The sequence below is a fragment of the Xenopus laevis genome, chromosome 6L (assembly GCF_017654675.1).
Source record: "Xenopus laevis strain J_2021 chromosome 6L, Xenopus_laevis_v10.1, whole genome shotgun sequence".
NCBI lineage: Eukaryota > Metazoa > Chordata > Amphibia > Anura > Pipidae > Xenopus > Xenopus laevis.
This window is the reverse complement of record NC_054381.1, coordinates 97,301,578-97,445,756: the sequence shown is the minus strand read 5'-3', so window position 1 is coordinate 97,445,756 and position 144,179 is coordinate 97,301,578. Positions and strand designations below refer to the sequence as shown.

Genomic DNA, 144,179 nt, shown 5'->3' with positions numbered 1-144,179 from the left:
AATAACAAACAAGGGAAAGTTGTGCTCACCACTAGTTTTTAAAACCATTAGGCGGGGGTGCAACGAGGCTGTGACCACAAAATACATATAGACAAATACAAGAGTCCTCTGCACTCAACCCGTTATCAATATATTTAAGACAGAGACATTTTGTGCATACTGCTACTAAAAAATGCCTGACAATATATATATATATATATATATATATATACACACACACACAAATTCACATAGTGGATATGGCTCAAGGAGAAGCACAATTTAACATATAATATTTCTGGTATGCAGAATGGAAATAGGATTTGACAGTCAGAAGAGATTAATCAACTGCTGTGGCAGCAGTTTTGGAGGGATTCTGACAGTTATATGGGTAACAAGGTCTGTCTGTCAGCTGTGAGGGGCTTTATGTCCTGTCAATTTGGTGACTGTCATGAGATTTCTCAGTAACACAGAGGCCAGACATATCCCAGGAACAGCCCATCAGCACAGATATTCCTTTTAAAATTTGATTAACCCAACAAATCATTATGATATGGATAGGTGTATTCTACTTGGCAAACCGAATAAAAAAAACCCATGTAATGGTTAAGTGCTAGATGTCAATATAACTGAAACAGATAACTGATTGGTTGCTATGAGTTGCTGCACTGGTGCAAATTTCCCCACTTTTAGTAAATATGCACCATGTGTGTATAATCATGTTGTTTGTAGCTTGTGATATTAATCAGGGATTTTTCATAGAAAGTGATGCAAATACAGGAATTCTCATGTATGTCAATCTCTATGACAATGTTACCCATGTGTGCCCTAAGAAGGAGACAGACATACTCCCTCCAGGTACAGAACTCTAAAATCTGCAGCAGCTCAGTTTATATAACCCTTCAACTATTTTTATTAAACAACACTAATTCCTTGCAGTTATTTTTACATTAACATTTTATATTACCTTACAGGAGAATGTAACTTTAACACTAAAATGATTTGCAATCACAAAAATTAAACTTTTTTTTTAATGAGTACAGATATCGCCAACCTGCATTTAAATCGCTCAGCAGTGATGCTCCTTACTACTTATCTTGGAATACCGATGTCACCTTTTATGGTAATGCAAGTGCCTTTTATTTAGAAAGGAGATAATCAGGGTCATGTAGTAGTCTGAGATTCCCAGCTGAAAGTAAAGAATGCCCCGCCATCTACACATACAGAGCTGTGTTTAACATAAGGCTTAATGATTAATACTCTGCATGAAATGTCTGGCATTACTTAATTTATAAGCCCTTTAGAAAAAGTTTTCTATTTGCATGGAGGTAACATATTTAAAAGGGAATTGCAATAAACCTATTTAAATCACAGTGCTTAATCATCATTACACATGCATTTTACAATTATTATCAAGTCATTTTATTTCAATAGAAACAGTACAAAAACCAGCAACAATATAAGGATAGCTGGGAAAGATAAAAAAAAAAAAACCACAGGAGGGAACACAGAGAGCAGCACTGAAAAGAGCAATATTGCCAGCAAATGTTTTAGAAGGTTATTTGCTAGAATCCAAATCTATCTCATTTTTTAAATAAAAAAACCACAACCAAAACCGATTATACCTTATTTTTGATTCAATCGGTTCATTTAAAAACTCAAAATTGATCGAAAACCTGAATCATATGATTTTTTTTTAGTCTTTCCCAAATTGCTCGATCTTTCGGGAAATAGAAACAATTTTTTTGTTTCTTTGCCCGAAAAGCCCAAAACGGTTGGATTTTTGGGCTGATTCCAGTGTAGACTACAGAAACTTCCAAATAAGATACTCTGCCATTGACTTATACACAACCTCGGCAGGTCTAAGATGGCAGATTTTCGGATTCTGGCTTTTTGCTGCATCGGGCTTTAATAAATGTCGAAAAATTTGAGTTTATAAAAAAAAACGACCGAAGTTTAATAAATAACCCCATTAATGTATATTTTGGTAATTGCCTCAAAGTGGCGTAACTATTGAGGAAGCAGACCATTTTTGCCCCACATGGGGTACACTTCAGGGATCTAGGACAGGTGAGCTGAGCAGCCTTGAGCTGTATTACACCATAGGGAATTGCACTGGACTGCTCAGACCAGAACATATTCTCCTAAAAGAATGTAGGTATCAGCTTCAATAAATGTGTCAATTTGTTAAAATTATCTTTACTGTCAGGAAAATGTTGCTGTCAGGAAAAGGTTTGCTATATTTTAAAATCAATTGAATTGCTGGGAATCCTTCTGGATTCCCAAGTTTGATCTATAATAAATCAGTCCCTATGTGATAAATTTAGAACATTTTTTTTACATTACACTTCACTATCAGTAATTAGTGTCCAACATCAGGGCAAGGAAAAGCTTGTGGAGGTGCAAACTGTGGTGCCACTATCCACTTATGTATAGATTATTATGTATTATTATTTATGAAACACCACTATATACTTTTGTCTGAGTGCACTGCATTTATAAAAGCACTTTTATAAAATAAACTGGCAACTTAGACCAATGTACTTTAGAGTCATGACTCAGGCCATTTTATTTTTAAGCCAGTTTATTTTTGAGACAGTCTATTTACTACAAAGTACTGGGCACAGAGGCATTTTGTAAAAATAAAAATCCTTCATGTAGTGATCTTATGAACGTGCTGGTACAGACTGGCAGTGAGTGGAAGGTAAACACTTTGCACTAACTGGTTCCAAAGAATATGCTCCCACTCTGCCACTTTGCCAGTTTTTATACATACAGCAGTGGGACTAAAAAAAATAGTCTGTGATGCAGGAATTAATATATCTTTTGATTTTGGTGGATATTAATTAAAAAAAAACAACTACACAAAAACACGTATTTCCTTTTTCAATAGTCAGTCTGTTTCATATGTACAGTACATGCCTTGGGGTTACTTATGCTGTTTCAGTGCCAGAAGAGGAAATTCTATTTGCTAACATTTTCATAAGTGCTACCTCACACTAATTCTACCCTACAGGACTTTCATTCCACATAATCATTTATATACTAAGAAAACATAATACTTAAAATGTAATCCCACAGTTTTTACTCTATACTCCACTCCATAATTACAGTTTTTGTTAAATATAAGAGCAAGAATTTAATGAATTAAATCTGAATGATTCACACACACACACACACACATATATATATATATATATATGTTATTTTCAGAATATTTATTCATTTAGTAATTAAGAGATGAAACAAAGATTAATATGCTTCACCAAAAAAACTCAAACTCAACTAATATAGGATAGTTCCATACATTTTCAAAACGTAACTGTTAATATTAACTGTTTGTGTAACGTTGTCACTTAGAAAGGTCAATATAAATACACCAGTAAACCAGATAAAGGTATTGTATTAAAAAAAATGATAAAATAATACAAATCATTTCCAATTTGTATATCTTCTCTGCTTTGGAAAGATTCATTATCTGAACCCTTGCTATCAGCATGCAATTTGCATTAGGTAGATCCAGATAGGTATAAGTGCACATCACTACTGCACCTGCTGAACTGCACTGAGCCCCAGACACCTATAGACAAATATGTCAGCTACTGTATTTAAAGGAGAAGGAAAGCTATGGAGGCATTTTATTGCCAATAGATTAGCTGCAATAGTGCAAGTTAGAATGCTATATTTATTCTGTAAAATGTTTTACCATACCTGAGTAAAAAGCTCTAGAAGCTCTCTGTTTGTTTAGGATAGCAGCTGTCATTTTAGCTTGGTGTGACATCACTTCCTGCCTAAGTCTCTCCCTGCTCACTCATAGCTCTGGGCTCAGATTACTGCAGGGAAGGGAAGGGGGGGGGGAAGAGGAGCAAACTGAGCATGCTAACGCCCGGGGCAAGGAGGACTCAGAGCAGCACCACTTTGATGGTTTACTGGTGTATTTATATGGACCTTTCTAATAAAGCTTATTTAATGTCAACTTTTCCTTCTCCTTTAAAACATTCCTGTGCTGCTGGCAATATTTCTGGATTCCCCAATTCAATCTACAATAAATCTTTCCCTAAATTTTGCTGTTTCAAAGAATGAATAATCTTATGGGTTTATGTCCAAGTATCTCTATACCAGAATTTATTTTTCACCGTTTGACTTGTAATTCTTTCAGAAGATATATTTTCAATACTGAAAAGTAAAAACTAATATTGTGCTGTCAGTTACTGGTCTCGGGTTTCCATTTTCTAAATCCCTAAATTGTTTCTGCCTTAAAAAGAAAGGGTTATGTTTTATTTCTCTGGTGCCAAAAACACATTTATCAAGAAAATGAGATATCCACAGTGGCCAAGAAACATTGATTTCCAGAGTTAAGTTTGCATTGGATCTTGGGACTGCCTCATTTCATTATTTGTAACATCCAAGTTTGGAAGCAGCAAGGGGGTATTACCGTACACGGACAAGGTGATGATAAATGTGGTTTGGCCGTTAGCATTTAAATGACTCACTTTAATCACAGATCTGTCTTCTGGATACTTCATTACTACATTGGAAGGAATATTTTGTGTCTGAAAATTTATATACCAAGTGAAAAATGTGGAGGTTTAAATCCTACGTTGAGAATTTGTTTTGAAATAACATAAATATTTCTACACAGACATTTTCTGCCACAATATTACCAAAACAGATAAAGTTAACAAGCATTTGTTAAAAGTACTTTTTTCCCTAGACAAAGGATTAATTCTAAGAAACAGAAAATGGGCTTGCACTGAATGGACTACATAGAAAATATTATGTTGTTACTGTTTTGGAAAAACATGTTTCTATGATTTTCTGAATAATTTACTTTTTGTGCTTCTATGGGGGGTGTAGTTACTGGTTTTCTGCTAAGTTATCGGTCTGTGGACAAATGCACAGAATCTGCCAGTACTCTCCTTAAAGCATATGGGCTGAGAATCTGATATGTGTGGTAGGAGCCTGTCTTAGACTAATGTGACTCACAGTGGTTTCTCTGCCAGCATTTTGCGGCTAAGCTCTTTACCCCTGGTCACTGTGAGCACAGGGCAGATTTTTAGCCTGAAAATGCACACCCAAAAGGGGTAATTTCGACTGCAAGTGCAGTTGCGCTTACACAAATGACCCCCCAGTTAGTTGCATGAAAAACCCTATTGAAGATACTGGTGTCAAAATACATTCCTTTCACTTCAATATAGTTGTGCTTGCAGCTGCCACCTGTTCTGAATTGAGTTCTGCTGCACCAATTGATGCAGGGGGACCCTGGAGCTACGACTAGGCTTACCACCCGGCCTGTATTTTACCGGCCTAGCCAGTAAAACACCTGCCAAGGCCAGGGCCAGTATTACAAATTTACCAGCAATGTAGCTGCCGGTAAATTTGTAATATCCCTAACTAAAGCCCTTGGCCTGCCCCAATCTGCTCAAAATTTACCTTTTCTTTACTGCCTGGCCAATCGCACGCCACAACTCCGCCCCCTTTGACATCAAGCCCCACCCCTTTGTCATCTCGTCCGTCCCTTTTTACCGCCCCCAGCACCGGCCAGTGCAAATTTTATTGAAAGGTGGCAACCCTAGCTACGACCAGTTCTAGACTAGACAGTAGCTTCAGGGTAGTGATGAGCAGGTTGATCAGAAACTTGCCATAACCCTTGCGTTGAACACTGGTTGAATGGGTTTGGGTTGAAATTTGGCCAACTGTTGTGAGTTAGGGTTGGGTGTGGATCAGACTGGGGAAGTACACTCCTCCACTTCTCCGGAACCAGAGGCGAACACAGAAGTAGTATAGAAAACAAGGTATTGGGTGCAGGTCCTACAATGGCACAATTTTGCGGGTTAGGGTGGGGTGCAGATAAAGGTTTGCAGGTTAGCGTTGGGTTGAGGTTGAGTTTTTCTTGACCCGTCATCACTACTCCAGCTCCCTGGAGGTAGGTGCAGCGCACTTACGTCTAAAGAATTAGGCATGCATGCCACTCTTACACATACTTAACTTTTAGCACAATTGTGTCTCATTTGTCAGTGCAACTGTGTACATTTTGATGCATCAGGCACAATTGCATCAGGTACAATTGCAGCAGGCAAAGCTTTCCCTGGCAAACACAACAATGCTGAAATTTGGTGGGCAAAAAAAAAACACTGCCTTATGGGAAAAAAACACAGTAATTGCATTCAAAATTGCAGTTTGCTCACAGCACTTGTGGGGCTTTGTCTGAATCTGAACAAATAAAACATTTAAAATACATAAATATTTGAATTCTGGACCTTTAATGTGACATAAAAGAGCATCAATTTTAAAAAATAGTGACAGTAATTATGCAAAAGTGAGTAACATAAATGACATCTGATCCAGAGAGCTATTTAGGGACATAGTTTGTTACTTTGATTACTGGATCTGGAGCATATGATTCATGTGATTTCATGTTACTTCCTGCCCCACCGTGGTCCATATTCAAATCAACAAGAAAACATTATTTTATGGTTTATCACATGAAAATTTAGAGATGAAGTATTAGTTCCAGTTTTCCCATAGACTTCAATAGAGTTTTCATGTGATACACAGTGACATAAGTTTTTCTTGAATTGCATCTGGTTCTACGGAACTGGATCTGGAATGCTAATTGAATCTGACCCAATGTCTGATAAAAAGATCACAGTACATGATCTCTTTCTGCTTTGGTAACTGATTTTGAACACAGGCAGATTTTGACGTGAAAATGCATGTTTTAAGACCAAATCCACATATTGCTGCTGGTGACAGATGATTAGCATTCAAGTTAATGGCACAGGTGGTGACTGGCTTTTTAGTTCAGCTAAAAAGAAAATGATGCATTAGCCATAAGCCTTAATGGCTGGAGAAATGTGTAAATACATCAGGCTTTTTTATGGTGACCAGAATTTAACATAAACATTTCTTGCATGCTGTACTTTGGGAACATCATATAAGTCAGCAGTAAAAAGAAACAGCCATAAAAAAAGATTGAGTCTGTGAGTGTGTATCCATGTTTGGCTAATGCTGTCTTGGTCCTTCAGACTTAACAAAGTCCTTACACAGCACATATCATACACAAAGTGGAATAGCGTCCCCATATTACATATATTTGAAAGTTAAACTTAAACCTCTTTTTCTTTTCTGGGGCTTTCTGGGAAGATATTTCATTTAACATGTAAGACACAGTCACATAACGTCTTCAGTGGAAGATGTTGGGATGGCAAACCGTACAGCACTCTGAAACAGTCTGGCGTATGGTAGTTACACCACTGTAAGATAATTAATAATCCAATAGTGCACTTCTGTGTGTGTGTGTATTAGAGGCTTCCTTCTATATTTGCTGTTTGTTGACATGTAGAAGCAATGCTTAGAACCCTGTATATTTTTAGTGCCATTCTTTTGGCAGCAGAGGTATACGGATGTCCCCTGACATAGATGTATTTGCATTATTGTATTAAAATTTATGATATAGGTTTCCACTCATTAGAATTCTTTTGTGTATATCTATATATATATATATATATATATCAAGAAACCTAAATTCATGCATGTCACTGATACCATATATGTCCATATATAGTATCAACAACATGCCTCTATTTATGGACATTCCTAGTTATACAATGATTGAAGCTCAAGGGAAAGTAGATTGAAACGAGTTTAATTAAAAGCTTCAGCATTTTCCATTTTTATTCATGTTACTTCCGTCACGCAGGCTGGTCCGGAACAGCAGATACCCTGAAGCTCTTGGCTTATGCAGAGCACATACTGGCAGCAGTCGCTTCACAAAAGCTGGAAATTCCTTTTCATTCTGTTGCATTTTGCATTTGCAGACTCAGCGAGGGGTCTCTGGCAAGCCATGAAATAAAGCTGCACGTGCACTGATCATTTCCAGAGTAAAGCCACTACTGAGGTTGTGTCCTTACTTTGTTGCTCTCCCTCTTCTCAGTTACCCAGTTCTTATTGTATCTGCCGACTAAAAGAGACAGTGAAGCATTTCAAGGTGCACTTTTATCAGCCACATTTAACAGACAAGTTTGCGCTAAAAAGCACCGAAGCAAGAAATGGGCTAAATATTACGTGGGAAAAAAGGGGGGAGAGCTACTCGCATCAGTGAGACCTGAAGCAGGTTTGACCAGCCAGTTCCCAGCTCTCTGGCTTATTAAAAGAAAACAAAAGTCCAGGTGTGAGGGGAAAGCTCCATTTATTTGCTTTCTACCCTCATTTTTCAACATCGGTTAAGTGGGATGTTGTGATTAATCTGTTTAGTTTGCAAACAGGCATTGCACAGTTTCAATTAATCGTGTAACATGACAACTGTCATGGAAGGCAAAGGACAGCATTCCCATGCTGGTGGGAGGCATATTAATTGGTGTTTGGCACAATCTTCTGTTGCTTCAAAATGAAATCAATTAACAAATAGATTCTTATCTATACAAACATGAGAACCAGAAAGATCTCTCTCCTGACTAATCTCTTTCACAGGCACAGTGACATCCCCATTTTCCTGCAGTAATGTCCATATTGCTGATAGCTAAAGGCGGGTATCACTGGGCCATGAGTTGGTGCTGACCCCTTGTTGCACCTCTGACTGCGTGAAAATGACATTATTAAAGATGATTTTTTTTCTGCAAAGGCTGTAATATTAATTAGAAATCAATTTGGGTTTGTAATATGTGGCTATGATGTATGTTCTGACTTAAAAGGAGTTAAAAAAAAAATCTTCACATTGAACAATTAATTATTCTTGCATTACATGTGTCTTCTTCTGCACTGATGATTCTCAGCGATGTACACACTGCCAAGTACCCAGTAGCTGACATTAATTGTTCATTATGAGATATGTTCATGTTGGTTGGTTCTTGAGGCACTGTAAGACCGGGTCATCGTGATGAGAAAAGGCAAGCTTCTCTTTTATGCCACTTTTAATTCACAATAGCAGAATACACTGAAAATCAACAATGGAATGCCCCAAAGGCCATTGTTTGAATAGAAAATTCCTAATTTTTGCCGGATCAACTACTGTAATCAAATAATTCCTTTCTAATAATTATATGCTATTATAAATGAGTCTGATGAATTTTTAATGTTAAGTATAAGGATCCCTTATCTATACAAAACCACATTAAGCATTCGTGATCACAGACATCATACCATGCTGAAACTGAAAGGGTAAAATAGTCTTCAGGAGTATTATATTGGATCTAGTGAAATTAGATGTACTCTTTCTACTCTGTACTTTATCACATATGATATTGATAATTTAAATTGCTTTGCACATGAGACTTTCTGAAACAGTGTGGTTTTATGTTTTTTATTGTTAAATACACTAGCCAGCAACTTTGTTCTTAAATATAGTGATATGATTACACTGCTTCTGCCTGTGCCCTAGCGAATCATTAATTAGGTTCTGAATGTCTCCTGTGCCAAAAGAATGAGAAATCATTGTTCAAACCAGATGTTGTAATAAAAGAGCTTTATATCAGCACCCTGGCAGTCACAGAAGGATAAAACTGTAGGGATATTTTAAAACAAGCAGTGGAAATGTGTGGCTGCTTTTCCTCATCAATACAGCTAGCTGTTTTAATTGGGGCTCATTTTCGAAAGCACAAAGTGATATTTTGAAAGCAATTGCTCACATTGATGATATACACTTAAAGGTACTTGTGCACATACAAACAAGTTGCAGCTACTTCCAGGAAATGCCTGATGAATAGCATGTAAGTAGATGCATGAATGGTAGGCAATAACCAACTACCTAAAGTGACGTGAAGTGAATTGGCCACTAACGCTGGTATTGGTGCTATCATTGAAAGTGATTTAATTCTGATACAGAAATGATGTAATATTGTTACAGGATTAATTATTTGCTACAGCATTGGACTGAGGATCCAGGGCCCTCCAGGGTTGCTGTGTCAGGGGCCCACACTCCAGTCACAACTCACCTCAAGTGCCCCCTGCCCCAGCAGCAACCTCCCTCTGCCTACGCTTCCCCCTGTGCACGCCTTTTTTCCTTGTTGACACAACGCCAGTAGGAGAGGTCAGGGAGCAGCACAGGGAGATTATCTGGGTCAGCGGGGCCCACAAGGGCCAGGGCCTGCCAGGTTTTTCCCGGTGTCGCGCCGGCCCAGTCTGACCAGTGTCGGACTGGGACACCAAGGGCCCACCAAAAAACCTTAGACAAGGGCCCACCAAAAAACTTTAGACCAGGGCATCATCCTCAGTACAATTTTCTTCCTCTCCTCACTCAACCTCTATTCTCCGAGTCTCTTTTCTTTATATACTATAATCTTTTATTGTATCTACTTAACCTCTTTGTTCTCATAGAAATAGGGAATGCCTATGAAATAGGCAAAGTATTTAGCAGCATGAGGGCCCATTGACACCTGGGCCCACCGGGACTTTTCCTGGGTCAGTCCGACACTGAGTCTGACCCTGATGTGCGCTGCACCTTTAGTTTAATCTTCCAACATTTTAGCCTACATAAATATATTGCAAGATATGAACAAATAATCCCTGTTTATAAGGCATTTTCTTAGTTGCATGTTCCACAAAATGTAGTACTGTCCTTTTATATATTGTTTTGGGTAAGTTCTAAGGATTTCTTTTTCTGCTCCAAGTAACCATCTGTCATTGGAGATGTATTTCCAATTCATATGAAATGGAGGTGACTGTCAGGAGGTGCAGGCAGTGTGAATGCGGTGGTTCATCCTGATTGGACAGAGGCAATATAATAAATACTATTTGACAGTAAGAATGTAGCACGTTTATCTGTAAATATTTTGACTTTGAATAGTATTGTGTGTACATTTTTAAAAAGGCATACAAGCCAGCTTGCTTAGAATGCCTCCTGCCTTTCAGCACAAAAAGTAATTTGCTGCACTGCCTATCACTTAACTTCTAGCTCTTGGACGGGTAGATCCTTTGCTTCAAGCTTATTTTTCTCCCTTTCAGGCCTGCAGAGTGCTTAAGGTCCCCAAAGTACAACCATCTCAGGTAATGCTTTGTTTCATCAAAGCTATCTTCTTCTAAAGAGAAGCAGCTTTCATACAATGACAGTGTCACAGAATTTCTCAACTATTGATTTAATTTTAAACCAACTAGCATCATTTTCACATTATAACAAGGTTGATGACATACAGTGTTTCAGTGTGCACGTATTGTAATTATTGGTGGCTTACCAATTTTATGATAATAACTTTGTAACTAAAAACCCCTGTTTTTTGTAAATACATGCACTTGCATAGATACTAGATTACTTATGAGACAGGGGACCAGGGAATTTATACTGATCAATCACCATCTTTTTTGTGTGCTTTTACTTAATTTGCCCAGATCAGTATCACTTCCATTGTATTTAAACATATTTTTACTTAGCCTTGGAGTGCTCCCCCACCCTTTTTTTGCATTCACGTATTGTAATTATCAGCTCTCTCACTGTGAGCTTCATCATGTTATCTTGTCTGACCTCCAACAGGATAATGTGTCCTCTTGTGGCATGCAACATTGCTTTTGACGATAGAAGAAACTAATTGATTAATGGTCATTGTGTTTGTTTGGAAAAATGACTCCACCTAAGAAAATGAGCACAGATCCTGATCTTTCATAGGAATTTATTGTAAAAAATGGCCACATGGACTTTACTGTAAATGTTTTGTTCAGCTTGGTGCTACATCTGACTTATGTTCATATCCCATCATTTCAGCCATCAGAAATGAGTAGGCCAATGTTATTTGGTGATTCATGGCCAATGTATCCTACCAACTTTCTATTATACTGTAATTTTTGGTGCCTTCCATAATTTGTTGTGTCTGTGTCATCCCTTCATTATTTGTATGCACACATGAGTGCACACCCTCAGACATTTTAGTTTCAGACTACCCACCCAACAAGTCAGATCAGCATTTGGAAGGACGCAAGAAAGGCACAGATAAATAAAACATGTGAGTTACTCTCAAACAGTTCCAGGGGTATTCAATATAGGAAATTAGCATTTACCCTCAAATGCCATCCTAATTTGTCTCCAATTTGGTGTCCCCTTCCACTGCTTTGGGCCCCATGGGGGCCATGCCCACAGTTTGTTAATCACTGCCATAGAAGGGATATTGTAACCATTGTGAGGTATGTGGGCTGTTTGGATAATGCTTTAATTGGTTCACCTATGGATTCTTTAACTAGTAGCTCCAAGTAAATTCTGATGAAAGAGACTGTAGCATTATAAGAATAATCCTTATTTCATAGATTGCAGTTAGATCAACTACAGTGTCAAGTGGATTAAACATTAGTATAAAATCACATGATTCACATCTACTGTCTTCTAAAAAAAGTCATACAATTGTTCTACGTCATCTAATTCTGATGAAAGACACTAGTATTATAAGAATAATCCTTATTTGCTAGATTGCGTTAGACTAGTCATACAATTGTTCTGCGTCATTCATCTAATTCAAGTTAGATTGCCAAATCAGAACAGCAGTCAATATACGCAAGATAACAAAATGACTCTTGCGCAAACTAGGCCTAAAACGATATAGGTTTAATCTTTAATTTCTTACAATTTAGGCAACTGTTTACAAGATGATGTTACATGAACGATTTTCGCCCAGTGCATTTCAATGAATAAACTCAGTTAAGTGAATTGTCAGCAATAGATGAATGTGTTCTACAAAATGACTTTTATATTAGCAGCATCCTGTACCATGCTGCTAAACTAATTAATCTTCATTATCCACTGTTTGGAGAATCCTGAAAAATCCTTAAGTGTCTAAGAGAAACACCTGCTGAAAGGGGCGGCAATGCAGAAAAGGCAGCAGAACCCTCCTGCAGGGCTCACTATTGTTCCACGCTCAAAGCTATGTGTAGTTACCATCTGTGCTAACATAAGGTTCCTCCAATACCTTTTCCACAATCACTTTCTTAGCCCTGCTGCTTTAAGGTGCAACTCTCATTCTTTGTGTATCAACATCTCGTAACAGATTTCAGTCCTCAGGACTTCAGCATAGAGTAGAGCCGGGAACAAGGCCATTTTCTCAAGTGCTTTTACATTTTCATTCTGTTCTGTCTCCTCTTTTTTAGCTAATTCTTCTGGGTTAAGCCACTGGTAAGACAGATGGCTGGAAAATGTATGTTTGAGCATTGTAGCCAAAATGAAAAGACAATTAATGAGTTGGGAGTTTTTATTTCCAGCAGAAAAGGAACGCATATGCCATGTCTGCAATGTTCTGTCATGTAAGTCAGGCTTTGGCCGCGTTATATTTCCGAGGTTTAATCATTTATATTTGGTTTGTGATGGCAGTGTCACTATGTTTTCATTTGCCAAGTTTCTTTAAGGACAAGGTCATTCTAGTGCTTTTATTGATGAATTTTTGATCAAAAGTGTAATCAGAGTAAACCCACAGTGCTTGTGCAGTGATTTGTAGCTGTGATTTTTTTTCCCAACCACTGCTCTGAGCAGTAAATTTTCCACAACAAACTGGTTGTCTTTTTTTCTGTCAGTAGCTGCACATATTTCAAAGCAGTTTTTTAAAAAAGGAATAGTTGTTAAAAAGCATTTTTTTTGCAGTAGCAACGATTCCAATTTTAAAAATTCACAGGGCAAATTGAGTTTATTAAGAGCAGGGCAGCCCAGTGTAATTATATTCACTTCATAGTCCTGCCTTTTTTGTTTTTCTAAGGTAGTGGCATCCAGTGCGTAACTTGTGTGGGTCAATGATGTCAAAGAGCTGTGCCAACCAAGTAATGTCAGTGTCATTGCAACTGAGCAGGGAGGCTGAGGACTGGTGGGGTCAATATACACATCACATCAACAGAGGAAGTGTGCCAAGCTCAAAAATTCATACTAGTCACTGATGTGTTAAGTAATTTTTTAGTCATCCTGTGAGTATACCTATTGTTCTTGATCCTGCTGTACAATATCTGCCCTGGTCATCTGCCTGTATCTGAACTGTTGACCCTAGGTCTACCTTGTCTTGAACTTTTACCTGTCATTTTTCTACATTCTGTCTTGTTAACTGTGGCTGGCCTTTAATAAAATTGTTACTGTTTGCCAAGCACCTGCTACAGCTCAGCATCTCCTTTGGTCCTGCCTAAAAGTCATTAGTGGTGTTTGACTACTACATATTCAATGACATATTTAAATAATCTGTGGTGATTTGAGGCAACTAGAGACATAGGGGTAGATTTACTAAAGGGCGAAGTGGCGACAATTTGCCAGAGTTATTGGCCGCAGGGACATCAGCAATTTACTAACGAGTGCAGGCGCCAATTAGCTAGCGAAAGAGACAGTCACTAGCTCTCATTTGCACTCTATTGCCAGGCGACAATTCGTTTTGGCAAATGGATATACTCCGCAAATTCACTAAAATGCGGATTTTCTAAACTTTACCTCTTTCGACAGACTTGCCTTCGCCAGCTCAGACCAGGCTAAATGCAATGGAGTACATAGATATCCCTCAATCTTCTGCCACTTATATCATATTCTGAGTGGAAAATGCATCAAAGTTCAAAATACGCTGGTGACTTTTCCTTTTTTCAGAGTGATAGGCTGCAAAAGAATTTTTTTTTAACCGTTTTTTTTCCATACATTTTCTAACATATGGAACATTAACTTTACAGTGGGCTCATGTGTAGGGCATTATAACAACTCTATTGTCTTTATTAAAGTTCCCTGGACATGTGTAATAAACAGTGTAAATGTAAAGTATTTGCTGCAACATATAACATAAAGAAGTCCATAAAACTTTAAATTTCCCTCCATATGCAAATTAACCTGAGCGCAAGATCTCTAGCAACTTTTCGCTAGGCAGAAATGAACGCTAGCTTATCTTCGCTTTGAAATGCTCGCATTGCCGAAGTGCCACTAGCGAAAAGTCACCAGCGTTCGACGCCCATGATGAAACTCCATGTTTTAGTGAATTAGCGTTGTCTGAGCAAATTTTCGCCTGGCCAAGTGTTGCGCTGGGTGTGAAGTGGACACTCGCAAATTTTCGCCGGTTAGTGAATCTATCCCCATGAGCTATCTTCTGCATGGTTAAAAATGACGATGTAAACTTTCTCATGTTGCTTCTTAATTTTTAATTTTTAACTGTTTCTAGTATACAGTAAAACCACAATTTTGCATAACCCAATTTTACATTTTTTTCATGGTCCCACAAAAATGGATTTCCATTTTCGTCCGGTGGAGAACGGTCGTTTGCTCGATCAGACAGATTAAAACATTTCTGTCGGCTGCGGGTAATATCTCTGCATGTATTGCCGATCGTACGATTTTCAGTGGGAGCCTGTCACTAGCTTTGGTCGGACATAACTTTCGTACGATTGCTGTCAGGGGCAGAACATTGGCTGATCTGTTCTTTTGTACTTTATTTGATCGGAATGGTTAGTGGCAGGTCGGGAGATGGGGAAGTCCAATTGTAGGTTGATTCGTACGATTGGATCTTTGCGTCTGTGGCCAGCTTAAGTCTGGAGGAACAGAGTTGGCAGTTTCTATCAGTCAGTGTATGAACATCTTTATGGTTCCTGACACTCCTGGTATTAGCAGTCTAAGATGGTCTACAACTGCTAATAACTGAGAAATTATTAAATAATTTTTCTAAAAAGTATGTAAATTGCAAATGTTTTGAGAGGACCATAGTTGTGGATTGCAACAATGAACATATGACACCACTATTTCTGCATACCACTAAACAGCAAAGTGACCGTGCACCACGTTGCACAGTGGTTTTCTAGGCATCCTCTAGTTTGCAATTAAAGGGGCCCATTTGCCCTCAATAGTATACCCCTTTCATTGCTATAGCTATGGGTCATGCCAGTGATCTGCACACACATGAATGCTTTACATGGCACATTACAGTACCATAGAGGCGAAGAATTGAGAACACAGGGAGGTTCATAGGGAAATTGGCAGACTATTATCTGATTGCATTTGGTTGTGTAGCATATACTTCTATACTTTAGCACTGTGCTTTATCATGTAGCATCGGTTATGTGTTCTGATTTCTTCATGTCACTTGAGAATGATTGGTGCTACATACTGAGGAAGGCCCGCAAACCATACTGGATTTTGACTTGCATTTTTCTTCAAAGGCAAATCCCACCAAACCAGCATGAGACCTCAAGAATTATTCTAAAGGAATGGAGCTCACTTGATTAATTTACAGTGCTTCCAGCATTCACTGACAGCATTAAGAAGGAAAGGGCCTGTAGCCAGCACTGCATATTTTAATTCCCTGCTTCATTATCTGACTTTCCTGTATAGCTGCCTTAATCATTTAATAACTCAGGCATCAGTCTTCTGTACCAGGAAAGGGAAATGCATTTGCAATATATTGTTGTCTCAAAGCTAACTCAGAAGGAGAATTTGCATCTGGCAATGAATCGATTAGCTACAAAAAAAGAGCTGGTTTGGTGGTGTTTGAGTTAGTCAGTACCATGATTTTGACAATATATATTTAAAGCCTAACGATACACTGGGCAGTTTCTATGCTACAGTATTACAGGGGGACAGACTGCTTCTGCCAATTCCTACCGATTGTAATGCAGGAACTGATCTGAATGATGTATAATCTCTGTAATGGAGAAAATAAATCTCTCATTAGCTGCTGTAGATTAAGGGACAGATTTATCAAGAGTAGAACAGTAAATTCGAATTCAAATCCCCCTATTTGAATGTAAATTCGAATGTGTGGTTTATCACACCTCAACCATGGAAAGTCCTAATTAAAATATTTACCACCTATATTTACCACCTAAAACCTGCCAAGTTCATGTACAAGACAATGGCAGAGGTCCGTTGAGCCATTTGGAGATGTTAATAGCCTTCCTGACATTCAAGTTTTTTTTTATGGAGAAAAACTTGATTCGTACGAATCAAATACGAAATGAAATTCAAATTTTCGGTTCGGAACCTCTTTGAGGCGCTAAGTGTGTATACTACTGCCAGATGCTGTAACTCAGGGTTCCCCAACCTTTTTTTTACCCGCGAGCCACATTCAAATGTAAAAAGAGTTGGGGAGCAACACAAGCATGAAAAAGTCCCTTGGGTGCCAAATAAGGACTGTGATTGGCTATTTGTTATCCCCTGTGTGGACTGGCAGCCTACAGGAGGCTCTACTTGGCACTATACTTAGTTTTTATGCAATTAAAACTCGCTTCCAAACCCGAAATTCAAAAATAATGGCCTACTTTGAGGCCACCGAGAGCAACATCCAAAGGGTTGGAGAGCAACATGTTGCTCACGAGCTACTGGTTGGGGATCACTGCTGTAACTCCTATGTTTATTGCCTGAAGAAGCGGGTTTGAGCCCGTGAAACGCGTTGTACTGATTGGAGTTCGTTAATAAATTTTGACTGCTTAATTACAGTCGTTTTGTGTCTGCTTGGAGGAGGTAAGTCCACTACTGCCTCCTCTGATTACCAAGTTTTTGTTTTTTAACTCGTTTATATCCTTTTATTCTTTTGGCGCCTCTGTTCTTTTTATACAATGCCCCTCAAATGGTTGGAAAAGAAATGTTAACACAAAAATCTTTAATAGGACTTTTGTGTTTAACAGTGTTTTTTTTACAACTTTTCTGACTTTCCAGCATACAGGATATGATGTGACCGACATAAGATTGAGGAGGATGTAGCTTCATCTTATCCGTTCACCAGGTCTAAGGCGGTGAAGGAAAATGCTTAATGTTTAGACCAGTCCTTTTTATGTGTTAATCTTTTCCAAGCAATATAATCTATTATTATAAACAAACCCTTATAATATAGTATACACATTTAATTACTAGAAATGATCAACCATTTTACAAAATGCATAGTATTTGATTCCTTAGGTGTTTAAAGTAAGAGAGAAAATAACTCTGGATTAAAAATCTGTATGGAAAACATTCCACATCCCCTCTGTTACTAATCTTATTTCATCTCGCTGCTCTAGATCTGTCCGGGATGCCTTTTAATTTGGAGAGGCTTTTCAACATTTCACTGTGGCAGCACTTAGTAAAGTGGCCAATGAATTGTTCTTGGCCAAAAGCCACTTCTCTTTGCATTTCCCCAGGATCTCTGTGCTGCTTTTGGCTCAAAGCACTATCCCCTTTGCCATCAAGCTATTGTTTCTTTTGGCCTGTATCATACTGCCCTCTCCTGGTGCTGTTCATTATTGCATTAGCAACTGCTTTTTTTCTGGGAGCCTATCATTTCTCCTTTTACGCAAAAATTGGTGTTTGCTCATTGCTTGTCTCTGACTTGTCTCATGAAAATCTCCAAACTTCTGGACATGTCATGTCTTCATTCAACATTTGCATGTGTGTTTTCTCTTCACCGTTGTTTTTCTTCCACAAAAGGAGCAGATCAGCAAAGTATGAGCTAATCCAGATGTTTACATATTGCTGTGGGCCTTCAGACTGGAATTTTCTAAAATTAGAGTTGTTCAATAAGGGTTGGACTGGGCCTGCAGGTCCCCTTAAAAAAACCCGGTTTATAAAAGGTGACTGGTACTTTACCCTTGGTGAAGTAATTCAAGTATCCTAGCACCTTGCTTCCATCCAAAGCCAATCAATACGTAATTCCAAAGTGTAGGTGTGGACACAAAATAGAGCAGAGGTTCTGCTGCAAAAGGTGCCTTTATTCACAAACATGACATGTTTCGAGCTTGCTTGCTCTTTATTAAGTGTATGTTAACCAAAACAGTTTATACAACATTTAAACATAATAAGACCCACCCACCACAAGTCCAATAGACCCCAGGTGATGACATCATAGTCCAACTCTTCATTCACTGTGAAGAACTGCTCCCTCTTCAGGGGAAAGGTGAAGTAGCCACAACACTAATAAAGTCTGTGTATTTTTTCTTTCTTTTTAGTGAGAGCTGTGAAAAGTCAATAAAATCAATAAAACCTATTTATATTTTCACCTCTGCACTGCCCCAATATAGGCCTGCTAGAGTCAACGTATAGATTTTTGAACTCGTGTCCCATTTTACTTCAACATAATTGCTATAATAGCGAACTTGCTGCCACAATTTAACTGTAACGAAAATATGTTACAAAATTGTCTTACCATACAGGAGAATCATTTCAAATTGAAAGGCAGCTCTATCTGTTAGGGGAATGAGAACAAGATTAGTATAAGTTACTACAGGAAGCCTTATTCCATTGGTCGTTGAAGCCTAATGGTTCTAGAGCACTATGTTTTTTGATCCATATGGCTTCCTTTTGAAGGAGTAGCTTCTTCTTATCACCTCCTCCAGTACCTGGTGGGCACTGTTGACCCAGACATGCTCAGCACCCAGGGATGGAGGGGCGTTGCAACTTTGGCAGGGGCCTTGGGAGGTGTGTGGGCCCCGGACCCCCAGTCCGACACTGGTTACAGTATGAGAAAACAACCTAGCCAAGGGCCCTAAAATCTAACATACAATGTGGCATATAATATTCCCTATATAAATGGTGCTTTTAGATATTAAACAAACATTACAAGCTATACTCAGTGACTGGGGGTTGCATGAGGCCTAGGGCTGCACCTTTATTAAATCCAGCCCTGGAAGCATCTTTAGTTTGTCTGGACTAACCTTATAACCAATTTGGCATATGCATGACCACGCCTTTACCTATTCAAATGAATTCGCCCATGGTAATATTGATGTCAGGTTCAGTGAAAGGTTCTCTACAGCCGATCTCTAAATCCAACAATTATTCTGTATTCCAAGGAGAGAAACATATACACTCTCCATCATAACTGAATTTATATAGTCAATAATTAATATTTTCATTAAATTATAAGGGCCTCAGAAACCCTCTAGCACAGGACCCCAGGGGGCCAAATGTGTTTCTGATGGCAGCCATAAGGAAATATGTCAAAAGTAAATGTGCTAAAATAAGCAGCACTGGGTTCATGTAAGGATATCCTGACACGCTGTACTGCTGGCTGTCTTTCAGAACTGACTACATTATTAATATTTTTTTCATCTGTCCCTAAAGTTCCATGCGCATTTACTTATGGTATGGTTGAGTTGAAAACCCAAGGTTTTTCGCACAGATACAAACTAACAGACATTATTAGGAATGGAAATAAACAAGTGTTTCATCTGCTTTAATGTGTTGCATAGTCTGATCCTAATCCAGAGAAAAGCAAACAGGAAAGAAATGTTTACGTGAAAGGAGATATATTGTGAAAAACAAGCACGTACCAGTACATTGAAAATATAGAAGGAATTTGCTCTAAAAAGTACTGTATTCGGCCAATTCATTTAAAATTTCTGCAAAAACACTATTAGCAGGGTTGGACTGGGCCTGCTCCCTGCTCTTGCTACTCCCGACCACCAGGCCCAGATTTGTGGCAAGGTAGTATGCTGCCCAGTCACCTAGTTATGGGCACTGGACATGTGTGGGAGATTTGCAAATGTCCGGCACACCAGCCTCCAGTACTGTGTCGGACGCGCAGGAAGGAGAGGGAGATGACGAAGGGGAGGAGATGGGAAGGGGAAGGATGCTTAAGGAAACAGGGGAAGGGGGCAGGGGACAAGCAGAGCCAGCCTAGGGGCACCCAGTATGTAAATCCAGACTTGCCGACCACCCTATGCGGCCTTAGTTGCGGCAAAAAAAGGTACGCACATGCACACCAGGGTTAAAAGGGGATTTTGTCTGTGGCAGGGTCCGGAGGGGGCTTTGCAGCAGGGGTGGAGGGCCCTGAGACAGCAGGCCAGTGGGCCCCAGGCCCCCTCAGTTCGACCCTGACTATTAGTCCTGCCCATCTGTTCTACTTCTACTGACTCCTTTTCCAAGCTGTGCACGGGTAGTGGCAGCATAGGAACCAATCAGAAACTAGGCTGACCTGATAGGGAACTGAAACCTGTTTTTGCTTTGGGATTGCAGGGTTTTCCCCTGTACTGTGTTTCTGGCAGGGGCTGTTAGAACATGCCCACCCCTCATTTGAAACACAGACATGGAACATAGCAGATCTATAGGGAGTTCCAATAAAGGGGGTCGGGGCAGTCCACGTCACTAGTGGAGAGAGCGCAATTGCCCACTCTGCACTAGAAGAGCCAAATTTCTGGGTTGAAAAATGGAGATTCGGCTCTTAGTTACCAAGAGCGGCATTTTTTCCGCCCCTGGCAACCAGGGGGGCGCTGGCGCCTGAGGCGAGTGTCTCAACTTGCCTCATTGGTGGAGTGCCCCTGAGTATTCCTCTGCATTTCTAGTTACTTTTAAAACATGTGCTGACTGGGTCTCCTAGTAACACAGAACTCAAGGTGTCGCAAATTTCGAGGTTGCAGCGGTTGCGACTACACATTTGCAATTTATAAAAGCATTGTACCTGTACTACCAATAATAAAAAGATTGTGCTAAAGAGGTACTGCCAGTAGACTTTTTTTCGCCTCGTTTCGTGCGTCAAAAAAAAAAAGACGCGCGTCACAAAATGTTATAGAACGCCCATAGACTTTAATGGGCGTCAGCGACATTTCGCCAGTGGCGAATTTTTGACGAAACGCAAACGGGTCAAATTCGCCCATCCCTAAAGTCTGCCACTAATGACAGCAGTGTGGAATAGAACACTACAGTGCAAAGATTTGTGGGATATGTACAGTAGTTTCTGTAAGCCCTGGGTGGAATTGTTACAGCTAGGACACTGTATGAAACTTCCCTGTGCTCCTGGAATTTGCTTAGAGTGTCTCCCTAAGCAGTCCAGACCACACTGAGCATGTGTCTTGCAAAGATGTTAAACAAAGTTACAAAATGGTGACCCCCTGAAGCCAATTTTGAAAGCATAAATTATTTGTTTGATTAGGCTTGTGGTGCAGTAAGTTCATGTTTATATTTAATATACAAAATACAGCATTTCTAGCCTTATTCTATTAGAGACTTTACATGCCTTTTAAGATCAAGTTGAAAAGATTTATTGTGTCCTCTGCCTTTCATGTTACAAACACTTAATCATAGGCTAATTATTTGCCTTCTGTTTCTGACCACAGCAACCAAAAAAATATTTTTCCGTGAGGCTACAATTTTACTGGTGGTGTTACTTTTAATTACCTATCATTCTATTTATGCCCTTCCATATTCATATTTCAGTTTCTCATTCAAATTACTGCCTGGTTGCTAGGTTAATTTGGGCCCTAGCAACCAGATACCTGCTGAAATGCTAAACTGGAGTGCAGCTGCTAATAATTTAAAAATCAAAAAAGTTTAACAAAAACACACACTTTGGAATGGAATTGCAGCATCACAAATGAAGCATGGCATAAGAGAGACTATGTGCCCAACTAGCATTTTATGACAGACACAGTAGTGGCCCCTCTGCTGTGAAAAGGTGAGTGAGCTGAAGTTACAGCCATGGGCTGACAATCACCTGGCAGCCTGGGAGGTAGATGTTGCCTACCAAATCTAAGTAGAGGGAAATGGCTGGCCTGAACACTTTTATTACACTGCACATTTTGCGCATGCGCACTGACTCGTTTTCTGGTGCTCAGAGTCCTCCTATTGAACATTTGTTTCACGCTCATGCAATTTACTTCACATATGCACGTAGCTCTCTGCTCGAAAATGTTCTAATTTTCTACACTAGTGAAAGATCTCAATAGCTTTAACCAGGCGGCCATTTTCTATCTGCTGCATCATCAGTGATATTAGCATATTCAGACACGCCTGCTGACTTTTCTTTGAATTTTTTTTATTAGTAAGTCTCATGATTGACATACGTTCACTAACATTGTAAACTGCATTGAATTTTTCGTAACCAAATTGTCAAATTTATAAATGGATTTCTCTTTTCTTATTATGCTATTTTTTTTCTACTGGTGTTAGTACCGTAACTGCTGCAGAAACATCACTCTTTCCAAATTGTTATGGCAATTCTCAGTTGTCACATATGTAACCAGTCACACAAATATAATCCCAGTCACACATACTGTATAATCCCAGTCATACATAAATATCAACCCAGTAACACACATATAATTCCAGTCATATACAGATAATTCCAGTCATACACACATAATCCCAATCACATCTAAACCCAGTAGAAAACACCCAGTCACACACTATCCCAGTCGCACATATAACATTCATACATTTAATCCCAGTAATATGTACACTCATTCATACATCTAATCCCAGTCACACAGTGTCGGACTGGCCCACCGGGATACCTGGAAAAGTCCCGGTGGGCCAAGGTATCAGGGGGCCCTCATGCTGCTAGACATTTGGCCTATTTCATGGCCATATTTCTATGAGAACAAAGTGGCTAAATAGGTGGAATATTAGATGATAGTATGTAAAGAAAAGAGACTAGGGGAATAGAGGTTGAGTGAGAAGAGGAATAATAATAGTATAAAGAGTGGGCCCCTGGTCTAAGATTAATTAGTGGGCCCCTAGTCAAAGGTTTTTCGGTGGGCCCCTGGTGTCCCAGTCCGACACTGCAGTCACACATATAATCCAGGTCATATGTACACCCAGTCAAATATAATCCCAGTCATATGTACACCGGACAAATATAGTCCCAGTCATATGTACATCCAGTCATACATATCAGTCATACACACATAATCCCAGTCATATGTACACCCAGTCAAATATAATCCCAGTCATATGTACACCCAGTCATACATATTATCGATCATGATATTGCCCTAACCATAGATACCATCTCACTGTACACTTACCTCACAAATGTATCTTTCTATAAATGTCTGACTCTTTATACCTACCCACTGTTTAATAAACTTCCCATGTCCAACCTCATATGTGCAAAAACACCTATGTTCATGTGTACTTACCCTCTACTTACTAAATTCCTCCATTATATCAATAAAACTTTCTGCCCAGTAAGTACCCAGCTTGCCCTATTCCCATGCTTACTTGTGTGATTCTACTTCCCCCTGCCCAGTACATGTGTGCCTAATTACTCCATGTGCTTACACAATAAACATCTACTGCACTTCTGTGTTCCAGCAGATGCCAAAACACAATCCACAAGGACATCCATTATTCCATATTTAACCCCAATTATTCCATGTGCCAACCTTGCCCTTCCTGTGCCATGCTAATTTCCTACTTTTCACATCCTATCTTTACAAACCACAACCCCCATGTACTATACCCACTTGTCCCTTACCACCACATTTATACTTATCTCCATCTAACTAACCCATGTGTATATGTTTAGCCATACCAACGGATTACCATATCCCTTGTGCAAATAAAGACAAACAGACCTATAGGTAACTTTTAATGTACATTCAAAAGTAGTTTTATAGTGTTAGTATCACTTTAAGGAACTGTCACCAATTATAGTGTTCCCTATCCTCTTGATGCTACTTAGTAAAATCAACAACAAGCAAGACTAAAGTTTTTTTTCAAAGTTTAGCGAATTACTTTATTGAAAAAAATAGCCTCTTCTCCCCCCTGTATCTTCAACCACGCAGTTTCCAATCCCAGACAGCCAAGATTGAAAACAGCAGAGTTAATGTTAATTCTATTTGTACAAATTTTGTGTAAATGTTGCTGAAACTAATTAACAAAAGTAGCATTCTTGTCACTGTGACAGAATGCTGCGTTATAAAGATAGCTAGAATCTGAGCTATAAAGTAGGGCAGGGATGTTGCTTACAATGGGTATCAGACAGGATCAGTGGCACTGTGACAAAGTGCTCTGTTATAAAGATAGTTACAATGTCTGCCATAAAGCAGGACAGGACTGCTGATTACACTGGGTATCAGATACGACCCGTGCCACTGTGACAGAATGCTCTATTATACAGAATCTTAGCCGACCCGTGCCACTGTGACAGAATGCTCTATTATACAGAATCTTAGCCATAAAACAGAGCAGGAATGTATTGTGATGGTCACAGAACCCTCAGTGACATTATCCCTATATATACATACATCCCAACTGTCCCTTTTGAGCAGTCCCGCATTTGACAGCTCAACCCACAGTCCCGCATTTGTACTGAAATTTCCCAATTTTGGTATATATTTATTTATGAGTGAAGTTAAAGGTAACCACAGTCTGCTAAAGTGAAATACCACCTCTTTTCATTCATTTCTATGGGATTTAAAGGTATATTTAGATAAATATGCCTTTAAAAAACCCATAGAAATGAATGGAGAGAGATGGTATTTCACTCTAGTGGACTGTGGTTATCTGTAACTTCACTCTTTGACAAATATACTCTTTTCTCTTTGATCTCCTGCACTGAACAGCCAAAAAAAGATACAACATTTCTAACTTAATTGGCTTTTTGGTAGTAAGCCCAGAATAGATACTTAGATACTTTTGTAACAGTTTTAGATAAGGAGGTCTCTTGGGAGAACTAAGATTCACAGCTCAAAGGGGAATTCACCTTCATTAGCAAAACTGTAATAACACATAAAAACCACAGAAATGTGTTCAAACTTTCATAACCTGGCACATTTTGTAAAAGGGACATGGTAATTAGGGGGTATGGGCACAAAAATGGGCAAGGTCAAAAAAATGCTCCGTGCGACATATCTTTTTGTCCCTCTTTCTGTTTCCAAAATGTTGGGAGGTATGTATATATATAAAATATGAGTGATACTCGGAGTTCCCATGCCTGCAGCCTGGTACCTTTATATGGTCACAGAACCCCCTTAGTGACTTCTAATATCTTTATCATTTACAGTAGGAGGTACATTACCCCTTATAATACATGAGTGATACTCAGAGTTCCCTGTATAACTCAGCCTGCAGTCTTGTGCCTTTATATGGTCATAGATAGAAAACTCCAGAGAACAGTGTTCAACCTCCCCCTCCCTCTCTCTGACAAGGAGCAGCACTGCTGAACATGCTGCCAGGCCCGGATTTGGGGAAAGGCACGAGCCTAGGGTGGCAGAATTTTAGGGGGGTGGCATGCAGCCCAACCATACCCACATTGGTTAGGAAGCACTGGAGTTTCGCAGGAGATACAATAGCTTTTAAAATTTCCTGTTCACCAATCCCCAGTACTCCAGAGCAGTTAGAAATGAGTGATGAGTACGTGTGTTTATAATACAAATCTGATGCTGTTGGCTATAGATTTTATTGTACAAATTAATTTTATATATCAATGAGAAAGATGGTATGGTTTATAGTTCATGACAGTTCTCCTTTAATGTGCAAGCACAACCACCTCACTCTCTTCTGCCACTTTAGCTCTCTATTTTGAGCAATGAAGTTTAAAGCAGTGTAAATAGATGCAGAGGGGAAACCTCAAATGCTCAGATAGACTGTGGTCACAGAGTCTTCTGCATGGTACTGATACCACAGAAGTAATAAAGGACCTATTGTAAAATATTAGGATAATAGAAGTCACTGAGGCTTTCCATGGCCATAGAAAGACACAAAGTAGAAGACCCCCATCATGTTGTAACTATAGAGAGAGCAGAACCATGCCGCCATGGAGAGGCCTGCAGAGAGAGAGGGGGCTGGGTAAGGACCCACTCCATTCCTGCACAGGTCCCACAATTTACATCTCCCACACAGACATTTACATATATACCTAGTGATAGGGGACTTTGGGCTGCAGTTGTGGGCAGTGGGGCTGCTTTGTGGGCAATGGCAGACTGAACAAATCTGGGCATTTTTCTCCCTGTGTTCTTTCCTTTGTAAAGTTGCCCTCCATTGGCCAAAAAACTGCAAATGTTTTCAGGAAAGAACTGAGTGACAAACACCTATACTGGCATTTCAAGTAGTTCTCATAGTGGGCTGTAATGGGCAGTATTAGGTGATGAATAAATCAAAAGTGTATGCAGTGAACCCTGATACTAGTGGCAACCTTGAGGTAGTCATTTCAATGTTTCCTAAGCATGTTGCTTCAGTGGCCCCTACTTGTTTGAAGCAAATTGGACACCCTTGCTGTTATACATGCCATGTGACAGTATTCTAAAATTAATCCAGAAACTGCACCCATCACAACTAGCGAGCAATGTGCCAGTTCCATAGGGGCATCCATATTGCTGCAACACAGTAAACACACGCAATTACTCTAGAATTCTCGGGAGGAGGGAAGATCTGGGTAAAAACACAATGATTTGCATCTGTAACTTGCACTTTGCACTGCATATTGTGTTTGTAACTGAGGCTTTGCATTTTTTTAAAGAAATAAAATACCCCAAATTATAAAACATACCCCAAATTGCTCCTTTCATTAAGGCTAGGAATCCCTAAGAAAAAGTAAAACAATTTCAGATGGTTATGAAGAACCATGAACTGTGCATAAGATTTGTGGCATAGGGCCTAGGTTATTAAAGGGGTTGTCAATCTAAAAAATACTGTTTAGTATGATGTAGAGATAGATATTGCAATTTACAATTTAGTTTGCAATTGGTCTTCACTTTTCATTTTCTGTCATTTTTAAAATATATTGCTTTTTGTTCAGCAGCTGTCCAGTTTGATATTTCAGCTGCTAGGGTCTAGGGTCCAAATTACACTAGCACCTGAATAGAAAAATAAGTAATAAAAAGTAGCAGTAACAATAAAATTGTAGCTTCACCAAGCAATAGTTTTTCAGTTTATGGGTCAGTTACCTCCAGTTGAAAGTTGGAAAGAATCACAAGGAGGCAAATAATTAAAAAAAACTATAGCAAATAGAAAATGAAAAAGAATTTAAAAAATGCTAAGAATTGGCCAATCTGTAACATATTAAAATGTAACATAAAGGTGAACTATCCCTTTAAGTCTAGTAACATCCCTGGTAAATCACATTTTCTCCTTGGTTGTATTTATGCCCGTAGAGAGAACAAGCCATAAGCTGCTATCCTTCGGGTATGTTCTCTGCTTACAATTTGTAGTCCATGTAGTAGGCTTCTTACAATACAGTGAAACATATTTTTAGCCTGTTCCAACTACTCAGCTGAAAGTCCATTTGTGGTGTTTATACATGGCCTGTAGATGTCACTGTGCTCAGACTTATACTGTGCATACTTCCTGGACAGCTTAAAAGTGAAAGTAAACTGAAAGTTACCGTTGTGTAATAGCTGCATGAGCCTGCTAATAAAGCACTGTTATACTCTACTCATCCTCGGCTGCCCAAAACATAACACCATTGTGTGTATTAGCCTAAGAAGGATACCCTGTTCTGGCCCTAAGTACTCTGTTTATGCCTCAAAGCTTCATCCAACCCTGTCTGACTCAATAGAACACTTTGTAAAGAAACCTACAATGGCAATGGACTGCAGGAGAATTATTGAACTTTTAGGGCAATTTTGTGGGGGGTTTTTTTTGGAGGTGTTGGCTGATATTTATGTTATTGATAACATTTAATTTTAAATTTGAATTAAAGATTTAAAACCTAATTAATAAAAAGAACAGTAGTTTCAACAGATAAGGCCTCATTAAGCACAAATGGCAATGTTTTTTTATCCACAATGCAGTGTTTTTCCTCCAAAATTCCAGCAGTAATTGCCATTGCAACTATTGCAAATGGTACAAGACACACCAGCATTTCTTTTGGCAAATTAAATCACATATGCATAATATTTCCTAAGCTCGTGTCGCCAACAGTGTGTGGCTTTAATAAAGGCATTAACATCCAATATTAACCAAAAAGGAAACATTGAATTACCTCCAGATCCAGGCTACCATTGACCCAGGTTTCCCTTTGATCAATGCTTGCACTTTCATGTAATTCATAAAGTCAATGCACACTCAGTTTTGCATCCAAACTATTTCCATTTACAAATGTCCCCTCTAAGATGCATGCTTATGCACATACACACACTAGAGATGACACTAGAACATTAGTGATGTGCAGGTTGACAAAAAGTTGACCCATGCCCAAAACTTGACCCTGCACCCGCCCAGCCACTTCTCTGCCATCATAAAGGGGTGAACCTAGGGTGCAACGATGGGCAGGTACCTTTTGAAGAGTTTTCCCCTAATCTGGGCTCTCTTGCTCCAGCTGCCCCCCTAATCTGGGCTCTCTTGCACCCGCTGCCTTCTGCCTACACAGCTTGGTCCACCTTTGGTCCACGCCTATAAATAGAGGCTGCTAGAAGCAAAAGCTGAACAGAGTAAAGTTGCAGTTAGGGAGGGAGGGCTCAGCATAAATCTCGGAAATCCTGACAATGTTGTCCGAAACTGCCTGCTGCGTGGGTCCCACAGGCATTGGATCAGCCTGCACATCACTATAGGACGTGTAACAAATGGTGGAATACACAGAAAATTTTCTGTGCATACAAATGATTCTGTATGTTGCCAGACTTGCACTGCGCACATATTGTACTCATAATTCTTCAAGAAAACTTGGATCTAGGCCCTGAAGATATTTAATTGCACAGTGTCCAATTATTAGAAAATTGTTTCTGCTGCCATTTAAAGGATTAAGATTGTGCCTAGCCGATACGAATGCCAATAGGGTAATGGGTTACACACACCGTATGAGCTGCAATAAAGTTAACATATGGAACAGGTTGTGCTTTTCATGCATCATCTTAAACTTAAGAAGTTGTACTCTGTGAGTTAATTTAAGAAGTAGACTACTATACTATAATAACATTTCTTTCTTTCCAGTACAGCTCCGGGGTTTAAAGGGCATTCCTTCATTTTATATTTATTTAATGGAGAGGCATTTGCTGTTAGGCAAACAGTCTGTATTGAAAGCAGAGTGCCTTTAAATCTGGTCTGAACTTCTGAACTTGATATGTGTTAACATAAATGCTACAAGACAAACACATGTTTTAATGTCCAGGAACCAAGACTAATTAGGCCAGTTTTTTTTTTTTTTTTTTTACATTTATTGCACTATAAAAGCACACTAACAGCACCATCTAGTTTAAAAAAAATACATGCGAAAAGAGAAGGTTTATGTACAAAGCTGGGATTTAAATGAATAGTGTAGTGAGGTCAGCATGAACGAAACAATAGACAGTAAACTGACGTGTCAATTTAAAAACACACACCTCATCAAAATGTTTGCATGTGAATTAAGCTATAAATATAGAGTTATTTTCTGAATTTGAAGGTAAACTGCCTGATAACCCTTTTTTCAATAAGGTAATTCTGAAATGTGGAGACATGACTAGAGCAGGGCTGTGGGTATTTTAAATAGTTGACCAGCCAATCACAGGTGGAGAAAAAATAATATTTTAAAAGAGACAGGCTTTTCATATATAAATATAAATTCTCCAGTGGAAAGCCGTTTATTGGTAGAACACTTTAATCTCTTCCCCTGCCTCAGTCGGAAAATAACCTTAAACAATTTAGAGTTTTTAACAAATGTTAGAATAAGGGAGAACTTTACCAAAGAGATCAAAATATAGTTTAAAAAACTTAACAAAAACCAATGAGTATAACTATGGACAAATACATTAGAATAATAGTCACACAGCATTCTGTTAAATAGCATTTCTTCCATAGATGACATAGTACTTCAATATGTGAGCAGGCTTGGCTTTCCTTAGGCTGACAAAAGACATTTGGGCTCATATTTGATAGCAGCCTCATATGTGGTCAAGCTTAAATGGATGCAATTGTTGTTTGTATTGATGCTATTTAATAAGGGCACATGCATCCAGATATAGTACTTGTACTTTAGTGAATTTGATGCTATTTAATAAGGGCACATGCATCCAGATATAGTACTTGTACTTTAGTGAATTTGCACTAAGTACCATTGCCCCCACCCAGTCTTTCTGATGAACCACATGTAAAGGAACCCTGGAGGTACCCATCACCCTGAACGTGGCAGTAATTCTAGGGTTCCCATGGCAGCCTGCATCAATAGGCAGTCAGACTTGCACCTAAAGAATTGTTAATTGATGATCACGCCAAGCACCTTATATTAGACAATCCTTACTATACAGACCAATTTGTGTCCAATTATTCAAACACATGTGCACAATTGCATGCATTTTAATGCATCTTAAGCAATTATAGTATGTGCAAATCTTTGAAGCCACGATTACTATGGAATTATGGGGATAACTCTACATTATAGGAGCATCTATGCCAGATGGCATTCACCATCACAACAAGTTCTTAGAAAGCTCTAAACTCTAATTTAGCCAGGCTATTTTCTAAGGTACAGGTAAAGTACCTGTTCTCCAGAATGCTCAGGATCTGGGATATTCTGGATAAGGAATATTTCTGTAATTTGTCTCGCTATACATTAAATTTACTGAAAAAATATTTCGATATTAAATAACCCCAATAGGATTATTATGCATCCAGTAAGCATCAATTGTATTTTAGTTGGGATCAAATACAAGGCACTGTTTTTTTATTACAGAAAAAAAGGAAATCATTTTTAAAACTTCGAGTTATTTGATTATAATGGAGTCTATGGGAGGTCGCTTTCCCATAATTCGGAGCTTTCTGATAATGGATTTCAGGATATGGATCCTATACCTGTACTCTATTAATTGCTATTATGCCAATAGACTGTAGGTGTGATTTCAGTGTTTAAGAGAGGCCTATGAAATATTTTTTGTGGTACACTTTTTTTTCAATAGTAGTCACTGTGGCGTTATGGGCTGTAGCTACACTGAAAACATTGGCTCTGAGTTTGTGGCTGACAGAAATTGGGAAGAAGCACAGATTTTATTCCATGACCTGTCTGAACACTTGTGGTTTGGGAATCCAAATCTAATTGAAAGAAAAAAAATGTCATTGGGGCAATTACCTGGACTATATAAATACTTGATGGACAAAGGTATAGCGAGCAGTCATGATCTGAGGAAACTACATAAATGCAAAAAGTAAATATTTAGTTATATTAAAAAGCTCCAAAAACAATTAGAAAAAAGGACAGTTGTATTCCATTGCCACTTTTAAGTGTCAATAAGGTTTATCTGAAACATTCACTGCAGCTTTGTGCACAGATTTCAGAGTTTGACTATGCAATGTTCCAAATATAATTAATATAATAATTCGTAGAATAGCATATTTCATCTATAAGTTTCGCTGTGAATTGCACGTTTCGCCGCCGGCGAATAAATTCGCGAATTCGGATCAAAAATTCGGAAAATTCAGTCAACTTTGATGCTGGCGCCCATTTTGACTCTGGCGTTTCAAATTTTTTCCGCCAGTTTCACGAATTTTGCGGGAGATTCGCGAAATTAGTGGCAAAGCGAAACCGGACAAATTTGCCCATCACTGTTTATAAGGATGCTTTGTTATTGTACTAAAACCTCCTGGAGCCAATTCAGAAACAAACATCTTCAAAGGGTACAATTGGAATAAACACACTTCATCTTAAGGCTATGGTTCGCAAAATGGGTTTCCCCTCTGGAAGACAGAAACAGAATCATGTGGTGGATTTGCCTGGAGCCCTTTTAGGGTGAGATTGGAGAGAATGTTTATGTGCTGTCCTACATACTACTGAAAGCCCCTAGTTTTTATGTAATTTAGAGTGAGATGCAGGGAAAACACAGCATTAAGGCCTAGATATTTGTGGAACCAGGAATGAATGTTACAGCAATGTTATCCTACATCTTTTTCCCTGTAACAGACTAGTAATGGTCTGAGTCAAATATTGGACTTCAAAGGGAGCGACTGGAAGGGCAAAATCTCAAAAGACAGGACCCTCTGGGTAGAGATTTTGACTGGGCAAAAGATTACAAAGAAAATTATCATTGGTGTATGCTATAAACCACCTTGTGACGAGTATGAAGCCCAGCTACTCTTACTCTTACTCTTAGCGGCTTCACAAATAGGTCAAGTTATTACTATGGATGACACTAACTGGGGTAATGGGGTTGCCAAGACAGATAAAGCTAGTAGGTTTGTAAATATGCTAAATTACACATTTTTATTCCAGCTCGTTCAAGAACCTACCAGGAATAACTCTCTTTTGAATCTTGTAATAACTCATAATACTGAACTAATCTCTAGCATTTGCATGGGTGAGCATTTAGGGAATAGTGAGATGGTCTCCTTTACAATTCTGTAGTATAAGGGCATCTCTGCAATATATTAATTAGAAAATTATTTTCACAGGGTTAAGCACGGAACAAAAATGGGAAGGCTTTAAAATGCTGCTTAATAAATAGAAATGTCAGTCTATTCCCCTTGTAAGTCACAAAATGTCGTTGCAAAGCAAAACCTTTTTGGTTCAATATAGTGGTTCAATAGTTGGTGTTGAGGTGGGTAAGAAAAGACGTGCTTTTAAGGCTTTGAGTGTGATTTACTTAGACTTTGCTAAAGCATTTGATACAGTGCCACACAGAAGGTTACTGGTTAAGTAATGTTTGCCTGGAACATAGTATGTGTACCTGGATAGAGAACTGGCTAAAAGATAGACTACAAAGAGTGGTGGTAAATGGAACATTTTCTAATTGGACCAGTGTTGTTAGTGGAGTACCACAGGGCTCTGTACTAGGTCCTTTGCTTTTCAACTTGTTTATTAATGACCTGGAGGTGGGCATTGAAAGTACTGTTTCTATTTTTGCAGATGATACTAAATTGTGCAGAACTATAAGTTCCATGCAGGATGCTGCCACTTTGCAGAGTGATTTGTCTAAACTGGAAAACTGGGCAGCAAACTGGAAAATGAGGTTCAATGTTGATAAATGCAAGGTTATGCACTTTGGAAAAAATAATATAATTGAAATTTATACACTATATGGCAGTGTGTTTGGAGTTTCCTTAACTGAGAAAGATCTAGGGTTTTTGTAGTTAACAAGTTCTGTCTTGCGTAAAAAAGGGCATACACTCAAAGGATGAAAACATAATTATGGCTCTTTATAGGTCCCTGGTAAGGCCACACCTGGAGTATGCAGTGCAGTTTTGGACTCCAGTCCTTAAGAGGGATATAAATGAGCTGGAGAGAGTGCAGAGACGTGTAACCAAACTGGTTAGAGGGATGAAAGACTTAGATTATGAGGGTAGACTGTCAAGGTTGGGTTGTTTTCTCTGGAAAAAGGGCGCTTGCGAGGGGACATGATTATACTTTACAAGTACATTAGAAGACGTTATAGACAAATAGCAGGGAACCTTTTTACCCATAAAGAGGATCACCACACCAGAGGCCACCCCTTCAGACTAGAGGAAAAAAACTTTAATTTAAAGCAACGTACTTAGTTCTTCAAAGTGAGGACAGTGATGTTGTGGAATGCACTGCTGGGTGATGTTGTGATGGCTGATTCTGTTAAAACTTTTGAGTGTGGCTTGGATGATTTCTTGGACAGACATAATATCAAAGGCTATTGTGATACTAAATCTATAGTTAGTATAGATATGGGTATATATAATTTATTTGAGGGTATGGAGGGGTGTGTGTATGGATTGCTGGGTTTTCATTTGGAGGGCTTGAACTTGATGGTCTTTTTTCATCCCGAATTTAACTATGTAACTATGTTTTCACAGTGAAAGAAGTATGTAGTACACTTACTAAATGGAATATAATGACACATACTCGACTTTGTTTAAAGAAAGGGTTAATTTGTACAAATCTGAACTCATCTGGCTCCTGGAACAGTAATAACAGATGAAGCGCAATACATTTTATTGTATTGTCAAAATATGTATCACACTTTTGAACTTCACTGGGTTCTTCTTCAAACATATGGTAATTGTCACTTTAATCTAGGCAAGTAACCTAATAAGTCTGAAAGTGCATCACATCTGAACAGTAATAATCATACTGCTACCTTCACATCTACAACTGTGACTATTTCACAAGACTGCATGTATATCATTTTAACAAATTTCAAGTTGACTCGTATTAATAACTATTTAAATGGGTTGATCGCGGCCAGGGGTGTCCAACCTACGGCCCAGGATGGATATGAATGCGGCCCAGCTTGAATTTCTGCCAATCCAGGAAACATCATGTTGCAATATCACGCACAGAGAGCGTATGTATGCAGTCGCTAATTGTGTGCATGTGTGGTTTAAATTTTACATGGGATGTGGGGTGTGTGGCTTCCTAGAGCAGGAAAAGCAGTTAAAAAGTGAGTGTTCGGTTACTTACAAAGGCAGGTAAGCATTCTTCAGCGGCATCACCCGCTATGCTAGGGATATATGCAGATCCTACATTTGTGAGCAACTTTTTCAAGAATGAACTAAGAGTAAAATTAGAACCAAATTATCTGATGAGCACCTTGAGAATTTACTGAGAATTGCAACTACTTTCATTCAACCAGATATTGATACATTAGTTTCTCAAACACAATGTCAAAAATCCCACTAGGTTTATGATACCCTCTTTTCTTTTACAATAAAATAAATCAGAAGTTAGCGTTAGTGTTTGTGTGTATTTCGCGTGTGGCCCCAGAACATTTTTCTTCTTCCAATGTGGCCCAGGGAAGCCAAAAGGTCGGACACCCCTGATCTAGGCAATACTGATATTGCTATTTGAGAGACTTGAAGGATTTGTCTCCCTTTAGATCAGCACAGGCAATAACTATCCTCAGCATATGCTGGAAATGTTATGTAATTGATATCAGAGATGAAACCAAACAATGCTCTGCAGGAGACATCTAAATTGTGCTCATTTTAGTAAAAGTATTCTGATGCAGTGACGCTGTTTAGAGCTTATGAGAAAGAACTCAGGCAGAAAATTGGTTTAGGGTTTAATGCTTGTGTTTGCACACAAATCTTTATGACCATATCATAGAAAAACTGAATTCCATTTTGGATCCAGTTTTATTAAATGCAGCTTCATATAATTACACATTTTCCATACAGATGCTCTATTGTATTATATTGTTTTTATATATTATGCTTACAGGGTACAATAATATTTAAATAGTTACATAGTAAATTCAAAATAATCCAACGTGTTACTTTTTAAAATAACAAAAGTTCAGGTCAAACAAAAATTTAATTCCCTGACATTGTCATGTAAGATATATGATTTTCATGTATAACTGGCTTGGCCTGCAAAACAAACTCCATAGTCCTCTCACAAACATATTTTGACATTATAATTTGCATTTCTCTTTACTTGCAAAATCTATACAAAAATACTCATAAGATATGTAACAGAAATGCACAGCAGATAAATCCTTCGTCACCAAATATACTACAGGAAAATAGCACATAGCACCAATAATAATAAATCAGCTTAAATGGTCGAGACTCGGGAAGCTAATGTTAGAAATATGCACTACAGCAAATCTGAAACTGTGTTACTGAATGAGGGTCATGGTTTCTATGTTGTCATTGCACTAGGGGTGTCAGACTCTACAGCAGCCGTGAATTAAAGGTCTCAGAGCCTCCATTAACTGAATACTAAATGGTAGAATAGTTGCCCCAAAACCACAATATTACTGCTTATCGCAGAATGAGGTTGCTGGGAGACATAGTGACACATTATGTGTGCACTTAAACTGAAACCTCAATCTATGTCCCATTAGGTTAATAAACTTACATCCGACATTCTGCAGACTCTTTTTTTATGCCTCTGGTTTGATTTAAAAAGTGATCTGTTGGATTTATTGCCTCCAATCCATCATTTCCAGTCATTGTAAGATGTTTATCTGCCATGTCTTTAGTCTCCTTGCTGGTTAAGTTTGGGGTAAATCTGGTTGTGACCAGAACATATCTAGTGTCGCCATTAAAATCCCAAATCTGAGAGAAGCAACCAAATCTGCAGCCTCCAGGCAAACTTCACCATCACCAGCCATCGCCAACAGGTTAAAAAACCTCTGTTCTTAAGAAACTGATGGATTTAAGAGCAGATATTTACTTCGTAAGGGATTGACAACAGAGGTAAAAATAAGAAACAATAATTGGGACTTGTAAGCAGCTCAGACGTCCTCGATTTTCTCTGGCTGGAGTTCTCTGCCATTCAGAAACAGATTCTTTATTAGACGGTGGCTGTGTGTTGGTGATTCATTCATGACTTCCCGTGAGCATAGCTGCAAAAAGAGAAATGCTGTTTATAGTAACCATATTTTGTCTTTTTATACCAGTCATTTATTTAATTAACTCTGTCATTTACATCATACTATATAATAGTGATGGTTTGGAGGCAGAACAATCATGCTTGGGTTGTGGGCTTGGTGCTTGGGTGGGAAATCTCCTTGGTAAAATTACAAATGATTAAACTATATATAGTGCTAGATTTACTCTGTTTACATCCAGGCTGCATCCTCCATTTTCAGTTAATCTACAACTCTGACATAGGCTGCTTCCTTCTGTGAAATATTTTTTTTAATAATTCATAAATTGTTCCCCTGTTCTGCCAACTACTGCAACTAATCACCCTGTAATTAGGGAACACATGTGCCTTATCCATGTACATTTAGAAGAGTTAGGTATTTTCGGTGAAAATTTCCCTTTTCATGAGAAATCTCATCTTCAAATAATAGTCCCAAAAAGAAGAACATGAAACTGGTATATTTGTAGGAAAGAAACTGTGATTCAACATGAAGTCATTTTATGGAAAGAACCCTTACTAAGTAAAAGGGTTTATTATACAAACATCAGATATTTTCCTTAATCGTTGGGGATTCCCACCCAGTAGCCCCTTTGCTTTTCAACCGAATCAACATTAAAGCAGAATCACTGCTAAAAACCAGTTTCTCTGAGTGGGTGAGCTGCATATCATTTATAATTATGTTCAGGTTGTTGTCTTTCCTGCATCTTTATTGGAAATACTGAAAGAAGTCATTAAAAATTCTCATTCTAACCAGTCTCTTCTCAACAGGCTTCTGCATTTCAAAGAATACACATTATTTTTACAGTGGCTTTCTATGTGATTTATTGTCCATTAACTAGACATTAAAGTAGGAAACCATTGCTCATTATATGGATGGTGAAAATTATATTCTATAAAAAAAGAATGACTTATATGTGAAACAATCTGCCATTGCCCACTTGTGTATTTCAATGTGATTTGTATTAATAGGTTGCTAAAATGGATATGTTGCTAGAAATGCTGTATTTTATGTATTGAACTTACTGCACTAGCCCAGAGGTTCATGCCAACCAAAGGGTTGTGGTGGCCTTAGGTGCATTAAAGTGTAACTTTTAGCTTTAAGGACCTCATGCACGGGCCAATAAAAGCAGCTGACAGACCGAGTCGGCAGCTTATCGGCCCTTGTGTAGGGCCCTCCGACTGGCTTTCCTGATCGATATCTGACAGAAAGTCGGCCAGATGTCTAATATGCAGGGTAAAAAATCCCATTGGATCATGGCCGCAACTGTTCATTGATGTGGTCCCGCGATCTGACTGCCCGTATAGCCTCCATTCTGATCCGATCGTTGGGCCCTAGGGCCCACGATCGGATCAGCCCCATATCACCCACCTCAATGTGGACATATCGGGGAGAGATCCCCTCGTTTGGCGACATCGCAAAACAAGCAGATCTCCCTGTGTATGGCCACCTTTAGTTTTACTTTAATATACCGGATGGATACATGATATACTGGGGGTCATTTATAAATGCATCGCAGTTTTTAAAGGTTCACAGTTCACAGTGTTAAACAGTTCACTTTGAAAATAAAAACTGTGCAGAATAAAAAATGTTTCTAATATAGTTAGTTAGGCAAAAATTTAATCTATAAAGGCTGGAGTGACTGGATATCTAACATAATAGCCAAAACACTTCTTCCTGCTTTTCAGCTCTATAACTCTGAGTTAGTCAGCAACTTGAAGGGGGGCCACATGGGACATATCTGTTCAGTGAGTTTGCAATTGACCCTCAGCATTCAGCTCAGATTCAAAAGCAACAGATATGACCCATGTGGCCCCCCCTCAAGTCTCTGATTGGTTACTGCCTGGTAACCAGTCAGTGAAAACCAAGAGAGCTGAAAAGCAGGAAGTAGTGTTCTGGCTATTATGTTACACATCAAATCACTCCAGCCTTTATACATTACATTTTTGGCTAACTAACTATATTAGAAACATTTTTTATTTTGCACAGCCTATCTATTTACCCAGTTTTTATTTTTACACTGAACAATTCCTTTAATTATTTGCACAGAGAACAAATCAGCTCTGTGCATGTTTATATTAAAAAGCTGGGCATGATTGTGTATTAAAGGGGTTATAATCACAAAAAAATAATACCCTCTTTTCTGGGTCTCCACCTAAAAAGATGCCTATATGCAATAGGCCTAAAAAGACCTATCTGCATTCCAAATGTAAGGGGAGAAAACTAAACAGTTTGAGCAAACTGCAAATTTAAATGCTATATTTGAGCACACACAGTGGCCAAGCCCATGCAAAAGACATTTAGGGGAAAACATGCACAAATAAATATATTTGCTGTGCTATATTTATGACCCCACTTTGGTGGGATATGTCTAATAATGACATTTCTTTATAATTTGTTATAATTTATAAGAAAAAACAACACCATAGAGTTATACTTACATAACTTAAATACATGATGAGCAATGAAAGAAATATAATAAAATAAAAGACTATGTCAGGTATATAACACATTCCCTTAGAGTTCTTCTTTTCCGCAGAACAATCTAGAAAAAAGGGGGGAAAAAAGAATTGTTCAATTGCATAAAACTTTTAAAGGGGTGGTTCACCTTTAAGTTAAATTTTAATATGTTATAGAATGGGCAAGTCTAAGCAATATTTCAATTGGTCTTCATTATTTATAGTTTTTGAATTATTTGCCTTCTTCTTGTGACTCTTTCCAGCTTTCAAAAGGGGGTCACTGACCCAGTCTAAAAACAAATGCTCTATAAGGCTACAAATGATTTGTTATTGCTACTTTTTATTACAGGCCTCTCCTATTCATATTCCAATCTCTTATTCATATCATTGCATGGTTGCTATGGTAATTTGGACCCCAGCAAACAGATTGCTGAAACTGCAAACTGCAAAGCTGCTGAATAAAAAGCTAAATAACTAAAAAAAAATAAACAAATAATAAAAATAATTGCAAAATGTCTCAAAATATCACTCTCTACATCATACTACCAGTTAACTCATAGGTGAACAACCCCTTTAAGCACTGGTGTAAGCCAGTTGTGAAAAGACCGTGGCAGGATAATATTTGCCCATCTTTTTGCACAGTGCTTCAAGAAGACACTACACTCCTAAAATCAAATACAGGTTATAGTAGGGATTCAGCAAATTCATTGCTTTGGGATTCTGCCAAATCCTGAATCTTTTATGAAAGACTCAGCGAAACCCCAAACCCTAACTTTTAAATTATGGCAAGGAGGGTGCTAAAAAGAAAAAAAATCCCAATTTGCTTAATCGTGTGACAAAAAGTCGTTTAATTTTAAGGATGTGAATTTGGTTCGCACTCAGGGTCGGACTGGGCCAGCGGGACACCGGGAAAAAACCCAGTGGACCCCGGCTCTTGTGAGCCCCACCAGCCCAGACTCGCTGCCTGCCCTCTCCTGTCACCGCTTCCCTGACCTCCCTCTCCTGCCCTGGTCACAGAAATTAAAACGGTACATGCAAGCACTGGTGTGCAAGTGGGAGGGGGGTGGGCTTGAGGCGGCTTTTGGCAGGAGTGGTGGGGGGGCTTTGTGACCCCCCCAGTCCGACCCTGTTCACACTGCAAAAACCTGATGAAAATCCTGGCCATATCCCAAACCAAATCCTGGATTTGGTCCATCCATCAAAAATAATAAAATATCACTTCCATTCGCACCTCCTGAACCCTGAACTGTCTGTACAAAAAGTTTTAGTCTCTTTTTTAAGTTCTACCACTTTTTATTATGAACTCCTCAGTCATTAAGAGGCGAGTGGATAGTACCCAGTCCTTCCTGCACAGACCGAGTACATTTAAAAACAAACCACTTTCTAAAAAAAAAAATAAAACATTATATAAGACTTGGGCTTTTGGAAATTTGAGCATTTTACTCATCAATACTTAATATACATTAATTAGAGGTGAAAAGGCAAATGGGAGTGATGACAGATGACTATATATAATATATTTATCCATATTTTCTATGACTGTTACTATGGGCAGTGAAATCGACAGCAGACAGTTATTTGGTGGTTTTGCTACCTCCTCTACTATCTACGCATTTTGAGTTATCACATGTTCACTGACATTTACTTCCCTCTTTGTGGTTTGCAGAAGATGTAACATGGGTGGGATGGCATTAAAAACAAAAAGGGTAAATGTGTGTGGGATGGAATATATATATATTTGTTACCCACAAAATGTCCAAAACACATGAGCAGAGCAGTTTAAAAGGTTGTATGCATTTTCATAATTATATAACAAATTTAATCGCAATTTAGCCAGTAGTATGAAGATATGTTGTGATTTACAATCTAATAATTTTCCTGTCAAAATTACAGGGAGGGCTAATAAATTCACTAGGAATATATTCTATCCCAGGCCAGTGCACTTGTCCTTTAAAAAATGCACATGAATAGGCTACTGTCCAACAGAGCATCCTGCAGCTCCCAGGTAATGCCCTGGGTAGGTACACAAACAGTCTTTACTTTTTACTAAAATCCACAAATACCCAGCAAGGAATACCTGGGAGCAGTGAAGAAGATGGCAACGCTCTGCTTAAAAATGTACCATTGGCAGATTCATTTTTTATAGAAGTGGCATGCTGACCTTAGGGGGTACCTAAAAAATTGTTGCCCCCAATGATTCTGATTTCTGCAACCTTAAGATCTGGTTCACCTTTAAGTTCACTTTTAGTATGTTACATAATGGCCATTTCTAAGCAACTTTTTAATTGGTCTTCATTAGTTATTTTTAATAGTTTTTTTAAAATTACTTGCCTTCTCTTTCTGGCTCTTTCCAGCTTTCAGATAGGGGTCACTGACCCCATCTAAAAAAACAAGTGCTCTGTATGGTTACAAATTTATTGTTGTTGCAACATTTTATTACTTGTCTTTCTATTCAGGCCCTCTGATTAAAACCAATGCATGGTTGCTCGGGTACTTTGGCCCTAGCAACCAGATTGTGGAAACTTCAAACTATAGAGCTGCTGAATATCAAAATAAATGATAAAAAATTAAAACCAGTTCATCTCAGAATATCCCTCTCTATATCATGCTAAAAGTTAACTCAACTTTTGCCCATTTAAGGCAATGGCACTTGGCACAGTGATGAATTTACAGGTCCTAAACTTTGCATTTGTTACTGCGTTCTCTTCATTGTACACTTGTGAGAAAGTCTTGCTTGTGTCCATTGTGTAGTTACAAGTGATGAATTTACATTTTCCTACCTGTAAGTGTTACACTGACATTGATGTTTCTGTGTTCCTCAGAAGCCTTCCCCAACAAGCACAAGTGCATTCCGCTGTCTGTGACTGTGCAGTTGTTGAACCAAATATCACACTGGACTTTCCTTACTGAATTGTCTTCTCTGTTTGTATTATTCTGAAAAGCAACATTGCAGCTTATGACATTATTTACACTTTGTACTCTGCAGTAGCATATAAAGAAAAAACCAATGCAGCCTGCTGTGGGATACCCTGAATGGTTAGAACTGTCCAGCCATAGTTCTAAGCAACTTTCTAGTTACATTTAAAGTGATTGGAAATGTCATTGCAACTGAAAGCAGTATATGTTTACTCCTTCACTCACTTCTGGTTCTGAGTTTTGAAAGAAATATAATACAAGTCAGCTTTCCTCCAGGTTTGTCAATCAGCTAGCTCCTGCTAGTTCATTTCTGGAGTCAGAACCAGAAGAGAATAAACATGAATTTGCTTTCAACAGAATTTACATTTACAAAATAACTATAAAACCATTTAGCATTTAATGACTGTATATTGAAAGTTGCTTAGAATTATGTTATTTTTAATGCAAAATAATGTTTTGGGGTGGAGGTCCCCTCTAACTATGAAAATATATACAGGTATGGGACCTGTTATCCAGAATGTTCAGGCCCTGGGGTTTTTCCTAATAACGGATCTGTAATTTCTGTTATTTGGATCTTCAAAACTTCTAAAAAGTCTACTAGAAAATCATGTAAACATTAAATAAACCCAATAGGCTGGTTTTGCTTCCAATAAGGATTAATTATATCTTAGTTTGGATCAAGTACACGGTTCCCTTTTATTATTGCAGATTAAATGGAAATCATTTTTAAAAATTTGGATTATTTGGATAAAATATGGGAGACGGGCATTCGGTAATTCTGAGCTTTCTGGATAACAGGTTTCCGGGCTAATGAATCCCATGCCTGTACTATGTTATTGGTCAAGATGATTGTAACCACTTCTGTGAAAACAGAAGTCTTGTTAGAAAACATATTTAGCTGGCCAAACAGCTGTTATAATGATATTAACAATCACCATAGTGCTGTAAACAAGTCATAGACACATCTGTTCACAATAATACGTATAGACCATTCTACAAAATACTTGGCAGAACCCTCTTCACTTCTTGTATCAGTTACTGGTTGTTTTTGTATGGTAAATCTCATGTTCATTGTATATGCCTATTTAATGTACAGTGCTGCAGAATATGTTGGTGCTTTATGAATAATGATAATAATGAAGCTATTGGTAGCTTTATTGCTGAACTGTACCCAAATAATATACCAGATGCAGAATATTGGTATTTCCAGTCACTGAACTAAAATTAAACAACGCATACACATAACAAGAACATATATTGTAATTTAATTTCCAACTAACTCTGGTCCCTCGGCCTACATATTTATTAACCGGATCAGTGTTTGTGAGCTTCATTCACTATGGTATGAACCAGTGATCCGTGCAAGTCGCTATGTGGGTGAATGCTATTTTTGGAAAGCCCTGTTTTTGCTCAGTTTACAAACCAATAATGCAAATAAGCAATGACACCTGTACTTACTTTCCTACTATACTAATGGCTGAGGTCATTTAACACTTTTTTTTTTAAATGTTTTCATTTTACTTTTGATATAAAAATAAGAATAGAGAAAACAATGAGGATTAATTCTTCCTTTAAATGGACAAATGAATGATGAATATCACAATGAAATAAGTGGTGGATCCTTAAATTACATGACCTATGTACTAGGCATACAATCACTGAGAAAATTGCTTTTAGCACTTTAAGTAAATCAGTATTATGGAATGTAAACACACAGGAAGCACAACCAGTGTTCGTAGATTGAATTACTTACATGTGGTCGGCTCAGGCTCAGGCACTGAGACATGTTTGTACACATAAATGTATGGTTGCCATGCAGGGCACATAGTAACTTGGCATCCTGATAGCACACCATGGTCATGTTTGGCTGAACTGTTTGAACCTCTCTGTTATCCACTAGGTACCACACTGTGAAGTCAAAGCAACACATGTAAGTGTATAAATCAACATTAAACAGCATATATATGAAGAAATACAAGAAATACACATTTAATATACTGTACTAGACAGGCATAATAATATATACTTACGGTTCCCAAGAATTAAATATTTTAGAGACCAGATGAAGTGCATTTCTGCTTGAGCTCCAGCGTGAATGGCATATCTTGCTGCCCTGCTGTCAACTCACAGCAGGGATTTCCTATGTCGTAATGAAACCTTAACCAAAGCTCAGCGTGTGGGAGGGGAATTCCCTTCATGAATCAGAAAGCAAAAGCTTTATAAAATTCCCCAACTCAATTCCTTCATCTGCCCTGAAGCGAAAAATAATCCATTTATGCCATTTAAATGTTGACATATACTGCCTAAGCAAAACATGAACACTCTCAGACCATTCTTTATTCAGCTCTAGTAGGGATCTGTAGCTACTACAACACTGTCAGACCCCAACAATCTGTGGTTCTAATTCCTTTCTAATGAGCAACTTTCTGCAATTAGCCTGCTTGCAGTATCACTAAGTAATCAGTATGACTGGCGAGCACTGTGTAATATATAGCATAATTCATTAGTACTGTACAACCTTTATATATATTCAATGACCAGTTGAATAAACCTCCCCACATTATCCAATTATTTTCTGGCTCAATTGTGAAGACTGAGATATGTTTTCTAATAAGCTGGATGCAATTAATGAGCAGTGATTAGAGATACAGGCAAAGAGATCAGTAGGTAGTAGATCTAGCATTAAAGATAAAACACATAAGAATATCTAATAAAAGTAGAAGACAAAGCAAAAGGGCCAAAAGAAATTCATGAGAAAAGTGAAAGAAAAATATGAAGATAGAAGAAATATGATAGGGAGAAAATAAAATGGTGGGATAACAGAAATGGGGGAGTTTAAGTTAAAAGCAGACAGGGAGTGAGTGAGGAGAGCATAATGAAGTTAGGAGGAAAAGGGAAGCAGGGGAAGCGAGGAAACAGCAACTAGTAAGTTGTGGATAGGGTAAGATTAACTATGAAATTTGAAAATGAGAAAAATGGCAAAACACAAAAATAAAGGAGAAAGAAAGGAACAGTTTAATAAAAATAATATAAGGGTAGACAGGGTCATACTGGGAATTCATACTGGGCTGCCAGCTCAGAGGCCTCCACACCCCCTCAGGGACCCCCAGGCAGTAACCAACACCACAATTCTTGCCCTATGTGTAACTTTAACTTCTGTTAGTAATACTACCAGGGAGGAGGAGGGGACAATTGTTCCTTGCCCAACAGAGGTCTATTTCTTGATATTGTCTGGCTTTGATTCAAGTCTGATTACTGTGTTTTTACCCCTGCCTGTCCCTACTACTGCTTTTTCGCTGCCTGTACCGACCTTGTTCCTTGCTTGTCCTGACCTTTCTCACTGAACCTGACTTTGTACTGTGTTACTGTTTGGTTTGTCCCCCGCCTGTGTCTTGACTATGCTCCTAGTTCCCGATTCTGTCTGATTGGTATCGACCTTGGCCTAAACTTCGACCACACTCCCTGTTCCCCGTTCTTCCTATGTACATAATGGTTCCCTTGTCTGCCCAGAACTCCCCCTTGGTCCACTCATTTTAAGACCAGGTGGCATCTGAGTAAAGCAGGGCTCCTCCTGAAGAGAAAGAGAGAGAGGCAGAAGTGTGAGCCAAGACCGGGACCTTGGGGTTTGTTCTGGGTTTTGGTTACTATACTTTACAATACCTTAGCAGCCACAATCTTATGTGGTCATGGGGAGCACGACAAGTGCATACAGTTTTCAGCAGGCTGCAGGTCTGAATTGGGCCAGGCCACCAGGTTTTTTTCCCGGTTTCCCACCTGCTCAGTCCGACTCTGAGCTTTGAATAGTATATGTGATACTATATGTGAGAGAATGGAGGAGTGAAATATAAAAGGAGTGGGGGTTCACAAAAAGACATACGTAAAACACAGCAGATGCTAGAATAAAGACAAAAAAACAGGATGAATTAACTTAAGGGGAGAAGCAAGCCAGTAACTGAAGCAAAATTGAAACCACGGATGTAAACGATAAAATTGTGAATTTGTCAGGATACCATAGAAAGTTCAAGTGCCACAAATTGTTGTGGGAAAGGGATAGATTGAATTAATGTTGAGCATCAAAGGGGGTTTGAGCTTGAAAACCTCTGCCCTAAGGGGTAGGCATTGATATTACATAAGCTATTCACAACCAAAAATCAATTTATTTTGTCAATACCTCAGTCAATAGAACACATGTACATCCATAAGTGCAGTGAGCAAAATTTCAGGTGCATATTTTTCCCCCAGAAAAAGGTGTGATTCACTTGGTGCAACTGAGCTGCACCTACAGTATTTGCAGCTGAATATATTCTAAGTATGCCTGACTTCATTTTCAGTGTGGCAATTGATGCAGGGCGTGTAAGGAACCCTGGAGCTACCGCTTGGACCGGAGGTGGACCGGAGGTGGTGGTAGCTCCAGGGTTATCCTGCCTCAATAGGTATCAGCATATAATTCAGAACAAACGGCATAAAGGACAGAGTGTCGCACATACATTTTCATGGTATTTACGCGAGAAACGTATTCTATGGTATGTATTTTTTCTCTGTAATAACAAACAGTACCTTGTACTTGTAGATAATTAACTTTCATGATTCAATAATCAATATCGTTGACAAAACAAACATATTGAGTTTCTGTATGTATCATCACATAGGAACAAGTAGGCTCGGTGGCACCCTGTGTGCTGGAAGTTATCAAGGGCACCTTAAGTTACCAGTGGGCCAAGGGCTAGGATATTATTGTTGGGCCCCAACTGCCCCCAACATTTCAGAACTCCCAGAGAGAGAGAGAGAAAGAGAAAGGATGTGTACCCATGTGTCTGTATGTGTGCATGAGGGTGTATGTGCCTGAAGCTGAAGAATCTAAAATTACCAGTAGATGGTAATTCCAGGAAGTCCACGGCAGCAAGCTGAGTCTGCAAGTGTATCTTTATTGGGGTAGTGAACAGCACACTACATGTTTCGGGCAAGGCCCTTTATCAAGTGTGACACTTGATAAAGGGCCTTGCCCGAAACATGTAGTGTGCTGTTCACTACCCCAATAAAGATACACTTGCAGACTCAGCTTGCTGCCGTGGACTTCCTGCAATTACCTCCTTTCTATCACATTGATCTATTAGGGTATCACCACAGGATACCCTGCAGGAGTACCACCAACACATCATACAACTTGCCAGAGTTCAGCCCTGCTACTTTTTAGATGGTAATTCCGAAATAGAGTAGTTGCAGAAATGTAAATAACTATGCCGAGTTCAGATATGCAATCGCAGGAGCACCAGTGTAGTAGTGTTTTGTTTGCAGCAGGAAAATAAGTTATTTGAGAAACTCACAAACAAATTCATAAATGAGAACAAAACCCTGAGAAGAATCCCAGCAGCTATAACTTTCTTGGGTAAAAAATGCTAAATACTGAACTAGGGATGGGCATCACCACCTTGAGCACCTTGAGCTGTTTCAGATCCTCTTCATTTCAATCTCGCCCAGGAGACTATGCAGCTGAAGAGTCGTTATTGTGCACTTTGGGTCCTTTTCACTGTGATCAATGACAAGGAGCATGCACATTTGAAGCAAGGTCCAAAACCTTACCCAAGATGGCACTCTCCAACTCTGCTGCACTTCTCTGCATTTTTCAGCCAGGATGATACAGGTATGGGACCTTTCTTTTCAGAATGCTCGGACCTGGGGTTCTCCGGATAACGGATCTTTCCGTAATTTGCATCTTCATACTTTAAGTCTATTAGAAAATCATCTAAATATTAAATAAACCCAATAGGCGGGTTTTGCTTCCAATAAGGATTAATTAATCAATTAATCCATTAATAATCTGAGTTTGGGATCAAGTACAAGGTACTGTTTTATTATTACAGAGAAAAAGGATTTGGATTATTTGATTATAATGGAATCTATGGTAGACAGCCTTTCCATAATTTCCGGATACCAAACCCAATACCTGAATATACCTGTAGCTGCTGTACGGTGAGCCCCAGTGGTGCGGCCTGAAAAGGGAGGAAAGAAAGACCTGAAGGATAGGTTAGTGTTCTCCTAAGGCTTTTTAATTTATAAATATGTAAAAATTTTATTTTGAAAATCGATTGAGAATGTTTGCATTATGGTTAAGTTTAAAAGGACACTGGAAAAATGGCATTTCTGAGTTGTAGGATCTTTCAAAGGGAAAAAAAGAGCACTAACACCCTAACTTGTGCATATGAGTGACATAAAAATTAGTAGAGCAGGAGGAGGGATACAGAATAGAGATTGTGCTCTAGTCATGGAGGGGGGGGGGGATGTAAGCCTCTGTGCCTATATGCAGAGACCTGTAAAAAAAAAAGTTAACTTTGCACCCTTCCCTGCATTTAATAAACTGCTAATTGCACTTTTACTATAGTTCCTGTATTAGTAATATTATCGTTGTATACAACTAATAAAAGGGAAAAGTGTAATTCTTTTATGTCTAATATATATTAGTGTGTTTAATAATATAATAGTATAGGTGATTGTTGTCCCGAATATGTATGTGCAGTATGCAAGCCGTGGTGCTATTGTATGTACATTAAATCAGAATAGGGAGTATGTCATGATTATTGGAAGGCTGCATTTATGTATTATACAATTATATGATTATGTATGCACAACCTAAATCTGTATAGGGAATGTGATATTATTATATAGTATGTATGAGTATCAATTGTGCTGGTAAAACTGTAGACATACCAGAGGATAAACGGTAAAGGAAAAAGAGACAGCTTCATGTAGAAGGGAGTATACTACTGTATCTGCTTTTCCAAACTACAGTATGCTGAAGAGTGTCACTATGCCGTATGACTGGAGCTGCACTAAGAGCTGAGATTGGGGCAGGAGCAGTAAAAGCACTAAAGGTGAACTGGAGCACATGAGCTGCGGCTCCTGCAGAATTATCGGTTGTGGCAGACTGGAATGAGCGGTGAGCTAAATGATTTCAAATGGGCTTAATTGGTTGTTAGAAAATCATAAATCTTGAAGCAAGGTGCCAGGGATTAAGCAACTAGCACCACAATGTGCTGACCCAATGTGCTATGGGAAAATGGTCATATTTTGGAACTGGGACATTAATTTAGGCAATTAGGAAGGTTTATAAAAACCTAGTTTAAGACTCGAGATTTCTCATTAAGTACTGTTATGTTCCATCCATTCCTTTAAAAATATTAATCTTTCATTTTAATATGCAATAGCAGTTTAGCACTGGGTGGAGTATTGAAAAGTTGTAGACAAAAGAAAGGGGAAGAGCAAAGTGTGTGAAGAGAACAGCCAGCCTGGCATCACTGTTTGGGTTCTTCTAGTTCTGCTACATCCTGCACTGGGTCAGCACAAGTAGTAACTAAAAAACTCAGAAGACAATTAGTCTTGGCAGGTAGCAAAAAGCAGTTACAATCAAATAAGGATGTAAAAACCATAGTTCATGTACGTTATGTACATCTGCAAGTTTAGTGAGCAATGTGCTATTTCAAGAACAATTAACCTTTTCCCCCTAAAATGTAGCACTTTTTCCCAAAATCCACAAGGATTGTTTTGTGTCTGTTACAAATGAGCTCCACTTAATCCGATTGCATACAAAATAAAAAAATGTTGGTGTTCAGCATGTGACTGCGCAACTATTCTTGAGGTAGGAAATAACCCTTCTTATGGAGTGCTGATCAGCTCAACAGCTAAGTTCTATTAAACCAGGGAGTGTGAATAAGATATGTTGGATCTTGCTGTGTAGAAATTGCCACTTTTTCTAATATTGTTTTTCACCTTGATCCTTCATCTTCATCGTTCTCTTTCTAATTATGATATTATGAGCAAATGAATGCAAGAGTGTAATCTCCCAGGGAAGCTCAAGATCAAATAGAGACTGTAACCAGAGAATATATGAAGATACAACACAGATCCCTGGCCAGAGGAATTTTAACCCCTGTAAAAAACTACCAATTTACCCCCAAGCTTTCAAATAAGGCAAATAGGCTAGGAGTCAATAAAAAAATAGCTCTGCTGCTGAACCTGGGTTAACCTAGGTTAAATTATCAGTAAATTTGAATTTTTTCTGTTCAAGGCATTATTATTTATAGGACATGTATACCCTCTCCACAACATTTTAACAGAAAGGTTGCAACATCCCCATAACCACTTAGAAATCCTTCTCCTCCTCTAATCCACTCTGCCTCCTCCCTCTGGAATTAATTTTGGCTGTTGGTTCATGAGCATGCTCAGTTTTTTTCAGCTCAGATTACTAAACACACCCTCCAGTCTAACAGCCAATGAAGAGATAGCATTGTTGGTTCTCATAGAAACTCTCTGAGCTGTCTGATCCTATTTTTTCTCCTAACCACCTCTCCTGAGCTCAGCTTAACCATTACAGTGCTCAACCCCAACATAACTTTTTATCAAAATATGTTGTGCCTGTGTAAACCTACATTCTGCATTGCATGAACTTTTACAGCATACATGTCCTGTTTGCACATGTCAATGTTACTGATAATGTGTCACTAACATTGTAACAGTAACATTGAGGTTTTGTTTATTTGTTTGAATAACATACTTGCCAATAGACACAATAAAACAATGTTTCTTTATACATGCATTTAAACCATATTTTATGTTTTTTCCTGGCAAGCCGGAATACATGAGTGGTCAAACCTTTTTTCTTTTAACTTGTAACAAACACACTACAAATAGGTGGGGGGGGATAAGGGGATTAGGCCATGAAAATTTACACAGTTTACGCAGACGTTCCTGCCCCTGGTGTAATTTTATCTGTTGTCCTGTGCTGTAGCCAAGTCTAGTGAGTCAGCCCACAGGCCCCAGGCTTTATCAAATTTATCTGGACAACCTCTGCTCATATAGGACAGTTTATAAAGTTGGAGAGCATCATTTATGAAAGGTTTCCATCTTTTCAAGGTGGGTGGGTGGGCAACTTCCACAACAAAATAATTGTTTTCCTAGCAAAAAAGTACAAAAGTCTCAGTAAGGAGCTCCTGTGCACTATATTTTCCACCAGTTCCAGGAGACATGCTTCTGGTGATCGCACCTTTGGCAAGTTCTATAAAGATTGCTACTTTTGCCCAAAATTTATCAATCAGCGGACAGGTCCAGAAAGTATGTATGAAATGTTCCCGAGCTGATTCCACATTTAAAACATAAGTTATCTGGCATAAGGCCCATGGAATGTAGCCTCACTGGCATGAGGTAAATTTTGTGTATTGTACAGTATTGTATCAGAGCGTCAATTACAGAGGGTAAATATAGGTGGGTATCATACTCCCAGTCTTCTAAGTCTAACCGCGGAATATCAGATGTCCATTTAGTATAGCTCTGTGCAAAGGGTTTACCCCTCTGCTTGTTGAGTATAGAATAGATTGGGGAGGTTATCTCTTTCCAGACGGTGCCTTGAGCACTCCCTCGAGAGTTGAGGGGGAGAACCTGGGTGGAGTAGGAAACTGGCTATTTGCTGCATGTCTAAGCTGGAGGAATCTGAACAACATGTTCCTAGGGAAGTTATATTCTGAAGTTTTGGTTTTCATATAATTGACCTAAATATTTGATTTTATAACTTGCCCACAGTGCTGGGACATAACATGGCTCAAATGAGGGTTACACCATATAGGTGTGAAAGGGGAAACAGTGTTTTGTACCTCTTTGTCATGCCTGTGGGCTTTTGCTCTAGTAGAGGGGGGGGCAGCCCATTTGAGTAGTTCCCCGTAAGGGAGTGTCAGCCAGTGATTTAATTAAACCAGCTGCTTCTGGTGATATGAGAAAGGCAGCATTGTTAGCTGCGAGGGAAAACCACCATGCTATATAAACTAGCTGTGCGGCTAGATAATAGAGGAAGACGTGTGGCATTGATAACCCCCATTACTTTTTGGGGCTGTTAAAGTTTTAAGGCTTATGTGTGGTTGTTTATAGGCTAAACATATTGGCAGGGAGGAGGGTTGGGGAATTATGGAATAGGTATAGTAATTTGGGGACTACCATTTTTTTAAGGCTCCATAATACTCCATAATACTGGTGTTTGAATTATGTGAGTAACTGCTTGAAAAAACTGCTTGTCACTCACATGTACTGAAAGTGTTAATATGATTTGTCCAGAGCTGTCAGGCCTCCCTGGATCACATGGGGGTGGCACTGAACTGTGGAAGTGATTGGGGGGGGGGGGGGTAATATGTGCAAGCCTAGTATGATCTGCTTTCAAATTAGCTAAGGAATCTTTATTAAGAGGTTTTGGACTATGGTATTTCTGCCATTGCCATCCCATGGCAAAAAGGCAAACACCTCTCCCTACTTCTCATTGCTCCTAATTCTGTTAAATGGATGGCACCCCATGGAGGTGTTTTTTAGTCACTTGTTGGCAGGATTTATAGTTATGCTTAATTCTGTAGGGCTGTATAAACAGGAATATTAATAATACTCCCACATGCTAGCATATCCACTTTCACTTTCATTGTTTCAGCATTCTGATAGTATTTAAAATTTATTTGTATGCACTGTATTTGTGTACACTGTATATGGTTTTGTCAATTTTTTGTAGACTCTAGTAGATCACTAGCTGAGTTATTGATATTGGTGAGTGCAGCACAGTTTGCCCACAGCACTGCGTATCTTGACAGCGCTATATAAATAAATGATGATGATATGCCATACAAAGAAATCTGTTGGTTGATCATATCCAGCAGATGGCAGCAGGGTATTTGTAAAACATTTTGTGAATATGCATTGATTATTATAGGCTGAAATGAAAAGAATTATGAGACACAAATTGTATAGCAAGTCAGCTTGTTAAACTGAGGAAATTGAACTGGCAGGTTTGATTGAGATTATTATATATATATATATATACAAGAATTGAAAATGAATAGAAAAATATCTTTGTAATTGAATGCTAACTAAATAAAAGCACATAGAGGGAAAGGCATCTTGCTGTCGAAGCATATAGCAATAATATGAAATGGAAAAGAAGTCCGCTGGGCCATTTATTTTCCATTTTTCCTTTTTGTCTGATAACTATATATATATATATATATATATATATATATATATATATATATATATATTTACTTACTCATGTTGCTCTTCCCTTTCTGTGATATAAACACATTGAATAAAATGTTTATTACTGCCTAATGTTCCTTATTAGTGATGCAATGTGAATCATCATCATTTATTTATATAGCGCCAGCAAATTATGAAGTGCTTTACAATAATTTATAATAAACAGGGGTCATACAAAAATGTAACAAACAAGGACAACAGACTAAAAATACGATCAGGGGGTCCTGCTCACAAGCACTGCATATCTTGACAGCGCTATATAAATAAATGATGATGATGATGATGAGCTTATAAAGATATACATACATAGAAATTGTCTTTGTCATACACCACTTACATTAAAGCTGAACTTAAAGCTAGGGCAAGATTTAGGAGCATGAATAATCTTATGAATAAGACAACTATTGTGTATGTTCCTTTTTAAAAAATAATAAATGGTTGGAGTGGTTCAGCTGATCCATTATTTATGTAGTGATCTGATTGACGACCACTAGAGGTAATGCTATTAAATTTGTGCTAATTTATTTAGAAACTGTTTACAGCAGAGCAGAAAAAATGGTACATGGTCAAAATAATAAATCATATAGGCAAATGTCCCTAACTGTTTTACTGCACAATATGGTAGAAATAAAGAAGACAGCTGATAGCAGAACAATATTTAAATGCCCCCTTGCAAGATTCTAGACCAGTGGTCCCCAACCAGTAGCTCGTGAGCAACATGTTGCTCACCAATCCCTTGGATGTTGCTCCCAGTGGCCTCAAAGCAGGTGCTTATTTTTGAATTCCTGGCTTGGAGGCAAGTTTTAGTTGCATAAAAACCAGATGTACTGCCAAACAGATACTCCTGTAGGCTACCAGTCCATATAGGGGCTACCAAATAGCCAATTACATCCCTTATTTGACATCCCCATGGACTTTTTCATGCTTGTGTTGCTCTCCAACTCTTTTTTACATTTAAATGTGGCTCACGAGTAAAAAAGGTTGGGGACCCCTGTTCTAGACCCTACAGCAGAATTTTTCAGGGCTCTTATAGGATTGCCACCTGGTTGGTACTGTATATACAGGACCAATAAAAAAAATACAGTCAATGTTATTGCCCATATATTTATTATTACTGTAATCCCAACCTTTATGTACGTATAACTGGAGCAGTCCTCGCATGATGTAGAGCAGTGCTGTCCAACTTCTGTGGTACTGAGGGCCGAAATTTTTCAGGCCTACATAGTGTAGGGCCGATAATGGAAGCTGTTTTTAAGCCACACCCACTTTAAACCACACCCACGTTACCACAAGATCATGTCCACATTTTTGTGGTAGCACACCAAAAAACCAAATGGTTGGTGATGGTTGGCGACATCGCCAAACGAGCGGATCTCTCCATGTATGGCCACCTTAATATGTACTACATACAGTGACACAGTGCTGGTGCCCCATTAGCAGTTTGTATAAAGTGTGAACAATGTGGGCAGTTTCAGTCTGGGTCTCAGGGGTAAACAGTACAGGGCTTTGGTGCGATCCGACGCACTGTGCAAAAATGCAGGCGTCAAGTTTGATGCGACGGAAAAAAGTCAAGAGATGGAAATATCAGATGGAGTCGCAGTACTCATCCGACACGACTGTCGGATGCAGCGTGCAGCGCCTGTATCCGACAGTCGCGTTGGACGTACACTGCGACACCATCCGACGTTCCTGCTGCTTATATTATTTCCATTGCATCCGACTTGACGCTAGCGTTTTTGCGCAGCACGCTGAATCATGCCGAAATCACCTGTGTAGTTCCTTTCTTAGGGTGTGAAAAATAGAGGTGTCACAAGTGTGAACAATGCAGAGGGATCACAGGTGTGAACAATACAGGGGATTAGTCAGAATATGAGGTTTAGACAATGCAGGGGCCAATTATTCTCTGTAGTGATACCATTTAAATTTTATACATGGTAAGTAAACACAGCAGGTAGGTGGGGGGCCAAACAAGGGGGGCTGCCAGTTGGACAGCCCTGATGTAGAGGTACAAAGTTTAATTAAGACTTTTAGAGTCTGGCCCTGGATACTTTATATGTACTGTACTTTACATGTACTGGCTATAGACAAAAAATCTATAACGACAGAAATCATTTCTGAGAGTTCTAAGGAATTGCCTTTGCTGGTAAGGACCTCAGTTGCAGCCCATTGACACATAATATTGAGGCTGCCTTGGCTTCACCTCCACGATCCAAACTTAGACTGATCTGTTGCCAAATTTTATCTTGGGTATCATACAGCATTGTCTGGCTGTATCTCTAACTTCTTAAGATGGCCATGATTGCAAAGATACCAGCGTACAAATTGAAGGTTTGTATGATTTTTGGACCATGTGTGGGTTGTCCTGACATTCTTCATGCTCAGTTGTTCAGACGATTGGACAGGTTAAAAGATTTATATCGGCTACCGATAACAATAAGATCTCTGCATGTATTGCCGATCTGATGATATCAATGGGACATTGTCACTACCATTTGTCAGACATAACTTTAGTCTGATTGCTGTCTGTCAATAAATGGCCAGAACATTGTCTGATTTGTTATTTTTAAGACCATTAATGGTTAATGGTAGATCATTAGACTGAAACAAACAAGTATTCGTCACACAAAGAATAAACTGTATGGCTAGCTTTAGCTGCTCCATGTTTTTCTGCCAGCATTATAGATTGTTCATTGAAGGACTACTCTAGTAAACAGGGGTGTAATTACAGAGGAGGCAGACCCCGTGCCCAATGGAAGCCCAATTCTGCTTCCACAGAAGCAGAATTTTGAAGGTGGGCCTGGGCCCCCAAAGTTACTCCACTATTAGTACCAACATATGATTAACAGATTGTTTAATTTCTGGTTCTGCAGTCTGTTCCAGTACTAGCTCCTCAACCTATAAGGATGTAAAGCTGTACCATCCACAGCACAACTGGTATGGGTGCTGATGTCTCTGGATTACTTGCTTGGTGCCCTTGACCCTAGCCTAGGGTGAACCTAATTTTACTGGCCCAGTGCCAGAAACTGAAAATGAATGTGGACACATGAATCAGGAATCCTGCACTGTGTGCGTATGTCTACTATTCCATAGAGGCAGTGTGGACTGAGTGCATGCTTCCTTGATGAGTTGCCCTTCTGGACAAAATAAGGTAGTGGAAAGTGGGGGCCCCAAAGCAGTATTATGCTTACTGCTTAGGCCGCATTTAATCTTAATGGTTTGGAGCAATGGTATGGGAGCATTGGAGTTTATATCCTTTTCCATGTTTGGTGAGCATTGTTGTGTGGCCTCATTAAGGCCAATGCGTTTGCCTGATGGTCTTATCTGTGATTTGACTCTTGCATTGTTTCTTCTTTCTTCCTGGGGATAAACTGCTTGTTTCCTGACTATCCTGTACTCTGCCTGCCCTGACTTGTGCCTGTACTTATGCTGGTGTCTCTGTGAGAAATTGGCACAAGCTGACTGACGTCATTGCTTCCATGCCTAGATTGGAGCATCAGTAAAGGCTCATGAGAGGTGACTCCTGCATGTTTGTTGTCCAGTTTGTTATAAAAAGTAGTCAGGCATAAAAAAGGTCCCTACCACATGTATGGGAAGTCACTGGTAGACCTGGAAGTAATAAAGGGTTCACCTACCTCCTCCCACGTTACCCATTACGCTGACAGATCAGATTGAAATCTTGCTCATCTACATGTGTGGCTAATTTGTATTATTTATACTAAATACTGTATAGCCAGCTCTTCACTGAGGAGATCTTGTGTTGCACATAATGCTGCATGGTGTAATACTGTTTCTGTCAATGCTGCATTGTACTACTGAACACTAGAGTCAACTAGAGTTGTGAGTTGTACTCTGAGCCACTGTACCTCTGTCTGGGTACCCTGGCATGGTGTGGGTCCCTTTTAAAGCCTGATAAAGATGCCATATCTGCTGTATTCATAATACGTGTGAATGCAGAACTCTCTATTTTACTAGAAAAGGTAAATCAGAACCAAGAAAATGAAAGAACAAACACAAAGAATTTCAGTAAAGAATAAAACAATACAGTGACACAATTTATTAACACCTGTGATAAACTACAAATAACTGAGAGTTCAAGCTTGTTGTGTACCTGTTGTGGGGCCTATTTATCATGCTGTCACCTACAACATTCAACTACAAGTTAGAAAACAAAAGCAAAGATCTGCTTGGTTGCTATGGGCATCATCACCAGTGAAGTTTTCCTCCAATTTTTACACAGCATGATAAATAAGCTCCTTTGTGTTGCTCTGAGAAGGGGCCAGACTAATTAACCTTCTGGTTCTTTTGAAGTGATCCCCGAAGTCCCACTGGGCCCTAGATCTGCAATAGCTGAGGCGAAGATCTATTAGGAATCTTAGGGGCCTAAATTGCAAGGAGAGTGAAGTCATTTCCAGATTGCCTAAGGGGACCTTTACATGATCTTCATTTGTCTACCTATCAGCCCTGGGCCAAGACTACCGGCTACCTAGGCTGCCCATACACACATTGACTACAGTGGTGGCTACCAAGAAGCAGGTGGTGGGGGAGTAGGATTGAGACTGGGGTAGGCACAGAAGAGGTATGTGTCCAGCACCCATCCCCCCCAGCATTGCACCCTAGGAATGTGCCTATTCTGCCTATTACAGTAGCTATGCATCAAGGTCACTCTCTAAGAATCCCTTGATAAGAAAGTGCATGTTTGTGTGTGTTGTAAAACAGATGCACAAATGTTTGTGACTACTGTATTTCACAAACATTTCATCAGTATATAGAGAGAGCACTCTGCCAAGATACAAACCCCCAGGAATCCAGAGCTCTAGATAGATACAGAAACCCCCTAGGGTGTGCTCCATTATCTTTTATCATGAGAAAGGTCATAGGAAAAGAACAAGCAACGACAGCTCACATTTGTAAAGAGGTCGCACAAATATTGCAATAGCTCTCTACCAAGCAGGGTCATATGGAAATACTTATAAATGCACAGAACAATTAATATATACTCACAGTAAGCTGTGCTCTTATTCTTTATTACCTATGTGAAAATAGATCTACTTAGAACCTACCTTTAAAGAAATAAAATTGTTATGTTTTTTAAAAGGCATTTACTTTTAATTTCTTTTCTTTCTATATTACTCCTGCTCCCCTTTATAATGCCACCCTCACTCGCTGCCAAGTTCATTTGGCAAATGTAGTATATCAGTTTATTTATATGTAGTTTTATTGACATTCCCTTCAAGGAATATGGTACTGCTACTGGAAAGTCTAAAAAAGAACTAAAAATATCCTACTCTACAGAACTTTTTGTAAACCTCATACTACTATAAATGTAAAGAATAATACATTATAACCAAATTAACTAAATTAATTGCTTGCTCTAGACATCTGGAATATATACATTGCATCAGACTTATATTGCACAGACTCTCTATGGGATACAGTGAAACCTCGATTTTAAGTACCTTGATTTTAAGTTTTCCCTCATTTTACATTTTTTATTTGTGGTCCCACCAATTTATAATGCATTCAATGGGTGCATTTCCCTGATTTAAAGCAATGTTTTCCTGGATTTCACATCAAAATTTTGTCCTGATGTACCTAAAAACAGCTTTTTTTCCCTCTATGAATGTTATTTGTGAAATAAAGAGGGTTAAAATACTAACCAGATGTATATTTTGCCATGGTTTAAATGGTCTATTACAATTAGTCTGTCCCTTATACAGTCTTGCACTAATAACCTATAGCTTCAGGTTGTGTATGTGACTGACAGAGAGGCCTTGCACATGTAACATTAACACTGCAATACTTAACCCTTGTTATTAACACAGTAAATATTTTATCTCAAAATAAAACGGACTCCTTTGCTTATATCCTTTCAGTACTTGAAGAAAAAGTTACTTTAACATATTTCCCTGATTTTACATTTTCCTGGATTTTCCATAATTTTTTCCTGGTCCCCTGAAAAACATAAAGTGTTTTTTTTTACTGTAGTTGATTCTATGCTGATGTAATGAAACTCAAAGCTTTTCATGTGCCCATACCCCATTACACCACATTTTCAGGTGCGGGACAGTTGGAAGGTAATTAAGGTATACATTAATAGTGAGGTGCTCTGAGGAACAGAAAATATTTTAGATAACACTGGCAGAAGTCACTCAGTATAAGGGCTGAACTCTATACGGTACGACTGTCCGATGAAGACGCAGTGTGCAGCAAAAATATCCAACAGTCTAGTCAGATACATGTACTGTAGTTTGTACCTGAAATTTGCCGATCAGTCTCATTATATTCGGCACGTCCGACATGTCGCATGCGTTTCACCACTGCGTGGCAAATCGTTCCTCACCTTTCCGTGGAGTTCAGCCTTAAGATTTCTGTATAACGATTTTAAGATAAGGTATCCCATACCTACTGAATACTACCTGTTATCTATATATTTATTATTATATGTAATCATTTTTTAATCTGAAAGAGCAAAAAAAAAAAAAAAAACAGTCAAGATTCTAAACCAAGTACAAAGCCAACTTTGAACTAATAAGGCTTGATGTGAGGGGATCAGCTGTGCTTAGAATTACAAACTGAGTCAGTTGAATAAGAGTCATGAAAGTCCATGAATAGCAGTTTAAATGCAAATCACAGTGAACTGCAATGTCAATTTGCACTTATTTGCTGCTAACTGCAATTTATATGATATTGGTATCTAAGATAAGATTTGCTAGCCCATAATTACAACTAAATAAGATCTTATGCATAAATCATTTTCTCCCATGCAGTGTTCAAGGCACTCTAATCCCTTATAATTATTATTTTATATATCATGTGCAACTATTATACAGTAATTCAAAGAGAATGTTATATCATTCCCATCAGTCTCTATCCCACCTTAGGTGTGCGCACCCAGGGGAGACTATTATGCTACAGGCATGTGTATGGACTTTGAAAGGCAATTGTTAGAACCCTCAAAAACTTACACCTACACACAAACAGTGCTCTGGTCAGTATCAAAGCCATAACCCCAGTGCTGTAATGCAGTAATGCAAATCAATGTAAGGGCTCTTACATACAACATTTTTTTTTGTTGTTTTGAGATACAGCTAATTGATTGTATTATATTCTGCTAGGTTGTACTAGGTGGATTCAGAGCTGCTTTTTATTGCAGTTCATAATGTTTTTAAACAAAACATGTTGCATTTCTATTAGTAACTCAAAAAAAGATTTGCGTTTTAAAAATACATATAAATGCAGTATTTGTGTGTTTACATCCTAAAAATTTTTAAACACCCCCCTTCCCCCAACAATGGGAGCCTAAAAGCAGATCATAAACAAATCTACTGGTTAGCCAGGCTACAAAAAAGTTACACCAACTGCAACACCAACATAGATTTGTATAGAAACATCTGCTTCTCCCAATACACTGAAATGGCAATTTAACTACACAGTGTTCAAATTCACAAAGTATAAATCCGACACTCTGGACAAAGTCATCAAGATCAACCGCAATACTCACTTTCACTTTACTCTACTTTTGTTCTGCCCCTGGAGTACAATTTGCACCAAGTTGATGCAATTAATAACATCAAATTCAAAAAGAGGGAGTAAAACTAGCAAAATGTCTTTACTTCCACCGCTTGATAAAAAAACAAACAAAAAAACATTGTGGTGTAATTTGTCATAACAAAATAAATAAATAAAAGCCTTTAAATGTTTTTCCAGAATGTCACTATAGTAAATTTGGAGTACTACATTTCTCTGCACAAATCTGGGGTACAACTAACGTCAAGTTGAAGTTATGGTGAGTTTTGCTATTTTGCTTGTGTTAACTTCAGATTCAGAGAGCTCGCCCTAAACTGTCAAAATTGCTTTACTTCCAAGTTTTGATTAAAAAAAATGGAATGGCATAAAAACAACATTTTGGAGTAGTGTGGTGTAAAAAAAAAATTATTTGGAATTCAGGGGATTGTGAATTTTTGGTTTCATGGTATGAACCAGCATTTGACACGCCAGAAAGTTATATATTTATGCCTTATCTCTGGTCAAACAGACAAGGTTAGCATGCACACTGCCATGTACATTTGCAATAAAAAAAGGTTTAATTTCCATCAGGATAGAGTGAGGTGTGCACTTTGCATACTGCATGTTACATCAGCATTGGACTAGAATGGCGGACCAGGACCACATCCTGCCTGTGTAAATGACCCCTAATATGTAGCAGGTCCTTGCAGAGTTTCATTAAAAAGAGTTGCTTTTATTTTAGACAGCAGTAGTAAGGCAAAAGAAAGGCAGTTCCTAAAAATGAATTGTGGTGTTTATACAAATGGCCTGTACATGTCACTGTGCCCAGACTTATACTGTGTATACTTCCTGGACAGCTTAAAAAGTGAAAGTTACTGTTGTGTAATGCCTGCATAAGCCTGCTAATAAAGCACTGTTATACTCTCCTGATCCTCGGCTACCCAAAACATAACAAATGGCGACAAAGATGGCTCTTCTTCCTCTGCAGCATCCTGAACCTTTTCTCCCAAATCCTGGTGAGCCTACCATACCTTTTACTGCTTGGGTCCGTATGTTTGAAAATTACATTATTGCTGCTGAACAAAGGGAGATTTCTGCTGCTAGAAAGTGTGCTTTACTTATTCACTGCCTGGGAGCAGAGGGACAGTTTATATTCTATACATTACCATTACCTGATGATACTTATGAAACTGCTCTTACTGCTATAAAGAACTTTTTTCGTGCCAAGAGTAAATGTGGTTGCTGAAAGATATAAATTCCGCCAACGTGGACAATGTAATGGCAAATCCACAGAACAATTTGTAGCAGCTTTGAGAGAGCTGGTTGTTACCTGTGAGTTTGGGACTCTAACAGATGAAATGCTAAGAGACCAAATAGTGGAAAAAACAAACTCACCTCGCATTAGAGAGAGACTGCTCCTACAGCAGGATTTAACCCTTGCAAAGGCTATTACAGTTGCTAGCCAAATTGAAATATTAGTGGCAGAGGCTAAAACTCTCAGTCCGGGAACTGCTGGGAATGTAGAGATTGTGAATTCAGCACTGTGGCCTAATAATGCACATTCACAGACAAAATTCATTGCTAAGGAAAGGGATTCACCGACACTGCAAAACCATACAGCAAATACAAATAGAAAATACTGCTTTCGCTGTGGTTCAACACAACACACTGCAAATCATGTTACATGTCCTGCAAAAGCTAAACGGAGCCACAAATGTACAAAAGTAGGACATTTTGCTAAGATCTGCTGTAGTTCTGCTAAAGATGTTCATGAAGTCACTACTACAAATTTCACAGTATTAAATGTGGATAAAGCTGGTATGTTTTTTCCAGACAAGTTTATATGCACTGTCAGTGTCAATACTGAGTCTGAGGGACACTCCATTAACCTGATGCTTGATACAGGTTCAGCTGTTTCTATACTACCAAAGGATATTTTCTTGAAATACTTTGCAAAAGATCCGCTTGTTGCACCTGCCCTGAAACTGGTCAGTTACTTAAAGGATCCAATCCCTGTGCTTGGTTGCTTGCCAGTGACTGTACACTTTGAATCAAATACTGCAAAATGTGACTTTTACATTGTGAATAAGGTGCAACTGCTATACTTGGAATGGATCTCTTTGCTGCATTAAACCTACAATTAGTTGATGGTCTCATTACTACAGCACCAGTGCCTGCCACACAGCCAGTGTCTAAAATTTCACCACAAAGCAACACTTCACTGGGCTGTGCAAAGAACTTTGTACACAAAGTTAAGTTGAGACCAGATGTAAAACCAGTACCATTCCCTGATTTAGCATGGGAAAGATTTGCTATAACCTTGATAGTCTATTACAATAAATGGCCTGAAATTGCATTTGTTTTGCATATAACATCAGCTACAGTAATAACAATTCTGTCTAAAGTCTTTAGCAGAGTAGGTAATCCAAAGGAGTTAATATCAGACAACGGACCACAGTTTGTCTCATTTGAGTTTGAATCCTTTCTGAGAGAGAGGAATATTGTGCATAGGAAATCTTCAGTGTATTACCCACAAGCAAATGTCAATAAAAATCTGACACCCAATTGCTGCAATGAAGAGAAACAGATGCAGTGGAATAGTGAAGGCAAACTTTATTATTTCAGAAACGATGCAGCATTTTTAATTGTTAATAAAAGTTTAAATAAAAGTTTCTTATTTCAGTATTATGAAGCTTATATTAAATTTTAGTTTTTTACCATAGTTCTCCTTTAAGCATAGTTCTGCTCCATCCCTTCCTAGGACAAGCAGGCGTATGCTGTATTAGATCCCTGACCAGTCTGACTCTGCCTTTTGTCTTATGTTCCAACAAAGTGGTTGTCAATCTCCTCCAAAGCCTGTGCAAATGCACATTGATACTCTCATGGTGCAAGGTTTAGCACACATATATGCCCAGTCTTCTCCAGGCATGTCTTGCCTGGTCTTGGCCCAGCAGTTCAGTTAGTGACAGGTATATTACTAGGGACTGATACAAGTAAGTCGCCTGACTAGCACTGAAAGTCAGAGCAATGCCACCTCTTTGTCCAGCAGAAATCCTATAGAGATTTTTATTAAAATAAATATTTACAATAAAGAAACAAACCATAATACAATTCTTAAACTAACACAAAATTAATGGCAGGTTAAATAAGTCCACTTAAGATACCCACCACCAGAAGACTCCTCCCCATTCCAGTAAAAATGTGAACACACTCACTCAGGACCCAGACCTGGTCCTAGATTGGCCCCTGAACAAAAAAAAAATTGTGCGGCCGGTAGCGCATGCGTGTGTCGGACTGGTTGTTCGCCCATGCTCCCCTTCGCCAGCCCCCGAAACGTTCTGCATCATTTTGACGTTAATAAACACGTAAGAGGTTAACCCCATTTGCATATGCTCCTGTGTGCTGTTTCCTCCTTTTGCATTTCTTCCTCCCCATTCCACCCATATGATGACGGCCAACTATCAAAGTCCACCCCTTTGTCCATATTGACCGCCTCCCCACACCCTCACCAATTCCAACAACACCCAATGGATAGCCAGTTTCAAAGTCTTATCTCTGTCCAATCTGGTTTCCATTCCCCCCCCACCATACCAAAATATCCAGAGCCCACCACCTCCCTAACCCCGACCCCCAAACACAAAACAAGGCATCTGCCATAATAATAAATGCAAAGGCTTGAAATCCATCGAAAATGCCTAAAAAAAAAAAGCATGGCAAAAATACTAAAAAGAAAGAAAACTGCCATTGTCCGAAAGCTACAGAGTAAATCCCCTCCATAATGAAGCGGTGTTGCAGGAGCGAGCTGACTCTAAAGATCTTATATACCATAACTCTCCCATGATGGATTTAACAGTGCTCTCAGGAGTCACATCCGAACCAAAAGTATAACAACATCGCCCGTGCCATAGATGGGCAGAAATCCTATAGAGTGAGATATTTAGCTGTTTCTTTATTTGATTTCAGGTACAAGCATTTGAGAGCCCTGTGCCCCATAGAAAAGCACTACTGTGAGGGGCAGTAGATATAAGACAGAATGGAAATTGTAACATTTTATCTGGTACTCTGGTTGGCCCTAGGTGTCCCAGGTTGGCACTGTATGTTGTTGAAGACCCACACCACAGAATTTAATTTGTTTGTTTCCACAGCAACCTGGCAGATTGCTATGCTGCTTTACTGAATCTCATTTGTTTTGACTGATGACATTATCTCAAATGATAACATCAATGTGAAGTAAATGAGAAAGATACAGTTCTCTTTCTGTTGGATTCTGTATTTGAGTTTATTTTATACTAATATTTCCTCTTAAACCTCCATATATAATGTGCAGGGTGTCTTTTTCTTTCAGTCAGAATTGCTAGACTGTGTTCACTCTACCAATATGGGACCTATTATCCGTAAACCCATTATACAGAAATCTGCATAATACCGGACCTCCATTTCCCACAGAGTCCAAGTACCTTAAACTTATCTGCATGAATCCATATTGGTGGCAAAACTATCCTATTGGGATTATATAATGTTTAAATATTTTTTAACAGAATTAAGGCATGGTGATCTAGATTACAGACATACCACCCTATCTCCACCTATCTCTCTTAGCTCCAGGTCCCAAGCTAATTTTATATACCCATTTAATATACAGGGTTGTGGATTACTGTCGGTTGGCACTTTATAAATACAGGTATGTGACCTTTTATCCAGAATGCTGGGTACATGAGGTTTCCAGAAGAGGGATATTTTTGTAATCTCGATCTCCATTCTTCGCCTATTCTTCATTTTGCTTCCAATAAGGATTAATTATACCTTAGTTTGGATCAAGTACAAGGTACTGTTTTATTATTACAGAGAAAAAATAAACAATTTTTAAAAAATTGGATACAATTGAGTCTATGGGAAACAGCCTTCCCATATTTCTGAGCTTTCTGGATAATGGAGTTCCTGATAACAGATCCCATAGCTGTGAAGAATTACGGTAAATCATTTTTATTTGATTAAAATGGAGTCTATGGGAAATGGCTCTAATGGATCTCCAGATAATGGACCACATGCCTGTGTAGGGATGTGGTAAATTAGCCACCTTAATTAATATTGGCAGGCAAATCCCAGGTGTTATAGAAGCCTAAATGGGTCCTAATGGGGGACCTATTTCATTATTGCCCTTGATGTTCTCACAGTGTACAGTAGACGGCACTGTGCTATAGTATAAAGGGTATCTTGGTAACCATGTGCTCTGGGTCCATTGCTTTAGCCCTTACCAAGCAGACAGAAATGGGAATGGGTAGTGGAACTTAGGTACATTAGGCCTAGTAAAGCATAAACTATACTCTGTAATAGGTCACTCTAGGAGTGCTAGATAGGTTATTTAGTTGAGCAGCTCAAGGCTCCGAAGAGGTACTAATTGCCCAGAAGTAAGGACTAAGTGTACAGACTTAGGGATGTAGAGATTCCCCTGGGTTCCACTTAGGTCAGGGTAAAAAAAAGCTGGGTGTACCTTCAATTGCTGCTGTACATGTTCCCTTGCCTGCAGGGACTAAGCTGATCATTGGTGCTTGTGAGTATATGCTATCCTCTGTGCTCTATGTTCTTGATGATTTCTGTGAACTCCTATGTGGATTATTCTGTTGAATAAACTAAGTTCTCTGGTTAAGCATAAAGAACCACTGGCGCCCAAATTATTGTGCATAGCCCATTTTTACAGGGGCTTCACCCAGGCCCGGGCCAAGGCAGCCGCCCGCCCAAGGCAACACGGCAGGCACTTCGCCCCCATTGACTGCACGGGCTTTAGTGCGCATGCGTGCATGTCCGGCAGTGCACATCCGTGCGTGTCCGGTAGTGCGCATCCGCACACAGAGCTCGTCCAGTAGTGCACATGCGGGCCCGATTTTTTCCATTCTAGCAGGGCACAGAGCTGCGCTGAGAGTGCCTGTGAGAGAGAAAGGGTCCGGAGCAGGGGTAGGTGAAAGAAGAGGTACGTGCTTGGCGCCCCCACTTCGTTGCGCCCTAGGCACCTGCCTCTTCTGCCTACCCCTTGTTCCGGCCCTGGCTTCACCCCTGAGAGAAAGTTCTCATCCAGAGCACAAATATATATATCGGTAAGTTATTAGTAGAGAAGGTGCTACTCATTATACTATAGCGCTACACCTGTATATGTTAATAAAAATAATTATTGTCTACTCTGTGGTGACTATACCAACTATCACTTGTAAATCTATCAATTTTACATTATGAAGAGATATACACAAAAGTTTGCCATTCATTTTCCATGAAAAATAGCATTTTAATTTACCTTTAATCAAAAATGAACAAATTGTATGTGGTTTAATTTATGCAGGGGCGTAACTAGAGGAAGTAGACCTTGCAGTTGCAGGGGGGTCCAGGGGTGTAGAGGGCCCATTAAGACCCTAAATAATTTCAGTTAGAATCATCCGTATTTGCCGATGTAATGGCTCCAGGTGCAGACGCAGGGAAAAGCAGATGCCAGCATAGGGGCTGATTCTCGACCTGCTTTTATCCACAGCCTGAGGATGAGCCCTGTCTGGCATTAGACTAAAACTAGCAATTAAGCAAAACACGCTGACAAATGGTACACATATCAGCCAGTTGGCTTTTATTTATTAAAAGAGTATAATTCTGTATTTCAGGTAACAGTACTGCCCCACTTAATAAAGGAAAGGGTTGTTTATATATATATATGGAGCCTGGTATGAAAAGAAATAACTTGAGTAAACAGGATCGTGACTGCATCCTCGTCTCATGACAAATATAGCATACTGGGTTTATGATAATAGGCTGCACCAGATAAAATATTAGTCAGCACTACTTATATAGCCTTCTACATAGCTGACATTTCTGCTGCAATATGAAGCCTGTTTAGAGAGGAGATGGACAAAATGAATGCAGGCACTTATAGAGTGGTTGCTCAGCAAATACCAGCAAAGAGCATTATGGGGGATGTCAGCCCCAAATAGTAACAAGAAAAGAAAAATGTAAGGAACTTTCAAATCAAAACAAATGATTTTAAATTTACTTGTACATGTTACTGGTATTGGTCTATTTCTCCAATTTCTCATAGAATCAACACACAAGCAATCGACTTATCCCTGAAGTAGCAGGTAAATAATAGTAAAAAAATACAATTTAATGGAAGGCACTCCAAACACGACTACAAAGAAGTACGTTATATTACCACTCCTCCTTACATAGAATGTAAGTGAGGTGCAATTAGCCCAAGGGTACACCCACAGTATGGACCCAAAAACTCAAATAGAATGTATTGGGCATGCACACTCAAAAGACAACGGGAGGTATGAAAAAAATTCTTTATATTTCAAATAGTAAAACATACATCAAAAACATTTTTGACATTAAGGGGCCGATTCACTAAGCTCGAGTGAAGGATTCGAATTAAAAAAATTCGAATTTCGAAGTATTTTTTGGGTACTTCGACCATCGAATTGGTTAAATTCGTTCGAATTCGAACGAAATCGAACGATTCGAACGAAAAATCGTTCGACTATTCGACCATTCGATAGTCGAAGTACTTTCCCTTTAAAAAAAACTTCGACCCCCTACTTCGGCAGCTAAAAGCTACCGAAGTCAATGTTAGCCTATGGGGAAGGTCCCCATAGGCTTGCTAACCTTTTTTTGATCGAAGGATTTTCCTTCGATCGTTGGATTAAAATCGTTCGAATCGTTCGATTCGAACGATTTAATCGTTCGATCGAACGAAAAATCCTTCGATCGATCGAACGTAGGATTAGCGCTAAATCGTTCGACTTCGATATTCGAAGTCGAACGATTTTAGTTCCCAGTCGAATATCGAGGGTTAATTAACCCTCGATATTCGACTATTGATGAATCGGCCCCTAAGGGACCGATTCACAAAGGGTCGAATATCGAGGGTTAATTAACCCTCGATATTCGACTGGGAATTAAAATCCTTCGACTTCGAATGTCGAAGTCGAAGGATTTAGCGCAAGTACTGCGATCGAACGATTATTCCTTCTATCGAACGATAAAATCCTTCGAATCGAACGATTCGAAGGATTTTAATCCAACTATCGAAGTAATATCCTTCGATCAAAAAAACTTAGGCAAGCCTATGGGGACCTTCCCCATAGGCTAACATTGAGTTCGGTAGGTTTTAGATGGCGAACTAGGGGGTCGAAGTTTTTTCTTAAAGAGACAGTACTTCGACTATCGAATAGTCAAATAGTCGAACGATTTTTAGCTCAAATCCTTCGATTCGAAGTCGAAGTCGAAGGTTGAAGTAGCCCATTCGATGGTCGAAGTAGCCCAAAAAACACTTCGAAATTCGACGTTTTTTTACTTCGAATCCTTCACTCGAAGTTAGTGAATCGGCCCCTTAGTATAGTACATGTACACCAGTATAAGCAAATATATACATACCACCCAAGAAAGTATTTCAAGGCAAAAAGGAAAACAAGAAACAGATACACTTGCCAAGGATGAGAATACCCCAAGGTTTCGGCACTTAGTCTTTGTCAAGGGGAATTCTGAAAGAAAGAATAATAGTAAAAAATAAATGGAAAACATAATAATTAAAAGAACAAAAATGTATTCTCAATTCAGCACAGTTAAAATACCTAGCCTATGAAAATGCAGATAATGCCTTTAAAGGGGTCTTTTAAACCTTGTCAGAAAAGCAGTGAAGAGAACAGCAAAGGACAGACAGATACTTAGAATTACATTTTATTTCATTATGTAAAAAACCACGTGATTACTGGACAATGTCATCTGAAATGCCTGTCATTGCCCTCGGTATAAATCAAAGTGGATACTTCAATCACATAATCACACAAAATTGCTTCGGAAAGGTATTTTCAAGCAATTAAACAATCTAAGTAATTTACCAATGGGCACTGACATGGCATTTGGATTTGTTGTTGAGAGCAGGAATATATCCTTAGGGTAGACATACCCTTTAATGTTGATAAGGTGTTTTCACACAAACTGAACCTTGTGCAGTATATGGAAAAGAACAAGCACAGGATGACGGTTAGTCTATAATTTGATGACTGTCAAGGTCAGCCATCACCATGCCCTAGTGACAATATTGTGACTCTATTAGCATCAAATTCAAAGTGACAGATATTCAGTGCCCAACTGGAGGTCTGTACTATGCTGGGTTCCTGGGTGCACTATTTTTCACTATAATTCCTGATTATGCAGTTTAGTGACTCCTGGCACATTTCTGACTATGGCTGCTTGTTCTTACCTGTGCCACACTGCTTAACCCCTATTATAACTCACTACTGGACTTTCAACCAGTCTGCCTGCTCCCCAGTGCCAGCTACCTACTCAGCCCCTCTCTCCTGGTCCCGACAGCCTTGCAGCCCAGACACTGCCCTGTATATGAACTATGAACTTCATTGAAGTACCATAGACATGCTTCTTCACGCATAGCTGGCCAATATAAGAAATTGCAATGTAACGAACCACTTAACTCTGAACCCTATTATTAACTGAAACCATTTGTGAGCTTCTGGTGATGAAATGTTTTGATGCTATAAATCTGATTTCTAAATTTGTGATAATATATCTTCTGAACAATTTATGTTTCTTAGCAGTGTATATATATATATATATATATATATATATATATATATATATATATATATATATATATATATATATATATATATAAATATATATATATATATATATATAAATATATATATATATATATATATATATATATATATATATATATATATATATATATATATATATATATATATATATATATATATATATATATATATATATATATATATAGACAAGTTCCAAGGGATGCCAGCACTCACAAAAAAATAAATAAATATGCCTGGGTGCATGATCAAGAAGCAAATCTACAAAACAAAGAAAAAGATCAGCACTCACAGGACTTAGAAAAATAAATAATAATTTATTAAAGAACTATGGACTAACGTTTCGGCCCTTCCAGAGCCACTTTGAGAAAGGCTCTGGAAGGGCCGAAACGTTAGTCCATAGTTCTTTAATAAATTATTATTTATTTTTCTAAGTCCTGTGAGTGCTGATCTTTTTCTTTGTTTTATATATATATATATGTACAATTAAATTACTCATGAATTTATAAATTGCTTATACACTTAAAGAATAATTTACATTTTCAAGGATTCCACAGTCTTTGTTTGTGTGTCACTTACCTATGCTTGTGTGTTCACTGCCCATAATGTAGTCCAGATGTATGGCATATGTTGGGCAGTGTCAGACTGGGGGAGGCAGGACCTACTGGAAAACCTGAGCAAAGGGACCCTGTCCCCCCAGCTAAGGTCCCATCATTTCAGCACACTTCCCCTCCTCATGATTACTGGCCACAAACGCTGATGATTACCAATTATCACCACCATATTCCCATGCTCCACCACCTGTCCATGGAGCCCAACAAGACCAAGGCCCACTGGGTTTCTACCCAGTGCCCCGGCAGGCCAGTCCAACCCTGATGTTGGGGCTCTATAAATTAAACTGCAGTAGAAAATGTAAAAAACTTTTTGACTTGTTTCTTGTGACTTTGTAAAAGATATTTATGATGATGGCAATTCACACAAACCAATGCAGGCACTGAATTAAGATAAGCATCAGACATTACCCCAGTCTAAAGTGGGCATTCACTGCCAGATCCCCTTATTTGAGAAGCCCGCCAAGCAATTGGATATTGGCCCGATTTGGAACTGGTGAAGAGGGTTGTGTAGTTGGGAGCAAGGCAGCACTAGACAGGCAGGAAGTACAGGCTTCTGTAGCACCTTGAGGCTCCCTAGTTTGTGCATCTGAATGTTGCAAAAGGTGATGACCATATACCACCCCGTAGCATGCCCTTCATGAATACTGTGCTGCCAAACCCTTGCAGTGATGTATTCATAGACAAGACACAGATCAGTAAGCACAGGGTAGGGTGCACTTCCCCCCAAATTTCATAAATGAGGCCTTTGGTTAATACATTACCAGAGCATACTGCATATGCATTACACAGATGAAGTCTGAAGATTGTTTCTTATTTGCAACTTACAGCATCTCTCTGCCAACTACCCAAAGGATGCTGAGAGCGTGGCGCTGCACTTATTGCCTGTACTCTGTGGGACATAGGTTGTGGAATTTCTTTTGCAACACTATACACCATCATTTGCACTGACTTGACACTAGAAATACTGTACAACAAACGGTCAATGAAAATTTATATTTGGGGGAAATAATCATCTAATGCTAAATCATACTTGGCACATGGTTATTTCAATGCTGATGCCGAGCAAGGTTATTCCATCATGTTAATCAGTAGAGGCATTTCCATCAATTTCTATGGATTTATTTCTGAAAGTAAATACAGAGCATTGCCACAGTATTGCTGTTGTTATCATTTTTATAAAAATTACTGTCTATTGTGTGTAAGGACAGGTAACACTAATAATAAGATTCCTATAAAATTATGATAAGACTCTATACATGCTATGCCATCAAGAATTAATTGATAATCAGCACATCAATTAATCAAGATCTTGCATACTTGGTGAATTGTTTAGGAAATATTTTCTGGAAAAAAACATGGGCATGTTGTACTGTCTGACATATCTTTAACCATTCCTGTGAGGATTAGTGAGAGAGAGTAGCAGAGCGCAGAAAGGGGAAGCAAGTTAAGTCCTTGCCTTATATGTAGTTATCTCAGGTTTTCAGTTTGCACCTTCTTATTCTAGAATGCCAGTATAATGACTACCCCATTACAAATTTTGCATTCAAATTCACCCCAGGATTCAATGTTACAGAGTACCACTCATCCCTATCTACTACCCCCGAAATGAGAACTACAAGGTTCCAGAAGGCACAATTGCATGAGCAAGGGGGCAAGAGAGCACCCATTAGTGCTTATTTACACTGTATTTTCACCTTGAGGCTTGCTAGACTTGCTGATCAAAAAGCCATAGCTCCATGCAAAGATCAGCATCCTGTACTTACCAACTGTTTTAGAATATATGTATAGGACAGGGCCTTAATGCAGCCTGCACCCCATGGCTGAATGACTTGTAAGGTAAGGGGCAGGAGGGAGGATGCATAGGGTTGCCACATTTTTCTATAAATTATACTGGCTGGATAGGTCCACAAAGGGGTGGACCATTATGTAATTGGGTGGGACCATGATGTCATGGGGCAAAGTTTAATTGTCAAGGGACCCTAGCTGCATCACCAAGCCTAGAATTAAGGGTATTTGGTAAATATGGAGAGGATAAAGGGGTAGGCTGGAACCAGATCAGCTAATGAATATGTGAATACATATAAAGTCTAAGCACTTTCTGCTTCCATCTATCACTAGGGATTATGGGAGTTGTAGTTTAACAAGAGGACAGTTAATAGTATCCCCTTAATATTGTTTTTCTTACAATGACCAAGCTGTGCCTTTATTCACCCTTGCTCCCTTGTGTTCAATACAGAATATCGTACATTCTGTCTTTTAGAAGGCAATCTAAGGTGGAGTCAGGTACCATGTATGCAAACAGCTCATGCCCTTGGGCTGAATAGCTTATCTGTTATTATCTCATCTGAGATCCTACATCAGCGCCAGCTAATAATCGCCATTTACATTACAATTGCAATTTTCTTAATGTCACTTACATGTCACAATTTGTTGAATAACCTGTTTAGTCTAAGAAGTGTATACAGCAGAATTCACCGTGATTTATGAAATACCTGGAAAAGCACAATGACTAATGCAATATTTATCATGTTACAGCTGGAGGCCTTCATCCATCCATCACATCATATTTATGACACGATTTCAATGCCTCCAGTCTCATTGAAGCTGCAAGCTGTATTTATTGGCCAGACATTGGTGCCAGGGAGATGACTGCAACATCAATACAAAGCAGCTGCAGACCAATAAGCACTGTATCCAGGATTCAGTTTCCTCCCGCACACCCTCCCCTCCTTCCTACTCAATGGAAAATCTTGAATGAACTCAGGAGGGGGCCGAGCTTCTGTACCAAGGCAGAGCTGCAGAATGAGTGAGACTTCAGGCGGTCTGTTGCTATAGTGACTCCAAGGAGCAACCCAGTCTGCAGCTGTGTAGTAGTAACACAGCTTCACTTCTCAGATACAGGCTCTGCTGATGGGGATAACACAAGGGAAGGAGGAGGACCAGCTCAGCAAGGCGCAATTGTCCAGCCAGAGCCCAAGGTACAGAAAACAAAAACAATAAATCTCCTGTTTTCATGCTCATAATGATTGGTAGAGGACTCCCTGCCAGCCCTGCATTTACCTGTAGAAAATGTATTGTGCACTGCTGAAGACAGTGCAGCCTTGGAGTAACATGTTGAATGGATCTGACAGTAAACAGCCAATAAGTCTGTGTGTGTGTTTTGTTTGGGGTGTTGGCTGCAAATAAAGCAGTGAATTAGTAAATATATACAGGAAGAATATGCAGTACATTATTGTGGTTATTAGAGATTATTGCAATCTGATGGTGTTTTTGTGTTTATAGACTGTCTATGAAGGGATGTGAGGTAGAATAAACACTGAGCAGTGACAAAGCAGGGTCTGTCTGTAACATTCCCTAGAAATGATCACCTTGGACACAAAGCTGCTTGTAGGATATGTAGTGGGAACAAAGACTTACGCCTATCCTTGAACAAAGCTTGTGTTAATGTATATATATATAAATATATATATATATATATATATATATATATATATATATATATATATATATATATATATGCTTGTCAGTATTGCTGCTCCCATCCCTTCACTATTTTACTTCTGGACAAAAAATCCTAAATGCATGCATTTTGTATGAAAAAAATATATAAACATGTATGGGTTATTGCTGGGTGTTAGTCCTGTGTTTCACATCTGTACATTCTGCAACCATAAGAAACTTGCAGCCTTTTGACAATCTGCCGTTAGCTGCCCTTTGCCTTGCTCATCTGTGCCTGTCCATCTCAATGCAATATATCACTGACTGCTGACAGTTCCTAACAAGGCACCTGAATTAGACATCCTATGAAATATTAATAGTAAATGTGTCAAGGTTAAGCTCTTTTTCTACAAAGTAGCTTCAATCAAAACAGCAGGAATCCTGGCAAGGTGCTTCCTGTATTGGGAACCAAAGAGCGACACCTGTGAGATTTCAGGCAATTGACAAACAGATAAAATATTATCCATAGACCCCAGTGAGCATTAGAAAACCTTGTAGAATGCTTGCATGGCCTTAACAGGTAAAACATTTGAACACATCATCATCTCTCAGATGAAGTAATACAATACAGCAGGTCATTTGGACAAGTGACCCCCAGAAAGCAACTCCCATTTGAGGTTTCATATAAGTATTATAACTAAGATTGTGACTTACTTCAAATTAGCAGCCAGTGCTTTTTAGGTCCAGGACTGTGTCCTGTAGAGTTGTCCTCCTGACAGTGACCTTGCAAATACACTTTTCAATGCTTTCTTTTGTTTTCAAGCTTGTAATGAGCAGCATAATATAACTGTAGTACTTGTATGGGACCTGTTAACCAGAATGTTCTGGACCTGGGGTCTTCTGGATAATGGATCTTTCCACAATTTGAATCTTTATACCCAATCTACTAGACAATCAGTTAAACAATAATAAGCAGGGCCAGGCCGGCCAGGCGCCTTAGGCAATCTCGCTGGGTGCGCGGACTGCCATGTGCACATGCACTCACATTACTTTCCCTAAATAACTTACACAACTTTCCTTTGTTGTCATCACAATGATTGTGCCCCACGTGTGTGACTTCCACCCCTACTGCTCCCTCTTCCATTCACACAGCACTGTTCCCTTGCATGTCTCCCAGCCTGGGGGCCCTCTCTACTGCACTCAGCCCTGTACTGCCCCATGCGGGGGATGTCAGTCAGACTGCCGTGTGCTCATTTCTGAATCTACGCAGCATGCATGCGCAAATTGGCATGGCACACGCGCATGCGCGGATCAGAGCGGTGAGCGAGCAGAATCACAAATAGAATGGGCAAGAGAACAGGCAGTCAGGAGAGCGGGAACCAGACATGGGGTAGGCAGCGGAGAAGGTACGTGCTTTGCCCAACTCTGCCTACCCCTAGATCCAGCCCTGCTAATAAGTATTCATTATATTTTAGTATGGATGAAGTACATGGTACTGTTTTGTTATTACAGAGAAAAAGGAAATATTTTATCAAAAAAATTGGATTATTTGGATAAAATGGAGATTATGGAAGATGGCCTTCCTGTAATTTGGAACTCTCTGGATAATGGGTTTCTGGATAATGGATCCCATACCTGTATATTTAAATTCAACAATTATGCAGATCACCAGATTGTAGCATGGTAATGTCTGCATTAAAAGTTATATTATTATCAGACTCCATGTCTTTATTGCGGGCAACACATACATTAAAAATGGAAGGCTAAACCCAGAGATTCATCAGACTTAATAGGTTGTCAATCGCACTGATATTGTAAGAGCTCCCTGAGTTACTAAAAGAAGGGAGAGATAGTGCTTACCAGCAGTTAAACCCATTTAGTATATGTCACTGCTTCCCATTATCAACTACTTCTTCCAATGATGCAAACTAAGCAATCAAAAGGCCTTTAGTGCTCATAGAAGACCTGCAATGAACTGATTAATGCATAGTTTCCAACATTTGGTAATGAAAATTCCAGTGCCACTTGGTTGCAATGTGTAATGTGAAACCTGTCAATGAAGGAGAATTGTGTTGTTGATTTTCAGCAGCACCAAGTATGATATGCCATCAGGATATGATTAGTACAAACCTATTGATTTGTCTGGTCAATAACTGTATCTTCTTGTGTGAGGATGCTGGCTGAAAAATGCTTTCTTACAAGTGGAACAATGAATTGTTTTTTGGTGTAAAAAAACAATTGTACCTTATTCTTCATGAATTAACACTTTTATCTCCTTTATTAATTAGTTTACATTCATTCTACTTTTGTATCTTGTATATTTTGTATCTGCTGGCAGGCCCAGACTGGCAATCTGTAAGTTCTGGCAAATGCCAGAGGGGCTGCTGTTCCATAGAAAGTTACCATATAGTGGGCTGGTAGGGGGATGCTTGGGCTGGTAAATGGGTTGTTTGGGCCTGTCTGTACTTGGAATGGCAGGGCCTATTTTGACTCCCAGTCCACGCCTGTCTGCTGATATACTCTTATAGAAACTGTTGCCCGAAGCTTTGGTATTTATTGTATACTGTAACCTGCCTAATGATAGGATTTACAACTGCACTCTCCTCCCATGTATCAGTATCCCTTTGTGGAAGACTACGCACAGTATGTGTTTGCTTACATGAATATTACATTACGGCTGTTTGTGTAAGACCAGGAAGTGTTTTATTATCCCTGCCTTATTAACAGGTTTAAATGTGTGGATAATTGTTTTCGTATGCTGTACTGATCACTTTAGGCTAATGGTGATACTTTTCCTAATGGCACACTTTTCCCCCCTAATTTTCATCATTGCAGCCCTGCAGATGGTCGATGCTTCGACTGTAGATGGAGGTCCCAAAATACAACTACCAGAAGACATGTAGATATATGTTGCCCTATAGTCATATATGATAAGGGTATGCAAGGAGTAAAACTGTCCAGGAAGCACTCGCACACCCTGGTCTTCACCAAAAAAAAAAAAAGCAGAGACCCCTGTTGCACAGCGAAATGGAGGAAACAGCAACTTCACTATCCAATGGCGACAAGAATTCACTGGCACACAGGTAATGCAAGCAGGTTAGACCTTGCTAAGATTTATTGCAGCATGCAACGTTTTTGGGGTTATGCTTGATAAAGGGGGTAACCCCAAAACGTTGCATGCTGCAATAAATCTTAGCAAGGTCTAACCTGCTTTCATTACCTGTGTGCCGGTGAATTCTTTTCGCAAGGGTATGCAAGGACCCACCAACATATTCTGGAAACCTTTCCCTACTAACCTACAAAGAAGGTCACATTTAGGCACTGTGCCCTTCTTCATGTAAAACAAGAGGTTCAAGATAAGAGGAATGGAGATTACAGAAATCAGTTGTGCTGATCCTTTACTTATCTAAATGGGCAAGTGTACCATCAGATGGATAAAAAAGCCTAAAAAAAGCATTATGTAATGACATTTACATAATGTAGAAAATAGACATGTCTGGAAAATCGTTTCAATTTTAATGCAGGTAGCAGCTATCAGCAACTAAAGTCCATTTGCATGACATGACGGCTAGTATGTAGCTGTGTACATTAATATTTAATAGGAACAGCAAACTAAGTCATAGAACCAAACCAAAATGGATGGCAATTGGGAAAATAATACAGTGGGTTAGACAAGTAATGCAGTTGTTCTCTCTTTTGCCATCTAACTCTCTCCCTTTACCTTCTACTCCGCTTGCTCTCTTACTCCATCGGGATCCCATTGTCTATTTGCGAACTGCTCCTAATGAGCTTGTGAGCCTCTAAGGAAATGTTAAACTGTTATGCGATCTAGTATGATGTAACCAGCCTATAGCAGTTTGCTTCATGATCACCCACAGGATGCTCTGCATTTACTAATCAAACATTTATAGTTTCCATGTTTTGACATTTTGCCACAGAGTCATTTTGAAACATCTCCATTTGGCCCAAATAATTTAGAATGACAACACACTGTCTGGTCTGAGCCTTTCAGTCAAACCTGATAGCACTGGCAGTGGCACAAATCCAACTTATAGGGAAATGTATGCTACTGTACATGTCTTGATTTGGTTGGGCTGTTTGGCCAATCATATTGCCTGACTTCCTGGGCATATATGTCAAATCAGGAGTCAGTTCAACAGACCATCCTACGATCCAATACAGGACATGTTGATCATGGGCAGATGAGGAGATGGAGGAGCCACAGTTACTCTTCACTTCAGTATTGATTTTTCCGACTCTCATACAGAGCTAGAAAATAAGAAGCAACATTATATCGGTTTTCAAATTAAAGTATATATTTGAGTGGAACTCTAAAATCATCTCTTTCTTACATCTGGAATCAGAGAGGAACTTATTCCCACAGAGCTTTATTTCCAAGCAGCATAATGATAATGAAAACTACATCGCACGTCATATGTCAGAAGGGAGAAGCCTCCTTTCTGTGACTGCAATGTGTATCTAAGAGGGGCTGGTACACTACAATGCTCATCTACCAAAGCACTGTGTAGGTCTATTTATAGATGGAGAAGGCCATCTTGGTTCAGTGGACCCATTAGACCCATGTCTAGAAATATAGCTTTGCTGGGATATTTCAATTTCAGCTACTGTATTATACCAAGTTATACCATGGTATTTGGGATAAAACAGGTAATATGCTGTAAATATAATACAGGTATGGGACCTGTTATCCATAATGCTTGGGACCAAGGGGATAAGGGATCTTTCTATAATTTGGATCGCCATACCTTAGGTCTACTAAAAAATCATGATAACGTTAATTAAACCCAGTAGGCTTGTTTTGCCTCCAGTAAGGATTAATTATATCTTAATACAGGAAAAATTAAATTGTTTTTAAAAATTGGAATTCTTTATTAAAATTGTAACAGGTTTCCAGATAACGGATCATATACCTGTATGCATGTGTATACTGGATCCTTGGAAGTTCTTTTTGCTTTTGACTGAAGCCGTGATGTTTGTGTTCATTAAGACAAACTGGAAGTGATTTATGCCAGCTTTCCCTCCATCACATTGCTTCATACCCATTGATTTTGATATTATTATTAAAGATCTACATAGCAGCTAACAAGTGAAACAAGATCTACAGTAATTCTAGGTTTGTCTTCACACAGATAACATCCTTAGCGACTTGGAAAAACATAAACCCGGAGGCAAAACCAAATGGATTTTGGAAGGTGATAAGGAAAGTGATTGTTTTTTCCCTCCAAGAATATGGTAAGACTACCCAGCTTCCACAGTAGGCATATTCTACCATTTTCCATTCTAAAGCAAAACAATAGGAGATAATATTATATAATATTAACCTGCTAACCCTATTATTTAAAAAATCAACAATTAGAATTTTGCAAGCCCAGACATTCCATTAATGTTGTAACAATACAGTAAGTAATATACATAGGCTTAATATGTTCCTAAAAATATGTACTGTTGTATAAATTAATGTAGATATGCTGATATCTATACAAAAATTTGTATGTGTTTGTAATTGCCTTGGTTGTGGGTTCATATTGATTTCCTGCAGTCTTGTCTTTCTTTATTGCTGTGATTCTAAATATTAGACCCGTATTAGGAGCACTGAACTCCATCTATAACCAGTTCAATGTTTCCCTTAATCATGGTAGAATTATTTAATCTTTACTAAGGGAAAGCATTAATTACATCTACATGACTACAGTACAGGACTTCAATAGCTTTAATAGCTTAAGGTAAACAGTGGAAGAGCAAAAACAAAAAAGGCAAAGCCAAATCATTGTAGGGTGTCCACTGCTCATACTTGAGTCACCAGGATGGCGCAATGGAGAAGGACATGCAGTGCAGGATGTGGTGAAGGTGAGCACAGGGGCTGCTGTGAATGTGCATTAAAGGACATGTAACCCCCACCAAAAACAAATGTAATCAGTGAACAGCCTCTTTGAAATCTATAGATAACTCTAGTTATTAAAAGGTTAACAGTAAGGCTGCAGCATTCCCTTAATCACATAGAATTCCTTCTCCTCCTCTCAACCACTCTGCCCCCTCCTTCAGGAATTTACTTTGGCTGTTGGCTAATGAGCATGTTCAGTTCTTTTCAGCTCAGATTACTTAAAAAAAACCTCCAGTCTAGCAGCCAATGAAGAGATTCCTGTAGAAACTCTAGCTGTCTGATTCTATTTTTTTCTCTTAACCGCCTCTCCTGAGCTCTGCTTAACCATTACAGTGCTAAACTCCAGCAGAACTTTTTATCCTAATGGTAGGGTAGGCTTAATGGTAGGCTTTATATGTCCTTTAACTCAAATAACTTTTTTTAAAAACATTTAAAGGAGAAGGAAACCCTTTTGTAAAAAACGCTGTACCCCCCACCTAGGGTTGCCACCTGGCCGGGATTTTACCGGCCTGACCGGTAAAAATGATGCCTGACCCCAATGTTATTTAAAGGGAAAAATCTAAATATACAGGAAGGCTAGTATTTTTCCAAAAAAGGTGGCAACCCTACCCCACCCCACGTAGACCCCCCTCCCTCCCCCCCAAGCTAACTGCCCCCCCCGGGGAAATGCCCCATACTCCATACTTACCCCTCGTCGCAGATTCTGGCATACATCTTCCGGGTCCTCGGTAAACTGACTGGGAAATCGTTGTCGGCGCATGTGCAGTTGGAGCAATATGCCGGTTGTCGACAACTGCGCATGCACCAAAATTGACGGAGCAGTGCCGATCTCCCAGTCAGCTTACCGAGGAACCGGAAGATGGATGCCTTGAAGTCCGCTGCCAGAATCTGCGACGAGGGGTAAGTATAAAGTATGGGGCATTTCCCCAGGGGGGCAGTTAGCCTGGTGGGAGGAGGGTCTACGTTGGGTGGGGGGTACGGGGTTTTTTACAAAAGGGTTTCCTTCTCCTTTAATTATAGATTTTTTTTGTATATATTTTTCTACTTAGAATTCCAATATTATTAGGCTAGAATCATGACTGTGAAGTCCGTTTAAACTGCTACCCCCAATACTATAAACAAGGGCCACAAGCCAGCTGTTCCCAGCCTCCAATCTCATGGCTGCTTCAGCTACAAAAATATATCTCCTGTATTGAGCCACAGTTTATTTTCTCCTGCCAGCAGTATTTGCACTTGGATTGTAAATGCCAAAGCTGCCAATAATCAGATCTGTAGTGTGACTCGCATTGCAATGTTATTTACTCAGGGGACAGGATGTACTGTTCTGAAACATGTTGTATGTGCATCTCAAAATTGTATTGCCTAATATATAAAAATGCTGTTTTATTTTAAATCTGAAAGGCAGGAGAATTTCAGTGATAAACCCTGTATTAAACTGAACATTTGTCTTTTGTGTAACCCTAAGCAGAATTTTTTTTTTTAAAGCTGTTAGCACAGTATATACAGTATATTCTCCTAGATTGCCATTGCTGGCAGTTCCTTTTGTTATATCTATATATAAAGGATTTTTAGGTCAGAATCCAACATTCTTTGATTGATGCCTGGCTCTGCACGTTAAGCCTATTCAGAATCATCGCTTATGAGGCAGTAATGATGCCTCAAGCTCACTTTTCAGATTTATAAAATAAAATAAGCCAAGGGATGGCTAATACTTATATAATTATAACAATATATACAATATTTTCACTTGTCCTTCACTTTGTCTTTAATACACGTGGAAAGCAGCAATGTGGCCAGTCCCGCTGTCTCACAGGTGCTCCGTCCACACACCTCAAATCTTGTAAACAATCGAAAGCGGAGAACAGAGGAACAAACTTGCAGAATAACTGCTAAAGTGCAATTTTATTATAGTCCACACAACATGTTTCGGGCCTCACAGGCCCTTTTTCAAGTGTTCACTTGGTTTATAGAAATAGATGTGATGATAGTTATCTATTAAACAGAAGGTTTTATAAAAAGCCCTCCTTGCAGATTTTAAAATTCCCAACACTTCCTATATTAATGGAGAACTAAACCCTTTTCTAAACCTGTTTTATAACTCACTCAAAATAATTTGCATTGATACACTTCAAACTAGTGATGTGCGGGCCGACCCGATACCCGCGGGTCGGGCGGGTTCGGGTCGACCTCGCAGTGCTCCTCTCGGGTGGCGGGAGGGTGCGGCTTGAGCTTTTCTCCTGCTCTACCCGCCGCCACCTTCAAATGCCGGCATCCAACTTCCGGGTTCCGGTTTTATAGTGTCACGTCTGCCTGCTCCGCCCCTTTTGTGACATCATTGTGACGTCACCCGCGAGGAAGGCACAGGTCTATAAAAGGACCCCCGGAATCGGGTGCGGGTTAGGGTCGGGTGCTGGTCAGGGAAACCCTTCATCACTACTTTAAACCTGTTAACTCATTTTCCTTTGCCCCATTTTCATCATGATGAATTAATTAATTTAATCCATTGCTGATAGAAGTCAGTGATGCTTTAGAACATAAAACTTTAGGGGAGGAAATGAAAAAAAGGCAATTTTGAACTTGATTGGATGCCAATTATAATGAATCCCCACACAAAACAGATTCACTTGCTGTATGCTTCATGTCCTCCGTGGCTGCAAACTATAATAAACAAAACAAAAATGTTCAGTGGCACTAGACTTAAAGTGCAAATACTGTATTTTGTTGTGTTTCATTTCAGTCCCAAAACCAGTATCTTCCTCAGACAAACAAATAAGAGAAAATGAGAAACCCGCTTACTTATCAACTCAGCCACCTGTTGGTAGGTATTAGTAATTAGTTTATTGACTGCAATACCATTAAATACAAAATGCAAAGATACTACAAGTAGTAAATAAAAAGGAATGCCAAGGTGGCAAAGAATTATAGTGGGCCTTGAAGGAAATATATAATGATAGGGCTTCTTTACAAATACAAGCAAAATGTGCAAGGCATAGTTTAGTGGGAGTAATTAACAGCATCAGCAGCCAAGGTGCAAAAACATAGCTATGAGAATGAACCATGTGATTTGGTAGCAGGAAGATTGTTAAAGGGGTTGTTCACCTTAAAATTAATTTTTAGTATGCTGTAAAGAGGGATATTCTGAAACAATTTGCATTGGTTTTTATTATTTATCATTTGTGGTTTTTGAGATATTTAGCTATTTATTGAGCAGCTCTCCAGTTTACAATTTCAGCAATCTGGTCGGTAGGGTCCAAATTACCCTAGCCATTCTGTAACATATTAAAATGAAGAACCAGAAGATGGCACCTGTGAGCTCTGCTGACTCTGCAAGAAGAGTTCATTAAAGCATTAGGGGCAATTACAGGAGGTAACACCTAGGTTGGTGGGAGCAGAGGGGGGGCTATGTAGGGTAGGGGGTAGCAAGGGGGGGTTAGTTCTCCTTTAAACAAGTGGCTTGTAAATGCTACCTGATGATTTGTTGCTATTTGACAATATTGTTGCACACGTTGCACCTTTTATTACATGGCCCTCTTAGAATCCTCTGGATAAGAATGTTTTCTTTCTGGAGGAAGAAGGGAACTAGGTCAATGTGTAAATGAGATGCCTAGGCAAATTTTAAATCCTAGTGCTGGCCTGCATCCTACCACCATTCTTTTCCCTTGAAAGTACATAAGCCATGCAATACATTCAAGGCATGGTGTTTCTGAGAAAGCAACCTGCTTTAAAATAAAGCAATGCAATAATTCTTCCTTATGATTGTTTTTACATTTCTCTCTTACGCCCTAGTTTGGTGTGTGAGATCAACAGTTGCATTTAAAAAATATTAAGCATTTTAACAATTGCAGAATGGCGATGTGTTAGTAATACAGGCTCATAATAATTTTTATTGTGTTTTACTATTGTATGTCTTCCTGTCAGAAACTGGGGACCAGTCATATTTTAAGACCGCATTAGCAAAAGAACATTACAAAAGAGTCACGATCAATAATTCTGTCACTCAACGACTTGTGTTGTGTATACTGCAGGATTGAAAACCTTAATGGGCTAAAGGGGAAGAGATAAGAGAAAGGTTAGCAGGTGAGCAATAAGAGGCAATGGGTTTAGGCTAAGGCCACACTAGGCGATAGCGCCGCGATTTGACTCGCGGCGACTTTTCGCCGCGACTTTTAAGCCACAATCGCTGGGGAAACTTTTGCGCTGGCGTCTATGGGGAATCCAGCTTAAAAACACACGCGGCGATCTTTTTTCTATTGTCGCTCGAAATCACCTAGCGAGGCAATTTCGAGCGACAGTAGAGAAAAGATCGCCGCGTGTGTTTTTACGCTGGCGATTTTTCGCGATTCCCCATAGACGCCAGCGCAAAAGTTTCCCCAGCGATTGCGGCTTAAAAGTCGCGGCGAAAAGTCGCCGCGAGTCAAATCGCGGCGCTATCGCCTAGTGTGGCCTTAGCCTTAAGGCATGGAGGCTTAATTGTAGGAGTGAGGAAAAAGGCTGTCATGTGTAGTCTGGTGCAGAAAGATATGCCTGATTGGGTGGGTCTTGTATTGTCTTTCAATAGTAAGCAAATCTTTGTACATTAGTGGTTTTTATTTCAAGGCTGACCTGGAATGGCCAGTGTGTGACACATACAGGAGAGGTCTGGTGGGGGTGGGGGGTTAGAGGTTAGGGCAGATATGGGTGTAGATACTGTTGCTTTAAAAGACTGAAGGCAGAGCAAGTGGCAGGTGTGTAGCATAGTAAATCTACGTTATGACATCATGATTTCCTTAATTGCCATTTAGCCATGTAGGCAGATTTATGGACATCACTGGCAAGGCATCTTGCTACAAGTTTAACATGGGTATTGGGCCAAGATAGGAATTGCTTCCTACCTTCAACTGAAGATTCCAATGATTTTTTGAGATTTATTACATGCAAAAAATCTTGAAAACTCAAAACTGAAAATGAGAACATTTGAATTATGAAAAACCTGCCACCCTGTGTTTGTTCCCCTCAGATATTTTTTTTCTAAATGTACCTTAACCCCAATTCTTTCTTTACTGAGTGTATCCTAGCTCCTTACCTGTGCTTAAAGTGATACTGACACTAAAATTGTTCTTTTCAAAATATTCATCTACATTTGGGGGCAGATTTATCAAGGGTCGAATTTTGAGGGTTTAAAAAACCCTCAAATTCGACCCTCAAAGTAAAATCCTTCGAATTCGATATTCGAATTCGAAGGATTTTAGAGAAAAATGTTCGATCGAGCGATCAAATCAAAATCGTTTGATCAAACAATAAAAACGATTCGAATGATTTTTATTTGGCGAAGTATTGAGTCGAAAGACTTTTTAAAGAGACTGTACTTTGATTATCAAATGGTCGAATGGTCGAACGATTTTTACTTTGAATCGTTCTATTCGATCGAATTTGACCAATTCGATGGTCGAAGTACCCAAAAAATTACTTCGAAATTTGAATATTTTTGGATTCGAACTATTCACTCGAGCTTAGTAAATCTGCCTCTAAAAGTTCCCTATAGGTCATGTTGATCGTTTTTAGTTCTGATTTTGTAAGTAATTGTCACTTGAGATTCCTAAACCTGACTGTTTTGCCAACCTGACTGTCCCTTCCTAACCTGTCAGGTAAGAGTTTCTAATGCTAACGGGCTCCTGCTGCACAAATATGGCAGCCCCCTCATAGAGGAACAGGGTAGTAAGAAAGGTAAAGTAAAAGCATCAGACAAATACTTTTTTGGCATAATTCTAAATAGCATTCAAAGACAATGTTATGATAGATAAAAAAGGTTATTTTCTGATGTCAGTATCTCTATAATATGTGAATTGTATTTCTGATATTACATTTTGACTTCCTCTAGTTGGACTTATAATAATGAAGCATACAGAATATGTATACATACAACCGCCTATCTGTTAATTCTGTTAAGAATTCTCTGCTGTGCATGATGATAACCCAGTGCACTGTTATAATGAAGACCTGACAGATCAAACTATACTGATAGGCAGTGGGTAACTATAGTTCACTGGGCCCCCTGCAAAAAAAATGTTCAGAGGAGCCCAGGGCACAACAGAGCCCATACACACCTGCTCCCTACCCTCCGCAGCCCTATCCCCCAGCCTGCCTGCTCCCTCCCCTTGCGTTTCGGATAGCAGCCAGGAAGGGGGATTTCTCTCAAGCTATCCCCCCTGTCCCCTGGGCACCCAGCGACCACAAGGTCTGATTCCTCTATAGTTACTCCACGGCTTGTAGGGATATTGACTTTTAGTATGTTCTAGAATGGCGAATTCTTTTGGCAACTTTTAAATTGGTTTTCATTATTTATTTTTTATAGTTTTATAGTTATTTGCCTTTTTCTTCTGATTCTTTGCAGCTTTCAAATGGGCAATGCGGACCCCTTCTAAAAAGCAAATGCTCTGTAAGGCTACAAATGTATTGTTTTTGCTACTTGGTATTCCTCATCTTTCTATTCAGACCCTCTCCTATTCATATTCCAGTCTTGTTTAAATCAATGCATGGTTGCTAGGGGTATTTGCACCCTATCAACCAGATTGCTTAAAATGCAAATTGAAGATTTGCTGAATAAAAAGCTAAATAACTCAAAAACCTTAAATAATAAAAAAATAAAACCAATTGCAAATATCACTCTCTACATCATACTAAACGTTTTCTCAAAGGTGAACAACCCCATTAAGACTGCTGTCGATTGTTTCATAAATCTATGTCTGCCATGTGTAAAACAACCAAAACAAATCAAAGACAAAAAATGTGTTTTTTGCAAGGAACATATTGCTCATGTTCTTCAGCAATCATTCTTTTCTTGCAAGAAATACTGCTCAGACTTTTACTACTGGTTTCTCACCTTATGCTATCTTGTGTATTTTATATTCAGTTACCCTGTGATTCACAATTTATGTGACATTTTGTTCAGAGAGCATACTGGGTGTTAAAGTACATGACTGCGCTTCATAGGTTAAATATTTGCAATCAACCTTGTAAAGGTCTGCAGGGTTTTCATTGATTTAATGATTCAGTGGAAATGTAATGAAAGGTAACGTTTCTGTTTGCTTCTAAAATATTCTCAAATAGGTTTTCGAAATGAGTTTATTTGCACGGCAGTACAGGAAATAACTGGCAATGTTAGAAAAGCATTCAAGGGAATTCTGGCATCTAGCAGACGATATATATTCATATATATGCTTGCATGTCTATTGTGCAACAATTGAAGTGTCTCCATCACAACATAGTGCAGTTTGTAACCAGGTAAGTCATACAGTATGGGTTAGTGGTACGCTTTCTTTCTTAGCTGTACAGTAACTTCTTGTTAGTTTTTTGTCTGGAAATTTGCAGACATTTTATAGGTGTCCATAACATGTCTGAAGGTTATATTGACCTACATAATGCATGCTATAAAGTTTTCATGCCAATTCTGCTCTCTAATCTCCGTTACCCTAGCTACTTGCTTGTTTAAAATCCACACTTTGTACTTGCATAGCAACCTATACATTGAGTTGGCTTTAAATAAACCCCTGTATGCTAAAGCCACACAAAGCTACCTGTCTGCATCCGACAGTCGTGTTGCATCGGATCAACGATGCGACTTCATCCGACAATGCATTCACTTACCTTATTTATATCGCTTGCGATTTGTCACAGTGCGTCGGATCGCACTGAAAATGCCTGTGTAGTCCTACCCATGTAATCTTTAGATATATTCCAAATCCCCCCCATTCTCTTTACTATATTACTCTTTTATTCTTTATATCTAAAGCATGCAGGCATCTATTGTTTTGTTGTCCATTAACTGCTCCCCCCTAGTGCCCTTAATTCATATGCAATCTATTCAAAGTTCTCCTGCCAAAATAATCCTTTTCTTTTATAGACAATAATCTGTGTTGGGTCAGGAAAAATTTGTTATGCCTGTAGGGATGAATTTGAAGTTGACTCCCTGGGGGTTTTGTTTGCCTTGCTCTGGATTAGAATTCATTTTTTCTTTCCTCAGCCTACTTACTGCATTACCTTTATTCTGAATACACATTATATTTATGGTTTATAGTTGTCTGAAAATAGGATTCACACTATATTGTTAGAAGTATGTGGACACCCTTTCTTATTATCGGAACTGGCTAGTTTTAGCCACACCGATCTTTGCCAAGCAAGGTGCTACAACATCTTAACAACTCTGCTACAACATCTTAACATTCCTAACAACTCTGTGCTTCCTCCTTTTTGGAGACAGTTTGGAGAAAGCACTTATCTGTTTCAGCAGGATTATAACCCCAGGCACAAAGTGAGATCCTTACAGAATGGGGTTGCAGAGATACAGGAGAACTTGACTGATCTGCACAAAACTGTGACCTGAACCCAAATGAACACCTATGGGATGCATCGGAAAACTGATGCAAACCAGGCATGATTGTCCGCCATCAGTGCCTAAACTCTTAATGATAAATAGAACCAAATCACATTTTCTAGCAGAAAGCCTTCTCAGAAGAGTAAAGAAAAACCCTGATTTATCTGCAAAGAGAAGACTAACTTAATACCAATATCCATGGTTTTGGATGTGATGTTGGCCAGACAGGTGTCCACATACATTTGGTTTATTAACACATGGTACAATGGTAGCTTTATAACTTAACATATTTAACTAGAATTTGATACAGGTATGGGATTTGTTATCTGGAAACCTGTTATCCAGAAAGTTCAAACTACAGAAAAATCTGTTATCCAGAAAAACCCATGTCCTGAGCATTCTGGATAACAGGCCCCATACCTATAAAATGATTACTTATCTAGATCAACATATCAAGAGTGATTTTGCATCTGTATTCTAAACCATAAATAACATCTTTGTCGGTATTTGTTATCGCAATGTTTAGCTATCAGTAGAACAGTAGAATAAGAATTGTATTGAACTACGTGACTGAATTCATTCTAGGGTGGAATACAATTAAGAAGTAGTGAAAAATATTACTCAAGTGTAGAACAGTTTGTATAACCGGCTTTCTGTGAAGAGGCTCTGAGTGAAAAAGAGTTAAAGTGTAGGTTCATGGCTGATAAAATGTTCTATTATGCTTAAAGCACTTAGATTGTCAGTACAAGCTCATTTATACTGTTTTGTTCATTTTATGACTGACCTCTGCAAATTATATTTTTTCGTGTCATGCACACCTTCGGGTTTTACTTTGCCAGGCACCTCTAATTGTTATGTGATTTAGCAAATTCTTTCAGCTCTCAGGAATTCCATCTAAGCTGATTACATTTTGTTTACTGCTGAAGGATAGCAGACATTTTTGATGTCGTTTTGAATGCTTACTTTGGATATTATTACATTTAAGGGTTTTATTAAACATCACTTAATATTTTAATAATAAGATTATGTATTTAATAATTTCATAGATAAATAGATAGCACCCAAATTATCATCAAATAGAAGGGTTGATTTAACAATGCTATAGGCACAAGAGCTGGAGCAGAAAGAGATGCAAAATTCTGCCCATTAGGGCCCATACAGGGAGCACTTCAGCTTGTATCATTGGTGGATTGTGATTTTGAGAGCTGTGCATTCACTTGAAGCACTGGTCCTCTGATTAAGTTCTGTCTATTTCTGGAGACAGATGCAATGTTAGGTTCAAAGGCACCCTAAAGGAAGGTGAAATTACATTTACATTCTAAAAAAGGAAGTAATCTGAGACATAGTCATGCAAGTTAGCATACTACGAGGAGAAGGGCCTGCGAAGGCTTAGCCACACTTCTCTCTCCTTTGTTAGACGCAAATTTGCTACTACTTCGCTAATTCACTAAAATTCAAAGTTGTGTCTCTGCAGCTGAACACTGGTGACGTTTCGCTAATGTAAATTCATCAGTGTGAACATTTACTAGCAAACTTTCGCTAACGCTTGTTTCTGCCTAGCAAAACTTCGTTAGTATACTTACGCTTAGGTCAGTTTGAATTGGGTGGGTATATATAGGTCGTATAGATTAGAGATGTTGGTGCAAATGTTTGAAGTGGCCACTTAATATTAAAAGTGCCAAGGAAACAAAATAAAGGCAAAAGAGATCCACTAATGCCCTAGGCATGAGCCCACCCTAAAACAAAAGTGGCATGCCCCTCTAAATGGTAAAAAAAAATGTTAAAATAAAAAATTTTCATAGCTACAACTTTTAAAGACAATCCCGCTTTAAAATATGATATAAAAATGCCAGTGTTTTAAATATTTTTTATGACTTTTCAGCATACAGGATATGATGTCACTGACATAAGATTGAGGAGGATGTAGCTTTATCTTATCCGTTTGCCCGGTCTAGGCTGGCGAAGGAAACTCTGGCGAAAGAGATAGCGCTCTGTAAATTCGCACATTAGTGAATTTGCGAGTATTGATCGTTCACCTGAACGAAAATTCACCTGGCGATGGGCACAAAACTTTGTTAGCAATGTACTCTTTCACTTGCGAATTGTCCTCTACGCCTGTTAGTAAATTGGCGATGTCCTTGTGGATGGGATTTCTGGCTAATTTTCTCTAGCGACGGCCACTTCTCCCTTTAGTAAATCTGCCCCATTGGGTACAAATCAAATGTTTTTTCTCTGCAGAGAACTTTTTTTTTCCTCCCATGGAACTGATGTTATATTTAAACTTTTTGTATTGACATTCAGATCTTTATGACCTTTTGTCGCAGGGGTCTATGGTCAATCACTGGCTGATGGCTAAAGCTGTTTTTTTATCTCCATATATTAATTTGGGGGGAACAATAAACATATGTCAAATTATCAAAATCACCTTCAGGGTGCATTCCCCCTTTCCCATACTTTATGCCTATACTCAAGGAGTATATATATTTACAGTACAATTGTCCACATTACTATCTATCACCTATTTTATGAATTATGAATTTTGATAAATTACCTTTTCAGCATTTGATAACTATACCCCTGAATGGTGTGTCCTCTGTTATGTCTGTAACCCTCACAAACAAAGTGCATAGTATCTACCCAACCACCATTAGCCACTCATTCACATACATTTTTGCCTTTTCACACCAATTCCCTCTGCTCACTCTATGGATATTGTAATCGTATTTTCTTTACTCTATGGCGCATATTTATCAAGGGTTGAATTTCGAATTGAAAAAACTTCAAAATTCGAATTCAAAAAGACCAACCGAAATTAAGTCGAAGTTTTTTTTGGTCGAATAGGTCCGTTTTCGATTGAATGGGTCCGAATTCGGCTGAATTTGAATTGTACCAATCAAAGGAATAGTGCATTCGATCGAATTCAATTCAAAGTTTTTCCCCAAAAAAACTTTGATTTTTCAAATTTCACCAATTGACTCCAAATAGGTTCTAGGAGGTCCCCCATAGGCTAAAACAGCAATTCGGCAGGTTTTAGATGACGAATGGTCAAAGTTGAATTTTTAAAGAGACAGTACAATTTTTGAATTTTTTTCAAATTCAAATCGAATTTGGACTATTCCCTAGTCGAAAGTACACCAAAAAAATAGCTCGAAAACTTTTCATTAGGAAATTTACCTTGACCTTTGATAAATCTGCCCCTATGTGTTATTTTTTCCTCCTTTCCTCAGTATATTTTACAGTATCTAAGTCTCTTTACTCAGGGTTAGTTTGTTTCTGCATACATAATTTATAAATTTTAGTTTGCATATTTGGCATTCATTGGGGTCATTTATAAACATTTTGCAAATTTGGCCCTAGGCAGTAACCGGTGGCAAGCAATCATATATTTGCTTTTAGTGTTCCCTGCAGCTGGCTGAAAAAAGCTAATCACTGATTGGTTGCTATGGGTTACTGCCCAGGTGCAAATTTGCCCAGTGTTTATAAATGAACCCACTTACTCTATACATAAAAGGTACTTGTGCCCAGGGTCGGACTGGGGGGCCCGGGGCCCACCGGGACTGCTGGTCCAGGGCCCCCGCCCCTCTACTGCGCCGCTCGAACGTCGCCATGCGCATGCGCGAGTGGCGCTTCTCGGTGCGCAAGTGCCGATGCGCATGCGCAAGCGGTGATGCGATGCGCATCGCCAGAAACTTTTTTAAAATTTTTATACTATTAGAGGGGGTCTGGCCCGGCGGGGGCCCACGAGGGTCGGGGCCCATCAGGTCCGACACTGCTTGTGCCCATACATATTCCTAGAAACTTGATGTTATTGTGGGGAGCAATGCTTAGGTTAATAGCTGCTATTGATGTGCACCAAATGAACTGGATGCAAATGCCCTGAGCTGGAATTTATGTAATTTCAACACAAACACAGGGGAAATAAAATGCTCTATGAAAATGGATATTACTTTGCATTAGTATTGTGGCATCGCATTTCAGTTGTGGTGATATAAATTGACATGTATCTACAATTACAATGGAATTCTGAAGAACATTGTGTGTGCATTGCATCCATAAACTGCACTTTGCTCATTGTACTGCTTTCATAAATATGCCCTACCTAACCTCAAGGTAACATCTCCGTGGAGCCACCCTTTATTGCATCAGTAACTATTTTGTTTCTATAAGGTACATTGTCAAGCATTTTGAACTGGTATGAGATCTGTCATACAGAAAGCTTTAAAATACAGGGAAACCATTTCCTTAATACAGTCCTATTAAACCAAATGATTCTGAAATTTGCAAAGCAAATTTTATAACCTGTAGATATTTTAAGTTGTCTTAAAGTAAGGTGCTTCTAGCTATGGGAATATTACTTAAACAGAAACCCCCAATTATTTTGGATAACAGATACTTCACCTGTGATATCAGGATAAAGAATAATTAAATTAAACAAACTGATAAACATCCACAAAAGTCAAGTACAGCCTTACAATCCACCTAGTGGATGTATTAACATTTCTAGAGATGTTGTCATGTATTTTCTGGCATCCCATTAAGTTCATTTTAGTCATTTGTAGCATCATTGAAAAACTTCCACGTTGCTAATTAAATGTGATGCTAATTGTCCTTGATAATTCTTCCAGCAGGAGCAGCTTCAGATATTTAATTTTCTCAGCACCAAGGCAATTATGTGAGTCTGCAGTGGTAAAGGTTGCGATTTGCGAGAAAATGTGTTTTTTTCATTTTTGATTATTAGATAATAATGTAATTGTTGCTCTCAGGCTCTAAGCTCTATTCCTGGTTTGCAGAAACACAGCTTTTAATGAAATGATCTCTTATTTCCTGCAGTAATGAAAATAAGACTTTGCTTGGCAGTTTTACCTGGTTTGCCACCTTGTGATGAAGATGCAGATTTGATTCATATTTAAAAGGACTTATACAGTAGTTCCTACTCATATACATAGTGCACACATGCTGCAGGGCCGATTTGTTCAGACACATGCTAGAGAAAACAGTGTATATTTATACCACAACTAGGGGCACATTTACCTAGGGTCGAATATCGAGGGTTAATTAACCCTCGATATTCAACTGTCGAAGTAAAATCTTTCGACTTCGAATATCGAAGTCAAAGGATTTTGCGCTATTCCTACGATCGAACGATCAAAGGAATAATCGTTCGATCGAACGATTAAATCCTTTGAATTGAACGATTCGAAGGATTTTAATCCATCGATCGAAGGATATTCCTTCGATCAGGAAATTGTTAGGAAGCCTATGGGGACCTTCCCCATAGGCTAACATTGGCCTCGGTAGGTTTTAGGTGGGGAACTAGGGGGTCGAAGAATTTTTTAAAGAGACAGTACTTCGACTATCGAATGGTCGAATAGTCGAACGATTTTTTGTTCGAATCGTTCGATTCAAAGTCGAAGGTTGTAGTCGATGGTTGAAGTAGCCCATTCGATGGTCGAAGTAGCCATAAAATTTGAACTTTTTTTCCTCTATTCCTTCACTCAAACTAAGTAAATGTGCCCCCTAGTATTCCTTTATATTCTGAGTATTTGTCAGCATTTTGCGGATAACCATCTTTTATTTTATTATGATCATGTTCATGAGCACAGTTTAGTGTGTTCCCTACAGAAATTAAGTTTACAGTCTTTTTCGGTTCAGTCTCCTTTTGTGAGAAGTATTCTGGTCATAGTTTATTTAACTCTCAGTAGTATTAAAGGGTCTGTCCACCATTGAGTTTACTTAGTATGGTATAGACAGAGAGTGATATTCTGAGACAATTTGCAATTGTTTTTTATTTTTTATCATTTGTGTTTTTGAGTTATTTAGCTGTTTTTTCAGAAGCTCTCCAGTTTACAGCTCAGAAACATATCTCCTTGTAATTCTTTGGTGTAGAAGGACAAAATAATTATCTCTTTATTCAAATGAAACTCTTCAATTTCTTGTCTTCTCCTGCTAACTGCTAATGTCTAGTGATGGGCGAATTTATTCGCCAGGCGCGAATTTGCGGCAAATTTACCCCTTTCGCCTCCGGTGCCAATTTAGACAGTAAGCAGAAGCCCATTGACTTAAATGGGCGCCGGCGGCAAAATCGATGTTTCACAAATTTTTCGCCAGTTTCGCAAATTTCGCTGGAAATTTGTGAAATTCATGGCGAAGCGAAACGGGACAAATTCGCCCATCACTACTAATGTCTTTGTTAATACTCTCAGTGCTGAAGCAGACCAGGAAAGCTGTGAATTGATGATGATTTCTCTTAAGTATCTTTGGTAAGATGGCATTTTGTAAATAAATATATTTTATATCTAGAGATGCATGTATATGACTAGTTCAATGGCCTTCATAGTTGAGCTATTTAAAGCTTTTAAAGGACAGAGTTTCATCTTTCTTTTATTTCTGAAACTTTTTTTTGTTGAGGAGGCAATTAGGCTTATCATCTATGCCTCCAGTAACTTTTCTATTGTATGCATACCAGTACATTCTTTTTATTGTTTTACTACCAGTCTTGGAACAATTGCCATTTTATGGGGAAATCTCTCTGAACTCTATATGATATTCATTTGTTACCACCTGTACTGCCTATCTTGAATGTGTTCTTTCCATACTAACCTGTCATAGGCACTTAAAGGAAATTGGTGATGCTGGGTTCTGGTCTAGTTATGTGTACTGCGACTTCCACTGGCTCTTTAAGAGGTTCTTGGTTCTGAGCATGTATCTTCCTGAGGATTGGCCATGGGAGGTGCTGTTTTATGAATTATTAAAATTATGCAAGAAACTTTCTTTCTTATAACCGAAGGATGATCTTGGCTGCTATTAGGCAGAAGTGTGTTTTTCCCCCATTTGGCATATTCTGTTTTCAGTGCCAGAGTGAAGAGCAATTTTCCTTTGGAAGTTAACGAGTTAACTTTTTCAGTTGTCCATTTCTTCAGAAATTGTATTGTTGCTGCAGAAAGAGCTGAGGTTCTTGCTAAAGAAACAAAGGAAGGCATGTTTATTTTTACCATCTATAACTTTAGTAGCTAGTTCTCCACAGTAATCCCCCCCTGAAGGCCAGAGTAAGGAGAGAAATAAATATTGTAATTTGTCATTTATTAATATGGATTAGTACATCTCCCTTGACAATCATATTGAAATATAATAACTAAATGCATTGTGATAAGCTTGCCTGGTAACTGTAGATTTTTCTTTATTTAACACCTTTTATTAACAACACTGATTCTGTGCCCCCAAGAACAGCACCCCCCATTACAACAACTACACCAACTACAGCACTCCATCTGCATAGGTCTGTACCCAACATGAAGCATGTTTCACTGACTAACGATAACTGTTGGCTCTTTCTTATGCCCATGCAGTATGTTTTTCTGACAGCAAATGATCCAGTCTGACACACAATTACCATCCTTAGATTAGATAGATTATTTTGTGACTCGGCCAGCTAAAGACTTTTGTGGTGTTTTGTTTGCTTTAGGACCACTGAAAGTTGAAACTTGATACTTATCTAACACCCCCACCTCACTTGGTTCCCCAAAAGTACAATGAGCAACTCTCTCTGACACAACTGCAGCATATTACATAATCCTCCAGTGACCAAACACCATATTTGATAGACGTTTCACGCTTAAGTGAACACTGAACAAGTCACTAGTTTCCCTGTGGTATATTACATAGGTCATCAAGCAATCCATTACATAGTAATAAAAAGTATCTGAGTATCATAGTAATAAAAAGTATGTTAGCTGAGTTAAGGATATAGGTAAACAGTAACAGTTGCAGTTATAAGCAATTCGGTAACTAATTGCATGCTCTACAATTGAGTGCTGCTGTCCTGGCCAGTCTCTTTAGCCACATAAGAAAAGTAAAACTAAAAATAATTCACAAAAGTTAATATGACCAGCATTTTAGCAAAAATCTATGTACTATTGTCAATCCTATATCTGTGCTCAATGCAACAGAGGTGTTTAGTAACCCTTATACACAAAAACCCAAAGAATAAGAAGAAAATGAGAATTAAAAGATCTAAAAAGTATTATCTTTTATCTTTTAAGAGGCCCAGGCAGCCTTACTCAGACCTGTTTAGTCTTTTACCAAGCTTGATTAAGGTCCAACACATTGCTATCCAGGTCATAGCTCATGTATGAATAAAGACTTTATTTTTAAGACTAAAAATCAGTAATGTTCCTGAATGAGCTGATGGATATGAGCACTGTGTGATGGGCACTGAATGTTATTGGCCCTGTCAGACGCAGGTATTGTTGTTAGGTGACAAGCGAATGGTGGGGGATGAATGCCTGGACAAGGTAAAGTCAGACAGAAACAATATGTGCTTAGCCCCCCCCCCCTCCATTGGGCCCTAGGTACATTTCTCTTCTGCCTACCCCTTGTTCCAGGCCTGCTCACAAGGGGGCGCTTCATCGACTCTCCCGCAGACAATGAAGCGCCCAACAATACCTGCTCCATGATGCGCCACATGTAAAACAAATGACATGTTGTGATCCTGGGTAATTGCCCCGAAAATGCGGAAGGATGCAGCAATTCCAACTAATGTGAAGTCCCCTGTATATCAGCACCCTAATACTATACTTTGGGTGAGTGCTGACAATTTACACAGATTTATATTCTGCTTGTCTGACACAAACTATTTGGAGGGAGAAAGTAAGTTTTCTGATGCACTATTTTTCTATGTAAATCTTGATCTTTAAAGACCTTAATTTATATCTGATTCTTTGTCTCAGGTGCCAGCATCTCTGGTCAAATAACTCTAATAACACAACAATTGGAGTGCCATGTAGTCCAGCCGCTCAATTATTTATTAAATAGCACTGCAGATGACCTGCGATTTTGTTCCAGACACAGCTCACCTATTCCAAGTCACAACTTTTCAGTGTATATCTGCCTGTCACCAGGTGGCATAAATCATTTTGCGGCTGACTAGTGGTTGGTCGGTCCTTAAAGGAATTGTTCAATGTAAAAAAAAAAACTAGGTAAATAGATAGGCTGTGCAAACTAAAAACAGTTTATAACATAGTTAGTTAGGCAAAAATGTAATGTATAAAGGCTGGCGTGACTGGATGTCTAACATAGTAGCCAGAACACTACTTCCTGCTTTTCAGCTCTCTTGGTTTACACTGACTGGTTACCTTGTTAAGCAGGCAGTAACCAATCAGAGACTTGGGGGGGGCACATGGGTCATATCTGTTGCTTTTGAATCTGAGCTGAATGCTGAGGATCAATTGCAAACTCACTGAACAGCTATGTACCATGTGGCCCCCCATTAAGTCACTGACTAACTCAGAGTTAGAGAGCTGAAAAGCAGGAAGTAGTGTTCTGGCTATTATATTACACATCCAGCCTTTATACATTACATTTTTGGTTAACTAACTATATTAGAATTTTTTTTTATTTTGCACAAACTATTTATTTACCCAGTTATTAGTTTCACACTGAACTGTTCCTTTAACGTCAAGTTCACTGGTAGGATCTTGGTGATGTAGTCCAGAGATGCCTAATTGTCAATCCTTCTAGTTGTTTGTGTGCTTACCCCAACCATTGTCAAGATGCTACAAAAACATTTGGAATTGTCTAATGAGGAAATAAGGGCATAGCACTAGTGAAGAGGTGAATCTGTGTACTTAATGTCAAATTACAAGCATGTATACTATATATAATAGTATTTGTATAATGATCAAATTCATATAGCACAAAGTAGGCATCCCTTCCCAGACAGAAGTACACAGTTAAATGAATAGGAACCATTAATAGCCTTCCAAAAGAAAAGGTCCTATTACAATTCTGCTGTCTGACGTGTCTCCACAGCTCTTATGTACATTGTACAACTGTACTAAAGTTTTACATTGCCTCTACCAGTTAAGTGTTCCTAACTCTCAAGTTCATGAGAGCATAACTGATGGCCCACAGCTTGGTCCCATGACCGCTGTTCTCAAAGTGATGGCTGCCTGTTTTTTTCATACAGGTAGTCCACCTTCCTATCTTACATGAGTGTTGTAAATGCCTGCAGAGTCTCACTGGTATCCTCGGCAATACAAATGCCTTAAAACCACCTAAACTTAAAATGTAGGTTTTAAACATGAATTTAGTTTTCTTCCTCTATTATAATCTCTGTAATCTAGGTTGCTCACTATTAATAAATGTATGGATAACATTTGCTCTGTGAGAGACTATTTTACAGAATATATATGAAAGGGATGAAAATGAAACAAATGTATATTTAAAAACTACATGTGAGGAAGGTGGCAAAGAAAAACAAATTTAAAAAAGTGAAAAAATGTACAATTGGTATGCTGTAAGAAAATGGTGGGGTTTGAATAGGTGAACTAGGCCATTTAGATGAAATAGAAAAAGGGGTTTCTTTTTATTAATTTCTTTAAGTAGCAGAACAGAAGAAGAGATGTTAGTTAGAACATGTGACAAATCTTTCTATGGAGCAAATGCAATTGTCATCATGATAGGGCTTTACTAGCTGGAAGCCTCCAGTAACACCATCAAGTTGCAATTTCCTTTGTTAGATTCACAGCTAATGCACTGGGAATGCATCTAACCATGTGAAATCCTCTGTTTCAGAACCTAGTGGGAGATGCTGCATGAAACAGAAAAGTAATGAATATCCCGGCAACATCTCAACAACAGTTCCCCTGCAGTAGTGTAAGGGTGGGAGAGCTCGTTTCCAAGCTGGAGACTCAGAGGATCTGTACATGAGTTCTGCTTTGTGTTTACCTGCACTAACATTCCTACTGCTCATCTAAAGACATAATGACAGGCCAGCTAACTGAAGATAATTCTGAGTCTCCCAATCTGAACTCTGAAGAGCTTGAATGTAAGATCTGCTACAACCGTTACAATCTGAGGCAGAGGAAACCAAAGGTACTTGGCTGTTGTCACAGAGTATGTGCCAAATGCCTTTACAAACTGGTGGACTGTGGAGAATCCGCACAATGTGTTATTGTGTGCCCTTTCTGCAGATTTGAGACCCGTTTGCCTGAGGATGTAGTCAGCAGCCTTCCAGATGACAATAATATATTACTGAACTTGGCATGTGGTGGAAGAGGGAAATGTGTTGGGGACAACCCAACAGAGCTGCTTCTGACCCCAAAACGTCTGTCAACTCTTGTCACCCCATCCCACACCTCTACCAATTGCCTTGTCATTACCATCATGGAGGTCCAGAGGGAAAGCTCACCTGCTTTGAATACTACTCCTGTGGTAGAATTTTACCGGCCTTCCAATTATGACCCAGTTTCAATACCTCAAAACTGGACAGTGTGGAACTGCACTTCCCTGATCTGCCAAACCTCAGTGCGTGTGTTTGTTTGGTTGTTAGGGTTACTTTACTTCAGCTCCCTACCCTTAGGGATCTATTTGCTGGTGTCAAAAAAAGTCACCCTTGGGGTTGTCTTTGTCAGCCTTGTTCCATCTAGCCTTGTTATACTCATGGTATATGGCTTTTGTCAGTGTGTGTGTCATGAATTTTTAGACTGTATGTCAACGTCTTAGTCTTTTAATTGTATCTCCATCAAATGTCTATCCTAGAAAACATTTTGTATCTTTAATAGCCCAAATATTTTACCTGTATTTTTAACTGAATTAGATCTGTGCTTAATATGTATCTTTGCTGTGTTCTCTATGACTCCAGTCTGTTGCCTTAAATATATAAATAGAAAAATTCTAAAAAAAAAAAAAAAAAAAAAAAAAAAAACAATCTTCACCACCCCTGTTTTAGTCATATGGGGGATCTGTTACTGATTCTGAAATATTAAAAATATGACATTTATTACCTGGTGTAATTTCATTTATCTGTTACAATTCAGGCTTTGGGCAGTGGCAAGTGAGCTGTACTTATAACAACATGTATGTAATAACAAGCTATTGTTGCTTTTGATTGGCTGTGATGTTCAGCATAAATAGCCATCCGTGTAACCATTAGAATTCTTTGTATGCTACAGCCCTGCAGCCCAATTTAAAAGATATCATCAGATAATGCAATGCTAGCAAAGAAAATGTGATTGTATGCAGGTACTGTACTTTAAAGCACTGTGTTATATAATGAAAAACTGTTTTATGTCTATCCATAGCTGTATTTGTTGTTATTTGTTTTTCTGCCTTTTTTTAATGTTTGATTTTTTTTTTTAATTTAAGGTAAAAGTGAACAAAGAGGAAGCAAAATACAACCGAATGATTCACAAATACTATATAATTCACCCAACTGAATATACAGTATAACATTGACAAAGCACAGCATAAACTAGTAATAATAATAAGTTGCTACATGGTTGGGCACGAACAGGCTTGCTGGGCTAATTAACAATGTGCATTAACACAAGAGACAGACCCACAGATAAACAGCATTACACTCTGCTATTGTAGATGAATCATAAATTTAAAAAATTTAATTTTATTATCCCAGTCAGCAGAGGAAATCTGGAAAAAATCTCTTGCCAGGTGCTGATGCATAGGTTGCATTGTGAAGGTCTCTGTGACAAGCACATAACAAAGGGAGGAATGACAAAACATTGTGACGCTGCACCTATCACAAGGGAAAACTTTAATACACTGTTTATCCATTTTCTGGAGTGCTGCCTGATCTTTGTGACTAAGGCTAACAACTACAACTAGGTAGTAGGTAGCTACTGCAATTGTTAGGATGTGACAACAGATTTAGAGACAAATATGATAGGCTCCCACTGTAGTGATGTGCGGGCTTGTTGGGGCTGACATTCACACACTGTTTGCAGGTCTCATGTGGGTTGAGCTCTTATTTCCATTCCCCCTGTCCGCGACCTTACTGTGCTGGCTTCTGCAGCCTCTATTTATAGTCGCACTCTCCCCTTTCATGACATCAGAGATAGGTGAGTCAGGCAGGGATCTATAGAAGTGACTGTAGAGATCAGGTCGGCGGTTACAGGTCGACTATTTGTCAACATGCACATCACTATCCCACTGCTTTAACTGGTTACACTTTATCAGAGATCAAACTGATAGAATCCCAGGCCTCTCCTGAAGAAGCCAGTTCATACACCCCAAGTGGTTGCATTTTCTGTTTTTTCTATTTTCTCACTTAGGGGTATATTTATAAAAAAGTTTACCAATCAATGATTAGCAGTGCCAAAGTAAACAAACTGAATGGTTGCAAAAAGGAAGCACAATTATGGGGGTGATTATGTGGCGATCTCCAACTTCACTCTTTGATAAATATACCCCCATAAGTGTGCTTCCTTATTGCAACCATTCAATTTGTTTACTTTGGCACTGCTAGGGGTTGTGGGAAGATTAGCTGTATAAATGATAGGCAAGTGAGTTTTCTTGTGGAGAGAAGAAACAGTGACACAAAAAATGCACTAAAAAACAACGCATCAACAGGGTGTTTACCTTCATATGGCATGAAAAATATAGCCGTGTGAGATTGTAGTTTTTCTGAGTACCCCAGGGTCTCTCCCAGACTCTGGGATCGCACCCTGCTACTTATGTCCATCGGCCATGCTACACAGCTTACTTCCATGTCAATTTCACTTCTGCACTTTCTCCAAACACTGCCACCTTTCAGATGCATTCAAATGCCCCTTGATGCTCTCCATTTCGGAGTCTTAGACACTCTCTCTGTCTCAGGCTCCACATGGCCCTTAGTTCAATCTCAGGCTTCCTCTCACTCACTAGGAACAGCCAGAACTATGATTCTCCTCCAAACACAAAAAAGAGCCGTCTCTATCAGCTATCCAATAAAGAGCACACTTTTACTTGCAGCAGCAGTTCTGCTCTCAGCTACTACCTCAATAACTGACTAGGAGGGCATATTAACCCTATCTGCACTAGGGGGGTTATTTACTAAGCTCCGAATACCCGAAATTACCTGAAATCCGAAAAAAGTTTGATTTTTTTTTAATAAAATCTGACTTTTAAAAAAATCATTTATTAAACCCAGAGGGCTAAAAAGCCTGAATATAAAAACATGGCATCTCAGGTTGCATAAAAGTCAATGGGTACAGTCCCATTGATTTTTGGTTGTGTCGGGGGTTTCGGGCTATTTCACAATGTTTTCTGAGCTTTCGGGTGAAAACGGAGTTTGTAGCAGCCGATATTGAAATAAATTCAGACCTTGATAAATAACCCCCTAGGTATTCTTCCTCAGCCCAAAAAAGGCATGTTAAATTCACACTTCCCTGTACATTTTTTAGGCAAGAAAGATGTGTTTCAGGGTACCTGTATATAGGAATGGTTTTGCTGCATTGTGTATTTTCTTCAACAGAAGACATGGCATATATTATTATTTTAAGAACACTTAAAATAATTTGGAAAAACATTCTTTAAAATGCTTGTTATTTTAATGGATAAACCACTTGAAATGTTATGTTATACTTCCAGGTGTAATCTGTGTGACTGTGTGTGTATAAAACACTGTGATAATCTCTACGTTTAAAATAATGTAAATCAACATAACTCAATGTTTATACCACAGGCAGTGAGAATGTTTTACATACACTCTGTAAAGCAGAATATTGTATATCGTAATGCTTCATATACAATACAAATATATTGTGTGGTGTGTATTGAGAACAAACAAATGTATTCCTTTCCATCTTTACTCAAAGGAGAGTCATTTGCTTACAGTTTGCATATGGATATGTCGCAATCTCATCCCTTTCTCTATATCCTATATTATTATACAGGTGTATATATATACAGTGGCGGAACTACCGGGGGAGCAGGGGGTGCGAGCGGGCCAGGGCCCCCCGGCAGTCCGTTCGCCGCTGAAAATGCGGCCAAATGCGGCCGTTCGGAGGGGGCGGGGCCCGGCTGCGCGTCACGCACCAGGGCCCGCCCCCTTCTATGATCGCTACTGTGTGTGTTTATATATATATATATATATATATATATATATATATATATAAAAATAACTTTTTTTGTAAAGCGATATTAAGGAGCAACAATGCTGTACAATGCATAAAAGTACAATATATGAATATATAAAAGTATACATGGGGAAGACAAATCACACAATAAATATACATATCAGGACAAAGAGATTAAGTGCTATGTGCAGGGTCGAAATGGGGGGCCCGGACCCCCTGCCCCCCTGCTGCACCACCACCGAGCGCACTAGCGCAGACGCACTACGTGTTTCGGGCAGTTGCGGCAGGAAGGAACATGTAAATCGCAGATATCGATCCAGCCCAGTCCGACCCTGGCTATGTGGTAAGAGACACAGTGGGAAGGAGGCCCCTGTCCCATAGAGCTTACAGTTTAAGTGTATATATATATATATATATACTATATATATATATAGTGAATAAAGTACCCCCTATTGAAATATAAGGATTTTATAAGTCACCGAGGAGTTCCATTATCATATAAATGCATGAGGCCGAAGGCTGAGTGCTTTTATACAGGTCATCGAACTCCTAGGTTACTTCTAATATCCTCATATTTTCCAACAAGGGGTACTTTATTTATTATAATACACAAGTCTTAGTGAGTCATGTGACAAAAATCACATCACTACTCACCGTTTATAACTGATTACATCACTACTCACCATTTATAAGGATATAATTTACAAGATATTCATGGCTTTTGTGTAATATATATATTTATATACATATATATATATATATATATTGGTATGGGATCTGTTATCCGGAAACCCATTATCCAGAAAGCTCAGAGTTACAGAAAGGCTTCCATAGACTCCATCATAATCAAATAATCCAAATTTTTAAAAATGATTTCCTTTTTCTTTGTTATATTAAAACAGTAACTTGTACTTGATCTAATCTAGGATATAATTAATACTTATTGAAGGCAAAAACAGCCTATTGTGCTTATTTAAGGTTTACATGATTTTTTAGTAGACCTAAGGGTCAGGGCACATGCTCAGATTCGGGGAGGTTAGTCGCCCGACGACAAATCTCTTCTTCGGGATGACTAATCCCCCCGAACTGCCTCCCGCCGGCTAGAATGTAAATCACTGGCGGGTAGGCTCTCGGAGCGCTTTGTTTTCTGAAGACGCCCAAAGTTTTTCGTGCGGTGGGTGGCAGTTCAGGGAGATTAGTTGCCCCGAAGAAGACGAGATTTTTTGCCGGGCAACTAATCTCCCCAAATCAGAGCGTGTGCCCTGACCCTAAAACATGAAGATCCAAATTATGGAAAGACCTCTTATCCAGAAACCTTCAGGTCCATATCATTCAGGATATTAGATCCCATATTTATATGGATAAACTTTATGGATAAACAGCTACCAAACAAGTGGAACTTTGGCGATGGCCACCTATATGCTGCTGCATAATGGTACGATCCAATCATTCATCAGATCATAACAGAGACCGATGCAGGTGATGACGAGAGGGCCAAAAGAAAGCACCAAGCCCTTGTCCTTGGGGATTTATAAACCTGCCCCATACATATCTGTCTTGCCAGATATTTTTAGTGGCAGAAATTGGGGAGGACCATACACAGGCAGATAAGCAGCCAACTATTATCCAGTTTTCTGGTGTATACCTGAATGTTATAGCATCTCAGACCTAGATTTGGACACTCACTTGTAAATAAATAGATGGATATTTGAACATTGTCCAAACCTTCTAGCAAAAATTGAGAGGCACAAATATAGCACAGTAAAAAAAAAATGTCAATCCAGAAATATCTTGCAGTCAGGCCTGTCTTTTCTGTTATGAAAGATAGAAAGGAATACTTAGATTCTGCTTATGCTATGAGAAATCTACCATTTATTAATGTGTGGGAAAACATTTCCCAAAATATAAATATCTATTTCAGTCTTATAGTGTAGAAAGACACAACACTTGCAACATGTCACCTATACAGGTCAACAAAACTATAGTTTATACAAATAAGTAACCGAGAAATTCAAGCAAACCTGCACACATTTAAAGGAGAAGGAAAGATGGAATCACAGATAGAATCACTGATGGTTCCAAAATTAGGCATGTAAGGCATCACCCATTGATTCTGGTTTTTTACCAGAGTGTCCCATGCATTCCCTGCACTTATTGAAACTGGATTTATGGGCACAAGGAACTTCTGTACTGCCCAAAATAACACAGAGAATGCTTGGGGCATGGAAGAAAATGTCGGAACAGCATTTTTTTGAACAAGAGGAGCTCCAGCCCTGGTAATGACTAAGCAACTAGAATCACTCAGGAGTGCCTAACAACTTGCCTCCTTCACAGTAATTCTACCTTCCCATCTCTTCTCCTTTAAAAATGTATACCAGGGTTCTAATTATTTTACCAAATTACTTCATACAATGTGCCTGCATTTCTAAAAAATACAGATTGATTTTTATGAAATGCTGATATTTTTGTAGCAATGACAAGGTATTAAAGAGATGTGCATTGATATTCTTGGCTATATTTTGCAATTATTTGGCTTCCTGTACTATTGACAGCAACAGTAAAAAAACGAAAAAAAACAGGAGATATTCCCCAATCCAATACAGAATCCTTATGCTTTCTACACATTTAGGGGATTATTTACTAAAACTGGAATGTAACAATTTTTTTATTAAACCAAGCTTGACCAATCTCCCACCCATGATTTATCTATGAAATAATTAAAAAAAGTCGAGTTGGGAAAAACTCAATAAAATCGAGCGAAACTCAATTTTTTCTGTTTATTGCCCAAAAACCTAGAATTTTTCAGATTATCAGACAAAACCCAGCGCAGATCACGATATCTTCCAATTGTAAACGGGACATCTGCAATTGACATGATCTTGACAGTTTAGAGATGGCAGATTTTCAGATTTATGTGCAGTTCCAGAATATAATAAATCTTGAAAAATGTTAGTTTTTGCCCAAAAAATTTACCAGAAAAAAATCAAGGTTTAGTAAATCCCCTAAATGTATGTTCCTTAAATCTGAGTGTATAATTAAACAGAAACTGCTGTACATGTTTTATGGTAAAAAGAGATTGTATTTATTATAGATATATTCTCTTTTTAAAGTTTTTATAAATTCAATTGTATAAGTGCTATAGTATAGGCTTCTTCATAAGCCAATGATCATACTGGATGCCATAAACGTAGCCACTTGGTCCTTAAGGATCCCTTAGAAGGTAGCTCAGGACTGATAATCCTGATCAGATGCATGCAAGATACATTGGGGCTCATTTACTGGTGCACCATACACAAGTGCAAGAGCACAAAGGAGTGTAAAATCTTGCCCCATAGTTCTCATTCAACAAACACTTGACTCTGGGTCATATCCAGAGCATGGTGTAGAATGCAGTGCTGGCAGGGCAAGGCAGTCCTGTACTTTGCTCCTGACATAGGGCAAGAGGGTAGGACAGGGCTCCTTTGCACCCTCTGGCCACCAGCATCCCCTAACTTGTGCGTCTGAATAACACACAAATTAGGGGATGGGTAAGGGGCAGAAGGGGAGATGGGTATGTACTTCCCCAGCTTGCCACTAATAAACACAATGGTGCTGAACACAGGCAATGTTTTACCCATATGGAAAAAACAAGTCCACTTGCACCGACAGATCCTGAAGGTGGATCAGGTTACAAATTATGAAAAATATGGCAGCTGTTTTTTGCACTTTGCATCCTGCTTCACTGTCTATAAATGTGACCTAATGCCTCAGTGAAAGATTAACTAATTGTTTTAGTTAATGAGTAGTGAATCACATCAAACAAATCAGGATGTCAGAGGTAAGATCAACAGGGTCAGCTGGCTAATCCCTTCTTTTGCATCAGGCTATATCACTGATCTTTTTTCTATGTATTTTTCCAATATACATTCATTACAAATATGCAGTGGTGTTAAAGTTGTTTTCTGACCCTTGCTATTCTCTGCACAAATTCAAATAAAATGCGCAAAATGTTACAAATAACAAAACTACTGAATGTTTTTTTCATTTTTAACCCACATTTTATTTTTGGGCTTACAGTATATACCTTTTCAGTTTTTACTGAATGACATTATTTTATAATTAGGGCTCCAAGGTTTTGTCACTGCAATAACATTTCTTCAAGTATACATAGAAGGAAGAAATTCAAATAATATTTATTATTTTAATATATTTTTTGCTGGAGCTCTTATTGATCATTGATTTGACTCAAATAAAGTGTAACGTTAGACAATTGTTAATTTTTCCTGGTTGAGAAAGGCAATAAATGTCTTCTATTATATAAAGATACTGTGAATCAAATCCTGAGCTGACACTGAATGGTTATAAAAGTTTATTCATAGTGAGGACCCCATGATCAAAGTATCTCCATAGAGAAAAGCACCTTATTTTGTGCGGACAGCACCATTTCATCTGACTTTCATCATATACCAATACAAGGGTCATGTCTAGTCCGTGGCAGACTGGGACACTAGGGGCCCACCCAAAAACCTTAGACCAGGGGCCCACAAAAAAACCTTAGACCAGGAGCCCACTCTCAGAACTATTATTCTTCCTCTCCTCACTCATCCTCTATTCTCCTAGTCTCTTTTCTTTACAAACTATAATCGATAATTCCATCCATTTACCCTCTTTTTCTCATAGAAATATGAAATAACCATGAAATAGGCCAAATGTTTAGCAGCACAAGGGCCCACTGACACCTGGGCCCACCGGGACTTTTCCTGGTATCCCGGTGGGCCAGTCCAACACTGTGTCTAGTGCTACAGAACTGCCTTCAAATTCTACTGGCCCAATTTACATGTGATCAAATAGCGTGATCCAATTTTCTTTTTGACAGCCTATTTACTTATCAATTAATGCCTCTAAAGAATTGGTATTAGCAGTTTGAATATTTGGGTTAAAATGCCCTTTTTGGTGCTCATATATTCATAGATGGTTAGGCAGTAAGGTGAAAATCAATTTTTTAACCAAATGTGTGCATATATTGTCTCCTAAAATGATCCACTATTTATGTCTTATTTGCCTGGTATTATTGCCTCAAAGGAAACCTAAACTACCCACTGCCTTGTTTAAGGCATGGCCTGCTGCCGGATCAGCTACCAGCATGCATGCTCTTGATTAATGATGAATGTCACAGAGCCAGATATCGGATGTCAGACAAACATGGTGTCTTATAAATGCTTAGTGCAAATTTTTATTCACAGTCCAAGTATGGAAGCCCAAGAAAAAAGGCAGCAGGGTTCTATTTGCACACCGAATCCATAGGGGCAAATTTACTTACCTTCAAAGTTGCTCCAGCATTGACTTCGCCGAGGTGTAGATTCGCAAAGGCTGTGCAAATTCACGAAAATCCGAAGTTGCGCACAAGTTACCGATTGTTTCCAAAGTTGCGCTAGTGATGTTATGATCAGCGGTTTGAAGTTACGATAGCAATCGGAAATTTGCATATAGCATGCAGTTAAAGTAAAATGGCCATATATGCAGCAGAAAACACATTACACTACACAAGGCCAGGGAACCTTAATAAATGTGTTCTAATGCCCTACACATGTGCCCACAGTATAGTTTAGGTGCCATATGTTATCAAATGTAGGGGGGAAGGAGGGTACCCAAAAAAATGTTTTGCTCTTTTTCAGCCTATCGCCCTTAAAAAAGTAAGACGCCAGCGTTTTTTTGGGACTTAGAAAAAATTTCAACTTTTTTTGAACCATCCCTATCTACTCTACTTCGTCTGGTCTGAGGTGGCGAAGTAAAGTCTGGCGCAAGAGGTGACGTTCACGAAAATCCGCAACTTAGTGAATTATCGTAGTTACGTCCCTTTGCCAGAGCGCAACTTTGCCTGGCGTGAGGGTGAGAAGCAGCGCTAGAGTAGGTCCAATTCGCTAGCGAATTTACGACAGCACCCATTAGTAAATCGGCGAAGTGGCAAAATGACGTAACGCTGGCGAATTTTCGCTATCATTAGCCACTTCGCCCTTTAGTAAATTTACCCCATAATGTTTCAAAATAGCCAGAGGGTATCAAAACCCTGCACAAAAATTCTGACTAAATACTTACTCTAATGATCCCCAACCAGGGCTCTGGGGCAACATGTTGCTCCCCAACTGTCATGATTGGTTACCTAAATCCAGAACAGGTGCTAGGCTCCCTGGCTCTGTTTCTGCTTGTAGCAGTCGCCTTTCACTTCGGGAGGAGCCCTCCGCTAATTGGATACCGTCAGGTCTTAATAAGAGAGGAGCCAAGCAAGAGTTCTGGACTGGCAAAGGGGGAACGGTCATTATCAAGGTTTTGGATGGAAGATACAGTTCAAGGAATAGACAAAAAGCGTAGTCAGACAGGCCGGGTCGGTTCAGGCAGAGTTCAAGCAAGGTCAGACAGGCCGGGTCTGTGCTGGCAGAGTTCAAGCAAGGTCAGACAGGCAAGGGTCAATACCGGTAGAATCGTCAGACAGGCAGGAGTCAGGATAGTCAGGCAGGCATGGATCAAAACCAGGAATTAAACACGTAGAAATCACACCTAGGATACTAACAAGTAGACCTAACAACGGGCAAGGAGTTTGTGCTCAAAGCCCCTTTAAATATTCAAAATTCGCACCACTGCGATGGCAAAACCCAGAAGTGCACACTGCTCACCATAGAGAAGGCGGCAAGAGGAGAAACAAGAGGACTCTAGCGGGCATCCCTGCCGATCCGCTAGACCACCAGGGTGAGTCTTCACACCAAACCCTTGAATGTTGCTCCCAGTGGTCTCAAAGCAGTTACTTATTTTTTAATTCTGTTTTGGTTGAATAAAAACCATATTTACTGCCAAACAGGGCCTTCTGTAGGCTGCCAGTCCACATATGGGTCAATCACAGATCTTATTTGGCACCCACGTTAACTTTCTGCATGCTTGTGTTACTTCCCCAACTCATTTTATATTTGACTATGGCTTGTGTAAAAAAATGGGGACCCCTGACCTAACTGAATTCAGACCAAGAATAAATCCTGCAAAAAGTGCTAGCATTCAGCTGAAGCTTGAATTGGGAGCAACCCTAGTCTAGTCAACCCTAGGTTTATGAAGAAAATTGAACATATTAAGCATCATTTCATCACCATACTGGCAACTGAAGTATTTCTGGTTTCTAGAAGTATCTCATTTTTCACATAAATATATATATTATATATTACTATTATTATTGTATTATAGCTATCTGATATTATGATAACATTCTAATTAGAAATCATGTGGCATAAACATACAAATGGACTGATAGATCTACTCTGTGTGGGGTATTGTACTTCAACTATCTCCCCAGTCTCAGCCAGTTTGACTGCAATTTATTCCCCTATTAACATACAAGGGCAAGTAAGCTGTCATTTACAGAGCAGTATCTAAATAGGATCAGGTGCAAAGCACTAGATCATTAAGCAATCCAGAGACTAAACAATTGGAAAATGAAAAGAGTAATTAAGGTTTTCTTTGAGCAAACAAATGTGGTTGGAAACTAGATGCCTTCAGTTCAAGTGCAGCCTGGTAATTTCCTGATACACATCACTTTGCCATGGTGCAAAGAAGTAAGAAGAGATCGACTAACAATATGATTCACCCTGCAATTAACCTCCTTAGTGTGCCTTTTATTTCATATAAATGAAATACGAATCACGAAGACTTCGAGCAGGGCTCCACTATAACGCATCTCACAGGAGAATGGTCAGTACTGGAGGCTAGCCGTTTCTTAAAGGACCACTACACATACAGAGAGTGTGCTGTATATGATGGTACAGTATTTGTCCAATTTCCATGTCATTGGCAGACAAATCCAAATAAAAAAAGCAAATCTGGGTTGTAGCTTTCAGTTTTTTTTGTTTACTGTCCATTATAGTAGTGACATGCCTCCTTCCCTTGCTTTGATAATGTAGCTCTGCTATCCCCTTAAAGGACATGTAAACCCCCTCCACAAAAATCAGTGAACAGCCTCTTTGAAATCTTTAGATACCTGCCACTCTGGTTGTTAAAAGGTTAACATTAAGGCTACGGCATCCCCTTAATCACTTAGAAATCCTTCTCCTCCTCTAACCCACTTGCCCCCCTCCCTCAGTAATTTGCTTTGGCTGTTGATTTATGAGCATGCTCAGTTCTTCTCAGCTCAGATTACTAAACACACCCTCCAGTCTAACAGCCAATGACGAGATAGCATTACTGTTTTCCATAGAAACTCTGCTCTAGCTGTCTGATCCTATTTTTTCTCCTAACCACCTCCCCAGAGCTCAGTTTGACCATTATAGTGCTCAACCATAGCATAACTTTTTATCAAAGTATGTTGTGTCTGTGTAAACCCGCATTTTGCATTGTGCACATTTCAATGTTACTGATGTCAGAGGGAAAATGACGGCCGGGTGAAAGCTGCTATTTGTTTTAGGAAAATAAGATGGCATATGAGGGGGTTTATGCAGTACAAATAATGTGGCTTGGGTGAGGAAGATATTCCCAACTTATATACATGGAGGGAAAATGTAGGCTTTACATGTCCTTTAAAGGCAATGTTCAGTATAAAAACTGTGTAAATAGAGAGGCTGTACAAAATAAAAATGTTTTCAATATATATGGTCAGGCAAAAATGTAATCTATAAAGGCTGGAGTGACTGGATGTCTAACATAACAGAACACTACTTCCTGCTTTGCAGCTCTCCGTTGGTTTCCACTAATTGGTTGCCAGGCAGTAACCAATCAGTGACTTGAGGGGGGCACATGGGTCATAACTGTTTGCTTTCGAATCTGCCCTGCATGCTAGGGATCAATTGCAAACTCACTGAACAGTTATGTCCCATGTTGCCCCTTCAAGGCGCTAACCAACTCAGAGTTAGAGAGATATAAAGCAGGAAGTTGGATTCTGGCTATTATGTTAGACATCCGCTCACTCCAGCCTTTATAGATTATATTTTTGGCTAACTATATTAAAAGCATTTTTATCACCTTTAAATTAACTTTTGGTATGATGAATTTATTCGGCAGCTTTCTAGTTTGCAATTTCAGCAATGTTGTTGCTAGGATCCAATTTACCATAGCAACCATGCATTGATTTAATTAAGAGACTGGAATATGAATATGAAGGGGATAGTAGAAAGAAGCAGCTCAGAAGTTTGCGGAATAGCAGGAGCTTCTATTTTCTTCCGTTTCATGGGCCCGTTGTACTGTCACGAATGGCACCCTAAATCCAGAACCCAAGCTAAGCTCCCTGGTCTCAGCTCTCACTTCTGCCTATAACCACCACCTTTCACCTCGGGAGGAGCCCTTGGCTAATTGGATGCCGTCGGATTGGAGAGATCAGAGTAGTAACAGGCAGGCAAGGGTCAAAACCAGAAATAAGGATTCACTAAGACAAGCACCCAGGAACTAAAAAAATCAAACCTAACAACGGGCAATGTGCAATAACACAAAGCCCCTTTTAAATACTTAGAATTTTGTCATCACGCCGGCGCATAAACCCGGAAGCGTGCGCGTGCCATAGGAGAACCGCCGCTGGATGGAACAGGATGCATGCGGCGGGCGTCCCCGTCAAAGGCATGGCGGGTGCCCCCCGCATGCCAGAGGGTACGCCACTGGACCACCAGGGTGAACGTTATTCGTTACATTACCCCCAGATGTAACTGCCGAATGCGCACTATGTACCCCAGAGCAAGACTTGGAATGAAACAGGAGGGAGTTTCACTAGGGAGGTAGCTGGCACCATGAGAGTGGAAGCTAAACATGAATCTTTACACTTGGAACCCCACCGAATAACCCAGTTACCCAATCAATGTGGGGGTTGTGTACCTGTAGCCAAGGTAACCCCAGAATTAACCCTGATGAAGAACCACCAAGAACGTGAAAAGCAAATTTTTCACAATGCATATTGTTTACACACATGGTAAATACCTTGGATCTCCCCAGCCCCAGAATCCACCAAGGCTGAAACTTGAACGGAACCCCCAGGCCAGGACAAAACAACAGGTAACACATTTTTAGAAGCGAATTGGGGTGAGGGAATCTCTCTACCCAAATGGAGCTCCCCTTCTCTATTTAGGCTTTGAGGTTTCCCTGGCCTCTTAGGACAATTTTTAAGGAAATTACCCTTATCCCCACAAAATATGCACAGACCCAGGAATCGCCTTCAGGCCCTTTCCTCACAGGATAAACGAGTAGCCCCCAATTGCATGGTTTCCCCCTGAGGACTTGGAATCGAGGGAGTTGGAGATTCATCATTACATATAATAGGGAGATCTGTACCCTCTTCAACCCGCCTTTCTGTTTGCCTCCTATCGATTTGGATGGCTAACTTCATAAGGTCATCCAAAGTGGATGAAGTAGGGTAGTTAACTAGGCTGTCTTTGACAGAACTAGAAAGTCCCACCCGGAATTGACTACGAATAGCTGTATCGTTCCACCCCGTCTCAACTGACCAGCATCGGAAATCCGTACAGTACTCTTCAACCACTCTTCTCACTTGGCGGAGTTTACGAATTGTGGAGTTGGCAGAGTTCGCACGATCTGGGTCATCGTATAGCATGGCCATGGTAGCAAAAAATGCTTCTAGGGATAGATGGGCCAGGTCAGAGGGGGGTAATCTTAGTGCCCAGACTTGTGGGTCACCTTGTAGTAAGGTCATAACGAACCTTACTTCATCCTCACCAGTAGGGAAGTTGTGAGGGAAAACTGAGATATAGCTTACATGCTTTTTGAAAAATAAAACATTTACTCCTATCCCCACTAAACTTATCGGGGAAGGGGATCTTTGGGTCATGGGACAAACCTCTATTACCCGGAGTAGCGGATGGGGCAGACCCCTCAGGAACCGCAGCAGAGGCTTGCTGAACTGCATCTAGCCTGTCGGAGAGGGAATGCAGACCCTGGATAATGTAGTCCTGTTTTCCCACTTGGTACAATGTGCCCATAGGATAGCCGGCACTGGATGGAACAGGATGCCCCCTGCATGCCAGAGGATACACCTCAAGACCTCCAGGGTAAATGTTATTCATACACTATAGCATACAAAAAGATAACCACTCTTAATAGTGTATGATCTTTTTCACTTGCATGGGGTTTATCCATCTGTAGAACATTGGAAAATATCGATGTAGGGTTTTTTGGTGTCTGCAACTGCAAAAAGGTTTATTGACAGTTGCAAAATTCCTAAACAAATATAGGTACTCGACCCTGGGCCCTTTATTAAAAACACCTTGCCATGTTAATAACTGTCTTTCCTTCTTTAGCTACAATAGATTCCTTATAGGCTCTATTGTGACGTTGTGTGTTAAACCAATAACCTTAGAGCTGGCCACAATTGCCACATTGAGAGCAGAATGTGAATAATGTTTCGGCCTGCCAGATCACGTTACAGCTCTGTGGTCCAAAATAATTTGCGAAGGGAGTATTATTCACATAGGTATCATTTTGTTAAAATAGCTTCCATGTATTTACAGCATGGCAGAGCAGACTATCAGCCTTCCAACCACTAAACCTGATATCAAAGTTCTGGTGCTAAGAAGAAAAATATCTTCAATAAATGTTATTCATGGGTCAATGTAATCATAGCATTTCAGAAAATCATCTGCATCACAAATCCTCTAACAAACGTGGCCAACTCATACCCATAATGTTGTGGTGAGACAAACTATAAACCAGAAATCTATAATTAATGTCATGGGATTGATCGGTACTGAGAAAGTTTATGCTTTGGGAATACATAACAGATATACTCAGAGCTTGTGCTCACTGCTTCTGTGTCATAACAAAACATTTTAAAATATTACAGAAAGAAAAATGCAATGTTTTCATGAGGAGTATGATGAGACACTAGTCTCTTAAGACACAATAGATCTTCTCCCTGATTCCATATAAAAAAGCCAATTGCTTAACTAATCAATTTGCTTATCGATTGGATAAAAAATAATCGATTATACCATTAAAAGGTTCCCCCTTCTAATTTATCAATATATATACAGCAGCTTGAAATAGGAAGGAATCCGAAATATCTTAAAGGATGAGATTTAATTGATCACAGTCCTATATTCACACTATATTACACTGATGAATACTAATGTTCCACTGAACATTATGGCATAAAGCCTATGTTGACACTTAAGACAAATCAAATAATAATAAACAATTGCTCAAACTATAAACCGTAATTGGTTTAGATATTCTCTTGAACCATATCTCAAAAGTAATGAAGCAAAAAGATAAGTGTAAAGTATGCAAAAGATGAGAACCAAAGATGAATTGGAAATAAGAATAAGAAAACAATATACAGATATAGGATTCCTTATCTTAACCAGAAAGCTCTGAATTACAGGAAGGTCATTTCCCACAGACTTCATTCTAATCAAATAATTCAAAATTTTAAAACATAGTTTCTTTTTTTCTGTAAAATTAAAACAGTACTACAAGGAAATCCCAGCCAATATATCATTCATCCTTATTGGAGGCTAAACAGTCCTATTTGGGTTTGATTTTTTTAAAATTTTGGTTTATTTAATGAAGTAGATGTAGTAGATTTTTAAAAGAGTATTTATCAATGGGTGAAAGTGAAAATTCATCCTTTGATAAATACGCCTTTCAAAATCCTATAGAAATGAATGGAGAGTGGCGGAATTTCCATTTTCATAAGACTGGGTGATCTCTAACTTCACTCTTTGATAAATATACCCCATTGTATCCTCTTGCTGCATCATCCCATCTTCTCCTATAGTTCCTACTGCTCAGCTAATACAGTGGTATAATATGGTGGGTGGGTACAAGCTATCTGTGGTGTTTATATAGTGAATAAAGTACCCCCTCTTGTAAAATATAAGGATATTATAAGTTACCGAGGAGTTTCATGACCATATAAAAACACGAGGCCGAAGGCCGAGTGTTTTTATACAGGTCATGGAACTCCGAGGTAACTTCTAATATCCTCATATTTTACAACTGGGGGTACTTTATTTATTATAATACACAAGTTTCAGTGAGTCATGTGACAGAAATGACATCAGAACTCACAGTTTATAACTGATGACATCAGAACTCACCGTTTATAAGGATATAATTTACAAGATATTCATGGCTTTTGTGTATTATACAAATATACAAATATACATGTCACTGTGCCCAGACATACTGTGCATACTTGCTGAAAAGTTGCTGAAAGATATAAATTCCGCCAACGTGGACAACGTAATGGTGAATCCACAGAACAATTTGTTGCAGCTTTGAGAGAGCTGGTTGTTACTTGTGACTTTAGGAATCTAACAGATGAAATGCTAAGAGACCAAATAGTGGAAAAAACAAACTCACCTCGCATTAGAGAGAGACTGCTCCTATAGCAGGATTTAACCCTTGCAAAGGCTATTACAGTTGCTAGCCAAATTGAAACAGCAGTGGCAGAGGCTAAAACTCTCAGTCAGGGAACTGCTGGGAATGTACAGATTGTGAATTCAGCACTGTGGCCTAATAATGCACAGTCACAGACAAAATACAGTGCTAAGGAAAGGGATTCACCTACACTGCAAAACCATACAGCAAATACAAATAGAAAATACTACTTTTGCTGTGGTTCAACACAACACAGTGCAAATCATGTTACATGTCCTGCAAAAGCTAAACGGTGATGCAAATGCACAAAAGTAGGACATTTTGCTAAGATCTGCCGTAGTTCTGCTAAAGATGTTCATGAAGTCACTACTACAAATGTTACAGTATTAAATGTGGATAAAGCTGGTACATTTATTTCAGACATGTTTATATGCACTGTCAGTGTCAGTACTGTTTCTGCTGACAAGGGACACTCCATTAACCTGATGCTTGAAACAGGTTCAGCTGTTTCTATACTACCAAAAGATGTTTTCTTGAAATACTTTGCAAAAGATCCGCTTGTTACACCTGCCCTGAAACTGTTCAGTTACTTAAAGGATCCAATCCCTGTGCTTGGTTGCTTGCCAGTGACTGTACAATTTGAATCAAATACTGCAAAATGTGACTTTTACATTGTGAATAAGGGTACTGCTATACTTGGAATGGATCTCTTTGCTGCATTAAACCTACAATTAGTTGATGGTCTCATTACTACAGCACCAGTGCCTGCCACACAGCCAGTGTCTAAAATTTTACCACTAAGCAACACTTCACTGGGTTGTGCAAAGAACTTTGCACACAAAGTTAATTTGAGACCAGATGTAAAACCAGTACCATTTCCTGATTCAGCATGGGAAAGATTTGCTATTGATATTGTCTGTCCTTTTACAGGTGCTCCTATAGACTGCAGATTTGCTATAATCTTGATAGACTATTACAGTAAATGGCCTGAAATTGCGTGTTTCTCATATAACATCAGCTACAGTAATAACATTTCTGTCTACAGTCTTCAGCAGAGAAGGTAATCCAAAGGAGTTAATATCAGACGACGGACCACAGTTTGTCTCATATGAGTTTGAATCCTTTCTGAGGGAGAGGAACATTGTGCATAGGAAATATTCACAGTATTACCCACAAGCAAATGGAGAAATCGAGCGATTCAACAGAAGTCTGAAAGAAGCACTACAGACAGCAAATCTTACTGGGAAGTCTTGGAAAGTATTTACAACAGAGTTCCTACATAACTACAGAGCAACGCGCCATGCAACAATCCAATTATCTCCAGCTGAATTATTACATGGCAGACGGATGTGCACTAAGTTACATGTTGCAGACATCAAACTTCCACAAAATACTGTGCCTAAAAAATCATCTACTGCTTACATTGTGAAACGTCAACAAGCCAAATGCAAGGCTTATACTGACAGAAAACGTTGTGCAAGAGAGGTACACTTTCAACCTGGATCTTTAGTCAGAATTAAGAAACCAGGAATACTGAAACAAGGACAGTCTAAATTTACTACACCACTTGAAGTGAGGCGCCAGCGAAGACCATACACATATGAACTGTCTGATGGACGCATATGGAATGCAAGTCGTCTTGCTCCTGTTAGATATGACTTTGGAGAAGCTCCATTCGATGAAGGACATTTTCCTACTCCTGATGTCAACTGCAATAGGCCTGAAGAAAGTGAACCTATAAGGCATACTGAGAGATTTAGAAAACTACCGGCATGGACCAAGGACTATGTGATGTGAATAATGTATATTATTGCTTTAAGATGCATTGTTGTTGTTTATTACATTTGCCCAAATGCTTTCCTACTATAGGGGGAATATATGGTGTTTATTCAAATGGCCTGTAGATGTCACTGTGCCCAGACATACTGTGCATACTTCCTAGACATCTTAAAAAGTGAAAATGAAAGTTACTGTTGTGTAATGCTTGCATGAGTGCCTGCTAATAAAGCACTGTTATACTCTACTCATCCTCGGCTACCCAAAACATAACACTATCAGATTAACCAAAATGCAGGGAATGTAGCAGGACAAATTTAAGATGCTATAGGTCTGTATATGCTGCCAACGTTATGGATCCCTTAATGATATATGAATGGGACTTGGGCAAATATCAATCTGAGAAGGTAGAACACCACATATGAGGATAGGGATCTCCACCAACAGGTCTAAGCAATACTATAAATTCTATAGCTGGAATTTGATATTCCTGTTAGTATGTATCATACTCCTCATAGGTCACTAATGCACATATGAACCACCAAGACTATCAGTCATTAATAGGTGGATCGCTGGGATTGAAAAATAAATCAGGAAGTTAATATTAGTTAAGGTAAACATTTTAAACAGTGCAATAAGAGTTTGTAATTTCTCTAAGGATGAGAAGCTAATTTAAAACAATAGTGGAAAACACAGCGATCCTTCTGAAAGAGAGCACTGAACTTGTAAATCTAACCCAACTTTTTCTTTTCAAATAAGCAGCCAGCTAATCTAATTGAAATTAATGCAATTAAACTAATACAAAGCACTGGTGAGCTAATATGTGTCTTCTTAGGGTTTACTGGCTTAATATGAATAAATACCTCTCCAACTATCCATTATGAAAATTACTAGTTTAATTTGTCCTAAAGAACATTGTAATTACTATTACAAAGCAACCTTAGAGCACAGGCGCCTATTTAATATATGCCCATATGTGGGCATATAAAAGGATGAAAGCAAAGGTTCTATTGCTATAGTGATTACAGTAAAATGTAATTTACAATGAGAATGCATCAAGGAGCTTTAACAACTACGCTTGCATTCCCTGTTTAAATAAGTGCAAATTCAGTATTAACTGTTACTACTGTATATTTTATGACTATAACTATGAATACCAAAGTAAAATTGTTAATATTTTTAGATACAGAAGGGGTCATTTACAATGCCCCACACAGTGTGCACAGAAAGGCTATAATCAGCCTTTTCTTTGCACTTTCCCCGCTGCATGCAAGTAGCTACAGGCCTCTGTGTTTTGTTTCGGGATTTCACAATCGCTTCGAAAATGAGCACTAAGGGCCATACTCTTGTGCCCCTTAGTGCTCTTGTACCCCCACTCCCCATAGACTTCACTGAGACAAGGATTGATGTGACTGTATAATAACTATATAGTGGTGTAGAATATGTTATTATAAAATATAATATGAGAGAAATATGCCTTCCCCAGTGCAGTTATAGAAGCTCTGTACCTCTATAAGCTGGTCCATTAAAATGCACATGCAGATGCTGCTGTTCATCAAAAATAGTGGATGAATGTATAGTCTTCTAGGCCCTGGTTCATTTTCAAACTTGTCTGTTAAGTGACAAATCTTGTGTCAATTCCCAATTACGTATGCAAGTACAGTGCTCAGAAACTGGTTGGTCTCTTGCATATACAGGTGGGAATAAATGGTTTATCTCCTTTACTCTTTTTTTCTTCAACCAATTTTTGATGCACCTACGCTTTCTTCCCTAATAATATTGTTATGTAAATACTTTTATATTTCTGTTAACCTTCTGGCAAACAACAGCAATATTGATTTGCTTCAGGAATTCTAGAATTAGGATTAGAGCCCATAAAACAAAGCAGCATTGATCACCCTGTATCAATATGGCTTATTAACATTTATTTTACTGCTACAATGTTGCTTGAAAATATATGATATTCATCTAAGCTAAAATATAAATATGAATTCATTAAATATGAATTAATTCACTATAAAAGGAGTGATTCATCTTAACATTAACTATAAGTATATTATAGAATGGCCAATTCTAAGCAACTTTTCAAGTCATCTTCATTATTTATTTTTTTATAGTTTTTGAATTATTTGCCTTTTTTCTTATGACCCTCTCCAGCTTTCAAATGGGGGTCACTGTAAATAACTCATCTTTATATTCAGACCCTCTCCTATTCATATTCTGGTCTCTTATTCAAATCAATTCATGGCTGCTAGGGTAATTTGGACCCTAGCAACCAGATTGCAGAAATTGCAAACTGGAGAGCTGCAGAATAAGAAGCTAAATAACTCAAAAACTAAAATTAAAATCAATTGCAAATTGTCTCAGAATATTACTCTCTATATCATATTTAAAATTAACTCAAAGTTTAACAACCCCTTTAATATATCCTGTTGGTCTTATTCTTCAACCCCCTTCTCTACAGTCCTTTTAACATGGTACTTTATAGGCTGTTAAATGAATAGGAATCTCAGAAGAGATAAATGTATAGAGTTTTTTTTAAGAAGCCTCAGGTATCTTCTTTCTGCTGATTCACAGCCCATGCTTTGAGCTGCTGTCCGTTACATGAGTTTAGGGGCCGACTCACAATATACATTTTATATACAATATGGAATTCACAATACAAGACAAATTTATTATTATTGCTACTTTTTATTACTCCTCTTTCTATTCAGCTCCTCTCCTATTCATATTCCAGTCTCTAATTCATAACAATGCATGGTTACTAAGGCAATTTCGACCCTAGCAATTGGATTGCTGTAATTGCAAACTGGAGAGCTGCTGAATAAAAAGCTAAATAACTAAAAAAACACAAATAATAAAAATTAAAACCAGTTACAAATTGTCTCCCTACATCAGGGCCGGAACTAGGAGTAGGCAGAAGAGGCACATGCCTAGGGCGCAAAGGTAGAGGGGCGCCAGGCACCTCTTCCGACGGCTTCCCCTAGATGCAGAAGCGATGGCAGCAGTTTTTTCCTCTTGCGCCTGCTCACTTGCGTGTCCTTTGCATATCTGCGTCCTCATCGTATGTGCGTCCTCGGGATATGCGCACTATGGATTCTGGAGAGATTGGCATGGGCTGAGAATAGTACCATGAATGGAAGGGGTGCTGGCAAATACATGACACAAGGAGGGAGGAATAAGAGTTGGAGGCAGATGCACAAGGTGGAACAAAGATGGTACGGCACACGGAAAAGGAGGAATAAAGATGAGAACAGTGAAGTGGAGTGTTTGCTGAGCTCTGGTATTGCCTCTGGGGGGGAGGTATATTAAAGGGGAACAATCGCGGAAAAAAATTATATAATCATCATCATACTGAAATAAGAAACTTTCTAAATACAATCAATGAAATATTCTGCATTGTACTGGAATCAGTTTGAGTGAGCTCTAATTCATCTGCTAGATATATTGGATCTAACTGTCAATGAATATCTGACACCCAACTGCTGCATGAAGAGAGAATAAAGAGAAACAGATGCTGAGAGGGAGATAGTGAAGATAAACTTGATTATTTCAGAAACAATGCAGAATTTTTAATTTATTGTATATAGAAGTGCTGAAGACACAAAAAGACCTGAAGCCACAAAAGGAGCCGAAGTTGAAGTCCCAAAGCTTCGAAAAGACCCGAAGCCATGAAAGGAGCCAAAGTTGAGGTTCTGAAGTAGCGAAAAGACCGGAGCCATGAAAGGAGCTGAAGTTGAAGTCCTGAAGCTGCAAAAAGACCCAAAGCCCTGAAAGGAGCCGAAGTTGAAGTCCCGAAGCCGCGAAAGACCCAAAGCCACGAAAGGAGCTAAAGTTGAAGTGCTGAAGCCGCGAAAAGACCTGAAGCTACAAAAGGAGCCGAAGTTGAAGTCCCAAAGCTGCGAAAAGACCTGAAGCCATGAAAGGAGCTGAAGTTGAAGTCCCGAAGCCACTAAAAAAAACCAGAAGCCTCGAAAAGAGTTAAAGTTGAATTTCCCAAGCCGCAAAAAGACCCAAAGCCATGAACGGAACTGAAGTTGAAGTCATGAAGCTGCAAAAAGACCCAAAGCCATGAAAGGAGACGAAGTTGATGTCCTGAAGCCCGAAAAGACCCAAAGTCACGAAAGGAGCTGAAGTTGAAGTCCTGAAGCCATGAAAGGAGTCGAAGTTGAAGTCCTGAAGCCCGAAAAGACCCAAAGTCACGAAAGGAGCTGAAGTTGAAGTCCTGAAGCCATGAAAGGAGCCGAAGTTGAAGTCCCGAAGCCGCGAAAAGGCCTCAAGTCATGAAAGGAGCCGAAGTTGAAGTCCTGAAGCCGTGAAAAGGCCCGAAGCCATGAAAGGAGCCAAAGATAAATTCCTGAAGCCATGAAAAGACCCAAAGCTATAAAAAGAGCCAAAGTTGAAGCCCTGAAGCCACGAAAGGGGCCAAAGTTGAAGTCCTGAAGCCACGAGTTCAGTTCTACTGAACACCAATGTGTGTTTTTTTATTTTCAAAAAACTTTTTTTTTAACTTATAGGGGGACCCTGATCACCAATCTTTTTTTTAAAAAAAACTTTTATGGGGGTCCCTAGCACCACAGTTTTTTTTAAACTTATAAGGGAGCCTTCAACATCAATGGCTTTTTATAACTTGTGTGGGGGTTTACTGTTTTTAGTGCTGATGTTTGTGTGGTCTTTTAAATGTGGTGTGGATCTGGGGCATGGCGGGACTTGGGGGCTGGGGTAGGTGAGGCCCAGAAAAGTTTGGTGTATGGACCCTGTGATTTCTAATGGTGACCCTAGTCCCAGATATCACTATGTGTGTGAAAAGTTAGTGGGGAATCCCAGTGGCATAAAATCACTCTCTATTTAGGGTGTGGAAGGAAAGGGTTTCATTTCTCTGAAGGTCCTTGCTCTGAAGAGCAAAGTGTGCTCTTTTCAGGGCAAAGAAAGCCAAAGGGAGTCCTTCTCCTAACTCTGAAGCAACTGCCACATTAGTGGGGATTCCCCTCAGCAGCTCAGAGATCACCATCTGCATTATTCTATGGGGTTGCTCCTGGCTGGCAGGCTGTATGTATCCTGGTTATTTAAAGGTACAGGGTCCTGCAAATAAATCCCTCAAGCCATACTTCCCAACTGTTTTTTTTTTTTACAGCTCAACCCGCAGTCCCGGATTGTTACTAAAATGCACTGAACAGCCAGAAAAAGATACAATCTTTTTTCTAAAACTGAATAAGATGCTTTTGGCAGAGAGCCCAGATTATGTGGCAGCTGCACTTAGATACAGTTGTAACCATTTAAGATAAGCAAATAAACAATTGTAATAATAAAAATAAGCAGGTCTCTGTGAGTTGCAGTTTAAAGTGCAATTCACCTTCATAAGCAAAAGTGTAATAACACATAAAACCTGACCCTAAAACCCCAAGAAATGTGTTCAAACTTTCCATATCCTTTTATCCCTCTTTCTATTTTCTAAATGTTTGCGGGTCAGAGGAGTTCCCAGGGAGGGGTATCACAGCCCAGTCTGTCCTGACCCTGGAGGCACACCAATGAATTCACTGGCACACGGGTAATGCTGGCAGGGTGATACCCTTGCTTTAAATTTATTTAATGCAGCATGCAACGTTTCGGGGTTGTCCCCCTTTATCAAGCATACAAGATCATAATGCACAGAGCAATTTAAAGCATAGGTAGGTAACGTGACTAAGTAAGTGGGTGTGACCATACTCAATTACGTATGCAAAATCAATTAACTAAAAAAAAAAAAACAAAGTGCAATAGCCCATACAAAATAAAATAAATTAAATAATTTCAGTCCAACAATTGAGAAAAAATTGTCCAAACAGGATAATTATCCAGATTGTGTGAAGAAGTGATCAAAAATTTGTAGTAATGTCCATAATAGAAAAATTACTGAAAGAGCTCACTGAAAAAAGTAAAAGAAAAATACTATTAAACATTCAAAACCTTATTAAAAACTTCCAGGAACAGGTCCATAAGGCAAAAGGTATCCTAAAATCCTTTAGCAGAAATGACATATATACAAAAAAACAATGTATCAGTTTCAATAATATGTACAAATTTTTCAATGTATCAGCTTCAATTAATATTCAAAAGGAAACAGCATAACTGTCTTACCCTACATAGGAGGGGAATCTGTCCCTTAATCCAATCCGGCAATATTTGTTATCTGAATGAAGAGACACAAGATTTTGAGTACAAAGGAAAGGAAACAAGTTTACAAAAAGATGGTCATATCAAAATCTTCATTTAACCCCCTAGGGTGACGTGACTGCATAAGCCATATCCAGTAACACTCTCGCTGTAGAAGATTTTTCCTTATATCTGTACATGGTTTACCATTAACTTTTTCTAGTATTTGCCATCTTAATTGTGCTATTTGATGTCCTTTTGAAAAGAAATGTTTCACCAATAAAGATTAAAATTTTGGTTTGGCTCCTTTATCCTCCGATTTTTTATTCTGTGCCTGTGGTGTAAGGGGTGGTGCTGGGCGGTAAGTTCGAATGTTCGATTTATGTTCATTCAAACTAATTTTTACCGGCCTACTGGTTTGGCGGATATATAATAGACCACATGGGCACTTAATACAATACACCACATTTTTTGTATCACAAGTGTAAAAACTTTTTAATTCATGTTCAGTACCCAATTGCGGGTGAGTGGCAAAATTACCTGGTATAATGCCACTGCAATGGCTGCAATTCCTACAGGGGTACGTACCAGTACTTTGGCCCCCCAGTATGTTACGTACTCCCATGTGGGAAGTGGACTTCTGTTTTATTAATTCAATCTCTCTGGGTATAAGATCCACCTCACGCTGTGTGGCTAACAGTGTGGCTTGATCATAACCTCTCTCAACAAATTTATCTACCATCACTAATGATTCGGAATTATAGAGTTCAGATGTAGAGGTTATCCGTTTAACCCTCATTAGTTGACTTCGTGGCAAACCCTTAAAGAGATTTGGTGGATGGAAACTTGATGGTCTTAACAGATTATTCCTGTCCGCGGGTTTACTATATAGAGATGTAAGAATAGCAGATCCCTTAACTTGTATGTTAACGTCCAAGAAATGTAATTCTCTTAGGTTAGCCTCAAACGTAAATTTAATAGTAGGGTGTACCCCATTTAAGTAAGAAACGAATCCATGTAGTGTCTCTATGGACCCAGCCCATATAAAGAAGGTTTCATCGACATACCTCATATAGTTATGTATGTAGTGCGAGAATTCAGTTAGAAAAAATGTGTATTTTTTTTTAAATGGTCCATAAAGATATTAGCATAAGCTGGTGCCATGTTGGCTCCCATTGCACAGCCTTGTTTCTGTAAGAAATATTCACCTTCATAACTAAAATAATTCTTGGTCAGCACCATCTCTAGTAACTGGCAAATAAATTGGACCTTATACATGGGCAGATCAGATGCAGATAGGTATTTACGAATACATTCAATACCTTTGTTATGGGGTATAGAAGTAAACAAATCTTTAACATCTAAAGAACATACATAAAATTCTTCAGTTGGTAAGGTTAATTTGCTTAATCTTGTTAGAAATTCAGTAGTATCGGTTAAGCAAGGTGTTCAAGTCGGGAGTATTTCTTGTAAATGCATATCAATATAGATAGCTGCCGGTTGCCAGATGGATCCGACATTAAAGACAATAGGTCTCCCTGGGGGCTTTTCCAGGCTTTTATGTACCTTAGGTAAAAAGTAAACGTATGGTACTTTAGGAAATTTCTCAGTCAATAACTGAAGAATTTCCTCGGAGAGTATACCCTCCATGACAGCTCCATAGAGAAAAATATTTAGTTTGTTTTTAAATTTAATAGAGGGGTCCCCTTTAAGTTTTACATAATGTGTCTCATTATTCAACTGGCGAATTGCATTGTATACATGGCCGATACCCATCTCACCGTGCACCGGGGCTTCGCTTTCGAGGACTAGGGTGTGCGTTTGTATTGAACTTTTCCTGGAGGCACACCAACTCATAGTCTACCTGCTCTCCCTGGTAGAGGAGACACAGGACTCATGTAGCGCTATATTTCGTACAGTAGCAGAATAGGGATACACAAACTTACAATTGGTCTTCTTTTTAATTTTTTTTCTAGTTTTTCTATTTATTTGCATTACTTTTCAGACTTTTTCCATCTTAAAAAATGGAGGTCATTGACCAGATAGCCAAAAATCTTTTGCTCTGACATTGATACTTTTACTTTTTATCTTTCTATTCAGGTACTCTCATGTTAACCCTCCAGTCTGTTATTCAGACCATTGTCTGGTTGCTAACATAAAAGGACTCTACTAACTAACAGAGGATGAAAGTCCAACTGCTGAACAAAAAAATTCAATAATTTAAAAAAACTTCATTATTTATGTAAAATCGAATCTGTGGGAGATGCCTTTCTGTAATTGGAATAGTCGCTATAATTCAGAGCTTTATGGATAAGGATATGAGATCCCATACCGTATTAAAAAGGGTAACCTGCATTTTAGTGTTTTTTCCTCTAAGTTGTATATAAAGATAAACATGATAAAACCTTTGGCTATGTAGTCTTTCTTTTAATTAAAAAAAATCCACATGTTCCTATATGTTGCTATTTTATATCACTTGGGTTTTTTCACTGAACACCCTCCCCACTTCCTTTATAAACAAGGCATTACCTTTAAACAAAAAAAAACCCTTCCTCTAAGCAGTAGCCTTTGTGCAGCTCAGTATCAGAAGGCTTCTCAGTTTTATCAGATCCTCCATTACTCTGTGGGACAGGCCCTAAAGTGAAAATGGCTTTATATTCTCATTTAGTGTCACAGATAACAAACACCATACATATTTCACAAATAAAACAATAGGCAAAAAGTATGTTCAGCCAAAGCTCTATTCACGGAGTCATGTTGAAAAGGGGTGTATACTGTCCCTTTAACATTCCCCATGTATGTCTGTGGTCAGATTAGTGTTTGAGAATGAATTTGATGTGTATCTTATTCCACTGTCAAGGAGGTTGCTGCAGATAAACTCAGGCACACATTGTATTCATAGAATTTAATGATAAACGGTATAATATTATCAGTATCATATACTTTTGAAGCAATTTGTCACCAACAGTAACAATTGAATACAATCTGTAACAAATGACCCCAAGAGCAGGCAATAACCCAATATAGGTACACTGATTGTGTCTGTCAAGTTGTATTACTATGAGCATCATGTAGGCATGGCATGGGTATAGATGTCCCCTGTTCTGCTGGTACAGCTAGCAAAGGGGAACTCTCGACATACAGCATAAAAATAATATAAGCTGTATATAGGTTTGTTTTTTTTATTTTTTATTTTTTTCATTTACAAGAATAAGCTTGGTGCAATAAAATATGATCAAAAGTAAAAGTATTAAATGTACTTTAATGTGAGGCAAACAATGAATATTTACTGCCATCTACTGGTTAAAGACACAAGTGCACAGCAGAACTAGAGCCTGTATATCAACAATAGCAATGCAGTCACTGATATATATATAAATATTTAAATTAAATAAATATAATTGAGCAGTTTCCACTCACACAATTGCAACTAATCAGTAGTGGTTCAGAAGCTCCTTAGATAGCTGCTGGCATTATAAAAATCCAGTGTTAAAAAAAAGCCTATGCATTTTGATACGAAAATTTTAAATAAAAGGATGCAAAAAACCTGGGTTCAATACCCAAATATAGGTCTTACTTTATGAGTTTCTGGGTGCACCTAAATTCTTATTCTGAGTTAATTTCTGGCCCCAGATTTCTCTTTAGATTCTGACTGAGCTAGTCACTGTCTGACCTGACTTCTGCCTGGATTTCGACTTTGAGCCTCTTAACCCTCTGGATACCATCTACTGGACTACTCCTGCCTGCCTGAAGTCCTCTTGACTTCGACCTCAAGAAAGCTGTTTGGCGTGGAGTGGGCACTGTTTAGTTCTATAACACATTACCCGCACCTCACTAGGGTAGAGAAACAATTGGCAGGCCGGCTGGCAGCAGCGTCCAGGAAGGCAATTCTTCATCGATGGCTCTCTCCCGATGGCCCTTCCCTCCTACTCACTAGACAAAAACTACACTACATCTTTCATATGGACTGGCTCGAGGCTACAGTCACAAAAGGACAACAGGTTGATAAATTTTTCTCTATTTGGCACACCTATATCATCAGTCTCCCACCCTCGCTTAAGTATCTAACTACATACACATTTCAACACACTACATGGTACGACTTGGAAACTCTTAGAGATAACCCACTATTATTGGAAACCGCCCAGTATATTCAAAATCTATCTCACGGGAATGGGACGACATCAGGATCACCCCCCAGGACTCAGCGAACTAATAGGCTATTGGCCTCATACTTAAGGTAATCGATCTTGACCTATGGAAATGTTTCGCATTTTGTGACTTACTATTTTAGAGCAATTACCCCTTGTTTATTTGTTTACTTTTATTTTCTAACTCCTTTTCTTTCTCTTTACCTTTGCATTGCATGTATGTACCATTCTATGTCACCCTACTTCTCATTTAGGACCTCTGGAAGGTCTAAATTTATCCTATTGATGTACATGCCTGATCCTTAATAAAAACAAGTTGATAAAAAGAAAGCTGTTTGGCCCTAACACTCAAACCAAGGGGCCCTGAATAATTGTATATAATGTAATTATCTTAAGATTCAAAGCAGAGAAATGTAATAGCTTCAGCATTAGTGAACAAATGGCCTGTTGGGATGTTCACTGATCAATTTAGAAATATGGAGGCTGGGCTTTGCCCTGCTAATCACCTAAAATTAATCTATAATCGTGTGAATTACTGTAGGGACAGAACTGGTATAAAGAATGTTAGGGAAAGGTAGTTTCAAAGACCATTTCAAGCGATATTGTCTAGTTGAAGCCAGGAAAACTGAGGGTAGCTGCCTGCTTGGCCCTGCAAACATAGATAGATTTCACTGTAACTGATGACATTTTTTTAACCAGGCCGATCAATTTTCTGACAGATTTTCCCAAAAGAATGGAACCAATTCAGAACCTTTTAACAACTGTTTTTCTTTTTGTAGATCTATGGGATTAATTGAGTAGTGCAAAACCATATGGCACAAACCACTGTGTTTTGCACATTTCATTCTGACTCACACTTAGTTCTCATAGGTGCCTCTTTCATAAATACTGTGCTACATGTGTTCAGCAGCAATGTGTTCATTAGGGGGTTGGCTGAGTTCAGTATGTTGGTGCCTTGTTCCCTATATGTGCAAGTAAGGATACATGTGTATAAGTTTCTATGTGTTACTAGACAAGTGGCCAACTTCCCAGCCCTTTATTTCATTATCCTCGTCATGCACAGAGTGATGGGTGGGTCAAAGTCAGTACTGAATTATATATGTCCATTCTAATTTCTCTAATTTGTTGTGCGTACTAATGTCATAGCTCGTGTGCCCATGCATGAGCATATAAGGGAACATTGGTGAGTGTGTAATTGTATTGCCACAGGAACCCCCCTTAAGGTGGCCATAGACGTAGACATCCGCTCGTTTGGCAATGTAGCCAAATGAGTGGATCTCTCCCCGATATGTCCACATTGAAGTGGCTGATATCGGGCTGATCCGATTGTGGGCCCCTAGGGCCCAATGATCAGAATGGATCGTGGGACCGCATAGATGCACAGATGCGCCCGTGATCCTACGGGATTTTTAACCTGCCTGATCGAGAACTTTTGGTCAGATATCGATCAGGGAAGCCCGTCGGATAGCCCCACACACGGGCCAATAAAATGCCAACTCGCTCTGTCGGGAGCTTTTATTTGCCCGTGTATGGGGGGCCTTAACAGCTACAGCAGTTGTCATAGCATAGTGCTTTGTCAGTTCTAGAGATTAAGCTATTTTTAAGCAAAACCCCCAAATATTCTGCATCTATGTAATTGTGTAATTATTACATAACGTGTTTATCATAATATGTGCAGAATATAAAATCAAAATAAACAATACAAAATACAGTAGTAGAAGGTATGAATGGAGTTTTCAGTCACTTGAAATATCACCGACATTTGGTCACTATAATCCTTTAAGGGAATCTCCTTGACCTTTTTGGTCAGAATAAAGGTCTCTCTGGTAGCTGAGGAGTTAAAACAATGATAATCTTACGTGAGACAATGTGAAGCATCAGAGGGTTTTAAACAGGAGTCTGAGCTAATGAGATTAAGAAGGCCCTGTCATTTCACTGTAGTTTAGGACCTCCTTTTGTAATCCCTGGGATTACCTTTCTACACTCTCAGTCGTTTGCTACTCAGCTGAATTCAAGGAAGCTTCTTCTTTTCCAACATTTAAACATCTATATACTGTCAAGATAAAGATGTATAGTTAGACAATTTTCACTGTAGGGTACAAAATGGATTCAGGTAGCTGAAATTTAACAGCATCTCAGTAAACTATTAGAAGACAGATCCTGAAGAGCAAACGTCAACATGCACCCTTCCAGACCTCAGTGGATTTAACTTTGGAAACTTCTCAGAAGAACAAAATCACAATGCCTCTCCAGAATGTAAAAGTAGCTGACGAAGGAAGTGTAAACTTTCAGAAGGTGAAAGAAGAATGTATAACTGCAATGGAATCCCTCCACAAGGTAACTGTGCTGATGATAATGAGCAGGACCAGATCAAATCAGTGAGAAATCACTGATTGTATCACTTAAAAAACATATTGACAAAGTTCAGCTTAAAGTTCTAGCTTTACCCATAGACTTCAGCACATATTTCATGTGATAAAGAGTCAGAAGTTTTTCTCATTGAATTGTGTCAGGCTCTTTGGGACAATCTGGAATGAATAAGAAGACAAATCACTCTAATTCCAATTGAACCTGGCTTTAAGTGTGGCATGTTCTTGTGTTTCTTTCTATTTTGTAAGGCTATAGGTAGGGATCTAGTACCATGCTTGGAACCCATGGTTTTGCTATTGATAAGGGGCCTTTCTGTAAGGTGGGTCAATGTGCTTTAAAGTTCCTACAAAACATTAAGCATTAAAACCCCCACTGGTAAGATTTGCCATCAACATGGATTTCTGCTCGTATAGCTAAAGGGATGTTTACCTTTAAAATAACTTTTTGTATGTTATAGAATGGCCAATTCAAAGCAACTTCTCAACTGGTCTCTTTTCAACTTCCCATCTAAAAAACAAATGCTCTGTAAGGCTACAAATGCATTATTACTGCCACATATATTCACTCATCTTTCTTTTCAGACCATCTTCTTCTTAGAAAATATATAATATTTATATATAATTTATATTATAACATAATTATTTTAGTATAATTAAATAAAGTACATTTATAATAATATCCAACCACAATGCAACACCAATTCATGGTTACTCCAAGGTTATTCCCAGGAGATAACATAGTGATTAGAGAAGGGCAAAAATAGATAACAAAGGATTATTTGATTAGGTGTAAGCCTTTGAGGCTGTGACAGTATATCACAGTATGAATATAGTAATAGTAAGTCTATTTTTTTGTATGAATATAGTAATATACAACATGCACCATCCAATGATCCCTGTATTTTTTACAAAATTCAATGAAAATTAATATAATGGAATCACACTGAATGAAATAATATATTGCTAGGTAATTTAACAATTAACATGTTCCAGATTATTTTGCCTTGTACCTATATGGTCTTGCATCAATAAACCTTTTGCATTTGCCCATCTTTAGGCTATCCATGAATTTAACATAATAATATTTTAGTTGGAGTACTTGATATATTTATATTTTATCTTGTGAACACTATGGGCAGATTTATTAAGGGTCTAATTGAAAATTCTGGTACGAATTTTCAAATTTTTTTGTGGTCAAAACTCTCAAATTCGACTAGGGAATTATCCAAACAAGATTCGAGTTTTTTTTAAAAATTTGAATTCTATTTACAAGATTTATCATACTCTGGCCCTTTAAGAATTCAAATTTGTCGTGTAAAACCTGCCGAACTCATGTATAAGTCAATGGGAGAGGTCCAGTGACCAATTTGGAGATGTTTGTAGCCTTCCTGACATTCAAGTTTTTCTCTGAGAAAAAACTTGAATCGAGTTTGGTTGAATTCGAATAGAATTCAATTTGAGTTTTCGGGTCGGTAAAATTAGTCTGAGTTTTACATATTCTATTTTTTTTAATAAATAACCCCCCAATCGAATTTCAAGGTAAATTGCATTTAGTAGAGTTTTAAAAAAACACACATGAATTCAAAGTTCGACCCTTAATAAATGTGCCTCTAAGTCTGTTTGGAAAAGTTCAGAAAGGTTTTAGACTTCTTTAAAGGGATACTGTCATGGGAAAAAAAATTTTTTTCAAAATGAATCAGTTAATAGTGCTGCTCCAGCAGAATTCTGCACTGAAATCCATTTCTCAAAAGAGCAAACAATTTTTTTTATATTCAATTTTCAAATCTGACATGGGGCTAGACATATTGCCAATTTCCCAGCTGCCCCAAGTCATGTGACTTGTGCTCTGATAAACTTCAATCACTCTTTACTGCTGTACTGCAAGTTGGAGTGATATCATCCCCCCTCCATTTCCCCCCCCAGCAGCCAAACAAAAGAACAATGGGAAGGTAACCAGATAACAGCTCCCTAACACAAGATAACAGCTGCCTGGTAGATCTAAGAACAGCACTCAATAGAAAAAACCCATGTCCCACTGAGACACATTCAGTTACATTGAGATGGAAAAACAGCAGCCTGCCAGAAAGCATTTCTCTCCTAAAGTGCAGGCACAAGTCACGTGACATGGGGCAGCTGGGAAATTGACAAAATGTCTAGCCCCATGTCAGATTTAAAAATTGAATATAAAAAAATCTGTTTGCTCTTTTGAGAAATGGATTTCAGTGCCGAATTCTGCTGGTGCAGCACTATTAACTGATTCATTTTGAAAAAAATTTTTTTCCCACAACAGTATCCCTTTAAATGAAATCCAAATCCCTTTGTGTCTGGAAAGCAGATAAGCAGAATGTTCCAAAGAGACCTAAATCTGTAATAGCCACTTAACAGTGATATCAGTACAGGACACAAGTCAAATAAATGGTAAATATTAAATATTCAGAGCATGGGTTGTGAACTGTAAAACGGGTTTAAATTTACAAGTGTATAAAACAAGGAATTATAGATTGTAGTTCTATGGTACTACAATATACTGGCAAGGAAGAGCAATAAAGTTTGTTTGCAGGGACAGTAAGGGGCTTATAACCAAATTTAATAGTGAACCACGTCAGGGATTAATATTACTAGAATAATCTGATGTTAATTGTAAGTGACAGCAATGGGATTTACTTGGGGTAACTGCATGTTAAGCCCATAATGTAGTACATATATTGTGACTCCAGGTACTTTTGCCCAGCACATGTGGCTGTTTTGGGTGATTCAAGTCCCATGCATTTAGAAGTCTGAAAACACAGCACCAATGTCGCCAAAAATTCCAGCACTGACTTGAATGGAAACCATATGGCAAGCACTCATGTCAAGTGATAGTAGCCTGGAAAGGTGTCACTGTGCGTTTCCAGCCATGCTTATCAGTACTTACACAAACATTTGTCAGGCAAATTCCATTCAAGTCTATAGACAAGGTTTTTAAGATACTGAAAACAAGGTTCTTAAAATTCCTGAAGTAGTCCTGTGTGTTGTTTAAAGTTAAACCAACCACTCAGAATTTCCTTACTTATTTTGTTGTGAGAACATACAGTACAAGGAAGCAATAAATGTATATGGCCCAAAAATGCAGAATTAAAGGAATTGTTCAGTATAAAAAATAAAACTGGGTAAACAGATAGGCTGTGCAAAATAAAAATGTTTCTAATATAGTTAGTTAGCAAAAATTGTAATGTATAAAGGCTGCAGTAACTGGATGTGTAACATAACAGCCAGAAAACTACTTTTCAGCTCTCTTGGTTTCCACTGATTGGTTACCAGGCAGTAACCAATCATGGACTTGAGGGGGGGGGCACATGGGTCATAACTGTTTTCTTTTGAAGCTGAGCTGAAAACAGAGGATCAATTGCAAACTCACTGAACAGTTATGTCCCATGTGACACCCTTCAAGTCGCTGACTAACTCAGAGTTAGAGAGCGGAAAAGCAGGAAGTTGAATTCTGGCTATTATTATTAATATATAATTTGGCCACCCATTTTCTGGGCAAATTGTCTCATACAATAGAATTATACTGTGGGTCTAGGTTGCCCCACTGATCGAGGACCACATTAACATGCCAACAACATTGTGCAGCCAATCAGGAGACCCCCATACCTTAACCAATAAGCTGCTGGCTAGGTTTAGAGGGACCAAGACAGCAGAATTTATATACCAAACCTGTGTATCGCCAACTTTAGACATAGCTGCAAGCTGAAAAATGGACATCACAAGGTTGCAATATTGTGTATACAGAACTGGTCTGTCCAGGTAAAGGCCACAAGTAGTTTAAGGGCTTGACCGATCATCCCTTTATGTAAAAAAGTTTGAACAAATCCATAATCACTGCAGTGCCAGCGAGACAAGCAAAACAAAAATGACCCAGTACCAACTAAATTAAATTACATATAGGTTCTGACCAGTGGCATCTAATTAGCTAATACAAGTTAGAAATTTAAACTAAGTGGTTCATTGGTAACGGTACAAGTTCAGTTTAGCATGTTAGTAAATCAGCCCTTAGATTCAACATCAACCCACAGTTCCTTGCATCTATTCATCAATAAATTATTAATCCACATAAGTATATAAAAATCTGCTGCTTTATACAATATTATCTGCTTTACCTTTTCAATTGTATGATGCCTGAAATACCCGACTTTAAGGCACACCTCAGTTTTATTGAAGTATAGGAATTAAATTGTTCTGGGGCTATTTTTTAAAAAATGTCAAAATTTCCCTTTCATTCCACTATTGTTGGAAGTCACCAACAATCATTAATGCTTAATAGTGCTTTTTAAATAAATAGATAATACTAACAATAAGACTAGATACAGGAATAAGTGTTAGCTGGGAAGCTTCTTTCAGTCTGTCAGTTTTTTACTTGATGATGCTTGGTAGATAATGCTTAGTAAGCTAAAGGCCACTATTCCCAATTGATTTATAGGGAGCAGCAGTATGCATGTAATCTTTTAAAGGATATCTTAAAAAAATAATGAAAAAATTGTACAGGGTCATAGTTATTCAAGGGCATGTAAAGTCGAAAATAGAATAAGGCTAGAAATGCCGTATTTTGTATACTAAATATAAACATGAACTTACTGCACCACAAGCCTAATCAAACAAATAATTTAAGCTTTCAAAGTTGGCTACAGGGGGTCACCATCTTGTAACTTTCTTAAACATCTTTGCAAGACTAAGACTGTGCACATGCTCAGTGTGGTCTGGGCTGCTTAGGGAGCGTCATAAACAAAGCTGCTTGAGCTCTGCATGGCTGGGAAGGCGGGGGCTCCTCCTGCTGTTCATAAGTATGATTGTTTCCCTGCTCAGCAGTTAGGGACCATCTGACAATTCCTATCCACAGAAGTAAATGAAGGGAGAATTTCACTGCATACAGTAATTTTTCTTATAAAAACAGTACACATTTTTTAATTAAAGTATATTGGTGATAGGTTTCTTTTTCATTAAAGAAAGTAAAAATGGGATTTTATTTTTTTACCTTTACATGCCCTTTAAGCTGTTTTTTAACTGCTATTATAATCAATTTTGTAACATCAGCGACATATGATCTCCAGTTCTTTCGACTATAGTTGAAGAGACTTTGTTAAAAAGGAAAACAAAGAACTGTTCCGAAGTTTTTCTGCTCAGGAAAGAATTGAGAAAAGTCAATTTTCCTAAGCAGAGCTCTCTAATGCTTTATTTACCAGTAGGTCTTTCCAGCCAAGGTCACCCATTCCAATTAGAAGAAAGGAGATTCCACCTAAATATTCGGGAGTTTTTTACAGTGAGCGCTGTGAAGATGTGGAATTCTCTCCCTGAATCGATTGTACAGGCTGATACATTAGATAGCTTTAAAAAAGGAGCTGGATGGCTTTTTAGCAAGTGAGGGAATACATGGTTATGGAAGATAGCTCGTAGTACAAGTTGATCCAGGGACTAGTCCGATTGCCATCTTAGAGTCAGGAAGTAATTTTTCCCCCTGTGAGGCAAATTGGAGAAGTTTCAAATGGGGTTTTTGCCTTTCTCTGGATCAACTAGCAGTTAGACAGGTTAAAGGAGAAGGAAAGGCATCCTGCACTTGGGGGGTGCTAAATGTTAGGCACCCCCAAGTGAGTGTATTGACTTACCTGAAACAGGTGCTCCTATCAGCAGAAAACTGCACCGGCTGGGGTTATACTAGTGAGCACCACGGAGCGATCTCTCTCTCTCTATATATATTACCTTTAGCATTTAATTAATTTATCCATACATAAGATTGTGTTTCTTATCTTTTGTGTATTTGTTTTTGAAGGTGGTAGCTTGCTATAGGCATTTGGCCCTCACAATAGGAGGCTCATCTGATAGTATTCACCTTCGCGATGAGTTGAGGAGAACTCGAGAGAGGGCCCAAGAATTGGCATTATCTAACCGAAACAAGTTGACTACAGCCCTTCGAGACAAGAAGCTCTCAAAAAAAGATCGTGAGGAGCTAGAACGCTTGTGGGTTGAGTTCTCCAGCTGCCTTGAGCTTTTCCATAATGACATGTGTAAGGTGTATGAGTTGGGAATGGCTGTACCTCATTCAGCAACAAATAAGCCTGCCATTCAGACTGGCTCTACAGGTAAGGTGCAGGGAATTATATGGTCCTAAAGAAAGTAACAGTATTAGGTTTGTTTCTATGAACAGGATTAAAGGGCTCATAGGTATAATAACTGTAATTGTTCACAGAGTGCTTTAGATAATAGAATTTACTGAAAACAGTTTACAAATTCACAAAGGCAGAGTTTTTTGGGGCGGAGCTGACTTCTATGATTTAGTCCCAAATGCTATTGCTGTTGCAGTAAAACTAGCCCTAATTTTACCATGGGGACATCCTTGGCTAAAAAAAGTGATTTAATCAGATTGTTACCATGATCTTGCCAAGGGAAGAGATGAGCACTACTTTGAACAACTTGAATGTCTTGAGCACAATCACCTTGTTTTTTTCCCACAATACAGTGTTTTCCCCAGTATTCCAGCATCATTGTGTCACAAGGGGAAAATGCACTTGACTCAATGGTGTTGAGGCTGGCGTAATTGCAACAAATAAAATCAGATGCAATTGCGTGGAAGTCCGCCTGGCATAATTTGCAGTGTTTCTTGTGTACATGACATCTGAGCCCAATTGTTGGTGCAAGTGTGCTGCTATTAATGCTGGGCACGACGGGATCTCTGGAGCTATCACTGGTCTATTTAGAACTGACTTAACAAAATGGATATGATGAAATTCCACTTAGTTTTATACATACAGTGTAAGAAGGCAGTTCCCCCAGAGGTGTATTCTCACCACAGCACCCAGTTTCTTCCAGGCACTTTTCTTCCAGGCATTCTCTCCTTTGTGAACCAAATCCAATCCATGTTTGAGAAGCATTCCACTAGGATCACAGATAATGTGATAGATGTTAAAGGAGAAGGAAAGTCTTCTTTCACTTGGGGGTGCCAAATGTTAGGCACCCCAAAGTGATTGTATATACTTACCTGAAACCCCGAGCCGATGCTCCTATCAGGAGAAAACTGTACCGGCCCGGGGTTCTTCCAGCGAGCACCACAAAGCGATCCTCTTCCAGCTTCTTCTTTCTTCAAATTTCCTGGGGCAGATGCATGCGCAGTAGAACAAAATAGCCGACTTTTTACTTAAAGTTCGGCTTTTCATTGTACTGTGCATGTGCAGTCATGAGAAGAAAGAAAAAGTCAGAAGAGGAACGGTTGTGATGCTCGCTGGAAGAACCCCCGGGCCGGTGCAGTTTTCTGCTGATAGGAGCACCAGCTTGGGGTTTCAGGTACATATATACAATCACTTGGAGGTGCGTAACATTTGGCACCCCCAAGTGGAAGAAGACTTCCCTTCTCCTTTAATGAGAAAGGATCAAATCACACACAGTAGATGTACCATGGGGTAGCTGGGCTTCAGTGCAGGATGTGCAGGTCCGCTGCCACTCCCCTTCCCCTGGACTTGCACCTCTCCACCCTCCAGAAATGCACATGCAAGTACTTCCGTGCTGTGCCCCCCGTAATATGCCTTATCTTGAATTTAGGGGGTTCTATTGCCCCCCATGTACTGTAGTTACACCATTGGTTTAACCAGTATAGGCCAACAGTATATTATATTTTCAATACTTCATTTTATGTTGCTACTGTTCTTTTAATGTCAGTTACTATAAATGTATTCCTATTTTTTTTTAAATATGTGTTTTAGGTTCTGATAATAAACATTATTTCATATAATGGTATTCATTTCTCTTTGCATCAGCTTTTGAGTGTGCTGCTAATCCAATACTGTATGTAAGACCTTTAGCAAATGAAATACATAGAAAAACCAAATATTTGTTTTGAATACTGAGTACGTGTATGAACCGTCATGCTTCTGAAGAGGTGAAGCTTTTTCACCAATACAAGTTTCTTTAACATTTTCGGTGTTTATTAAGAATGCAGAGTGAAAAAAAGGTAGAAAATGTTCTGTGTTACTACAGTTATATTTGTGACTAGTGAATTGACATTTGTGGTGTGAATGTGATACCATGAGGCAGCAGTAGAACCATGAATTCTACTCTTGTGAAATGATACACATGACACTCAGTTTGACACATCTGCGTCTTAAGGTGGCCATAGTTGCAAAGATCTGCTCGTTTGGCCACATCGCTAAATGACCGGATCTTTCCCCTATATGCCATTAACAAACATGGCTATATCAGGGGTAATCTGATTGTTCGGCCGTATGGCCAAGGATCCGATTACGATGTGCCGTGGGCTCCGGCGGGATCGGTCGGATCAAAATCAAACCTGACCGATCGACCAAACGACCAATCTCTGCCGGATGAAAGATGTCAGCACAAGCCACACACGATCTGAAAATCGTACGAATCCTCGATTCGTACGATAGGATCTGTGTGTCTATGGCCACCATAAGTGTAAGTTTTTGTTTTTGAAGCAGAACTGCAAGGTTGGTATTGGTGTAAACTGGGCTCTACAAAAGTAGGTTCCCATCGACTATTTCAACAGCAGTGTACAAAGTCTATGAAGTTAAGTTTTACCTTGATCCACCTCCTGCTTGAAACACAGGCTAAACCTCCAGCATCTTACCTTTTTACAGGGCTGCAATAAACAAAATATCAATTTTAATATAATTTGTATGCATCAAATTTCCAAAAGGATAATGGTCATTCTTTCACCTCCCTTCAAGATTGCACTCCTTGCCTGCACTACTGAAACACAGATAAATGTAGTCACTATGTTTACTTAATATTTTGGGATCATGCATTTAGACATCCTGATTATAAGCAGAGCTATGTTTTCCTTATTTCTCCTCATCTGATGCATACATTTTGATTTGCAGGAAACACTTCAGCTATAGCCTCCAGGGCACTGAATGTCCAGAACATCAATTACAGTGACTCGCCAGCGAACAAAGCAAGCCTGGAGTATCAAGAAATAGAGGAGGAAATTCTGAAAGTGGATAATATGATCACCGACATGGAGATGAAAGTTAATGTTTTAAGATGGACTGTAGAAGCTAACACACGCATGAATGACGAGCTTAAAAGCACCCATGATTCATCATCAGTGGTTTTGCTTTCAGAGGAAGAAAGCAATAGTAAGGGCTGCTGCAGTGACGGACAGTTAATTGTGTTCTTGCTTTTGTGTGGAACAGCCCTCGTAGCTATTACTCTATATTCTATTCTGTAAAGCAGATTTAACTTTTTGATTTTCATGAAGCAATTAGATTTCTCTTAGACAATTAATAAAAACTGGTTCATGGAAATGTTTTACTAACAAAAAACATCAAATTATGTGGGAGGTCAAAATAATAGTTTAGCAATTACAACAACTTTGGATGCTTGTTGGATATTGTGAGTGCGTTAAAGTGCCACCAGTTAGCCATCACAATATTAGAGCACTCCCATACATACCAACACATCATATGTACCATACTTGTATAGTGGCAGCTGGATTAGTAGTTGTGTTAATGGCATTACTGTATCAGTCAGGATTTGAAAAAGGGAGCAAAATAGGCCAGATTCAATTCAGTGAGGAAAAAGGTTTATCATGTGAAAACTCATAGATGTGATTCATTTTCAGATTCAATTCAGAAAAACGGATCACATTGTTTATCACGTGAAAACACTGTTGAAGTCTATGGGAAAAAACTGGAACTGGAGTAGGAGAAATTTTTTTTCCCCTCAAATTGAATCTCGTCCATGACTTTTCACGTGATAAACCATAACCTTTTCTCAATGAATTGAATCAGGCCCAATGTCTGATTATAATATCTGACATGTTTGTCATTTTTTCATATTACATATTTACACTGGTCACATCGAATACCCTTGGTGTCACAGGAATTTGTCAGTTTGAAATACAGCAAGAATATAGGCATACTGTATATTTAAAGTAAATGGTTCCAGACAGAGCTGACTTCAGAAATCATGGCACCACCATATGCTAGCTTGGCCATGCACCATTTATGCCCGAATACACCACCGATTTCTTGGCAAATCTTGCCTCTTTCATGGCAGTTTGGGAACCTAACAGGACTCTTGCATTTCTCCTCCAGTGGTGGCTCTGGTTCCAGATATTAGCCGTGTGCAAAATACAGAACAGTATTATTTTTTTCATTTTTTGCATGAGTTAACTGAGAGGCAACTTTGTGTTTTCTTCATATCTTTTTTATCTTTCCGCTACTGTGATTTATAAAGATTTAAATATTTGTAATTAGAACAACATCAGTGATCAGCAGGTGGCTCCTCTATACTCAGCTGCAGTCTATGTACTAGGGAGCACACAAGGAAGGCTGTCACCTGCCTTATTGTTGGCACATATATTATGGAGTGCTCAGAAACATTTATTTCTAATGACATAGTGTAAAATACTTCATGGGCCACCCTTGCTTAAGAGTCAATATATGTATTGTTTGTAAAATAAATATGATGCTTAATTTATTTACTTATCTTTCTATTCATATTCCACTCTTTTATCCAAACCACTGCCTGGTTGCTAGGGTGGATTGTATGCTAGCAATCATCTGCCAACAATCCAGACTGAAGAGCTACAAAATGAAAAGCTAAATTGTTCAAAACCTGATTAGATAAAGTCTTTTTTTTCTCTTGTGTGTCTACAACCAACAGTCAATGCATTTCAATAAAAGTCTATCCAACTTTATGATGAAACCGCAGCATGCAATGTTCCCTGCCAACAGTTGGTTTAATCCAGATGCAGGGGTGCCCAGGAGTGTAGGAGGGCCTGCATGGCCCTAATTAATGAACAATTTTAACATATCTTGGTAGAATAGGCCAATTTATCAATATTTTGGGGACCTAAATTTAACTTGCTGTGGGGCCCAGTAACATCTAGTTACACCACTGGCGGAATGGTAAATCTTTCCTGTAGTTTACAAAACAGATTTTTTTTAGATTTTAATACCGGTTTACAGAACAGATTTTAATACAAATTAAAGAAGAACTAAACCCTAAAAATGAATATGGTTAAAAATAACATGTTTTATATACTGAACTTATTGCACCAGCCTAATGTTTCAGATTCTCAATAGCAGCAACAGGGGCATCTTTCGAGGTACATATCTTTACTGCTAGGCTGTGTTGCCTTTGGCTGTGTTGCCTTTAGTTCTCCTTTAAACTGACCATAAACATTAAGGACAGGGCTGACTTCTGCAGCACCGTACTCCTTTGGACCCTCAGTACTCTTGCGTCAATACCTAGAAACAATATCATAGACCTCTTAATAGCCACCTTATTTAGAAACTATAAGATCAGTAGAGAGGGCTTCTCATGAGGCTCAGAGGAACAAATCGTACTGTCCATTTAGAGTATTAAAGAACACTTAAACTTCACAACTTTTGTGAATCCTTATATAGTATAATCTGTTTGAAAGGGGCTGCCATATTGTGCTGCAGTAGTCCGTTAGTGTTAGACATTCTAACTGACAAAATGAAAATTGAAAGTCAGGTGGCAAAACAGTCAGGTTTAGAAACATGAAGTAACAATTACAGGTATAGGACCTATTATCCAGAATGCTCAGGACCTGGACTTTTCAGGATAATGGATCTTTCCGTACTTTAGATTTTCATACCTTAAGTCTATTAGAAAATCATTTAAACATTAAATAAACCCTTAGCTATCCTACATATCCTCGAAGGTCCCAACCTAGCCTTCAGATGTAAAGTTCACCTGAGTTTGATAGTGTCCATCTCAACTGCTCGATAACTGTAGTGTGTTATGCTTGGTGATAGCCTGTGCCATGTTTTCATCCTGCCAAACTTGTACAGTTTAGTCTGCGAGTGTACTTATTTGTTGTATGTCTGATTGCTGCGCGTTTAAAAAAAGAAATAAATCTTACCTTTAAAAAAAAAATTAAATAAACCCAATAGGCTGGTTTTGCTTCCAATAAGGATTAATTATATCTTAGATAAAGTACGCTAGCGCTGGCTAATTATCTTACGGCGTGCAGTTAAAGCGAATAAATGCTAGCGATGGTCTCTTTCACTAGCAAATTGGTGCCTGTTAGTGAATTGGTGATGTCCCTGCGGGTGGCAACGATGGCGAATTTGTCCTTTATTGAAGGCAAGTTTGGCGATAGAGGTAAGGGTCAATGAAATCAAAAACTTAAAGGGGCAAATTCACTAAACGACGAAGCGCCTAACGCTAGCGTGAATGCGCCAGCATAGCGCATTTTCGTTAATTTGCCGATTCACTAACGGACACTGGTAAAAATTCGCTAATGTTACTTCGCACCCTTACGCCTGGTGAATTTGCGCAACGGACGTAAGTACACAAATTCAGTGACGCACAAATTACTCTGAACGCTACCTTTTACGCCAATCGGCACTTCGCCAATTTACTAACGGTAGCTGGTGTAAATTCACTGGCGTAATTTCGCCAAGGAGATAGATTCTGGCGCAACTTCGCACTCTAACGCCAAGTGCAGACAATAACAAAAAATGTGTAGCTTTACAGAGTATGTGTTTTAGATGGGGTCAGTGACCCCCATTTGAAAGCTGGAAAGAGTCAGAAGAAAAAGGCAAATAATTAAACAAACTATAAAAAAAATTTTAGGACCAATTGGAAAGTTTCTTAGAATTGGCCATTCTATAACATACTAAGGGGCAGATTCACTAAAGGGCGAATTGTCACCAGCGACCACTTCACCATGACTCGCACAACTTCGCCAGGCACAAATGCACAACAAGTATGCCAATTCACTGGGCTACGAAAACTGGCAGCGTTCATTTGTGCCTAGTGAAAATTCGCTAGTGATCTTGCGCTTAGATCAATTTACATACAGTGGGTAATTTAAAGTTGTATGGAGGTTGTTATTAGAAATGTTGGTGCGAATTCTTGAAGTCACCACTTTTTATTACAAATATCCAGGGAACCTTAATAAAGACAAGAGAGTTAATATAATGCCCT

The 144,179-nt window shown here is 38.8% G+C and overlaps 2 protein-coding genes across 4 annotated transcripts; both read left to right on the top strand.

Moving 5' to 3' along the window:
• Positions 1-73,558: 73,558 nt before the first annotated feature.
• Positions 73,559-100,687, top strand: rnf182.L (ring finger protein 182 L homeolog). Of its 3 annotated transcripts, XM_018266586.2 has the most exons (3): positions 73,559-73,904; positions 79,515-79,617; positions 99,189-100,687. In XM_018266586.2, the coding sequence occupies exon 3, from the start codon at positions 99,378-99,380 to the stop codon at positions 100,116-100,118; it is 741 nt and encodes a 246-aa protein (XP_018122075.1). In that variant the 5' UTR covers positions 73,559-73,904; positions 79,515-79,617; positions 99,189-99,377; the 3' UTR covers positions 100,119-100,687.
• Positions 100,688-130,859: 30,172 nt separating this feature from the next.
• XB5863395.L (regulator of G-protein signaling 9-binding protein B L homeolog) lies at positions 130,860-141,923 on the top strand. Its single transcript, NM_001092733.1, is given in 3 exon segments — positions 130,860-131,196; positions 137,032-137,341; positions 140,093-141,923. Coding segments are annotated over 3 exon segments (756 nt in total). The 5' UTR covers positions 130,860-131,100; the 3' UTR covers positions 140,443-141,923.
• Positions 141,924-144,179: the final 2,256 nt, after the last annotated feature.

Coding starts and splice junctions, on each gene's coding strand:
- rnf182.L (XM_018266586.2), top strand. CDS start 99,378: ATGACAGGCCAGCTAACTGAAGATAATTCTGAGTCTCCCAATCTGAAC.